We start from the raw sequence: 144179 nt of genomic DNA, 5'->3' as shown, positions 1-144179 counted from the left end.
TTGTGGCGGCTCGACACTATCTTCTTCATGGTTTCTCGGGTTTTATCACCTATGTCATGGATACCCGGGATAAAGGTAAGGCGACCGTGGATGATGTGTCGATTGTGCGGGATTACCCTAATGTATTCCCAGATGATTTGCATGGGGTGCCTCTGGAGAGGTAAGTGGAGTTCAAGATTAATTTGGTTCTAGGTGCGGCTCCTATAGCTAAAGCACCGTATTGGTTGGCTCCTCCCGAGATGCAGGAGTTGTTTACTTAGTTGCAGGAGCTGTTAGACAAGGGATTTATTTGGAAAAGTAGTTCTCCTTGGGGAGCACCGACTTTGTTTGTGAAGAAGAAGGATGGGTCTCATCATATGTGCATCGACTACCGGGGGGTTGAATAAGGTAACGGTGAAGAACCGTTACCCCACCCGAGGATTGATGATCTTTTCGACCAACTTCAGTGTGCATCTAGGTTCTCCAAGATTGACTTGCGGTCGGGTGATCATCAGATGATTGTCAGGGATGAGTATGAGCAGAAGACAACTTTTTGAACTCGATATGGCCATTATGAGTTTGTGGTCTAACAACGAAAATTTTCAAAATTTTTTTTCATTTTTAAACACATATTTCATTCATTAAGAAAACCCAAGATTCAATGTTTACACATCATCTGGTAAAAACAGTTCCCAAGATCACAATATGAAAACCCCACAAGCGTGTACAGATCATGTCGATGCCTTCTCGCGATCATCACTGGTACCTGAAATACATATCACACAACACGGTAAGCATAAATGCTTAGTGAGTTCCCCAAAATACCACATACAACACATACATCACTCGAGGCTGTAGTGTGACCCTCTGGTCGATGTGTCTCAGCAGGACCCTCCAGTCCTGTAGCTCGATGGACCCTCTGGTCCGGTCATAGGTCGTTCTACTCTCCAGTCCGGTCTATACAACTCATAGCATACATATATCAAAATGCACATAAAATCATACATATATCAAAATGCACATAAACTCATACATACACATAGCACACAAGACCCTCCGATCTACACATAGATACCACTCTAGGTAATGTATAGTGAGAAGATTCACCTCGGATATCTCTGATAATCTCGCACACGTATATCTTGATCTAGCCCCCGCCTAATCACATAAAAATATCTTCAAATAAATAATTGCTCTCAAAGGCTAGATTAAATCCGTTCCTACAATCCCACATAAGGGTAAAAGACCATTTTACCCCTCACTGACCCAAAAGTCCAAATGTTGACCAAGACCCTAAAAGTTAATGAAAGTCAACATAACACAGTACGCGGGGCGTACCAACTTGTGTATGCTGGGCGTACCCCGGCTAAATAGAATCGGGGGACTCGACCCCCTACACGGGGCGTTCTGGGATTACGCCCAGCGTAAGTCCCAGTTTCACATTTCCTTCATTTTTAGTCTGAATCCATTAAGACCTAGGCTTATACTCCATATCCAGGCTTTTCTAAAGCCACTTAAGCCATAAATTCGAAACCTTTAAGCCCTTGCATGGCTTAAAAGGTTATAACTCTTTCCACTTCTTATCCCACTTTCACATTTAGACCATAACTCATGCATGACTCCGTAATGACGACCAATATTGGACTTTTATGGATCTAGAACACATATAACAATGAAATGGTATAGATCTAGGTCGATGGAGTCCCTTTGATCATAAAGTCTTCAACTTTGGGACTTAAACCCTAAAAATGGCCCATAAAACACAAATCCAAAATGAAGAGGAAAGTTCTGAGCTTTTTACCTCCAAATGATGTCCTCCCTTCTAAAAAGCCCAGATCCAAATCTTGCACTCCAAGACTAGCTTCCACAAAGGTCCTCTCTTCTTCTTTACAACAAAAAAAGGAACTTCAAGCTCAAAAACACACACACACACACAGGCTTAGGACGAAGGTTGGCTCTCTCTTAGGGTTTCACTCTCTCAAATGGAGGCTGAGGATAAGGCCTTAGATTTGTTTATATAGGGATTAATTCATAATTAGGGTTTGCATCTAGGCCCGCTACGCCCAATGTAACCCTGGGTACACCCAAAGTACCTAGGCGGGTCCGCATCCAAACTAAGCGCATGAGTACGCGCAACGTACTCTTCAGTATGCCAAGCATGCTCAACGGCTATAATTTTCCTTTTGGGTTTAATCTTGACAACAGGAAAAGGAATAAGGGTTAAATGATTGTACCTGAATTTTGGGATGTTAGAATTCTCCCCCACTAGAACCAGACATCGCCCTCGAAGTCTCATGCCGTAAACAACCCTGGATGTTGCTTCCGCTTATCTGACTCTGTCTCCCAAGTTAGCTCAGACCCTCTCCGATGTTGCCACCAAATCTGAACCACGGGCACCTCCTTGTTCCTTAGAACCTTGATCTTTCGATCCACGATCGTGATTGACCTCTTTGCATAATTCAGGCTCGCATCCACCTGAATGTCCTTTACTGGCACCACTGCCTTCTCTTCAGCAATACACTTCCTTAACTAAGACACGTGGAAGGTATCAGGTATCTGGCTCAACTCCGTGGGTAGCTCTAAATTATATGCTACCCAACCCACCCTCTCGGTCACCCTGAATGGTCTAATGTACCAAGGTCCTAACTTTCCCTTCTTCTGGAATCGAATTACTGCTTTCCAAGGAGATACATTCAGGAGTACAAAGTCTACCACCTGAAACTCAAGCTCGGATCGTCGTCTATCCGCATAACTCTTCTGGTGGCTCTGAGTTGTCAGCAATCTTTGCCTAACCTGTTGTATCTGCTCGGTCGTCTGAAGCACTATCTCGGTGCTACCCATGACTCGTTACCCTACCTCTCCCCAGCAGATGGGATTCTGAAACCACTTCCCATACAACAACTCGAAGGGAGGCATACCAATACTCGAATGGTGGTTGTTGTTATATGAGAACTCAACCAACGGAAAATACGTGTCCTAACTTCCTCCAAAATTCAACACACATGCCCGAAGCATATCCTCGAGCGTCTGAAGCATCCGCTCACTTTGTCTGTCCGTCTGTGGGTGGTAAGCGGTACTGAAATGTAGCCTCGTACCCAACTCCTCATGGAACTTCTTCCAGAACCTGGAAGTGAAATTAACATCTTGATCTGACACAATCGAGATCGGTACTCCATGCCGCGATACCACCTCCCTCACATACAAATCTTCTAGCCTCTCTGCATAAGAGCTCTCACTGATAGCAAGGAAGTGAGCGCTCTTCGTCAGTCGGTCAACGATCACCCAAATTGCGTCGACACCCCTTGTGTTCCTCGATAATTTGGTGATGAAATCTATGGAAATTTGTTCCCACTTCCACTTGGGAACCTCAAGTGTCTACAAATTGCCATGCGGATGCTGGTGCTCAGACTTAACCCTGCGACATATCAAGCACATCTCAACAAACCATGCTAAATCCCTCTTCATATAGGGCCACCAGTACTCTCTCTTCAGGTCTAGATACATCTTAGTGGCCCCGGGATGGATCGAGAACCTTGATCTATGTGCCTCCTCCATCAAAATGTACTTGCCCCACCACCAAACGGCACCCAAATCCGACCCTGAAAGGTCAGCATCAACTACAACTATAGCTTTGCCCAGGTGATACAGGATCTCACAATCGTAATCCTTTACCACATCCAACCATCTCCTCTGGCACATATTCAGGTTGGGCTGATCCATCAAATACTTCAAACTCTTATGGGCCATGTATATGGTACTCTGAACACCATATAGGTAGTAACGCTAGATCTTGATCATGAACACCACTGCCCCCAACTCCAGATCATGAGTGGGATACCTCGTCTCATGAGGCTTCAGATGCGTCGATACATATGCTATCACGTGCCCTCTCAGCATAAGCACTACACCCAAACCCGATATTAATGTGTCACAATATACCACAAAATCTTCCATCCCTTCTGAGAGGGCTAACACTGAGGCTTCGCATAATCTCTGACGAAGCGTCTCATATGAGGCTTGCTGCTCTGGACCCCAACTAAAAGTCATGCCCTTCCGGGTCAACCTGGTGAGTGGAACGACAATCTTGGAGAAATCCCTGATAAATCTCCGATAGTAGGCGGCCAATCCCAGAAAAATCCTGATCTTGGTGGGGGATCATGGCACCTCCCATCTCATAACCGCCTCAATCTTGGCCGGATCGACCAAGATCCCGTTCTGTTTAACGAGGTATCCTAAGAACTGAACCTCCCATAACCAGAAATCACATTTGGAGAATTTGGCGTAAAGCCTCTTCGATCTTAGAACTCCGAGGATCTCCCTCAAATGCTCCTCATACTGCTCTTTGGATCTCGAATACACCAATATATCATCGATGAACATGATCACCGAACGATCCAACATCAGCCTCCACACCCTGTTTATGAAATCCATGAATGTTGCAGGTGCATTGGTGAGCCCAAAAGGCATCACCACAAACTTGTAATGCCTATAACAAGTTTTAAACGCCGTCTTCTGGATATCCTCATCCCGTACTCTCATCTGGTGATATCCAAACCTCAAATAAATCTTGGAGAACCAATATGCTCCCTGAAACTGATCAAACATATCATCGATCCCCGGTAAGGGATAACGGTTCTTGACCGTCAACTTGTTCAACTCTCGGTAATCAATACATATTTGGTGTGAACCATCCTTTTTCTTGACAAAAAGGATTGGTGCTCCCCAAGGTGAGCTACTCAGTCTGATGAATCCTTTCCCTAACAGCTCCTGAAGTTGTGAGGATAACTCATGCATCTATGTTGGCGCAAGGCGATCGGGCGCCTTGGCGATAGGTGCTGCTCATGGAACCAAATCGAAGTGAAACTCTACCTGCCTCTCGGGAGGCACACCTGGCAACTCCTCGGGAAAAACATTTGGGAACTCTCGTGTAACGACCCAATTTTCACAGCCAAAAATTTCATTTTCAAATCAACACTTTGGAAAACATTTGGGGAATAAACATCATCATTTCATTAACATATTTCATGTCCGAAACCAAAACATAAAACAACCATAATGTCAGACTACAAATCCCAGAATATCTCGTAGTACGGAAAACAAAGAGCATGTGTGTGACATGCCGCTACCGCACCAGCTCCTTCCCCTTTGCTGAAGAGGCACCTGAAACAACACTAAAAACCGTAAGCAAGAAGCTTAGTGAGTTCCCCCACCGTACCACATACCAAACAACCACATAACATACATATATTGTCAGGCATATCCGGGTGCCTGACCTACCCCTTCGGTCCTCTCGACCGGATACTGACTAGCATATCTGGGTGTTGGTCTCCCCTTCGGTCCTCTCGACCGGATACTGACTAGCATACCTGGGTGCTGGTCTCCCCTTCGGTCCTCTCGACCAGGCAGTGGGGACTATTTCACCCCTACCACTACCACATAACAAGTATCACATAATCTATATAGCATGGTTAGGCATATCTGCCCCTTCGGTCCTATCAACCGGTATTATGGGGACTATTTCCCTTACCGTCACTAGCACATACCATCATATCATACTAGCACATAAATATAACATAGGTAGTAGCAGCGCTAGATTAATATCACAGAGACAGTCATCTAAACATACACTCCTACTAGTGGGCACACATTGTGGCCTTAGACCCACTGCTACTGGAAGGCAACTCACCTCGTAGTGGCTACTAAATTGTGTGGGAATCCTCTGACTGTTGCTGCTGCTATTGCTACGGAAATCCTCGGGCTATAATTCCCACAAAACAGTCAGTCAGAAACTGACATCTATTCTTAGGGTAAAATGACCATTTTACCCCTAACCAAGTCAAAGTCAAAGTCAGCTTCTAGTTGACCTGACTTGCTGAGTTGGCTCGCCAACTCGCCGAGTCCCTATCCTTCCATTAGACCTCAAACTCGTCTTTACTCGTCGAGTTAGGTGATGAATCGACGAGTTTTCCTTCTAACAGGACACCGACTTAATCCACATCCGACTCGCCGAGTTGTATGAACAACTTGTCGACTACCATGAAGATTGCCTTGGACTCGCCGAGTCCGTTCATGCACTCGCCGAGTACTATGAATTCCCAGAACACTTTGCATAGTCCAGAACGTTGGGTCACTCCCCAGGACTCCTAAAAACCTTTCCACACTCAACTGGTCCTTATGACCCTCATTGATATGGGACCAAAACCCCTGGACTCACCGAGTCCAGGAATGGACTCACCGAGCCTATCTCATTCCTTACCAATACCTTCGATTTCTGATGTACAACACTTAACCAAATGATAGATCCAGGGCCCTAAACTCGATCTAGCTCGTAAAGTTACAAACTTTACGTGCATGCATGGGACATAAGAGCTTAAAAGGCTCTAAAATGGTTCTTTTGTTACATGGGGCCTTCCTTGGTGCAAAAAGCAACCTAGATCTGACTTGTGGCTTATAAAAGGACGTGATACAAAAGCCCAAATCCCCAACCATGTTTGCAAACATGGTTGGCCACCAAAATTGGCATAAAAAGCCCTAAATCACCTCAAAGAGGAATCTAACAAATGAATGAGCAAGGTTCAGACTTTATACATTCCAAAGACTACAAATGATGAACCAAACTCGAATCCTTCAGTCCCCTCTTGATCCTTCTATGCTCTTCCTTCTTCCTTGAGATCAAAACTCACAAGAATCACTCAAAAAGCCTTAGATCTTCACAAAAACAGCTAGGCTTTTCTATGAGGAGCGTTTGGGAGCATAGAGGGGGAAAGGAGGCTGCATAAGGTCATTTAAATAGGGTGCAAACCCCTGGATTAGGGTTTTTGTCCAAACAGCGGCTACTTGCCGAGTCCGGGACCCGACTCGCCGAGTCTACAGCTCAAACCCTGCGCCTCATCCCGCTTCTACTCGGCGAGTCAGTCCTTCGACTCGCCGAGTCCAAGGCTAAAAAAATGCAAAAATAAATGAAGATTTAATAACGGAGTACGTACCAAGAACCAGGTGCTACATCTTGCAGTATCGGTACCTCATCACCCGAACTCGGCCTTTCTGCGGCCACTCGTGTGTCCATCACATAGGCTACAAACCCACTACAACTTCGCTATAGACTCTGCCTCGCTCTGGCTTCTGAACAGATCGCTGACCCAGAACGGGTACCCTCACCGTACACTGTAAGGACTCACCAATTAGGGTCTCGTATGGTCACATGTTGTCGCTCGCAGTTGATAACAACTCCAAATCTGCTCAACCAGTCCATGCCCATGATCACACAGACATCGCTCATTGCAATCGGGACCAGATCAATTTGGAATTCATCACCGAAGATCTCGAGTACACATCCCCGAATCACCTCAGTTACATAAACCGCTCGCTCGTCAGCTATGGAAACCCGAAAGGTCAACTCAATGCCTCTTGACAAATACTGATGTGCTGATTAAATGTGAACGACACAAATGATCGACTCGCCCCCGAGTCAAATAACACCAAGGCATGTATAGATTTCACAAGAAAAGTACCTACACACACCATAATATAAGCACAATATCTCAAACTCAAAATAAATAGATGAACGAATACATACCAGCCACGACATTGGGCGCTGCACAGACCTCCTCCGCTGTCAACTGGAAAGCTCTCCCGCGAGCCTTCGGTGCCTCGGCCTTCGCTGTCCAGACTCAGTAGCTCGGGCAGCAGCTGCAGATCCCTGTGCCGATCCCTGTAGTAGCTATGGGCACTCGGCCTTCCGATGGTAAGTTTGGTTGCAATGAAAGCAAACCGAGAATCCATTGGGGCAATCCCTTGTGTAATGCCCCTCCTTCCCACACTTGTAACACACTCCAGCTCTGTACAACCCTTCGTGACTCTTTCTGCACTTCCCACATGTGCGGCCCTTCAGACCCCCAGATCTCGAATCAGCGGCTTTGCCCGCTTGGCTTCCGGTTGCGGCTGTGCCAGTCGCCTGTCCCTCCTCTGAGACTCAGCCTCCTCCTTGACCTGAGTCTCTAGCTCAATATCCCTCTTTCGGGCATTTTCCTGGAGCTCAGCAAATTTCCGGTATGACGATTTCACCACGAACTTATGAATATCCCTCCTCGGAATACTCAAGTATCGGCACATATGTGCCTGCTCTATAGACACGTGTTCAAGGAAAAACAACGCCCTCTCGTGAAACATCCTCATAATCACAGTCACAGACTTAGTTCCCTGCTTGAGGGACAAGAACTCCTGGGCTAGACGTTCCCTCTCTACAGGGGGAACATACTCATCTCAAAACGAACCTCTCCCAGTTCACCGTGGTAAGCTCTACAGTAGTGAAGTCCGCCGTCACAAACTTCCACCAGCCCTTCGCCCCCAAGCGAAGCTGGTTCAGTGCAAACCGAACCCTCGGATGCTCCAGACACGAGCAAATGTAGAAACATCTCTCGATAACAGAAATCTATCTCATCACCGCAATTGGATCTTGAGTCCCATCAAACTCTGGTGGCTTCGTGTTGCTGAACTCTCGGTACAGCAAAGAGTCACCCCCTGTGCCCTGGCAGCAGCGACGCTGCCGTGGCCGCAGTAACAACAACATCAGTAAGAACAGTGTACCGCTCGTCAAAATTCTCAATCAATGTGGTCTTGATAGACCCAAACATCTCTGATATCTCAACTCATATGGCCGCAACCACCTCCTCATGAATCATCTTGCGGATCTCCTCATCGCTGACACCGCTGCTCTCTGGGGTATGGCGCGTACTCACCATGATGTCTCAGAAATACAACATAAAAATATACCAGAGACTCACTCGAGTGTACTCACACTCGATAACTCAACCCTACTTGCTCCTCGATACCCTAAGGATTCTAACTTGGACTGCGCACTGATCCGTTCTCTTCAGTAGTACGGGCCCTATACTACTGTCCACACCTCATCAGTATTCACCTCAAGTCCTCCTCCTAGGATCCCTGATCACAAGTACTCTAATCTCGCTATGCATAGGCTAGTCTCTAGCAGACCTCTCGTAAGTTTCTCGCTGCTAACTACTCACTCTCAAGCATCTCATGTTGGATAAGGTGTCTAAGTCCATAACTTATTTGGTATATACTTGACCAGACCCAGCATGGTTCATTTGGATTGCACTTCACCCAAACTATTTATGGATAATTTTATGAGAATTGTATACTTACGATTTATTAATATATTATAAGTTATAATATATTAATATAAAGTCATATTATTTAATTAGTTTTAATCTTGAATTAATTATGAATTAATTTAGTGATTAAAAGGAAGACTAATTAAATCATGGGCTATTACATTTATATGGTGTGGGCTAATACTCATTTTTTGATGGGCTAAGCTTATATGGAAGTCCATGGATGGTCGATGGAGCTTTTAAACCATGGATCCTTGCAAAGGAAAATACATGGGTTATTAGGGTTTCAACCTAACCATGCACAATATATAAACAAGCTTATGTTGCGTGAAATAGCACCTTAGAGAGTGTGTGTAAGGTGTGGCCGATTTCTAAGAGTGTGTATACTCTCTCATAAAGTTTTCCAAGTTTTTGGTGATTTGTGATTTCCATTTGAGGCATTCACATTATTGGTGCTTGGCTCTCAAACTACAAGGAATCAACACTCATCAAAAGGTATGTAATTCATCGAGTTCCTTTTATGTTTAAAAGTTCCCCATGCCATGCTAGATAAGTTATAAACCTTGGAAAACAAATTTTGCATGTATTTAGACAAACATAGATCCAAGGTTTATTAGGGTTGCATGTACACTTAGGAAGTGTTAGAATGCTCAAAACCCAACATCTCATAGCAGCAGTAATCTCCTAGGCTAAGGCATCACAAATCAGGATACTCTAGTCCTAATAGGAATACCTAGCCTACTCTAGCATGCATAACACATCATATCATATCTCATAACACATAATGTAAGGGTATTTTGGGAAATCACCGTTCGGGCGCCGGCTGATCGTACTCACTGCTCTGCTCTGCTTGTCTCAAAACCTTTTACTATTTTTAGAAAAATTGTTTTCTTTGTGAAAAATTTCTCAAATCCTTAGTTTGAGTTCAGATACGCCCGAAGGTACATCCGAATCCCTCAAACCAAGGCTCTGATACCAACTTATAACGACAAAAATTTTCAAAATAAAATTTGATTTTAAAACACATAATTCATTCATTAAGAAAACCCAAAATTCACTGTTTACATATCATTTGGTAAAAACAGTTCCCAAGATCACAATATATAAAAACCTCGCAAGCGTGTATAGATCATGCTGACGCCTTCCCATGATTATCACTGGTACCCGAAACACATATCACACAACACGGTAAGCATAAATGCTTAGTGAGTTCCCCAAAATACCACATACAACACATACGCTACTCGAGGTTGCAGTACGACCCTCCAGTCCCATAGCATGTTGGACCCTCTATTCCGGTCTTAGCTCGTTGGACTCTTCGGTCCGGTCTGTATCGTTGGACCCTTCAGTCCGGTCTATATCATTGGACCCTCCGGTCCGGTCTATACAACTCATAGCATACATATATCAAAATACACATAAACTCATACATATATCAAAATGCACATAAACTCATACATACACATAGCACACAAGACCCTCCGGTCTACACATAGATACCACTCTAGGTAATGTATAATGAGAAGACTCACCTTGGATATCTCTTATAATCTCGCACATGTATAGCCTGATCTAGCTCATGCTTAATCACATAACAATATCTTCAAATAAATAATTGCTCTCAAAGGCTAGATTAAATCCCTCCTACAATCCCATAGAAGGGTAAAAGACCATTTTACCCCTCATTGACCTAAAAGTCTAAATGTTGATGAAAACCCTAAAAGTCAACGAAATTCAACATCATGCAGTACGTGAGGTGTACTAACTCGTGTACGCTCGTACCCCGGCTAAACTTAATCAGGGGACTCGGCCCCTACACGGGGCGTTCTGGGATTACGCCCAACATAAGTCCCAGTTTCACATTTCCTTCACTTTTAGTCTGAATCCATTAATACCTATGCTTATACTCTAGGATCTAGGCTTTGTAATGCCACTTAAGCCATAAAGTCGACACCTTTAAGCCCTTGCATGGCTTAAAAGGTTATAACTCCTTCCACTTCTTATCCTCCTTTCATATTTAGACCATAACTCATGCATGACTCCGCAATGACGATCAATATTGGATTTTTATAGATCTAGAACACATATAACAATGAAATGGGACAGATCTAGGTCCATGGAGTCCCTTTGATCATAAAGTCTTCACCTTTGGGACTTAACCCCTAAAAATGGCCCATAAAACACAAATCCAAAATGAAGAGGAATGTTCTAAGCTTTTTACCTCCAAATGATGTCCTCCCCTCTGAAAAGCCTAGATCTAAAGCTTTCACTCCAAGACTAGCTTCCACAACGGTACTCTTTTATTCTTCACAACAAAAAAGGAACTTCAAGCTCAAACACACACGCGCACACACACACACAGGCTTAGGACGAAGGTTGGCTCTCTCTTAGGCTTTCACTCTCTCAAATGGTGGCGGAGGATAAGGCCTTAGATTTGTTTATATAGGGCTCAATTCATAATTAGGGTTTGCATCTGGGCCCGCTATGCCTATCGTTACCCTAGGTACACCCATCGTACCTAGGCGGGTTCGCGTACAAACTAAGCGCATGAGTACACGTAGCGTACTCTTCAATACGCCCATCGTACTCACCAGCTATAATTTTGCGTTAGGGTTTAATCTTGATAACTTGAAAAGGAATAAGGGTTAAATGATCATACCTAAATTTCGGGATGTTACACGTGGTGATGCCTTTTGGGTTCACTAGTGCTCTAGCCGTGTTCATGGATCTCATGAATCGCATGTGCAAACCGATGCTCGATCGATCTGTGATAGTATTTATTAATGATATCTTGGTTTATTCAAAGACTCAGGAGTAGCATGATGAGCATTTGAGGGAGGTGCTAGAGACCTTGAGGAGGGAGAAAGTTTTCGCAAAGTTTTCCAAGTGCGAGTTCTGGTTGCGCGAGGTGCAGTTTCTGGGGCACCTTGTCAACCAGAAGGGTATTCTGGTCAATCCGGCCAAGGTTAAGGTCATGATGCAATCTGAGATTCAGAGTTTCCTTTGTTTGGCTGGTTATTATCGTTGATTCATCCAGTATTTCTCCAAGATCGTTGTTCCTTTGACCCAAGTGACCAAGAAGACAGTTACATATTGTTAGAGGGGGGGGGGGGCTAGTAACAGGAAAGTTTTGAGACTCTTAGACAGTGGTTGTGCGAGGCGCCGATTCTAACCCTGCCAGAGGGTGTTGACAATTTTGTGGTTTATTGTGTTGCCTCGATCACATTTTTGGGGGCAATGTTGATGCAACGGGGTCACGTGATCGCTTACGCTTCAAGGCAGCTGTAGCCTCATGAGGCGAATTGTCTAACGCATGATTTGGAGTTGGGGGCCATGGTTTTCGCCCTCAAGATATGGCAGCATTACCTCTACGGGGTTCGTTGTACCATTTACATGGACCACAAGAGATGGAGGTACTTGATGGATCAGCCAAATCTTAATATGATGCAGCGTCAATGGTTGGATATGGTGAAGGATTATGATTGTAAGATACTTTATCACCCGGGGAAGGCCAATGTAGTAGCTGATGCTCTTAGCCCCAAGGCGGTCATGACTCTGATCTGGGATATATGTTTGAGGATGACTATGATTACTCCACTATTAGAGTGGATTCGAGAGGCACAGGTCGAGGCGAAAAGGAAGAGCACCGGAAGAGCAAGCGTATTGTGGGGTAGGTGGCTTCCTTCGATTATGATAGTCATGGGTTGTTGACTTTGCATCAGCGCGTCTAGGTTCTTTATTAGGGCGGTGTTCTCCAGATCTTGATGGAGGAGGCTCACAAGTCGAGGTTCTCCATTCATCCAGGGCAACAAAGATGTATAGGCATCTTCGTACTAATTATTAGTGGCCCTACAAGAAGCGGGATGTCTCGTGGTACGTGGAGCAATGCTTGACTTACAGAAAAGTCAAGGCCCCTGCATCATCGACTGTAATGACCGCAGATTCGGACTAGACAATTAAGAGACAATAAACATCAAAAATGAATTTTTTATAGAACGTTATTTAGAGTAAATAATCTTAACTAAGTTATAGTATATGTCACAAGCGTTTTGTACATATAAAGAACGCCAAAATCTGAATTATAACGAAAAAGTTATGACCTGTAGAAGTTTTATGACAAAACAGGCACAGCACTAGGAATTGTAAAAAATGAGTTTGTGATAAAATACATTTTAGCCTTAACGATCTATACAAAAGTCGTAGTATACGTTAAACCGAGAGTGTGCATAAAAAACGTAACTATATGACTTTGTATGAGGAAGTTATGATTTTTCTAAGATTTGGCATAACGATATGCAGCCCGGAATTCGAATATTAGATCGACCGATTTTTAGCCGACACAACCTAAACAAAGAATCAAAGATTTTGTTAATAGAAGCTCAACGATAAAAAAGACAGAGGAAAACGGACGTCGGATGACAATGTTATGAGTTTTTAACGAACTTTACGTGTCCACGCCTGTTAAAATATAAATTTAAAAATAAATTCAAAATTAGCCAACAAAGTCCAAACAAAAGTTGTATAGTACATCGCCACCTATGTGTGGATATAAAGAACGTAAAAAATGGAGCTCGTATGAGAAAGTTATGGAATTTAGAAGTCGGAAGTGGTTGTTGTGAGAATACACGTGTAAGCGCCACGCAGAGAAGCCCTACACCCTGTGTTCTCGCATGCTTGGCTCCGAAGTCTCCATGTCGCCCCATCAAATATCTGATTCTTTTCCCCTCGTATGCGCAACATTTTCTTGTACGCCCTGCGTACATGCGAGGAACATCCCGCGCAACCGAAGTTCAGCCCGTATAAATAGCATGTGAAGGCTACCACTTCTACTCACGCCATAACCCCTCTCTCTCCCTCTCTCTGTCTCTCTCTCTCTCTCTCTCTATCTCTCTAACCTCTCTCGAAAACCCTCCCAAATCCCTAGTAAATTCTAAGTGCTAGAGGAAAGACCCTAGAGCACCAGAAGGCTCCGAGAAAAAGAGCTTTTCGGCTTGAAAGTTCCGCCCCCGCAGAACCCGACTTCTAGCCAAATCTCCCAGTAAGTGAGTTATGCTTACCATACTTTAAGTATAGCTTAGGTTGAAATTTATTATCGTTATTATGAACTTATAAACAATATATATATATATATATATATATATATATATATATATATATATATATATATATATAATATAATATATAAAGTGTTATTATAATCTCTTTTAACTACGCATGGTATTGGGAATCTTGTGTGATGGGTCACATAGGGTTGTTGAATTTCAGAAGTGTTATAATGCCAAAATGGTCTTGCCCTCCGGTGTTTCATGTCTACCCCTGTTTGTACATACTGGTTGAAAACGTATTGTTTCACACTTATAAAATAATAGCGTTCGTAAATAGGCACAATCAATATTAGACTAAAATATAGTGGTAATAATACTAGGTTTCGTCGAAGGAAATTATATTGTTAAGAAGTGAAGCATTGTCCAAGTTGGAATCACCACTTTAACAAGTGAACGTGTAGTTACTTTCATCTTACATATAGATATGAAATATTTAATATAAATTACAAGCTATGTGTGCATATTATTTGTGTTCCTAATATCTATGCTGGATGAACGACTTATACATGTTTTAAATGATGTAACCTGTATATGTATTTTATATCTACGAATATGTTCGGTAGAACATGGGTAGATGAATGATGATACGGATGAATATTGGCAACTGCGCCACAACCTGTAGATGTTTTTGAACTACGATATAATCTAAACATCCTGGCATCTGCGCTAAAAGTATAATATCGGCAGCTCTGCCTAATAGAGAACATCATAATCCTAGCAACTATGCCTAAAGGATAAAATTGGTAGCTACGCCTAATAGAGAACGTCATAAGCCTAGCAGCTGCACCTAAATGATAATATTGGTAGTTGTGCCTAATAGATAATATTGGCAGTTGTGCCATAGGCAATGATGGACTTCATGCCTTTTCCTTAAGAGAATTCTTAGGTATTAATGAGTCAATGATAGATAATTCTTAGGTTATATCCTTAAGAAAGTAATGAGGATGGGTAGTTGGGTTAATTGTTTGATGATGAAAGATACTAACTTTAATATTGTGGGTTGAAAATGTTATGTACTCACAAGGTTTCCCAACCTGACCCAATCAGTTTTTTGTATCACATGTGTCGATACGAAGCTATATTATACTAAGAGATTAAAGGAGATGTAGATCACTAGTATATGAATGTAGGGTCTATTTATGATTATGTTTATGTATTGATGATGACATCCCAAGGTTTTAATATGAACAAAATACGTTTATTCGGAAATGCGTTGATAATATATTTATCAGTTTTTTCTGGGAACAAATTCCGCAATATTATTCTTTAAAATGAATACTCTGATTTTTAAATAAGGATAAATAAAAAAAATTTAAAATAACCGCGAATTTGGATATGTCACAGCAACCTCACGGCAAGATGCAGCCGTTGGAGATTCCCGCATGAAAATGGGAAGGTATTATTATGGAATATCACAAAGCTTCCTAGGACTGCGCACATAGTTGATTTGATTTGGCTCATCCTGGATTGATTGACCAAGAGTAAGAATTTCATTCCGATTCAGGAGAGTATTTCCATAGAGAAGTTGGCTGAGATTTATATTAGAGAGATTGTAACACGTCATGGGGTGTCGGTATCCGTGGTTTCTAACAGGGATTTTCGTTTTACTTCCAGATTTTGGAAGCGATATCATGACGAGTTGGGCACTCTTCTCCATTTTAGTACAACTTTTCATCCACAGACTGATGGTCAAAGTGAGCAGACTACCCAGACCCTTGAGGATAGGTTGTGTGCATGCGTGTTGGATTTTGATGGGATTTGGGATACGTATCTTCCGTTAGTAGAATTTTCATATAAAAACAATTATCACATTAGCATCGATGACCCCCTTTTTAGATGCTCTACAGGAGGAAGCGCATGAATCCGATTTGTTGGGGTGAGGTCAGCTAGCAGGTTATGGGTAGTATTGAGGTGGTACTCAAGACCATTGAGTTGATTCAGCAGGTTCGGAGCAGGATCCAGACAGCTTAGTGTCGGAGAAGAGTTATGTCGATAGGAACCGGTCAGGCATAGAGTTTCAGGTGGGAGATACGGTTCTCCTAAAAGTTTCACCTTGCAAAGGTGTCATCCGATTCCAGAAGCGGGGAAAGTTGGGTCCCATGTATATTGGCCCTTTCAAGGTTATGGATCGGGTGGGTTGGGTTGCGTATCGCTTGGATCTTGCAGATGAGCTCAATCAGATTCATAGCACGTTGCATGTCTCTCAGCTATGGAAGTGTTTAGTATATGATTCCGCAAGGGTTCCATTGGACGATATTCAGGTGGATGGTGGAAAAAATTATATTGAGAGACCGATGGTAATTTTGAATCGGAAGATGAAAACCTTGAGGAACAAGGTAGTTAAGTTGGTAAAGGTGTAGTGGCAGCACCGCAAGGGGTTGAAGTGAAATTGGGATCTGGAGGATGAGATAAGGGAGCACTACCTGAAGTTGTTAGAGTCGGCGGACTTCGAGGAAAAAGTCTGATTCAAGTGGGGGAGAATTGTAACGCTCGATTCCAGGCATTAAATTATTTTCAAAATGTTCATGGATTATCTTTGAACACAACGATCTAAAGCCTCAACACAGCATGGCGTTAGGACTTTGGCCCACGGAGTTTAATGAATCAACACGATGTTTTGTGGTGTCTCAACATGGCGTGTTGGAGGCAAGGAAGGAAACCCTAATTTTTAGGGTGTTGCACCCTATTTAAAGGCCTTAAGTACTCATGGATGGCCTCCTTACCAACTTCCATTGTCACTAAAACCCTAATTGGTCCCTTAAGCTTTCTTGGTGGTGTTCTTGAGCCTTGAGTGGATTCTTGCAGTTATTTACTCATTTCTAAAGGGAGCTTTGAAGATTGAAGGTGCTTAGCTTGGAAGGAAGGTTGTAGATCCAAAATGTCTCCACTTGTTGCAATCCCTTTGAGGTATCAAGTTTGAACCTTGGCTTATAGATTTTTAGATCTCCGTATTTCATGCTTTTGGTCCCTTTGGGTTAATGATGGAGTAAATTCTCTTTAAGGACTTTCCATTTCAGATCTAAGCTTATATTGAACTCATTGATCATAAAGGTGCAAGCTTTATGAGAAGTTGGTCCATGCATGCATTAAGTCCTTTTTTAAGCTTAAGAGCTTCATTTAGGCATTCATAAACGTAAGGTTGGCAACTTTGCATGGTTTTCCAACACATGGAGGTCAGATCTAGGTTATAAGGCTTTGTCTTCATGGTCAATCCGGCCAAGGTTAAGGTCATGATGCAATCTGAGATTAAGAGTTTCCTTTGTTTGGCTGGTTATTATCGTTGATTCATCCAGTATTTCTCCAAGATCGTTGTTCCTTTGACCCAAGTGACCAAGAAGGCAGTTACATATTGTTAGAGGGGGGGGCTAGCAATAGGAAACTTTTGAGACTCTTAGACAGTGGTTGTGCGAGGCGCCGATTCTAACCCTGCCAGAGGGTGTTGACAATTTTGTGGTTTATTGTGTTGCCTCGATCACATTTTTGGGGGCAATGTTGATGCAACGGAGTCACGTGATCGCTTACGTTTCAAGGCAGCTGGAGCCTCATGAGGCGAATTATCTAACGCATGATTTGGAGTTGGGGGCCATGGTTTTCGCCCTCAAGATATGGTAGCATTACCTCTACGGGGTTCGTTGTACCATTTACATGGACCACAAGAGATGGAGGTACTTGATGGATCAGCCAAATCTTAATATGATGCAGCATCAATGGTTGGATATGGTGAAGGATTATGATTGTGAGATACTTTATCATCCGGGGAAGGCCAATGTGGTAGCTGATGCTCTTAGCCTCAAGGCGGTCATGACTCTGATATGGGATATATGTTTGAGGATGACTATGATTACTCCACTATTAGAGTGGATTCGAGAGGCACAGGTCGAGGCTAAAAGGAAGAGCACCGGAAGAGCAAGCGTATTGTGGGGTAGGTGGCTTCCGTCGATTATGATAGTCATGGGTTGTTGACTTTGCATCAGTGCGTCTAGGTTCTTTATTAGGGCGGTGTTCTCCAGATCTTGATGGAGGAGGCTCACAAATCGAGGTTCTCCATTCATCCAGGGCAACAAAGATGTATAGGCATCTTCGTACTGATTATTAGTGGCCCTACAAGAAGCGGGATGTCTCGTGGTACGTGGAGCAATGCTTGACTTACAGAAAAGTCAAGGCCCCTGCATCATCGACTGTAATGACCGCAGATTCGGACTAGACAATTAAGAGACAATAAACATCAAAAATGAATTTTTTATAGAACGTTATTTAGAGTAAATAATCTTAACTAAGTTATAGTATATGTCACAAGCGTTTTGTACATATAAAGAACGCCAAAATCTGAATTATAACGAAAAAGTTATGACCTGTAGAAGTTTTATGACAAAACAAGCACAACACTAGGAATTGTAAAAAATGAGTTTGTGATAAAATACATTTTAGCCTTAACGATCTATACAAAAGTCGTAGTATACGTTAAACCGAGAGCATGCATAAAAAAAACGTAACAATCTGACTTTGTATGAGGAAGTTATGATTTTTCTAAGATTTGGCATAACAATATGCAGCCCAGAATTCGAATATTAGATCGACCGATTTTTAGCCGACACAACCTAAACAAAGAATCAAAGATTTTGTTAATAGAAGCTCAACGATAAAAAAGACAGACGAAAACGGACGTCGGATGACAATGTTATGAGTTTTTAACGAACTTTACGTGTCCACGCCTATTAAAATATAAATTTAAAATAAATTCAAAATTAGCCAACAAAGTCCAATCAAAACTTGTATAGTACATCGCCACCTATGTGTGGATATAAAGAACGTAAAAAACGGAGCTCGTATGAGAAAGTTATGGAATTTAGAAGTCGGAAGTGGTTGTTGTGAGAATACACGTGTAAGCCCCACGCAGAGAAGCCCTACGCCCTGTGTTCTCGCATGCTTGGCTCTGAAGTCTCCATGTCGCCCCATCAAATATCTGATTCTTGTCCCCTCGTATGCGCAACATTTTCTTGTACGCCCTGCGTACAAGCGAGGAACATCCCGCGCAACCGAAGTTCAGCCCGTATAAATAGCATGTAAAGGCTACCACTTCTACTCACTCCATAACCCCTCTCTCTCCCTCTCTCTATCTCTCTCTCTTTCTCTATCTATCTCTCTAACCTCTCTCGAAAACCCTCCCAAATCCCTAGTAAATTCTAAGTGCTAGAGGAAAGACCCTAGAGCGCCAGAAGGCTCCGAGAAAAAGAGCTTTTCGGCTTGAAAGTTCCGCCCCCGCAGAACCCGACTTCTAGCCAAATCTCCCAGTAAGTGAGTTATGCTTACCATACTTTAAGTATAGCTTAGGTTTAAATTTATTATCGTTATTATGAACTTATAAACAATATATATATATATATATATATATATATATATATATATATATATATATATATATATATATATATATATATATAATATAATATAATATAATATAATATAATATAATATAATATAATATATAAAGTGTTATTATAATCTCTTTTAACTACGCGTGGTATGGAGAATCTTGTTTGATGGGTCACATAGGGTTGTTGAATTTCAGAAGTGTTATAATGCATAAATGGTCTTGCCCTCCGGTGTTTCATGTCTGCCCCTGTTTGCACATACTGGTTGAAAAAGTATTGTTTCACACTTATAAAATAATAGCGTTCGTAAATAGTCACAATCAATATTAGACTAAAATATAGTGGTAATAATACTAGGTTTCGTCGAAGGAAATTATATTGTTAAGAAGCGAAGCATTGTCCAAGTTGGAATCACCACTTTAACAAGTGAATGTGTAGTTACTTTCATCTTACATATAGATATGAAATATTTAATATAAATTACGAGCTATGTGTGCATATTATTTGTGTTCCTAATATCTATGCTGGATGAACGATTTATACATGTTTTAAATGATGTAACCTGTATATGTATTTTATATCTACGAATATGTTCGGTAGAACATGGGTAGATGAATGATGATACGGATGAATATTGGCAACTGCGCCACAACCTATAGATGTTTTTGAACTATGATATAATCTAAACATCCTGGCATCTGCGCTAAAAGTATAATATCGGCAGCTCTGCCTAATAGAGAACATCATAATCCTAGCAACTATGCCTAAAGGATAAAATTGGTAGCTACGCCTAATAAAGAACATCATAAGCCTAGCAGCTGCACCTAAATGATAATATTGGTAGTTGTGCCTAATAGATAATATTGGCAGTTGTGCCATAGGCAATGATGGACTTCGTGCCTTTTCCTTAAGAGAATTCTTAGGTATTAATGAGTCAATAATAGATAATTCTTAGGTTATATCCTTAAGAAAGTAATGAGGATGGGTAATTGGGTTAATTGTTTGATGATGAAAGATACTAACTTTAATATTGTGGGTTGAAAATGTTATGTACTCACAAGGTTTCCCAACCTGACCCAATCAGTTTATTTGTATCACATGTGTCGATACGAAGCTATATTATACTAAGATATTAAAGGAGATGTAGATCACTAGTATATGAATGTAGGGTCTATTTATGATTATGTTTATGTATTGATGATGACATCCCAAGGTTTTAATATGAACAAAATACGTTTATTCGGAAATGCTTTGATAATATATTTATCAGTTTTTTCTGGGAACAAATTCTGCAATGTTATTCTTTAAAATGAATACTCTGATTTTCAAATAAGGATAAATAAAAAAAATTTAAAATAACCGCGAATTTGGATATGTCACAGCGACCTCACGGCAAGATGCAGCCGTTGGAGATTCCCACATGAAAATGGGAAGGTATTATTATGGAATATCACAAAGCTTCCTAGGACTGCGCACATAGTTGATTCGATTTGGCTCATCCTGGATTGATTGACCAAGAGTAAGAATTTCATTCCGATTCAGGAGAGTATTTCCACAGAGAAGTTGGCTGAGATTTATATTAGGGAGATTGTAACACGTCATGGGGTGTCGGTATCCGTGGTTTCTAACAGGGATTTTCGTTTTACTTCCAGATTTTGGAAGCGATTTCATCACGAGTTGGGCACTCTTCTCCATTTTAGTACAACTTTTCATCCACAGACTGATGGTCAAAGTGAGCAGACTACCCAGACCCTTGAGGATAGGTTGTGTGCATGCGTGTTGGATTTTGATGGGATTTGGGATACGTATCTTCCGTTAGTAGAATTTTCATATAAAAACAATTATCACGTTAGCATCGATGACCCCCTTTTGAGATGCTCTACAGGAGGAAGCGCATGAATCCGATTTGTTGGGGTGAGGTCGGCTAGCAGGTTATGGGTAGTATTGAGGTGGTACTCAAGACCATTGAGTTGATTCAGCAGGTTCGGAGCAGGATCCAGACAGCTTAGAGTCGGAGAAGAGTTATGTCAATAGGAACCGGTCAGGCATAGAGTTTCAGGTGGGAGATACGGTTCTCCTAAAAGTTTCACCTTGCAAAGGTGTCATCCAATTCCAGAAGCGGGGAAAGTTGGGTCCCATGTATATTGGCCCTTTCAAGGTTATGGATCGGGTGGGTTGGGTTGCGTATCGCTTGGATCTTGCAGATGAGCTCAATCAGATTCATAGCACGTTGCATGTCTCTCAGCTATGGAAGTGTTTAGTATATGATTCCGCAAGGGTTCCATTGGACGATATTCAGGTGGATGGTGGAAAAAATTATATTGAGAGACCGATGGTAATTTTGAATCGGAAGATGAAAACCTTGAGGAACAAGGTAGTTAAGTTGGTAAAGGTGTAGTGGCAGCACCGCAAGGGGTTGAAGTGAAATTGGGATCTGGAGGATGAGATAAGGGAGCACTACCTGAAGTTGTTAGAGTCGGTGGACTTCGAGGAAAAAGTCTGATTCAAGTGGGGGAGAATTGTAACGCTCGATTCCAGGCATTAAATTATTTTCAAAATGTTCATGGATTATCTTTGAACACAACGATCTAAAGCCTCAACACAGCATGGCGTTAGGACTTTGGCCCATGGAGTTTAATGAATCAACACGATGTTTTGTGGTGTCTCAACACGGCGTGTTGGAGGCAAGGAAGGAAACCCTAATTTTTAGGGTGTTGCACCCTATTTAAAGGCCTTAAGTCCTCATGGATGGCCTCCTTACCAGCTTCCATTGTCACTAAAACCCTAATTGGTCCCTTAAGCTTTCTTGGTGGTGTTCTTGAGCCTTGAGTGGATTCTTGCGGTTATTTACTCATTTCTAAAGGGAGCTTTGAAGATTGAAGGTGCTTAGCTTAGAAGGAAGGTTGTAGATCCAAAATTTCTCCACTTGTTGCAATCCCTTTGAGGTATCAAGTTTGAACCTTGGCTTATAGATTTTTAGATCTCCGTATTTCATGCTTTTGGTCCCTTTGGGTTAATGATGGAGTAAATTCTCTTTAAGGACTTGCCATTTCAGATCTAAGCTTATATTGAACTCATTGATCATAAAGGTGCAAGCTTTATGAGAAGTTGGTCCATGCATGCATTAAGTCATTTTTTAAGCTTAAGAGCTTCATTTAGGCATTCATAAACGTAAGGTTGGCAACTTTGCATGGTTTTCCAACACATGGAGGTCAGATCTAGGTTATAAGGCTTTGTCTTCATGGTCTAGGTGCTTAGTGGTTAAGCATTTACTCTGTCAAGTCTTATGGTTGAGTTTTGGGACTCTTTTTGGTAGTATCTAGGGGTAATGTTGGAAACTTTACCTTTCTAAGACTCAATTGGGTTTCAATATGAGCTTGGGAACTCTTGGAGTCGAAGGAAACATCTTGTTGTATTAAGTTGTTGGAGCTCGAGGAAACACGGTGTGTTTTCAAGGAAACACGACGTGTTGGCTGGGATTTTCCCGCCTATGTCGATAAAGGGAAAACACAGCATGGTCAAAGGGAAACACGATGTGTTAGGTCAACATGGGAGGTTGACCTTGACCTTTGACTTTTGTCTTTCCCCGAGTTTGACCTAAAAATGGGTGTGGAGGTATTTCAAATTGTATCTAAGGAATTGTTACTGTTTAGGTGTTGGTTAGAGCTGATATCCGGAGTCGAGATTTATTCAGCTATCATTTAGATTCGGAGGTGGGTTTCCTCATTATGTTTAGCGGGTTGAAGGCACCAATGTCAGCCCATGATTATGCCTTAGTTGTGTGCATGGCTCTTGCATGTGTTATATATTTGTATGTTTACCGGGCGGGGCCCGATGACCATTTTGTATGCTACGTACCTTTATGATTATTACATGTGTATGCGTTTACTTGATATATGTTATGTGTATGATGGGTGGGGCCCGATCTATTACTTAGCGGGCTCGATGTCGGGCAGGGCCCGATGCTGGATGGGGTCCAATGTAAGGCAAGGCCTAATGACAAGGCGGGGCCCATTATATGTTTATCTGTATGTATTGTATGCGATACTTTGTGGAACTCACTAAGCTTTGTGCTTATGGTTTTTAGTTTATATTTCACGTACTTTCGGTTCCAAGGGAAGAGCTTGGGTTAACTGCATCGCACACACTATATGGATTCTGTTTTTGGGACATACTCTAATTTTTTATGATTGATATACTTAGTTTTTGGGTTGTAAGAACAATGCTTTTGGAATATTGTTTTATTAGAATTTAAAAATTGAAATTTTTGGGTTATATTTTTTAGCTGTTTCACTAAATCTAGCATAGACATCAATCCCGTAACTCCTTAAGTAGATCAATCAATATTATGATTGGAATCACTGGTAAAACTTATGTATACATTCAAAATAATGACTATGAACATAAATATAAGTTACACTTAAAGAGTAATAAGTGCAACTTAACTTACATAAATTTTAGGCGAACAACTCGAAAGTCATGGGCAAAATCCCAACCCTAAAGCTTCTATTCCTTTGGATCTCTAATGCTCCAGAGCTTCACTAAGGTTGAATTATATGGGAACAGTTGAATTTCCAAGAGTATATATAGGCAGCAGATGAGGCACACCGTGCCCTTAGCTAGTGTGCCCGGGTGCTTATGGTGCCACATGTTGTCGAATTGTTGGTCCTAGTCGATTTATCGGCGGTCGTCTTGGACCATGCCAAGTGTCAACACATGGCGGTGTCACATGTCCGCTTCTCATCGTGCCATCTTGACTTGTATATGGAAGTGTCTGACTCTCATTCAACCATGTGGTGGACTCTGGTGCTGTCATGCCAGAACAGCATGTATTTTTTGCAGATCTTCAAATGGCCATAACTTCCGTATATGAGCTCCGTTTTCGATGTTTTTTATATCCCTAGAATCCTCTCAATGAACACTACAACTTTACTTTAGGCCTCAACAAATATTTCTCACTCTATTTTAAATTCATATTTTTATAAAGATTAGATTGTTAAAGTCTGTGCGAAAATCATAACTCCTTCATACGAACTCCGTCGACTGTCTATATATTGACGTGTTTGTTTTTACTTGATATTCAACTCTTTTTTACATTGTTTTGGCTAACAATCAACCAATATCAATCTCGATTTTTGTGTCGTACACTGTTGTATTATGTCACATCCAAACTTTGAAAAATCATAACTTCTTCATACGAAGTCAGATTTAAGTGTTCTATATATCAAAGGAAATCATATTGATGTCTACTACATGTTTATTTTTCAAATTTTGTAATTAGTCATTTATAGTGTATGGTTAGAATAGGGTGTTATAACTCTACCCCACTTATAGATATTTCGCCCCCAAAATCCTACTCCTAGCGTACCTTAATATCATTCCTACATGTCATCTTATCAGAGTTATTGAGATCAACACATGATTTAGCTGACATTGCCATATCGATATTTCCTATAGAACTTCATTTTCTACTTTAGTTGTACTCTCGAACTCCTCGCGAAGTCTTCCAAAACAGGGGAACTCGTCGGTTTGGATTTCAGAATTTATACTCTACGATTGATGTGTTGGATCTATATACTCAAGTATCATTATTGAGTTATATTGCTAATAATATATAATTTTATAAGATCACACCTTTATCAAGTTGGCACTGTATAATTATTATTAATATGAATATTAATAAATAAATTAAATTCTTGTATTTAATTAGGGAATAATTATTTTTTTGTGAAAATAATAATTAAAAGAGAGTATAACTAGTTATTATATCATATGGTATGATAAAATAAGTCATATACAAAGTTTTAGACACTTTGGTTAATCAAGATCAAATTAGTGAGTTTGTATACCACGGTTAATAAACTAGCTAGATAATTTTTGTCTTCTTTGAAGGCATGGCGGACAATTACAAAGCATGAGAGGTTACTTGTCAACGTCCCTCCTTTGTCCCCATGCTTCTTAAAAGGCTAACAACACTTTATGTTATAATAATCTAAACTAGGTGAATACCCGCGCGTTGCGCATAATATTAATATATATATATATATATATATATATATATATATATATATATATATATATATATATATATATATATGCTTTTGTTAATTATAACAATGAGGTTGTTGTTAACTTTGATATATTAATTCTTATACTAAGTTGTTATTAAACATTGATTATTTTGAATGATATTACAATGTATACATCTATTAAAACTACATAATATTCATCATCTCAATGAGTTCTACTTGCAGATTACTTATAAATAAAATTAAAAAATAATACTTGGTTTAATGTTATTTATAATTGTTGTCATTTTTAATTAATTTTTAAATTTTTTTGCTTAACATTTTAATTTCTATCATTGTAATTATTTAAAAACATCAAACATTGATTTTCTTTTTAAATGTCACAATATAATATTTTACATAATGTTATTTTTTTACTGTTGTTATTGTAAGTTATTTTTAAAGTACTTATTTAGAATCTCTTAATGATTATAAAAATAGTTCTAGATATTTAAGTTATTTTGGGGTTACAATTTAGGTTTTGTATTTAACACTACAATTTAAATATTTAACTATTTATAAAGTAATATTTGGATCCTATTTTAAGTTAAATTGAAATTTCAACTTAAATGAACCCTTTAACGTTATATTTTAATTAATAATTGAAATATCCGTTGTACGGTGATAACTAAGATATAAAGTTTAATCATTAAATAACAATAATTCACATTCAACAACATATCCAAACTAATAAGTTGAGTATAATATGTTAAAAGTTAAAGAAATAATTTTATAAGTAGAAGTAAAAGATGTTAGTTTAATATTCAAGTTTAGTTAACTTAAGATTAAAATTTAGGTTACTTATTTAAGATTATTAACCAATTTATAATCAATATTAGAAAGACATTAAAAAGTCATGGAAGTTTCAAATGAATGTGATACTTTGAAATATGTCTCTTTTATAAGTATACTAGGCGAATACATGCGCTTTGCGCAATGAAATAATTATGCAGCTTAATATGGTTATATATATTATGGTAAAATAAATAGTTAACATTCTTTTTAAGAATATGGCTAATTGAGAATTTATGTTTTAAAACAAATAAGATGTTAACATAATGCAATTAGCAAAATTATTACATTATAATCGATATGGTTTTATCTATTATGTATAGGTTGTACATAAAGGTTGTATGAGATTAAATAGTATGTATATTTTTTATTTACAATCTTACTAAATAATTCAAGTACAGGAGGCCTACCCATAATTCTTGAAGAATCTGAAACTCCCAAAATTAAAGAAGATTTATGTCACGCCCTAAAACCGGACCGGCAGAAACGTTCGGGGGTGGAGGATGTCATGTTTAGTATCACAAGACATGTATCATAGTAAGCAAAGTAATGAACAACCATTTCATTAGAAATAAAGCGTTTACAACGTGTGTGTTCACAAAACATAGAATACATAATCAAATAACAAAACAAGGCTTGAAGCTACTAAGCTCCATCTTCTGAATTCCCAGCACGAGTACATGTCTACTAGTGTCCTGAGAATACAAGTTATTTGAAAGAGTTTATCAGCAATTAAGCTGGTGAGTTCATAAGATTTTAGTGATGTAAGTAAGTTGTAGAAAGTTGTTGTAAAATGTAGTTGAAAAATGTAGTAAGTTGTAAGTTATGTTTAGAAAAGTCCTCCTGTTAATGGGTTCAAGATGTATAAGACTCAGTGTAAACAAACAATCGATTATGCGTATTTTCCCTAAAGCGGATAAGACACATCCCATTGTTTGTTTGATCATCGTGGTATATAACCCTAGTGTATTCACTTGTTACTCATGGAGTTAATTGTAACGGTTCCGTTATATTTAATGAAAAGATTCCTTAAGAAAACCCTTATTTCTTATAATAAAATAGTGACCACAGTGATTACTTCTATAATTACTTAGTTTATACTGGCTATATATGAGCTAATATCAAATAGATAGTTAATTGGGTGAATCTGCCCTAAGCCCACAACCAAACAAGGAACAGGAAGTAAGGAGGAAAACACACATCCAATACTTATTGGGTATTAATGATATATAACCGTGATGTATAAACTTAGATATTATAGAGTTAATCACCTAATGCCCTTTTAGTTTATATTGGTTTAATAAAATGGATTAAACCCTTTACGGGTAAGTTTCTAGTTTTGTATACCAAAAGTTCTGGTTGGAAACGTATGTTTTGTACTAGAAAACTGTGCATTGACTTTGTGTCCTATGACCTGACCCATACCTGGTACCCTTATGATGACTTAATGTATATTGAACATATATATATATATATATATATATATATATATATATATATATATATATATATATATATATATATATATATATGGAATCGAATAGATAATAGACTGGGTGAATCCATTCCAAGCCCACAACCAAACAAGGAACAGGAAGTGAAGCGGAGAGCACACATCCTATTACTTGTCGGATCCTATTGATATATATATATATATATATATATATATATATATCCTTTGATGTATACATTAAGGAATCATAAGGTTAGCAATATGGTCCCTTTATACTAAATGTACTAGACCTGATTGTTCTGTTTTTCGTGTTGAAAAGATGTAAGTTTTTCCCTAGTTTATAACTATCTTGACTCGAAAATAGTTTGCATTAACTTTCAAGTGGAATTGTCACTTTATGAAAGTAATGGGACAATATAAGTACTCAGTTGTCTTATAAATTGACATACTGATCATACTAATTACCTTAAAACATATTTGTTTTATTAATGTCATGATGTGAAGGTTAGTTCCCATACTATATGCTCTCCCTGTCAAAAGATTCTTGGAACCAAACACGACTTCAGCAAACCAATTGCTAGGTCGTGTAATCCACATTAAAGTTATATGATCATGTATACCTAATAAGTTATCACCTTTTGTTTAGAACAATGTGCTAGTGATTATTGGTATAGTTAGATCTTGTAGTTGTTACACGCTATAGCATGTTAGTAAGTTCGTTCTGTTATAGTATCTTAGTATGTTCTTTCTGTTATTGTGTATTTTATCTTCCTCCCTGTTTCTCTTTATTGTGTGTTCTCTTATGTTCTCGTGTATTGTATCTTCCTCTCTGATTCTCTTTATTATGTGTTCTCTTATGTTATCGTGTATTGTATCTAGTATGAACTGAACCTCTAAACTATACCCCTTCTAGTTTACTAATGTTTTACATGAACTACTATTGAAAAGACTCATTTTACTATTAATTTATGCTGATACTTTAAAAATGGAGTTTTGTTAAACTAAAAAGTAACATAACTTTAAAAGAGTTTTTGAAATGTTTTGATCACTTATTAAAGACATAAGCGACCTTTGAAAGAAGTTTAAACAAACAATTACACAATTATCAATTGTGTTCAACTTGTATTCCAACCCCCCCCCCCCCCACCCTACCTAAAAGCATTTAAAACAATTTAAAAGATTGATTACGGGGTATGAACTCACCTGATGTGGGTGAATCAAATGGATACGCGTGTAAGGATGAGAAGCTCCACGAATGATGTGCCGAGACTTAAAAAGCCCTAAATGACATATAATGGTATATACTGACATGTGATTGAACAAAGGAAGGTGGAATGGCACTAACATGAGTTTACGACCATGGGTTTACGGCACTAACAAAGTGTTGAAATCACATGTGATTGAACAAAGGAAGGTGGAATGGCACTAACATGAGTTTACGACCATGGGTTTATGGCCAAGGGAGTTTACAGCCGCAAACTCATGGTCAAACATGCATAAGATGGTGTTTGAAGGCTACGGAAACTTGAGGGACCATTGCTCTACACAAGGATGATAAAGACCATCATAAGGAAGGTTTTTGATGAGTTTACGGCCAAGAAAGGAGCTTACGGCCGTAAACTCATGGATATTATGAAATTGGTGTTGTAAAGGTCCTATACTAATAAATTAATGGTTCTAGGTCACAAGCTTTGCATCTAGTAGGGGTTTAGGGCCAAAATGGCACCCTTATAGGGGTTTACAGCCATGGGAGGTGGCTTGGCCGTAAACTCCTTTTGTTCTTGTATTCTTGATGATTTCAAGGCTCTAATTAGATGTTGTAACTAGATAATAAGTTAAGGGTAGAGTACTTACACTATAGAGGCTTGAAATGGTTGATTTTTGCCAAGAACACTAGTGTGTGTTCTTGGTGTTCTTGGTGAAACTTGAAGATATGAAGATCTAGACAAAATGGATGATTTCCATGGATTTATCATTAATTCAAAGGAAGAAAACTTATGTTTTTGATGAATCTAGGATGAAAAGTCGATGATACTTGAGAGAAAACTCAAGTATTCGTGAGGTGGAAGTGAGAAATGAAAGAAAATTAAAGGGTTTAAGTCTTATAGGGGGAGTTTTCGGTCAAGGTTGAGTTTACGGCCGTAAACTCCACTTGTTGGAGTTTAGTGCTTGAATCTTGTACTGTGGATTTAGCAGATAAATTATAACGCTTATTCCTTAAGTGTACTAGGCTCAGAACATTCAAACAGGCTCTAAATTATGCTAAATGATAGCAGGAGTGAGCCTGTCACTGAGTTGAGTTAACTGACTGAGCTTTCAAATCAAAAAAATTTCAGGTTGTCACAATTTAAAACCTTTTAAAATGAATGAAAAACTCGAGCATAGAGATTTAATAGCAGAAATTCAGAAGTTCTACAAAATCTACAGTGAAAATGCGAAATTAGATGTCTTAAATTACCAAACATTACAGAAAGAATGCAAGAACAGACGATCTACCCACAATTTTTGAAGAATCTGAAACTACAAGAATGAAAGAAGATTTAAAACCTTTAAAAATGAATGAGAAACTAGAGCATAGAGATTTAATGGCGGTAACTCAGAAGTTCTACAAAATCTACAATGAAAAAATGTGAAATTAGATGTCTTCAATTACCAAACATTATAGGCAATAAGTAAGTTATCTAATCCTATTTTAATAAATTTCAAAAAATGTGATTCAACGCATGTGGAGTTTACTTAAGAAATTAAATGCATATAGCGAAAAATGAGAACCTATATTTAATCAATTATATAATTATTACATTAGATACTAATGTGTATGTTAAACTAATAATAATTTTGCACTATGTATTAGTATAAATTATTTGTAAATCAATATATATATATATATATATATATATATATATATATATGTGTGTGTGTGTGTGTGTATATATATATATATATATATATATATATATATATATATATATATATATATAATTTAATCTCATACAAATATAGTTTTGGAAACCTATCTGAAATGCAAAGGTTTGATATTCTATCTTGAGACTTTAACTTCGGTAGAAAATATTACCTTCACCGACCGATGATCAGACAACTTGGATTCATTTCTAGGGTATAGTATCTACTTTAGTTTGTTCCCAGTCCATATTATCCTATCACACCTACCATATATTCATAATCTGTTTAGATTATTTGAAATTGTACAAACTAAAGGAGTGGAAATTATGACATGAATGATATAAAGGGATTTAATTACCATTCAACATGAGCAAACTAAATAAGTGGAAAGTATAAAATGAATGATATAAAAGGATTTAATTATCATGAAGGAGCAGGTTTTGTTTCATCATTCTTGCCAAATTTACATTTGGGAACATATTTATAAGTACGTAGGAGCAAAATAAATTGTTCCTTCATGTCATGTTCTAAATTCACTATCCATAGTTCCATTCTTAGCTTCTAAATTTTAGTTATATAAAGTGTGTAATGTGTTGTTAATTACATTGAAGGTGAAAAAGTGTGGGAATTTCAAATGCATAAGGTGTTAGGAAATTTGTTTGGGGGTTTCAAATGCATGAGGTGATTGAAAAAAATGTCTCCTTTATAAAATAGTATGATATGATATAGATTTAGATGTATGTCTTTCATGGGAGTATAAAAAGGATGCATGTGCATGCAATTTTGGCATAGTTTTCTACTCTTCTACATGGTGTCTGAAACTTCAATTATCTTCTTCACTTTTCTCGCTTTTAAAGCTAGTTTAGTCATTAAATCTCCCTTGAGTTGTCTCCTTTAGTGATTATTTGAATTAAGTTCTTAAAAGCTTAAGACACTCAGAAATACAAGAAGGACCTAGCATTCCAAGTGCATTATCTTATGGTGGATGCTTGTAGAGAAAATCACACTCTTTGATTTTTCTATCTTCATCAATATCCCAAAACCAAGTGGGTTCAAAGGCTCCAAAGGTTGTCATTCTAATAGACTTTATGGTTGTTTTTAATATCATTATAGTCTTTATAAATAGATCCTAGATGGTTTGGTTTTGTTATAAGCTTAAAAATGAACATGTTATTTTTTAAGGCTTCCGTTGCTGGTTTTTATGAAAAGCTAACTTATATTTTGTATTAAAAACCATTAGTGGTATTAGAGCCATATTTTATATGTTAGAATGATTTTTTTATGTTTGATAATCTTTTTTTGGAAAACAAACATATTTTTTTTTGTTAAGAAATATCCATATTTGTTTTATTTGGCAACTTGTTGTTTAAAATTGTTTATTTTTGTATATAACTAGTTTTCATGCATTTTGGTTATAAAAAAATTGCATTAGAAAACACAAAGACTTGATTGTTATTATATTTGATATGTCGTGTATAAAGAAGTCATTTGGACCTTTGTGTTGTGTTTGATTGATATTTATTTATTCATAAGATGTAATAGATAAATATATATTTTTTCCATTTGTTTATTTGTTGTAATAAATTAGTTGAAATAGTTGTATTAATTTTTAAATATAAAAAGATGAAGAAATGACCACCTTGAAGACGAATTAACCACTTGAGACCAAAATTCCAACCATGAGCTTCTATTCTTGGTTTTTGGACTTAATTATAGTCTTAATGGTTTTAGTGTTACAACCTTTATAACATGAAAATTTGAAGTTCTTTTTTGCAAGCAATAGTTGTCTTGACAAGTGAGAGTTTGAAGAGCTTTAGAAGTGTAACTTAAGACCTTCAGGAAAGACTTAATAATTATTGTAAAAGCTCACAAAAATTATTATTAGATATGGCTTGTTTTATACAAATTTTAATGCATGCATGTGATATTTATTTTATGTTATTGTATGTTGTTTTTTATGTAAGAAAATAGTTTTTACATGTCAAACAATATTTTAACATAAAATAATATCACTTGGAGTTTGAGTAAAAATTTGAAAGATAACATAAGATATTTACAAATGGATATTTATAACAACGTTTTACCGGTTACTGGTTAAAAATTAATTTTTTTTATTAAAAATAGTTTTATTGTAAAATTTTTAAATATCCAACTTTAAAATATTTAAATTAGTTTAAAAGGTGCTTAAATATTATATATACTCCATGAATTTATAATAAATAAGGAGGTTTAATACAAAATTCAGTTTATAACGTTATAACGGCAAATAATAAAACTACTGATTATTTTTACGTTGAAACATAATATATGATATTAGTGTTTTAAACATAACACAACATGTTGATATTATGTTTTATGCATGCCAAATAAGATTTAAAACATAAGTATCATCACCTAAGTTTTGGTTTATCAAAATATGATTTTCATCATAAGATGCATAAACTTTAGTTTATAAAATAAAATAAATTTATTTTACAAATTCATGATGTCATAAGATTTTAATTGTTAAAACGAGATTTAAAATTATGATTCTAGAACTCCTCCAAAATTCCAAATCTCAACTATAAAATGAAGTTTTATTAAGACTATTACCGATTCTTAACCGCTCTACGTCTAAATTTTAAAATATCGGGTTTTAGTTTATAATTGATCGCGGCTAATGGTAAATAAAATGAAGGTTTATTTGGTACCTAAAGAACCTTATAACAAGCGATATAATTTTTATAAAAAGGGTACATGAATTGTTGGATGCATGCAATATTTATGAGACTAGGTTTGTATAATTATATTTGTAAAACATATTTATAAAACCTTTTCTTAAAAATGAAAGTCATTGTCATCCTTTTGAAGGACACTTTGGGAGTCATTTGTATGGTGATTGTGGACGATGGGTCACCTAACTACTAGGGTTGTCTAATGATGTTCGGAATAGTTTTGTATTTTTTTTTAGTGATGAAAGGATCGCATTGCCATTAGTTAGTATCAATATTACAAGTTGTTTCAAGTAGGAAGACATGATTGGGGTCTTGTGTAATAAAGGGCATTTAGGCATGAGATGTCTGACACATAGGCGGGATCAAACATGTCAAGATAAGAAAAAGTAGTTTGGGATCCCACTATCTAAGAATTACATATCTTATGCAATTGGTAATCGCTACCTACAGAGTTTGATTAAGTGGATGGGATAAAGGGTCACCTACCATTTACTTGTTTCGATACCTGGATCCAAGAATTTTGTAAATTAATGTTTTAGAAACAATAAAAGGTATTAATTTTTAAAGACTTAATATTGAAAATACTAAATGAAATTTTGTTAAATTCTATATATAAATATTATTACTTGTATGCCCTATAAAACCACTATCTTATTGACTTTCAAGAGATAGTAATATTTGATGATTATGATTTCTATAACTGGTATAATACCTTGAGGTTCTACCTTATGGATAAATAAAAATTATATATACAGAAAGATCTCATATATGAACAACCTCTGCTAACAAGTCAATCTAATCATAATGCTTTGATGGAAGCATTATTATGCTGATATTGATGTGTCTCACATCATACTGGAGTAGTTAACCTTGACTTGCAGAAAGTCTTGGATAATTATAAAACATATCAGATGTCGCATCAAGTAAAGCAGATATTCAATCAGAATATTAGAACATGCTTCAAACCTCTTCAAATCATTTAATAAAGGAAGTTTAAGAGATTGTGTACTCTAGTAGACCTATAGTTCAGTTATGGGAAATACAACATAAACCCAGAAATAGAGAAATGACCAAAATGATTAGTGTTTTTTCTATTGTGAAGAAACTAGACATTAAAAGAGGAACTGTTCTTCCTATCTCACCATGTTGAAGAAGTCTGGCATAACCAAGACTTCAAATATTTATATAATAGAATTGTTTATTTTTCCATCATTCACTTGAGTCTTTTATACTGCATGTGACACTAATAACTGATATTATGTGATGATGTTTTGGAAAAAAAAAATAACCCACTTATTACAGACGAAGGGTATTTCGTGTTGAAGATATAACAAGTGATGTTATAGTCTATGTTTAAATAATAGATGTTTTGTATCTATTCTTATGGGAACATGTAACAATTGTAATTTATGGATAAAATTATATTTACTTATCATTTAATGAATGTTAACATTCATGATCTGAAACAATATATTATGTGTTAAGAATATTTTCTCATAATCTTATTTATGAAGTAAATCTATAAGATTTCAATAAATTAATAGTTATAGTGATAACACCTAAATAATCAAATGATATTTGATTGAAACTTATCTATTTCATGATCATCAAGACTATATATATAAGAAACACATATACAAACTTCAAAAGGATGGGATTTTTAAGCCAAATTAGCTTGATTCATTTGATATATGTGAATCGTATTTATATGGGAAGATGATTCACAAGTGGCTTTATCCATTGGTCGTTAAAGATAAAAGGATTGATAAATAATTTTACATAATTGATGTATATAATTTTTTCAATCCATGAATAGTTTTGGTGATAAATACTTAGTCAATTTCACTGACGACTTTTATTCGTTGTTGTTGAAACCTTTGATTTTCTCAAATTGTTTTATAGTAAAGATTGAGATACAGCTTAATGAGACCATCATTAACCTTTCATTGTGATAATGAAAATGAGTTTTATAAACCAAGTCTTCTTGGAACATCTTAAAATTGTGGAATCGATTCACAAGTTATTCCGTCAAAAACACTCACTTGTCATTCATATGGTTCTTGTGGCACAAGATCACCTAGTCACTTGGATCTATCTAATGATGTTGAGGTAGAATTCGCATTCTCTAGTGAGATAGGGTCACCTGGCTACTGGCTGAATGTCGATAGTACAAGTTTTTGAATAGGATAAACATAAAGCTTGTAGTTTACTATATGATGTTTTTAAAAGAACTATTTACTTTATACATTTCTAGAATTATTCTAACGACAATATATATATATATATATATATATATATATATATATATATATATATATATATATATATATATATATATATATATATATATATATATGTAAGGTCAAACCTTGAAATATGATTATGTTTAAAACAGACTCAGCGTCAGCACATGTCTCAGCATCAGCACCAGCGTGTAACTGCTCAGTTTGTATTAGTTTAGTTTATTCAGTGCATTGTAACAAATCATGTATTTATTATCTTGTACAGGTTTGTGAATCGGCACGCCTTTCACAAACCCTAATCGTCGCTTTGTGCACACGATAATCTCTTTGTGAGATTATCTTTCTTAGTGAAAGTTTTTCTTCGTGAATTTCTCTTGTTATTATTTATTGTCTTTGTTTGATATATCGATTGATCTAAAGGCCTCTTCAATTGGTATTAGAGCAGGTTTCTTATATCAAACAAATGGCTTCATCTTCTTCTTCATCAAACTCATCAAATCATCCTTCTGCTAAAATCCCTCCTTTCGATGAAACAAACTTTGCTATGTGGAAAATAAAGGCTCTATATGCCTTAAAGTCTGTTGATGAAGACATGCTGGACATCGTTGAAAAAGGTCCTTATGTTCCGATGTATCAGCCTCTTAAAAATAATGTTCCTGATGGTACTATGAAGAAAACTCCCAAAGAAAACTGGACGGCAGATGACAAGAGAAGACATGGTCTAGATGTTCGTGCTCGTGCCGCAATCAGCTACTCTCTGCCATACAACATCTTTGGGTTGGTTCAAAATTGCATCTCAGCAAAAGAGATGATGGATACTCTGACTGTATCTTTTGAAGGAACTGAAGAAGTCAAGGCTACTCAAATAAATGATCTTAATCGAAGGTATGAACATTTTTTTGCTAAGAAAGGTGAAACCTTGACTCAAACTTTTAACAGATTCAATACTCTTGTTAATGATCTTCGGAGACTAGATCAGTTGAAGCATAGAACTGTTCTAGTGCAAAAGTTTTTGGATTCTCTGGGTGCAGGTTGGGAGAATCATGTTGATGTGCTGAAAAACAGTGAGAAGATCAACTCTATGGACTTACAAAGTCTCTATGGAAATCTTCGATACTATGAAGAATCCAAGCTTCAAAGAAAGGAACTGATGAAAGATTCTCAACGTGAATCCTCTGTAGCCTTGTTCTCCAACAAAAAGCTGGTGTCAGCTTCAGACACTGAAAGTGATTCAGATACTGATTCATCTAAAACTGACACTGATGATCTTGAAAAGGTTGTGGCGAGTGCAGCCTTGATTGTGAAGACCTTTGAAAAATCAGGTCGAAACTTCTCAAAGTTTCAAAAGAAGATGGGTGGAAAGTTCTCAAAAGGGTCAGGAGCTGATAAAAGGCATGGTGCTGATAAGAAAGAGAAGGCTCAGTGCTTTAACTGTGGGAGCACTGATCATTTTGCAAAGGATTGTAAAGAAAAGAAACAAGGCTCAGATGAATACTGGAAGCAGAAGTACAACAAGCTGATTGAGAAGCTGAAAGCTGAAAACTTGGAACATAAAGTGCTTGTAGCTGAAGAAGAAAAATGGAAAACTGATGAAGAGTCACCAGATGATGAAGTCAAGTGTCTAATGGTCAAAATGGAGGACCCGGCTATTTCTGATAAAGACAAAAGTACTTTTGACACTGATATGTCTGATGCTGAAAATTCCAGGAAGCACAACATTGACTCTTCTTCAATGTACCAGGTTAAAAACTTTGTTTCCTATTCAATGAATGAAAAAATCAAAATGTTTGAGTATTTGGGTGTCATTAATTCTAAGAAGAATCAAACCATAAGAAATTTGCAAAATCAAATTGATCTTCTTGAAACAGATATATCCATGAAAAATAGTATTATTGAGTCCAATCAGGAAAATCTTAGAATTACTAGTTTGTCAAATTCATCTTTGTCTGCTGAAATTGATGATGTTAAAAATCTTTTGATCAAATAACAAACTGTGCTTCACACTTGGGCAAAATCTCATAAGAATGCTAATTATATTATTTCAGCTCAAATTCCACATTCTTGTGAGAAAATTCTTGCGGGTAATTTTGCAGAAGCTGAAAAAGTTTTTAAATCACAAGAAAAGGAATCTGAGGTCTATTCCATGAATGTGATGAAAAACAATTTCAAAAATAAGTTTGTCAGTAACTCTTTTATTAATCAAAGTTTAATTGATGAATATTGCATTACTAATTCTGATGGTATCACTGAGTGTAATGTTGAAATTACCGAAATTGATCCTACCTCTTATCCTGCACATCTTGTTAGACCAATCCCTCTAAATGAGAATATTATTGCTTTTCCTATCTCAAATGGAGTGTTTCATGTTGTTCATGAACAACTCAAGCACTTCCCTGATTGCAATCCATCTGTGAATGAGTCAAAATCAGATATTGATAGTTTATCACCTAGCACTCATCAAACTCCTCCTGATACTGAATTCAGTCGTGACTCAATGATAAGCAAAAGGACTCAAAGCTCTCTTGGTGAATCTTACATGTCAAAATGTGTTAAATCAAAAAAAATTCTCACCAAGAAGAACTTTGGTACTAGAGTTTGTTACAGATGTGGTAATTCCTCTCACAAGATCAGTGAGTGTTCTTTTGATAAATCATCCTCAAGAGCTGAAAATATTAAAGTTAGAAATGAAAAATGGACTCTTAAGTCAAACTCTTTAAACTGTCTTCCTAAGGAGTGTTATAATCTATTATCAAATAACTTTGTGAATGACCCATCTTTGAATGGGTCAGTGTGTTCTAACTAGTTTCTCAGTACTGCAGGGTCAAGAGGATCTTTGGTATTTAGATAGTGGTTGCTCAAGGCATATGACGGGATCAAAGTCTCTCCTGGAAGATTATGTTAAGAAAATTGGTCATGCAGTTACTTATGGAGACAATGGAAAGGGGTTCACTAAGGGATATGGAAACATCAAATGCAATAACGTGGTTTTTCAAAACGTTTCATATGTAAAGGGTCTCAAACACAGCCTCATTTCTATCAGTCAGTTGTGTGATGCTGACTATGAAGTTCACTTTACAAAGAAGGAAGGAAGAGTTGTAAACACTGACAAGAACATCGTACTCTCAGCAAGTAGAAAAGATGATATATATGTTCTTGACATGTTCTCAAGTGACAAGGCACTGATGCAATGTTTCTTTACAAAGTCTCAGACGAATCTTAGCTGGATTTGGCACAAAAGGTTTTCTCATCTGAACTTCAAGAATCTATCCAAGATATCCAATCAAGACCAAGTTAGAGGGCTCCCAAAATTCAGCGTTGTGAAAGACAAGATGTGCTCAGCTTGTGAACAAGGAAAACAAACCAAGTCCTCTTTCAAACCCAAGTCATGTTCCAGTATATCAGTCCATCTTTATCTACTCCACATGGACCTGTTTGGACCTATTCCTGTTCGTTCACTAGGTGGAAATAAGTATACTCTAGTGGTCGTTGATGAGTTCACTCGATTTACTTGGGTAGTTTTCTTGAAGAAGAAAAGTCATGTTGCATAGGAAATTATCTCACTGATTCGTAAAAATGAGACACTGACAGGTCTTAAAGTTAAGCAACTAAGAAGTGATCATGGTACTGAGTTCCGAAACTCAACTCTTGAAGAATTTTGTGACAATAAAGGAATTGGACAAAACTTCTCAGCTCCTCGTACTCCTCAGCAAAATGGTGTTGCTGAACGAAGGAATAGAACACTGATTGAGGCAGGAAGAACCTTGATGATCCATGCTGGTCTTCCTATGTCGTTTTGGGCTGAAGCTGTCAATACAGCGTGTTTTACTCAGAATCGATCTCTAATTCACAGTATTCACAAGAAGACTCCATATGAAATGCTGAAAGATCAAAAACCAGATGTATCCTTTTTTCATGTGTTCAGATGCATTTGTTATATTCTAAATCAGCGTGACCCAAGATCCAAGTTTGAACCTAAGGATGATAAAGGTATTTTTGTTGGGTACTCATCTATTTCAAAGGCTTTTCGTGTTTTTCATGTGAATAGGCAATGTGTTGAAGAATCCATTCATGTGAAGTTTGATGAGGAATCATACACTGATGAAAAAGTCACTCATTCTCCTTCTATCTTTCAAGAGCTTCTCTCTTGTCCATTCGATGAAGCACCTTCTGCAGAAGATAAGACTGATTCCTCTGATCCTATCATTCCAGTTCCATGTTCCTTGAATCAAGATATTGCAGCCACATCAACAGATAATTCATTAAGTGCTGATGAAACCCTTGAAGCTGAAGATTCTCCTGAAACTGATAATGTGTCAGTGTCTATCTCTCCGGAATCAGCATCAGTCATTGAACATCGAGATCATCCTGTTGATCGAATTATAGGGAATATTCATGATGGTGTCCGGACCAGATCTAGTGCACTTAATAACTTTTGCATGTATGTTAACTTTGTTTCAATGATGTTACCTAATAAAGTACACACAGCTCTTCAAGATGCTGATTGGATCAAAGCCATGCAAGAAGAGCTGAATGAGTTTGAAAGGCACAAAGTTTGGACTCTTGTCCCAAGACCATCCGGGAAAACTATCACTGGAACTCGCTGGGTCTATCGTAACAAGGTTGATAAAGATGGAATCATCACTCGCAATAAGGCAAGGCTTGTAGCTCAAGGGTTTACTCAAATTGAATCCATCGACTACGGGGAAACTTTTGCTCCAGTTGCTCGCATTGAAGCTATCAGACTGTTTTTCGCATACGCATCCTACATGAACTTCATTGTCTATTAGATGGATGTGAAAACAGCATTCCTTCATGGTGTGTTAGAAGAAGAAGTATTCCTAAATCAGCCCCCAGGCTTTGTGGACAAAGATCATCCTGATTACGTGTACCGGTTAGACAAAGCTGTTTATGGACTGAAACAAGCTCCCAGGGCTTGGTATGAGACGCTGACATCGTATCTGCTTGAAAATGGATACAGACGAGGAGCAATCAACAATACTCTCTTCATCAAAAACAAAGGCTTAGACATGGTTCTTGTTCAAATTTATGTCGATGACATCATTTTTGGCTCTCCAAATGAGATACTGAGCAAGGAATTTGCAGAGATCATGTCTCAAAGGTTCGAAATGAGCATGATGGGGAAGATGACCTTTTTCTTAGGTCTTGAAGTTCAGCAACAAAAGATAGGTATTTCCATTTGTCAAAGTAAATATATATCTGACCTGCTTGTTAAGTATTCTCTCAGTGACTGCAAACCAGCCTCTACTCCAGTGTCTAAGACTGATAAGATACACGCTGATCCAACTGGAACTAATGTCAATCACTCTCTGTATCGAGGAATCATTGGATCCCTCTTATATCTCACAGCAAGTCGTCCTGATATTATGTTTGGAACCATTCTCTGTGCTCGATTCCAAGCTAATCCAAAAGAATCTCACCTCATGGCTGTCAAACGTATTTTTCGATACTTGAAGGGAACTCAAAACCTTGCTCTGTGGTATCCTCGTGACTCAGCATTTGAACTTTATGGATACACTGACTCAGATTATGCTGGATGCAATTTAGACAAAAAGAGTACATCTGGTGGATGTCACTTCCTTGGCAATCGTCTCATCAGTTGGTCCAGCAAGAAACAAACATCAGTAGCCATCTCAACTGCAGAAGCTGAGTATGTTGCCGCTGGGAGATGTTGTGCTCAGCTCTTATGGATTCAAAATCAGCTTCTCGACTATGGGTTCAAGTTCTCAAAGACTCCCATATATTGTGACAACACCAGTACCATTCAGATCACACAAAATCCTGTTCAGCACTCAAAGACAAAGCATATTGAAATCAGACATCACTTCATCAGAGATAATGTTGAAAAAGGAAAAGTTGTTCTTGAACATGTCAAGACTTCGGAGCAACTTGCTGATATCTTCACAAAGGCACTGGATTCTCAATCAACTGCTTACATTATCGGAGAACTGGGAATGATTTCCTTGTAATTAATTTTGACGTTTAATTGTGCTAATGTTTGAGATTGTCTTATAAGCTGATGTACATTGTGCTGATGATGACATACTGATGATATTTGCTACTGAGCACTTTGGTTTGATTTCTTATCTTGATCTCTTCTTCAAGTCTTCTAAACAAAAGTTGAATGATTCACTGTATTAAACCATACACTGATAACGACTTGAAACTCTTTGCCGATGGTTAGATCAAAACACCAAGATTTATCACACGCAACTACCCCTTCTCACCAATCTTACACTGATTCTGTGATTCAGTGTGCCAAAACACACGCTGATGAGAGTCTAAAAATCTTTGCCGATGGTTAGACCAAAACACCAAGGTTTATCACACGCAACAATCCATTCTTTACCCTCCTCTTATTCAGTGTCTAATGATTCAGTAAGATAAACCACTCACTGATGAAGTCACAACACTCTGTGCCGATGGTTGGATAATGTAACTAGTATCTATCACACGCACCAATCTCCTTGCTAGCCCCGATTAAGCAAGTTGTACCTTGAATTGACGGAGAAATATTCTCAGCATGTAACTTTTGTGACACTAAGCTCAGCGCTTCCGCAAACACTGATTGACGTTTCACCTTCAGTCAACAGCTCTTTTATCCAACGGCTATTTTCTACTCTGACAGATTGTTACGATGCGCCGTTATTCTTAATGAAGATAATCATCACCTTTTTAATGAAGATAATTATTACTTTTTTAAAAAACCCCCTTTTCATTCCATATTTAAACCTCTTTCTCCCTTGGTTTAATTTTTCCTTCCAAAACCTTGAACTTTTCTCAAAAACCCTAGAATTCTCAAATACTCTCCAATGGCGGCATCTCTGTTCACATACTCCTCAACCTCTCGAAGAGTCGTTCCTGCCCCAAACTCTCCTCCACTTCCAATTCACATCAAGGCAACCAATGTCGTCTTCAACCCTGACATTCCAGAGGTTCATCGAGGTCTTGGACTCGATGATTTCGTCAATTTCTTGGCTTCTTGCCGCCTCCGATATGCAATCAGTGATGTACCGTCCGAGTTCTTCCCTGAACAAGTATGTGAGTTTTACTATAGTGCAACAGTTAATGAAGAAAACAATGCCATCACCGGAACCATTGGTCATGGCAGACACTCTGTCTTCATCACCGCAGAACTACTCAGTGCTGCTTTAAGGTTACCAATTTTCGAACCCTTTTCTGAACCTCCAACTATTGAAAGATGTAAACAAATATTTGATCAACTGGGCTATGATCATTCAAAGGCTGGTACTCGATCAGCTCTTATTTTGCGTCAGTGCATGACCCCAGGCTGGAAGTTTTTCACTGGTGCTTTATGCAAGTGTGTGGGTCACAAGTCTCGCAGTGGTGATCAATTGAGCAATTATGAGCAACAAGTCGTCTGCTCCCTTCTTCTCAACAAAAGATTAGATTATGGGGCACTATTCTTTGATCAGCTTGTTCAGCTTCTACGTGCAAATGTGCGTGCTGATCATGTTCCCTTTCCACGCTGGATTGCCCTGGTGTTCGACAAATTCTTCGCTGCTGACTACTTTTCTCACTCTGGGAATCCAATCCAATGCCCTCGAATGTCCGTTCGTATGTATCAGGATGATCCTTTGGATACTGACATTGGAATCTCCGATAGGATGAGAGAATGGATTGCCAATCCATACACTATGCCTTCTCTCACCGCTGACACTGATGAAGGAGGTGCTGATGGTAATCGTATGGATCATGCTGATCAAGAGGTGGAACATCATGATGGCGGCCATTTCTCCCCTCAACTTTCTCATCACCTCATCTCGGCCACTAGCAAAGCCTCTTCAGCACCACAGGATTCCATGCCTCTGGGGGGGCAACCATCACAGGGGGAGCATTAGTCTCAGGGGGAGCATCCATCACCAGCATCTCACCACTTCTCTCCAAGGATGCAACCTAGCTCTCCAGTTGCCCCAGGTACCTCAATAATTCAAATTCCCGCTTCAGCATTTTCTGAACTAATGTCACTGACTCGGGACATGAGTCAGCGTCTGCTTCGTATTGAGGCTGATGTTCAAAAAATCAAGGAGGTTCTCTTACTTACTCCTCCCTCTAGTCCCAAATCTAATGATGCTCAAAAAGGGGGAGATACTGATGATGATGCTGATGCTGATGATCATGCTGATGGTGAACCAAATGCTCATGCTGATGGTGAACCAAATGAGAAAGACACAGAACCTGCTGACAACACTATCTTTCAGCATGAATCATCCAACCCCATTCCTGAATCTGATTCTGTGGGGCATAATAGTCCAGCAGCTACTGAAAAATTGTTTGAAGACAGTGAGCATGATGAAGAGCATGATGAACCTGATGATGAATGTCAAATTCTTGACATGAACATCATTGATCCTCTCATTCCAGTTCAGCAAGAAAGCTTCGAAGACCTTGAAGAATCTCATCCGATATTAGTCGATCCTATTGCTGATCCCATCATTCCGGTCCAAGGAGAGGATTCGGACATTGCCAATGAAGAATCTCATCCGTTGTCTCGAAAGCGGAAGGTAGTAGATACTGACTTGGATCATTCTCAAACTAATACTTCTTCAACTATGAAGAAACCCAAGTCCATTGTCAGTATTTCAAACCTTGCCACTGAATGGAACATGTCCCCTGATCAAGTCAAGCAAATTCTTGATGAAGCCAATCGAGCTCAGCTTCTAAAGAACATTGCTCAAGCTGATGAATCTCTTATTCAGCACAAACTTCAGGCCAAGGGATCTTTTGAAGCTCAGATGCAGAAGTTCCTGGAATTTCAGTCCAAGGCTCAGTCTTCTCAACCTCCTCCTAGCTCTAGCAAGCCTAAGACTGACAGTGTTCTTGACCGGATTGATCGAAAGAGATTTGAAGATGTTTTTAATCGACGAATGTGTGGAGATAAGATCATCAAAGCCAAAGCTTCTAAACCTCGAAACGAGAAAATCCTTACGTTGCTGATCACTCGTCAAGGTCCTCAGCACTCATATACTGAAGTTGTCAAGAGGGATGAGCTGATTAGATATGGGTATTCGGAATGGATGGAACTGCTCGATCTTGCATCCAAGCAAACCTCAGCTCACTCTTCAGAACTGACTTGTGCTCTTCATCTGCTGATCAAGAAAGTTCAGCGTTTGGATCTTGTTCCTAAAGAACGACCTCAGCATCAAGGCCAAAGGTCGTCAATTCCTACATCTCGAAGAACCAAGTTTCATGTTGATGGTGAAGATGTATTGGTTCTAGACTTTGGTGCTGGTGTAATTTACAATTCACTTCCTCTAGGTGTTGATCCGGTTCAGCATCAATTCATCTCAGCTCCTGAACACGGGATGTTCTATCTAGACAAAAACAGGAGGATGTGCTTTCAACGAACTACTGAGATCCCAAAGGCTCCAACCACTCACCTTGTTGGCTTAAGGCAAATGTGCATGAGTCATCAAGATCTATCCGGAGAATTTCACATTCTTATTGCCATGGAGCTGCTGAACAGAAGACAGGAATTGCTGGACAGTCCTTACTGGCCAGTTAAAATTGAAGCTGAAGTTGAGTATGAACAATTTCTTTCCAGAGGTGTCTTTATTTAGTTTGTTTTGAACATCATCATATTGGGGGAGATTGTAAGGTCAAACCTTGAAATATGATTATGTTTAAAATAGACTCAGCGTCAGCACATGTCTCAGCATCAGCACCAGCGTGTAACTGCTCTGTTTGTATTAGTTTAGTTTATTCAGTGCATTGTAACAAATCATGTATTTATTCTGTTTCCTTAGTTATCTTGATTTATTAGCTAGCGTATCCCTGAATTGTAGGGATTGTCTAGAATAACAGTATATATTATCTTGTACAGGTTTGTGAATCGGTACGCCTTTCACAAACCCTAATCGTCGCTTTGTGCACACGATAATCTCTTTGTGAGATTATCTTTCTTAGTGAAAGTTTTTCTTCGTGAATTTCTCTTATTCTTATTTATTGTATTTGTTTGATATATCGATTGATCTAAAGGCCTCTTCAATATATATATTGAATATATATTTATTTCCTAGATTATATACTTTTATTAGATTAAGGATGTACTGGTTTATCTTTATATGAAAAGTATGGAGTCATGAAGCATATGTTAGACAATAAGCTTAATCACTCTAGCATCTACTTCTTGTCAAGATTTTACTTCTTGCAAGGTTGGAATGTCATTTCTCATGAGTAGTATGTCATCAACATAAACACTAGAAAATTACTACACTCCCACTTGCTTTGACATATATGCAAGACTCATCCTTACTCCTAGAAAAACCAAATTCTTTGACTTTTTCATGGTAGAAAAGATTCCAACTGCAAGGTGCTTGTTTCAATACATAGATGGATTTCTCAAGCTTACACACTCTATTGGGAAACTTTGCATCAACAAAACCCTCTGGCTAACTCATGTAAACATCTTCAGCCTACTTCCTATTAAGGAATGTAGTTTTGACATCCATCTACCAAATTTAATAATCATGAAAGGAAGCTATGGCAAACATTATTCTAATAGATTTAATCTTAGCTACTGGTGAGAAGGTCTCATAATATTCAATCCCTTTGGTTTGAGTAAAGCCATTCACAACCAGTTGTGCCTTGAATGTGTGCACATTACCATCTATGTCAGTCTTCTTAGATCCATTTGCAACCAACTGTCTTTCGACCAGGTTGTTGATAAACCAAATTCCAAACTTGGTTGGCATACACGGACTTGATCTCACTGTGTGTTGCCTCCTTCCACTTGGCTACCTCAGGTCATGCCATTACTTCCTTGTAGTTAGCTGGCTCATCCAAATTTCTCAGTGTTTGATCACTGATAAGCATATCACCATCTGAAGTTATATGGAAACCATAGAACTCAGTTGGCAGGCTAACTCTACTTCAACGAAGAAGTTCTAATGAATTGTCAACTAGCTCAACTGGAATTTTTTTCCTCTTGTTGAGTGCTAGTGTCTTCTAAGGTTCCTTCATTGGTTGACTCTTGAATCTCTTCAAGGTCAATTTTTCTCCCACTATCCTCTTTGCATATGAGCTCTCTCTCTCTTCCGAAAGACCCCTCTTTGTACTACAAAGACCACGTCTTCACTAGGCTTGTAGAACAAATATCCAAATGAATTTTTTGGGTAGCCAATGAAAACACATCTCCCACTTCTGGCTTCTAGCTTGTCATGAGTTTCTATTCCAACGACAGCTTCACAACCCCAGACTTTGATATGTGCTAACGAGGTAACTTTCCCTCTCCACCTCTCATGAGGTGTTTTGGCAACCTTTTTAGTAGGGACAAGATTGAGGATGTGGGCGGCTATCTCTAAGGAATACCCCCCCCCCCCCCCGGTAGGAAATGGGAAGAAGGGCTTGACTCATCATGGAACGAAGCATATCCAACAACGTTCGATTGCGCCTCTCAACCACACCATTAATTTGTGGTGTCCTAGGAGGACTCAATTGTGAAACTATCCCACATTCCTTGAAGTAGGCATGGAACTCGATACTAAGATACTCTCCTCCTCTATTAGATCAGTGCATCTCTATCTTCCTACCTAATTGATTCTCGACTTCATGCATAAACTCTTTGAACTTTTCAAAGGTTTTTTATTTATGTTTGATCAAGTAGATATAACCATATCTACTATAATCATCTATAAATGTTATATAAAATCGATTAGCATCTCTAGTGGTGGATCTGAAGGGTCCACACACATCTGTGTGTATGAGATCTAACTAACCCTCGCCTCTTTCACAAGATCCAATGAAAGGTGATTTTGTCATCTTCACCAAAAGACAAGATTCATATTAATCATTTGCCCTTAGGTCAAATGATTCCAAGACTCCATCCTTTTGGAGTTGGGCGATGCATTTCTTGTTAATGTACCCTAGACGACAATGTCACAAGCATGCCTTGTCTAAACCTTTAGACTAATCGATGTGAAATACAATATTGCCTAAGCTATCAACACAAGTCACAATATCATACACACCATTACAAGGTAAAGCTTCAAATATAAAAACACCATTTTTATAAACTAGAATCGAACCATTCAAATCATCAAAAGAGTAGCGAAAACCTTGTCTAAGCAATGAATGAAAATAAATAACGTTTCATGTCATTTCTGACGAGTAGGAATATTCAACTAAGCTAATCCTAACATCACTACTAAGCACAAGTTGATAAGTCCTAATCTTGGTAACAGAAGAAGATTTCCTGTTTCCCATGATTAGTTTCATCTTCCCATGCTCCACCTCCTCACTTTCTTTTAGCCCCTGTAAATCATAATAAATGTGAAATCCGCATCCCATCTTAAGGACCAAAGAATGCATAGATGGTGAGTTATTAGTTTGAATAGTGTATATACCTGGCTTCACCTTGCCATCCTTGATGCTTTGCAAGTATTTAGTGGAACTCCTCTTAAAATTGTTTGGTTATTAGCATAACATCATTCATATGGTGTACATGCAACCCTAATTGCTTTGATATAGGGTTTTCTAACTTAAACATACAACTATGAATACCAAAGCAATAAACCCTAATCTAGCATGCTTATTTCGAAATTGACATAATAAACAATTAAGAATGATTACCTCAACTTGTTATGTAGTAATAACAAGAGTTCCTTGACCTGTGAAAGCTTAGTGCCGCAAGTGTTGCACCTCTAATGGAGTCACAAACACCACTAGCAACAAGGAAGAACAAGAGAGAGAGAGAGGAGAAGGATTCAAAAGTCGGGTAGGGTTCCTTCTAAAGGCATAGGCCGATTTTGAGAGCCATTGGGGTCCCTTTTATAGTTGAGGATTACTAGGGTTTTCAACTTGGAAACCCTAGTTACCTTGCTTAGTCCCTAAGCAACATATGGATTCCAATTGGACAAGCCTTGGACGAAATCCTTAAGGACTCTCATAGAGATTTTGTCCACCTTTTGCCAATATGGTCCATAAGCCCAAACTATACATATTATCAATTTACATAATCAGTCCCTGTTAATTTAATCAGTCTCTTTTGATCACCAAAATAATTCCAAATTAATTTCTGATCAATACTAATTAAATAATATGATTTCTCAATTAATATATTATTCTTTTAAAATATTAATAAATCATAATTAATTCTCTTTCTCCATAATTCATCCTATCGGTTGCTATAGTGAAGGCAACCCAAAAGGACCATGCTCATAATCAAATCAAGTACATACCAAAATTGTTATGGGTTTAGATACTTAATGCAACAAAAATAGCCCTTCTCATTACGATAGTAACAAGTGGCTCTTTGGGATCACTAACAACTGGAATGTCTGAGTTGCGCTTCGTCTTTGGCTCGTTGCTTGATGACTCTGTGTGTGCCTTGTTTTTTCAGTTAGCTTTAGGAGCAGCCTTCCGTTTCTACCCTTTACCATTTTCAATGGCGAAAACAGGAGCATTACTAGGAAGGCTTGAATTCTTCCCCTTCAATCCTGACTTAATACTACTTTCTGACTTACCGAAGGACACTCAGAAAGGACTTAGCATCAAGTTTTATTATCCACTTTAGAGTAATAATTCTAAATGGGGGAAATATTATAATTTGTTCAATAATGTTATTACAGAAATAAAAACGTTGCCAATGATTATTAAACGAGACATCTGGGTAGTTGAACCAAAATATCACATAGGATGTTATATTTCTTTAGGGATTGTATACACACACAAAGAAGACGATTCCTTTGAGATTTTGGAAAAATTAAAGATGTATAGATTTAACCTCAGCCACACCTTTTTCATCTGCCGCTTCAGCGTACTGGCATGATAAGGGAGGTATAATCATACGCCTAATGATAAAGGATTATACACCGTAGAGGTAATATAATATATGATATATATATATATATATATATATATATATATATATATATATATATATATATATATATATAAAAATGTTTATACATATACCAATTTTCTGGCTATTATTGATTATTTGTATGTGAATTTGAATAAATTCATCTATTATTATCATTAAATTTATTTGTGTATGATAAAAAGAATAAAATCGTCAAAAAAAAAAAATCAAAAGGATTTACGTCGATTCAAATTTAATTTCATTAGTCACATGTGAATATGAAATTTTGTTCGAATTTACATATAAATTTGATATATATGTTTTAACGAGCAACCACATAAATACTTTTAATTCATATCTATAATCAAAGTGTGAACATGGACTAAATAATCGATATATTTTAACTAATTTTATGCATCGTTATCATTTATATTGAATATTAACCATGAAAGTTATTATATGTTATCGAGTAATTAGTAATTTATCAACAATTCTTTAAAAAATAAGTAGAATAATTATTTATGTGTGAATTATCCTCTATAATACACTTCAGAATCATAAGAAAATATGAATAGAATTGTAGCATGAAGTAAAAAAGAAAATTTGAATGGAGGAGTTGTATGAAGCAAAAAATAAAATAAGAAAATTAATTTTTTTTTTTTATATATTAATATGGATCTCTATATAAAAGTAACGAATAATGCTATATAATTTTTTTTTCCAACAAAAAACATGACCTAAAAAAATATTTAAAAAATGAAGTGAGTTTCTTGGTATAATCATATACATTCATGTTCTTTGTACAGATCTACGACCTATGTCTTGGCTGTCCATAACATTTTCTTCTAACGTTCAAGATTTATTTTTTAATTTTTTAATTAATAATGATTCTTTATTGAACTTATATATATATATATATATATATATATATATATATATATATATATATATATATATATATATATATATATATATATATATATGGTTAGATTCACGTGAAACAACTTAATTTAGTAAGACGTGAGACACAATCATAACCACTCATTTTTTAGATAAAAAAACATTTTTAAAATGCAAAATAAATGAAACTTTTCGAAAAAAACAGTTTAAATATTATTTTAGTCATTTATATTTTCCAAAAAAAATTACCTTTTTTTTACATATTCTAGTAGAATATTAAAATATTTATATATCTGACAAATCTAGTAGATAATTAGAATATTCGAACATTCTAAAAATAACATTAAAATATTTACAGTATAAAATTCTACTTAGAATATTTCAAGTGTATATATATATATATATATATATACATATATATATATATATATATATATATATATATATATATAAACACACACCCACACAAACACATACACACACAAACACTAGATGTGTCTGCGCAAAGCAACAACGATAAATAACTCTTTTTGCGAATAGTTTACTTACCGGTAAATAATTATTATATTTTATTATAAGTTGTTATATTATAAAAAAATTACCACTTTTAATTAAAATAATTATGTTTAAAACTTTTATTTATATTGTTTATTTATACATTTGATGTAAATTAATTATTATCACTTTCTCGTTTAAGATATATAAATTAATTTATATAGATAAATTTAATATATAAAAATGTTAATTTTGCTTCAAATTAAATTTTTAATAACATTACATAATTCTAGTCTTCAAAATTTTGACAACTATTATTGATTTTGTAATACATAATTGCTTTGTATAAAAAGCTTTATATGTTATACATCTTAAAATTCAAGATATAAATAATATGCTTTATAGTATAGTTTAATATATATATATATATATATATATATATATATATATATATATATATATATATATATATATATATATATATATATATATATATATATATATATGGGTGAGGTTAAATAGAGAACCATAATAACAATAGAACCACCAATCTTTTTTTTCAACTTTTACAACTTATTTTTTATCAAAAAAAATAATAATAATAATAATACAGAAATTTATAATTTTTTATCCATTTTCCGATTGTCAAATTTACAATGTCAATCTTTGAAAATTCACACGGTGAATCGAAAAATATATTTAACATTCATAATGCTAAGTTATCAATTTAGATATTTTTAGTTTTTTTCGATAAAGAATAAGCTGTAGGACTTGAAAAAAATATTCGGTTCCTTGGGCAACCAACAATTATGGTTATCTATTGAACTATATATATATATATATATATATATATATATATATATATATATATATATATATATATATATATTACTTTCTTAAAATATGTATTAATTAAATCTTCAACATTTAATATGTAATAATTAATTTTTTAAAATAATTAAAATAATTGATCTATAATAAATCTTACATGCATACAATAGATAGTAAAAACATTTGAACATAAATATATATATATATATATATATATATATATATATATATATATATATATATATATATATATATATATATATATATATATATATATATATATATATATAAAAAGTATTTTTTTTTCTTTCCTTTTTGTGATAACTTTGAAACGCGTGTATTGGAGAGATATGGCAAACACCATATCGGTGATGGACCTATGAAGCCTATGTCTAAAAAGGATATGTCTTCTTTAGACTTTTAAAAAGAATTGATTTAATAATTTATTATAATAATACATACAAGGAAACACTACTTAACTTAAATTGTGGCAAAGTAAACTTCTTAAAAACCCAAGTGCTATTGATTGTGATAGAGTGATAGAACAATTCAAAACATTTTATTTATACAATTAAATACTCAATTATATATATATATATATATATATATATATATATATATATATATATATATATATATATATATATATATATATATATATATAAATGAATATGTTTAGTTTTCTATTGACAAGTGTTATAAAATTAGAAATAATTATTAATATTATATGCCACCTATTATGCCACATGTCAACCTATTAATTATCTATTTAAATTTTGAATTTTAAATTTGTCAATCTAATCAATTAAATTGATAATTGATTTTTTATTTCAAATTTCAAATTTTGAATTTCACATTTTAAGTATATTAAATTAGTAACATTAGAATAAAAAATATAATAAAATTAATATATGTTATAAGGTGATATAATTTAATATATTTATTTAAATCAACGATTATAATTTTATATAACTAGAAGCATATCTCTTAAATAACAATTTATATGAAACAATTCATTAATAATTTTAAGCTTTTGCTATGAAAGCTTAATTAATTTGATAACCGTGGTTCTCACGGGTTATAAACTTATATATATATATATATATATATATATATATATATATATATATATATATATATATATATATATATATATATATATAGATTAATGCACAAACAAAAATATTTTGCCAAAATATGAAAACATATTTTATCTTATAAAAATCAAACATAATTACTTTAGAAATTAAATTTATTTGTAATGAATTAAAGATAATATGTTTACATTAAATGATGTTATTGTTGAGTTTAAAAAACAAACTTGGAGATCGATTAGATCAATGAAACAGGTAGAGAAACAACTAGATAATCAATTAAGAACAAGTAAATGGATCAAAAGGTGTCGAATGATTTGATAAACAATCCTCAGAAGAGCTCGATAAAGAACATCAACTGTAGAGGATTTTAGGGTTTACAAATAATCAATGAGAGTGACAACCGTTACAATACGCATACATGCATGCATATATTTATAATACAACCCTAATAGTTTTTCTAAGAAAAAGAAGGCTATTCTAGATAAGCACGGATTGACAAGCCCAATCCGGCTGTAAAACATGAGGGCCCAAGACGCAACACATTAATCTTCAACAATCTCTCCCTTTGCGTCTTTGGCACAGAGCCTTCATTCCCTTTTAACAGCAGATGGCTTCTTCATCGTCTCAAAAATCCTCGGTATAATAGCCAGAATGTGATGCCTGAAGGTAATATACCATCGAAGCATATCAGTGAAGTTCTTCTTGTCTGCTGTGGAGTTCTGCTTGCATCGGTGAATGATGTTTATCATATGCTCCAGACAGTCTGTTGAAAACAGATGCTTGTCTACCAAAGCAAACAGGAACTTGTGCTTGTCGCCTCTTGTGAACATGACCGTCAGATTTGAAGAGTCAATTTGGCCTAACTTCATTTTGTGAACGTCTCCTGTCTTGGAAAGAGGCTTGACAGTTGGTTTCTTGTTCATTATTTTTGCTATTTCTTGATCCATAGTGGTGAGCTCATGGATATAGGAAGCCAACATTCTTTTGAGATGTTTCAGAATCGGTTCATACTCCCTTTGATTGGAGAGAAGAATGTTGTATAGCAGAATCCAATCATGAGGATTCAGACTGGGAAGATCTGCCAGAGAAATAAAATGTTTTGTGTTGGCCGTTCCTCTGTTGATTTTGAAGTTAACATTCACAAATTTCCCAGCCTGTGTTGGTTTCAGTACCTTGACTTTAATTATCTTCTGTGCACTCCATGTCAAGTACTGTGGTTGACCATACTTCAGATAAAAATCTATTAATTCTCTGTCAACCTTCAAGTTTGGATGAGGGACATCAGCAGTGACATCGAAGCAATGAAATGTAAAAGCTTTTCGTGTGATCGGCATGTCAAACTGTGAGTCTTTGGTATTCTCACACTCAAAGGATGCAATTGGTTCCAACAAATATATGGAGGGAAACTCAATCGCTTGATTGATGAGTGTGTCTTTGTCCCATTCTAAGAACAGAGTCTTCTTGGCTTGTATAGCATCGTCATCCTCCTTGATTTTTCTTTCTTTGGCCTCTGCCTCTCGAGCTATTTTCATTGTTTCATCCAGCTCTTTGTCCCTTTTCTTTCGTTGAAGAGCTTCAGCAATAGTTTCATCGGTATCTGACTCGCTCTCAACAAGAAATTGTTTTCCAGAACCCGAAGCTAAATTAACCTTCGGTTCTGTCTTTGAAATACCCTTTTCTCCCCCTTGTCTCGGAAGAACAAGCTTCTCCGAGACACCCTTCATTTCGCTCAACATGTTAATTGCAGGAAGGAGTTTAACCTGGAGATGCTGTCTGATGGTAAGGGTAAGAAAGGGATCATGAGTGTCGAGGACAGTTGACAGTATATTCTTGACATCACCAGCGCAACCTTGAAGAACAGCCCGCTGAGTTTTCAGCAAAGAGATTTCTTGTTGAGCCTGGGCCAGTTGGATCTTCTGAAGGTCAATAGTTGCCTGATGCTTGACAAGATCTTCTTTTAAGGTACTCTCTGCTGCTAGAGAAGCAAAACGTGAATCCAAAGATTTGAGAAAAGAGGTGGATTCAGTTTTGAGGTCAGCACGTAGAGCCTCAAACTTGGAGGTTTCACCCTGAAGGGTAGCGGAAAAGTAGTCTACAGACGTCTGAAACTTGGCCGCATTAGCATCAACATGTGCTTTGAGAGAGTCAAGAAAGATCTGAGTTGTGTGAACAACCTCAGAGACTTCCTTAGTAGCTTTGGAGCATGAAGCTGCTGAGTTATCAGTGGCATCAGTAGAACGGTCCAAAGCATCGGTATACGTCTTGATCGCAGACTCGATGAAGGCTTTGAGCACCACACCCCCATAGGCTTTATTGTCAGCCAGCAAACAGTCGAGTTTGTCATGAATTTCTTGAAGCTGCTGACTGGTAATAGGGGTATCGGCATCAGTATCTGTGGGAATCCGGTAAGGGCTATAATAAAGAGAATCGTACTCTTCATCATCACCGCCCAAAGTAGCACCGGAGTGTGAGGATGGAGAAGGTGATTGTGGGATGTTGATGACGGGGGTTTCAACCACAGTAGTAGCCCCTGTATCAGATACATTGACTGTAACTGGTGGCTGAGAAGAGGTGGTGGTAACCGATTCGGTGATGATTGGAGTGGGGATAGAAGAGGTAGGTATACTAACAGAGAAAGGAATGGTTGGTGCTGTTGTAGTGGGAGGGGTGATTATAGGAACAGAAAGTGGGACCGTCTGTTTCGGTGATGGGGTAGGGTAGGAATTTTAGGAGAAGGAGGTGGAGTGGGTGCTTTTGTAATTTTGGGAGATGCTGGTGGAGAGGGAAGATGAGTGGCTGCAGGAGAGGATGGTTGTTGAGGAGACTGAGCAGGAGTTGGCTTTGTTGGAGAAACATGAGGAGCAGCAGCCTCTGTGTCGGATTGGTCATGTGGAGCAAAGCCAAGAGAAGGGGATCCTTTGTCCCTTTTAGCCATCTTCTTAACTTTCTTGGATTTGGATCGAGAAGGTTCATCGGCATCATGTTTACGCTTGGAGGATCTTGGCTTTCTCCCCTTTTGCGATTCAGATTCTTTCTTCTCCTTTTTCTCCTTTTTACTAGCCCTCTTGCCTCGGTTGGCAGGTTGATCAAGGGCTTCCAATGCGGCTTTTTGTTCGTCGGACAGAACCCTTGGAGGCAAGGGAGTTCTGGTGCTATAGTCCGCCATGATCTGGCTGTGAGGCGTGACACATCTGTACATGGATTCAGGGATTAATCCATAATGTAGAAACTTACTTGGATCAGAAACGATAATCTTCTTCGTGTGGTAAGAGGCAATTGAAGCCAGAAGAGCATCCTTCATCACAGGGATTTCTAGAGAATCCATGACCTTCTTCGTGATGAGCGTCCAAAAACGTCCACAAGAGATCTCGGAGTACCGGGTGGTGGTGTTTAGACTCTGAACGACTTGAGACCAGATTATGGAGCCATAATCGAGGTTGATGCCATTGTAAAGACCATAGAGAATGGTGAGAAATCCTTTACTCGTGGTATCAGAACCACCACAACGTTCCGCTAAACCCTTGATTAAAAGGGTAAGCAAGCCATTCCATTAAGAAGGAAGACAGGATTTCTTGACCTTCGCGATTGTTGTAAGAACATCGGTATAGCCCATCTCGTACATCATCGAGAACAGTTGGGTAGTAGTGACAAAATCCGGTGAGATGACGGAAGAATCAACTGCAAGCCCTAGAAGAGAGCAAAACTTGGTTTTTGAAACGGAGGTTTTCTTGTCATGGATGGTGAAGTAGATGCGATCTTTATGTTTGTCATAAGTTGCTGTTGTGTAGACTTAAGAAAGCAGGGACATTGGAACGGCTTCCACCTGCGTGAGTGCCAACAGCAATGGGGAATATTTTAGACATTCCACCACATGAAGCATGTACGCATCATATAAGAAAGGGGTCATCTCGATAATCATATTCTGATTAGGCTTGATGGAAAGCAAAGATGAAGAGGCAGTTTGATCTTGTGCAGAAGAAGAAGTCGCCATTGTTGAATTGAAGAAGAAGATGAACAGTGGAAACTTTTCAGAGAGATAGAGATTACGTGAGTGGTAAATGCCAAAGAACACGATCACCCCTTTTTATACCGTTCACTGGAGAGAGAAAATCGAGATGATGAGGGAACCAAAACGTCGCCTGAAAAAGCGCGATTGGATGTTATGGTTTATCCCAGGAATACGTCAGCACACTTGGGTGTGAAACGAATCAACTGCACGCGCCCAAATCATATTTTTGTACCGTTTGAAATCCCTTGTGCCCTTGTTTGGTTACAACTGTAACTTAAAACCACATACCAAACAGCAATCAGAATGTTGGAAAAATTAATTTTCGTGCATAAGAGTGTGAAAGATAAAGAAATAAATCAAAGGTGTTTGAGATGTGAGTGTTGTCTATAAAGAAGACAGAAGGCGGAAGATTCCGGGCAAGAATCACTTCCTTCAAAGCCAAGAGAGAATTGAAGTGCTTGTGCGGTTTCCCTAGAAATACGATCAATTGTCTGTTAAGAAACAATGAAAGGCATCTTTTAAGCATCGGCTGTGGGGTGGCTGTCCTCTAACCGAACATCAAGTCTCAACATAAAACTGAGTGTTGGTAGAGGTACCTGTGAGACCGATGTGATCTGTTGAACAGGTAGGTGGGAATTATCGAGTGACAAGTATGGGATAAACAAAAATCTCAAAAAAATAAACTGGACCTCTTTGGGAAGAAATGTCTTAGGTAGAGACGATTTCATAAAAGATCACGCAAACAGAAAATGAGATTTTCAAGTACCAGTTTGAGTATAACACACACCGTCAATTCATTTTAGGTATTGGATGTTGGGTTTCACGAGGAACGTGGTAAACGAATCCAAGATCATAAACACAGATGTTGTGTAACCATAAGCTTTAGTGGTTAAGATCGAAAGCATCAAGGGTTACTTTAGGGAATCGAAGGTAAATGTAGAATTTGAAGAGGTGGTTAAGAGACCGAATGTACCTTCTGCTACAAAAGTGGGACAAAGCAGAGCAACTCATGTTTCAAATGAGAAGAGTAAGGTAGCTCTAGACCGAGTGTTAAAAAAAATAGCCTGATCGGGAAGAAACGATAGGTATTGATCGAATCATTAAGGCTTACTCAAGGTCATAGAGGCTTGTGATAACATACAACAGCATGCTTCTAGGGACATCTAACTAGTCTGAGTGAAAGATAAAACACCTGGGTGAACACTATCGAAGGTGATACTTGTATTTACCTGTGCAAAACTTACATCAACCAGGACTTGCGATTAGTGGAAATAAGTAAGAAAACGGAATGAAATAAAAAGATAAAATGTTTTTGTGATTTTGAAATTATTCTGAAAAAAAAAATTAAAAACAGAAAGATAAAATATATTTTTGTGATTTTGAAATTTTTCTGAAAAAGAAATAAAAACAGAAAAGATAAAATGTACAACAAAAAAAAAGATGAAGCAGAGATAGACCGAGCGATCTGTGTATTTCGGTGACATGAAAATTTTAGAACAGAGAGGAACCGAGCGGTCTGTCTATTTCGGTTCCATTAGATCACCAGAGCAGAGAGAGACCGAGCGGTCTGTCTACTTCGGTTCCATTAAATCTTCAGAGTAGAGAGAGACCGAGCGGTCTGGCTATTTCGGTTCCTGATTCTTAGTTAGAGATTTGAGGATTGGGGACCGACTCTCCTACCATCATACCTAAGCCTTGAAGAATTTTGTTGAAAGTTGCTTCAGGAAGAGATTTGGTAAAGACATTAGCCAACTGTTCAGTGGTTCGAACAAAGTGTACTTCAACGTTTCCATCTTCCACGTGATCTTTGATGAAGTGATACCTCAGTGCAATGTGCTTGGTCTTGGAGTGTTGCACTGGGTTATGACAAATCCTGATTGCACTTTCAGAGTCACAATATAGTGGGATCTTTTTCATATTGAGTCCATAGTCTCGGAGTTGACTCTGGATCCAAATCACTTGAGAGGTACAGGAAGCAGCGGCGATGTATTCTGCTTCAGCAGTAGACAGAGACACGCACGTTTGTTTCTTTGACTGCCAGCTAACTAACTTCCCATCGAGGAATTGGCAGCTGCCAGTGGTGCTTTTCCTGTCGAGACCACAACCACCAAGGTCTGCATCTGAGTAGGCTTGAACGAAGAAGCCTGAGTTAGAAGGATACCACAAACCTAAAGAGGTAGTTCTTTTGAGATAACGTAATATGTTCTTCACTGTAAGCATGTGAGGCTCCCGAGGATTTGCCTGAAACCGAGCACAGTAACAAACAGAAAACATTATGTCAGGCTTGCTAGCAGTAAGATACATTAAAGAGCCTATCATTTGACGATATAATGTAATATCAACAGCCGGTTTATCCAGGGATGGGGTGAGCTTAGTGCCGAACACCATTGGGACTTTGACTTTTGAATCTCCCATCATGCCAAATTTATCTAAGAGAGTCTTAGTGTAAGCTTCCTGATTGATAAAGATGCCTTCAGGTCTCTGTCTAATATTTAAACCAAGGAAAAAGTTAATGGGACCCATCGAGCTCATTTCAAATTTAGTCTCCATCAGCTTCCTGAATTCAGCTGTTAGGCTAGGATTCGTGGAGCCAAAGATGATATCATTGACATAAATTTGAATGATCATAAGGTGGTTACCTTCCTTTTTGCGAAAGAAGGTTGGGTCAACCGATCCTTGTTTGAATTTGGACATCTTTAAAAATTTAGTTAGCGTTTCATACCAGGCTCTCGGTGCTTGTTTCAGACCATACACGGCTTTATCCAAAATGTAACAATGATTGGGATGCTTTTCATTCACGAATCCAGGAGGTTGCTCCACATACACTGTTTCTTCGAGATCACCATTGAGAAATGCACACTTGACGTCCATTTTAAATACCTCAAAGTTTTTGTGAGCAGCGTAGGCAAGAAATATTCTCACTGACTCCAGCCTAGCTACAGGAGCGAAAGTCTCTTCATAGTCAATGCCTTCCTCCTGACAGTATCCTTTTACGACCAGACGTGCTTTGTTTCTTATAACGTTCCCTTCCTTGTCAAGTTTGTTCCTAAAGACCCATTTGAGACCAATAACTGAGGCATCTGGAGGAGTTGGAATAAGTCGCCAGACTTTGTTCCTTTCAAATTCATTCAGTTCGTCTTGCATAGCTTGAACCCAATCGGAGTGATCAAGAGCAGTATTAACTGTCTTTGGTTCAACTTTTGATACGAATGAGTTAAACATGCAGAATTCGACTTTTGAGAACAAGGATGCTTGTTTTGCCTTGAGTTGTGATCGAGTCAGAACTGTTTCTGAGATATTACCAACAACTTGAGTGACAGGATGATCTCTGGTCCATTTGGTGAGAGGAGGGAAGTTTGGATCAACAGATGGATCTAATTCAGTATTTATCATTTCTTCTGGTTCGGACAGACTGTCGAAGTCGTATGACATATCAGCATGCTCCTCCTCGACAGATGATCTTACAGGAATGTCTTGTGAATCTTGAGCTTTAGTGGTTTCTTGAGGTGTTGAGCCTTCGGGTGTTGAGGCACCTTCGGTTGGTGAAGCACTTTCTGTTGGTGAAGCACTTTCGGTTGGTGAAGCACTTTCGGTTGGTGAGGCACTTTCGGTTGGTGAAGCACTTTCGGTTTGAGACCTGGGCTCCCCCTCAACTACTGAACTTGGTTGGGATGAAGGTGGATCCTCCCCCTCGACTGATGCATTGTGTTGGGGTGGGTCTTGTGAACCTGATTCTTCTTCATTCATTCTTCTTGCAGCATCGTCAATAAGTTGCTTCAAGTGATCTACCCTGTTATCTGCTGCACTGGCCTCAGAAATAGTGGCCTTCTCTGGTTCATCAAAGAGCTCCATGAATTTCTCAAATAGATTACCGATCGAGGCTGTGACTTGGCCAGTTTGAGGAAAGATTTCTCCAGCTGTGTCTGTGTTAGCCTTTAGCTTTTTAACATAGCTATCATCAAAAGTCACGTAGTAATTTTCTTCTATTTTCCTTGAACGCTTGTTTAACACCCTGTACGCTTTGGAAGTAAGAGAATAACCCAGAAATATCCCTTCGTCGGCTTTGACATCAAACTTGTTGCGGTGTTCTTTGGAATTGAAAATGAAACGCCTGGAACCAAACACATGGAAAAACTTCACGTTCGGCTTCCTGTTGTTGATGATCTCATAAGGAGTGAGAGTGAAGCGCTTGTTAAGATAAGACCTGTTCTGTGTAAAACAAGCCGTAGAAATCGCATCAGCCCAAAAAATATAAAGGTAAGGAAGCAAAACTTAGCATTGTTCGGGCAGCTTCACATAAGGATCGGTTTCGTCTTTCGACAATCCCGTTCTGTTGAGGTGTGTAGGGAGCTGAGAAGTTGTGACTGATTCCTTTTTCTTCCAGGAATTCTTCAAATTCTTTATTTTTGAACTCCAACCCATTGTCGCTTCTGATATTACGAACGACCTTCTTCAGCTGTACTTCAATCTGCTTGATGAACACTTTTAGCTTGTGAGTCGCTTCAGATTTAAGCTTCATAAAGAACACCCATGTAAAACGTGAAAAGTCATCAACAATAACAAGAATATACTTGCTACCACCAATGCTTTCTATAGAAGATGGACCACATAAATCAATATGAAGTAATTCTAGTGGTTCAACAACTTTAGTGTTAATTATAGATGGATGACTTTGACGACTCTGCTTCCCCATTTCACATGCGGCACATAGATGATCTCTATCATACTTGAGCAATGGAAGACCTCTAACATGACCTCCAGTTACAAGTTTGTTGATATCTTTGAAGTTGAGATGAGATAGTCTTCGGTGCCATAGCCAGCTTTCGTCAGATTGTGCTTTGGATAACAGGCAGATGGCTGGGTTTCCTTTGATTGGTTTGAGATTTAGGGGAAACATGTCACCTTTGCGCTCTGATTTGAGAATAACTTTGTTCGTCTTCTTCTCAATAATTTCCGAACCATCATCATCGAATGAGACCTTGAGACCAGTACCTCCAACAAGCTGAGATACACTGATGACGTTGTGTTGTAGTCCCTCTACATATGCAACTTTCTTGATTGAGAAATCACCGTTTGTAATCATCCCGTAGCCTTTGATGGTGCCGAAGGAGTTGTTCCCAAATTTGACGTTTCCACCATTTGAAAGAGATCTGAATTCCCTTAGCTCTTCCTTCCTTCCTGTCATGTGACGCGAGCAGCCACTATCAATGTACCATTCTTCGTCAAACTGCTCGTCACTGATAACCTGCACAAATTAAATAGATTTAGGAACCCAAATTTTCTTGGGTCCACGTGAGCCTTTCACAGAAACAGGAGCAGAAAAAGAGATATCAACAAAAAATGTTCTTTTTATCGAAGTTGTTTCATTTTTCTTTTTGATGGTGTAAACCTTAATCTTTGTATCTAGAGTTTTTGGTTTAATCTCTGATTTAATTGACGAAACCTCAGATTTTCCTTTCAGGTCAGTTGAAGAATTAGAATGAGATTGAGATGAGGAATGATTGGAAGAATTAGAATGAGATTGAGAAGAAGAATGAGAATTAGAATGAGAGAATTTAGACTCAGATGATTTCTTGATTTGATATTCTAGGTGACTCTTTTGGTTTTGATTATCAGTGGAACCAAATCTAGACTTTTGGTCTCTTTTGCTCTCCGAACCGAACCTGTGCTTTCGGTTGAAATTATTTTCTGAACCGAATCTATGCGTTCGGTTGTTGTTTTGCTCAGAACCGAGACTCTGCTTTCGGTTATTATTTCGCTCAGAACCGAGACTCTGCTTTTGGTTGTTATTTCACTCAGAACCGAGACTCTGCTTTCGGTTGTTATTACCCTCCGTCGATCCAACAGGATTTTTCGCTGGTTTCAAATTCCTGTCTTGATGTGAGAAATAGGCATTTTGCGATTGCCAAAATTGTTTTCTTTCTGAGAGATTCTTCCTGTATCTCTGATTCCTTTCCCGTTTTTGACTTGTCATCTGCTTTGGTTGATGATGGATGTTAGCTTTATGTTTTTGATTTTCATTGGCTGATCCACTCTGAACCGATGTTGTTTCACTTGGAGATGTGACTTCTTTTGCAGGAATTTCTTTCTCTTGAGGGACATCTTTAGTTCCACTGGTACTTGCCACGTTGAAGCCATCAGGTTTATTTAAAGGTTCTGGTATGTATCTGCCTTTGCTTTTCCATGAAGTCCTTTCAGACAGACCTACCGTTTCATCAGCATTGTCAATGGGAGCTGACCAAAAGAACTCGTCACAACCATCAGCATTGTCTTCGTTCACAATAGCTGTTAGTTCAGTAGTCTGATGTTCTGTTACACCTGTGACTTTGTACACCTGATTCGGAGTGGTTCTAACTTTTTGGTATACAACTGCCTTCTCTACAAGAATCGAGGACTTTTGTTGGGACAACCGAGCAAACTCCATAGAATTTTCTGAAATAAGATTTTTGTGGTTCTCGGGTTCATTCTTGACAAATTCTGAACAATCAACTGTGTCCTCTACAGAAATTTCACTCATATTATCGTCTTCATTAAGCTCAAATGCATTTTCAACATCAATCTTATTTTCTGAGCTTAAATTGACATTCAGTGAGTCGAATTTTTGTATGGTTTCGGTTCTTAGCTTCAGTTTATCATTTTCATCCAGAAGATTTTTGAGCATGTCCTTGTGGTCCTTGGATTTTATGAAAGATTCTATTTTGTCCAGTCCATACAAATATGTTTGATTAACATCCTCATACGAAATAATACTCTCACAATTATAAGCATCAGCATCAATTTCATCTTCCTTAAACTCAAGAAAGGGTAAAATCATGCGATGAATCTTTTGCCCTATTTCACAATTCAAATGAAGCTGAGTAATATTAGAATAAAGACGTTTGGCAATTAGACAAAAAACATTTCGCTGTTTCAAAAGCTTTAAATTGTCTCTTTGCAAATAAATGTTTTCATCTTTTATTTTGATTAACTCCGACTCCTTCATTTCGATCCACATCCTCCGTTCCTCACTCTTTGAAGACACCCTACTTAATTGATCAGTTAAGTTAGAATTGGTGACCCGAGTTTGAGTTAAACTACTATCTAGATGAGAGATTCTCGAATTAAAACTTTTTAATTCCTTTTCATAAGAGCATAGTGGGACTTTAAATGAGACAAAAACTGATTGTACCTTCTTGATCAGTTCATCAAGTTCACTGAACTACACGCTGAGTGGTTTGGCAGTAAAGCACAGATTCTGCTGTTCCTTGTCATCATTTCCACCATCAGTGTTGTATCCCCTCATCTGAGAAACGTCGGACACCATCAAGCATCTTCCTCCACTGCTTTCTTCTTTCGCTACATAAGCCTTTCCATGTGAAGGCTTCCTTACTTCATCATCTTCGGAGTCGGTTGACCAGACCTCCACGCCACCGAACTCATCATCAGCTACCGAGCCCTGCACAATTAAAGCATTCATGGAAGGGTTTGATGGGTTATGAGCATTCTAACACTCCTAAGTGTACATGCAACCCTAACTACCTTGGATCTATGTTTTCTCTATTATACATGCAAATATGAACATCCAAGGTATTGTTCTAAACTAGCATACAAAACTTATCAATATAACAAGATAGAATACATACCTCTTTGATGGTGCTTGTCTTCATGAAGCTTGAGTCCCTAGTGCCCCAAGTGTGACACCTCAAATGGTTCACAATCATCACAACACTTAGAATAACTTAGAGAGAATTCTACACTTCATGAAAATCGGCTAGCCCTTTCTTATTCTCTCTAGTGGCCGATTTTTCTCAAGAATAAGATGCTTATATCATTATACAATTAGGGTAAACTCTAATTGTCATGACTTTCCATTTCCTTGGATCCATGGGTTCAAATATACCATGGAGCATCCATGGAGCATCATATGGGTTTTGGCCCAACTAGATAATCCATGGAGCATTAGCCCACTATACAAGTATGGATGATTTACACAATCAACCCATATATTTAATTAGTCTTCTTTTGATCACATAATTAATCCTAGATTAATTTTAGATCAATACTAATTAAATAATCTCATTATTCTTATTATTAATATACTAGAACTTATAATATATATTAATAACCATAAGTGTCTTATTTCTCTCATTTAGTCTATCCAAGTGCATGATGGTATGCAACCCAAATGGACCATGTCGGGTCGGGTCAAGTCTTACCAATTATATTTATGGACTTAGACATTAATCCAACAGTCTCCCACTTGGATAAGTCTAAAACTATTATTGCGTATGACTTCAGGAACCAACTGGCAATCGTAGCTCTCAAAAGCTTCTGTCGAACTTTGACCTTGTAGATGAACTCTGACCTTTGTTAATGACTTGTCCATTAGATAAGGGATCATATATTCCTCCATTCTAGATATCATATGGACTGAGACATGGATTATAATCATTCTCTCTGTCCATTTGTTGTTTCCCGATTTCCGATTTATGACGACTGACTAATTGAACAAATCAAACCAGTCTTGGCCTGGCCGAGCACTTCCATTTGTCATCATCAAATCATCGAGGGGCCCACAGATATCGCTTTTATCCCGAAGGTAAAAGGAATGGATAAACTTCGACTCATATGGCTTGTTCTACTACTTGTTGAATCATACACAAAGACACGTTTTTATAGCACCGAGTTACCAAATGCAGTTTCGTGCAATCAATGTACAACCAACTCATAGTAACAACTCATATCTCAAGGTTTGAAGAATATAAGATATTATCATCTCATGATCACTCGTGATAAAATCCATGAAGTGATTCCAATGAGCGCGGGTTGAATCCAATACTCAGAACTTATGAGCACTCATGAGTGTTGTAGCCATTTGTCCAACACCTTAGACCTCTACAAGCCAACCCATGACAGTCTTAATTCATATCTACTTCTAACATATGACCGACTGTGGATGGTTTGAATAACTTAGTCATTCCGGAAGAATAACCTAGTTTATTCGGGAAGTCAAAACATGCAAAGTGCAACACAATAATAATTGAATCCAATATGGTCTCAGAACTTATGAATATAAATAAAACACCTTTTATTTATCACCATATGATTACACATTATTCATTGTATACTGTTTCAGCTATCAACATTATTCTTGAATTTAAAACAATAGTTGTCCCATGCTCCAAGCATGTACACTATGTTTTTCTAAACACCAGTCATGCCATACACCAAGTATGCATACTATGTTTGTCTATGATCTTTACTTTGTGAACTAGATCAATTGAACATAACTTCAATGATTCTCTTTTCACACTCCCAAATCCTTACTGCAAATGCAAGAATTCCAAATTCATGTCATTTACTGAAATCTGTTAGATTCTAAACTTATATGCATTGATCCTCTTGTAATGATTATGCACAAAGTCAGAAAGACTTGGCAACAATCATTACAGAGTATTCCAAAGGAGATCAGCTCCTTAGAAACATCCTTCTTGCATTAAGTTTCCTAATCTTAAACAGATTGGAAAAATTCTAACTTTGAAACATTTCCAGATTCCATTTTGACTATCACTTCTAAACAAGAGTTGCCTCCTTACAGATTATGTCAATATGGTCCTTCCAGAATTATCACTACACTTATAACTGTCCTTGAGCAACCAATCTTTGGTAAACCTTAGATTGTCCTCGACAATTGTTTAATCCTTTTAGTCATATCCAGTTTTAAACCTTTTTCCCTTCTTAATGCCCTAGGCATTTGGAAAATTTTAGAAAGGATGAATATAGCACATGTAATCGATCCTATATCCAAAGCATATGGGACACGATTCATGATGTCTCACATAAAGACTAAACCAGTCTTTTGCTATAACATTTCCATTTCTGTTTGCCAAGTTCTCATAATTCAGATTATGAAAAGGGATGCCGTAATCATAATCGAATTTAAGAACGCAAATAATGGACCCATATACAGAATTTCCTTATGTTGAGCCATTCCAACATGAAATTCATATATATCCTTGACTAAATGATTAAAACCTCACGATCTAAGCTTATAGATTTGAGATGAAGTATAATTTCCTCTCCCTTAATTATAGCAAAACAACTTTTTCCCAATTGAAACCTTTTGTTTTCTATAATTAACATTGCTAACTTGCAATCTTTATCATAATTATCATGCTCCCACTAACATGATGATTATTAGCATAACACTTATGCTCCCACTAGCTTTGACATGTACTCAGAAATCAGCTGGACTTCTAGAAATCAATAATTTATTGACTTTCTTACCAAAGTTCAGATTTCTGATACTGGATTGTTTTGATAGAACTTTATCAAAATCATACACCTTCCCTTAGATAGCACACTTGTGTGTCTAAACAATTATGAAGAGGGATGCCGTAATCATAATGGTTAGACCTTTTTGCCACTTCTCACAAGTCCAGGTTAGTGTGCCGGTAAACCACACACGCTCCACTAACGACTTTGAGAATGCAAATATCACAATTGCTATCTAACTAAAATCTACTTAGTGAAAGTGTTTCCTCACCATCATTTTCATGAATCGGAGAGAAACCTTATGACACTTAGATTTAATGGTGTATGTGTTCTTATCCATGTGAATTGTCAAAACTATAGTCACAAGACAAAGATAATGACAAATCCAAAAACATATGGATTGAACTCAATCTTAATTTCTTGCCACCTGGCAGCTCAAGGGCATGCCATTGCTTCCAAGTTGTTGTGCAACACATTGAGAACTCTAAGAACTCAACTTTAACTGGAATGGGCACAGACTATGTCAGCACGATAGGTTATAAACCTCAAGTTGTGTGCTAGTGAGGAACTTCAGGTTTCATTCCTGATTAGTTCTTGAGACTTTCAAGACCTTTAAGACTCCCACTGTCCTCTTGACCTATAAGACTCCCTTGTCAAACATCCAAGAGATAGTGTGGATTCTAATCAAGACAAACACTTCACACAATTGGCCGAAGTTGGTCTTTGTTTTATCCAAAACATCACAACTTACCAATTTCAAATGTACAAGAGTAGAAAACTTTTACTCTTACATTTGTCAAGTGTTTTAAACCTTCTTTAAGACATGTCACTCAAATTACAATCTTGGAGTATGACTCTAAGACTTGTATTGGAACGAAGTATGACTCATCTTCTTGATTTAACCATTTCAACAATTCAAGATCCCTTCTTCTTAGTCATAAGAATGCACTAAGACTTCCTTAGAGAACTAATTTTGATATGGTTTCTTAATCATTAATATGATCACAAAACTGATACTAAAGTACTCTCCCATCTTTTCAAATTTGAGGAACTTTTATCCTTCTGCCTAATTTGATTCTTCTTATCCGCTCTGCTATGCATTGAAACCTTTTCCAATGTCTCAGAGTTACACTTAAGCTTGTAAGTATAATCATATTTATTGAGCTTTAGTAAACTATGACGAATAGCCTTACATCTTTTGTGGTGGACTTAATCAGTGCACATGACTATGTACTCGATCCCTTAGTCCATTACTTGACTCACACATCCATGTGAACAAGTAATTAGTCTTAATTTTTCCAATACTTGAAAGTTCTCATTCATCATGCTATACAACTTGCATGATTCCAAGTCCTGGTCCAATTGAGACTTTGGATGATGAGAATCTTTCCTTATTTGGTAAATTTATACATTACCACAAATGAAAGAATCAATTACATATTTCCGCTCTTGCTATTAATGGAATCATATAAGCAACAATTTTCCCTCAAATGCCATTGTAAGGATATTTTAAAATAACTAAAATCAAAATTTTTCTTTATTTTAAAACTTTGCGGAAAACTTATCCTTACAATCCATATGAAAACTTGTTGTTATCTAGCAATATCTCATAACTCCTAAGAAGTAGCTCAAGAATCCGATTTTCAAACTACGCGATAGAAATCCATCTATGCGATCAGATTCAGCATATTCTTTCTTGAGTTCCTTATTTTTCTTTGATTCTTAAAACATTACCATGTGACCCAATCACATCATGTATCAAGAATCTCAGAATAGAAACTTAATAGAGTTAGATAGTGGACTTTACCTGAAGTAGAGTCAAACTTATTGACTTTAACATCCTTAGGTAAATTTGGCAGCTTCGCAACTAATGACCCTTTCTTTGGCAATATAAACATATGGACCGTTTGATAATGGTACACGGGACTATCACAGACTTAGCTTTTCTCTTTACCATTTGGTCAACCAAGTTGACTATGGCCGATCCCTTTCCATTGGGAAGAGAATGCTTTTTTCCGTATTTCCAGTGTCACGATTGTCAATGTCCATAAAGTTTCAGGAAGTTGATCTTAGCAAATAGATAAGATCATTAAGGGTCTTGTCATAGTCTATTTCATAGGTGTCCCAAAGGAACTCACTATGTGACTTAGAAAGTGATTGAACCACCAACTTTCTCAAGACTTTGACACCCAAGTCTCCCGGCTTGTCAATATGTGACTACATCTCCAATATGTGATCACACCTAGACCTTGTCTTGCCAATAGGATTTGAGTGACCTTAAACTTTTCAAGAACTTGTGGGTTAGGGAGAATAATTGGAGGAGGTGAAAGAAGTATGATTTTCATGGGACATCATCTTCATTTAGGAAAGCTTGTTTCAAGAGATTTGGGAAGATCATAAATGTCTAAACCATACATCTTTTGGGAGATATTCAAGATAGTTGATATTAAAGTCCTTAATATGACACCCAATATGAAATATTAAGGCTAGGACCCATCAAATTATTTTATAACTTAGAAGAGGTATGCCGTAATCCAAGCTATAAAACAATTTGAAGGTAGGTGAATGACGATTCACCAATTTCCACCAAGATAAACGAAATGTATTATTAGGTTTTAATTGGTTTTGAAACTCCTAGATCTTTTGAGATTCATTGAACTGTTCAATGACATGTTTCAGTCTCGAGTGTGCCCTTCAGGTTTTGTGACTGGGATGCCGAGGATCACAAAACAAGGTGTGAAGTAACCATGCAAATTACTTGGTACCCTTAAGTGTTTACCCCTCAATCGATGTGCCGATTAACCACACACGCTCCATCGATACTATGATAAACATTAAGTTACCCTTTGCCTACCTTGTTAAATACGAGTTAGTGTGCCGGTTAACCACACACGCTCCACTAACCGACTTAAACAAAGTGCAAAGTGTAATTTCATGGATTAGCACCTTATTCACAATTTCCTAAGTAACTAAGATTGGGTATTTTAAGAGTTTAGTTACTTAGTATTTATCATTAATACTTTTAATGAAGGGAGAATTATAGTCCTGTCAAACCCGTTCGGCTAACGACCCTCCACCAGTCAAGCAAGCGGTGGGTGAGAGTGGACACCCATTAAGTTGTCATTTTATAGGCAACAACCTTATACCCACCTTATAGACAGGCTTCGTGAATGAGGCGTACTTGCGGTAAAACTGACTTTACTCTTATACATATATATATATATATATATATATATATATATATATATATATATATATATATATATATATTATTAACTTATAATATTATAAAGTATAAGGATTGAATTTTAACTTTTAAAATTCTAAGGGCTAACTTGGAATTAAAGTATTCATAAGAGAAAACTTTTCAAATTCCAAAACTTGAGGGCAAGTTTTGAAACTATTCAAAACTAATTAATTCCATAACTTATGTGTTTAAAGTAGTTTTAATTAAAAAATTCTTCAAGTTCCATAACTTGAGGACAAGTTATGGAAGACTTTAAATTGTTTAAAGAATGTAACTTTTTCTTTATTTTGTAACTTATGGAATTAATTAAGGTTACATATTTTTTACTTAATGATGTGACTCTTGAACCTCCATAACTTAAGGACAAGACTCTTCATTTTTTGTAACCTTTGCCAATTTTATGAGTTTTATGAGTCTTTAATGTGACTCTTCATGTAACTTGAGGACAAGTTACACAAACACATTTTATACTCAACTCTTAGATTAAAATGGATTGAAAACAACTATTTCAATTAACTTTTCTATTAATCTAAGCAACTCATAAGAACAAGATAATTCAAATCAAACTTTTTCATGTAATTAGTCTTTAAACTAATACAAAACATGAATCTATTGACAATTATCTTTGAAAATGGATTAGCATGAACATTACCACATTAAAAAAAAACAAGTTTATAAGTTCAAAAAACAAATTAGGGTAATGTTCCTAGTCCATTTCTAGCCAAAAACCTCGAAAATATGCTGTCTGGGGTCCAACTCGTCGAGTGAATGAACACAACTCGGCAAGTTGGATGCATTTTGCCTTGGGCTCGTCGAGTCCCTTCATGGACTCGGCGAGTCTGCTGGGTAGACAGCAACAAAACTCGATTTTTCAGCTTCTATTGCAAGTATAACAAGAAAACAAGCCTAGGCTCTGATACCACTGTTGGGTTATGAGCATTCTAACACTCCTAAGTGTACATGCAACCCTAAATACCTTGGATCTATGTTTTCTCTATTAGACATGCAAATATGAACATCCAAGGTATTGTTCTAAACTAGCATACAAAACTTATAAATATAACAAGATAGAATACATACCTCTTTGATGGTGCTTGTCTTCATGAAGCTTGAGTGCCTAGTGCCCCAAGTGTGACACCTCAAATGGTTCACAATCATCACAACACTTAGAATAACTTAGAGAGAATTCTACACTTCATGAAAATCGGCTAGCCCTTTCTTATTCTCTCTAGTGGCCGATTTTTCTCAAGAATAAGATGCTTATATAGTTATACAATTAGGGTAAACTCTAATTGTCATGACTTTCCATTTCCTTGGATCCATGGGTTCAAATATACCATGGAGCATCCATGGAGCATCATATGGGTTTTGGCCCAACTTGATAGTCCATGGAGCATTAGCCCACTATACAAGTATGGATGATTTACACAATCAACCCATATATTTAATTAGTCTTCTTTTGATCACATAATTAATCCTAGATTAATTCTTGATCAATACTAATTAAATAATCTCATTATTCTTATTATTAATATACTAGAACTTATAATATATTAATAACCATAAGTGTCTTATTTCTCTCATTTAGTCTATCCAAGTGCATGATGGTATGCAACCCAAATGGACCATGCCAGGTCGGGTCAAGTCTTACCAATTATAGTTATGGACTTAGACATTAATCCAACAGGGTTAGCAGCAGATTTCTTCTTCCTTAACTCATCGAGCTTTTTCATCAACACAGCTTCTTCATCTTTTTCTTCATCCTTTTCTGCCATCTTTTTGAGGATGCAATCTTTTGCATAATGGTTCTTTCCTCCACAATAATAGCAGCTTACTCCAGAATCTCCTTCTGCCTTTGGTTCCTTATTTGATTCTTTAGCTTTCGGTTCATCCTTGACCTTTTCAGCGCTATATCTTCCTTGCCAGTTTCGGTTCCTGTTGGTGGGGAATCTCTTCTTGATGAATCTCTTAGGGTTTGACACCATCATAGCGTAGTCTTCAGACGTGAGATCATAATCATCCAAGTTGAGATCTTCGTCCTCTATCACAGCTTTGCTTTTCGACAGGAGGGCCAACGAACCCAGACTTGAAACCACGCTTTTCTCTTGCAATACGATCTTTTCTTGAGATTTTAGGATGCCCACCAGTTTCGCCAAAGAATAGGATTTGAATTGCTCATGTGCTTTGACTGTGGACACGATTGCTCTCCACTCAGACCTGAGTCCGTTCAAAAACGTAACCTTCTGTTCAATAAGCTTCCTTTCAATGTCATGTTTGATCATCTTGCTAAGAAGATGATTGAAGCGATCGAACGTTTGAGTCACTATTTCTTCTGCTCCTTGCTTGAACTCACCAAACTCAGACAAGAGTAAGGTTTGAATGGAGTGTTCAAGATCTTCATCTGTAGAGTACAATTCACGTAGCCTGTCCCATATTTCTTTTGCAGTTGTGCATAAAAGTATCAGATTGAAGAGCAAATCTAATCAATCTTAGCGCTTTGATATTGCACTGAAATTTAACTTTTTCGTCTTGCGCTACATCTTTAACATCTTTCAGAAGATCATTATACTCCTTTTGAGTTTTAATAATCCTTGAAGTTGCTGAATGAGAAAACGGTCCAGATATAATTGCTTCCCAGATGAGGTATCCATTATCCTCAGATCCTATGACATAATCTTCAAAGTGATTTGCCCAGACTTCATAATCATGGGTGTACAGGATGGGAATCTTCGTTGTTGATCCAATGCTGTTTGAAATATTGATGGGATTGGATTGCGACTCGTCCATAATTGATCGAATAACCTGTTCAAAGATCAGACTTGTAATATATCAAATTAGGGCAAAAACAATAAATATTGAGATACGTCAATTATGAGATGACGGCTCAATAAATATCAATGAATGCGGAATAACCCTAATCGAAGCTTTTTCACAGAAAAGAAGTGTATTGATTACACAGCCTCCTGCTCTGATACCAATTGTTGAGTTTAAAAAACAAACTTGTAGATCGATTAGATCAATGAAACAAGTAGAGAAACAACTAGATAATCAATTAAGAACAAGTAAATAGATCAAAAGGTGTCGAATGATTTGATAAACAATCCTCAGAAGAGCTCGATAAAGAACATCAACTGTAGAGGATTTTAGGGTTTACAAATAATCAATGAGAGTGACAACCGTTACAATACGCATACATGCATGCATATATTTATAATACAACCCTAACAGTTTTTCTAAGAAAAAGAAGGCTATTCTAGATAAGCACGGATTGACAAGCACAATCCGGCTGTAAAACATGAGGGCCCAAGACGCAACACATTAATCTTCAACAGTTATGGTAACATAGATTTAAATGTGGTTTTAACAACCTTTTTTTTCACACTCTTAACCACTTTTAAATTCAAGTTTTCATAATAAAAATATCAAAAAATATGCTTTGCTAATTTGATGTAATTTATCATGTGTCATCGATTATCATCATTTAGTTTAAAGTTTGAATGAATTTTTTTCCAAAATATAAGGTCGAAGTGACACAATCACACAATTTCTATAAATAGATTCAATTTAATAATAATAATAATTTTTTATGATGTCAAAACTATTAAGCTAATAGTACAAGTAATCACCAATAAAATAATTTTAAATTTTTAACCATGTTTTTTAATCTTTAAATTTCTCAATCAAATCTCAAGTTAATTTGATATTTTCCCCTCAATTACGAGTTCATTCAAAATTTACAATTAAGAAAATACTTGAATCTTGATTCAAATATCCCTCCCATCGCATATCAGATGCGTTTTTGCTCCCTCCCTGCTACAAAGCCTACCATCATGAAGTATTTCCCCATACAAACCCTAATCTATTTTTCTCTCTCTTAGACGAAGAGAATGAGTTTTTTTGGAAAGTAATTTTGATTTTCTTTCCTTCTAATGATTTTGATTTGGTGTTTTGATCGGTTGCAGGTGAGATGGACGAACGACGGGTTGAAGACAGATATTTTCTTCTGATTTGGTTTGGATTTCCGATAATATATATATATATATATATATATATATATATATATATATATATATATATATATATATATATATATATCCTAATAAATGAGTACACAATTACCACGTGGCAATTGCTCAGCCCCCCTCAAGCTTCTATTCCCGCTCTTTTTTTTCTAAGTGATTTTCCTAATTTGCCCTTAGTCTACTTTTTACTTAATTAAATATTCAAATTCAAATTCGTCCACCTATTTGAATATTATTTTCTTCCTTATTTGTCTCATTCACCAAAACTTAATGTTGACTTTAAAATGTTCAAATCTTTAACCATAACATTAGGGATTACATATTCAAATTTGAAATCCTTAATATTTATTCAGCCCAAATTTTGTGAATACCCTATAATCCTATTCACTTATTTCCTGAATGTTTGATAAATACCATTAAAACGAATTTACCGAAATATGTATCTATAAAAAAAACTACATTAAATAAAATCCAATTATACCATCTATTTATGTTGATTGATTATACCTTCCATTAATGTTAAATACAAAATTCTTTAATAAATAAGGAATCCTGCAATTAAGTCTAGAAATTAGTTACTCTATAAAGTCAAACATTCAAAAGATAAGCATAATCTCTATAATTTGAATAAATTTTCATTGATTTGTTTCCTCTATCTCATTGTTTGGTACAACATAAATACACATAATCGATTTCTAACCTTTGGTAATTTTTTCTTTTGACGTGTCTTTCTGGTGAATCCGATCAACTCTCTAAATACCCTTCTACTTCACAACTTAAACACATCAATAAGTTTATGTATTTCTTTTCCCTTATTCCTTCATTCACACTATACTTTGTACTTATGTAGATTAAAACTCTATAAGGCATCAGTTTCAATTTTACATATTCTGGCGGTGTTAGACTTGTGGTGGTAGTGTTCATATAATGCAATCATTTTAAATGTAACACCACCGCCAGTCTATAATTCAGTCACATTTTAAGTGTCACAATGCCAACGGATTCAGTATTACATTTTTTTAAAAATCCATTTAAACCAATTATAGCAATGTACTTTTAAAACATATTGCTATAATATAGATAATAGTTCTTATTCAAATTTCCTTTTGATCAGTTATAGCAATGTACTTTTAAAACATATATATATATATATATATATATATATAATATATATATATATATATATATATATATATATATATATCATTTATAGCAATGTACTTTTAAACCACATTGCTATAATCTGAGTAAATTTATTATTTCACTTCCCATAGGTAGTCTGTGTGAAATAGCTGCTTAAGGAAGACCTGTGATATCATTTGATTTTCACTAGACATCAATTAAAGTGGTAATACAATTTACATTGGGAATGGATATGGTGATCTTGCATATGCTGACATACACACATGTATACAGTTCTCCAAACATTTGATGTTATATTGGTTGATAAAATGTGTCTCTTAGATAAGGGTAATTTCTCCATTTTACTAAAACAACATGATAGATTTGTTTCATTTTTCCCTATTAAAGTTTAATTTTTTAAATGAAATAGGGTTAGGTTAAACTTACTTTTCTTTGAGCTATTGTTATGTTTTTCGGAATTATAAAGTTACCTACCAAATTACTGATGTTTATATCCATTTCTTTTGATGTTTTTTTTTTTTAAATTAAAACATATTCCTAACTAAACATATAAATATAAAGTATTTTAGATATAATCAAAATCAATTCATATTAAGCTACTCTAACAATTTAACTATGACAAATTTAACATACATCTTGAAAATTCTTTTGATTTTAATCGTGAACCTCATATTGCTGGCACCAAAGTTATCAGTGGCCCTTTTCATATTTTCTAATTGGATTTTAAGAAGTTGAAACTTCTTAATGAAGTCCAAATAATGAGAAAATTCAAATCTAAGTGTTTGAAGCAATTACAAGTACTATAGTACTTCAAAAAGGTATTTTTATATACATATAGAATATGAAACTTCACAATGTTTTCACTAACATTTAGTAAACTCCTTATCAAACAATACGACTGCTTCGATTCGTTTAATAAAATATCTAAACATATAAAACAAATTCAATATTAATAACAGTATATAAATTAATTTTAAAACTAAATTATAAACTTACTTCAAATTTCTATCTTTGTAAATTAACAACAATTAATATATATATATATATTTGATTAGTCGTTACGATTTCAATTTATAATTAGTAACTTTGTTTATCAACCATGGTTTCCACGGGTTGAAACCTAGTTATTTTATAAAAGAAATCTCACTATTTCTATAAATAGATTTAATATAATAATAATATTTTTTTAAGATATCAAAACCATTAATTTAATAGTATAAGTAACCCCCAATAATATAATATTAAATTTTAAACCATGTATTTTAATCTTTATATTTCTCGGTCAATTCTCAAGTTAATTTGATTTTCTTCCCTCCATTACGAGTTCATTCAAAATTTAGCTTCAGTAAATATTTGTATGTTGATTCATATATCCCTCCTATTACACATCAGATGCATCTTTGTTCCCTCCCTGCTATAAAGCCCACCGTCATGAAGTATTTCCCTATACAAACCCTAATCCATTTTACTTTCTCTTAAACGAAGATAATGAATTTTTCTTGAAAATAATTTTGATTTTCTTTCCTTTTAATGATTTTTATTTGGTGTTTTGATCGGTTGCAGGTGACATGGACGACTAGTGGGTTGAAGACGTATATTTTCTTCTAATTTAGTTTGGATGTCCGATAATATATATATATATATATATATATATATATATATATATATATATATATATATATATATATATATATATATATATATATATATATAATCTTATTAAGGTTATCTCACTATTTCTATAAATAAATTCAATATAATAATAATATTTTTTAAGAAGTCAAAATCATTAAGTTAACAGTACAAGTAACCCTCAATAATATAATATTAAATTTTTAACCATGTTTTTTAATCTTTATATTTCTCGGTCAATTCTCAAGTTAATCTGATTTTCTTCCCTCGAGAGTTCATTCAAAAATTATGCTTCAGTAAATATTTGCATGTTGATTCAAATATCATTCCCATCGCACATCAGATGCGTCTTTGTTCCCTACTTGCTGTAAAGCCCACCACCATCAAGTATTTCCCCATACAAACCATAATCCATTTTTCTCTCTCTTAGACGAAGATAATGACTTTTTATTGAAAATAATTTTGATTTTCTTTCCATTTAATGATTTTGATTTGGTGTTTTGATCGGTTGGAAGTGACATGGACAACAGGTGGGTTGAAAACGAATATTTTCTTCTAATTTGGTTTGAATTTACGATGTTATCAAAGTTGAAACTCAGTTCTTTTTTTCTTTGTCTGTTTCTTCCTTTCTTCATCGATGTCTCTCTTTCTTTCACATTAAATCATACTCTAACTAGAATATATATATATATATATATATATATATATATATATATATATATATATATATATATATATATATATATATATATATATATATATATATATATATATCGGTTGATATATTTATCATATGATATCTAATAGCTTTACACGCTCAACAAATCCATGTCCATTTATAGGGTTTTGCAGAATATTTATGTTTTGGAAGCGTATGACAATAAAAGGAATCATGCTCTTAAAGCTTATCAAAGTAGGCGTGATCCCGGAACTCGATACTAGATAGTAATGGGCATAAATTTGTCTTACAGGTAAGTTCATATATTTTAAGAAAACATTTCATAGTGATTTTTTGAATACTCTTATGTGTGTTTCCTTTAACATCAATGGTGGCAACTTTTGCTTACTACATTAAGATATTACAGTATATGAAGTTGAGAAACTTATTTTAATAGATTTCAAGAAAGAAAAACTATATGAACCTTATAAAACCCTAAAATAATATGGATTTGTTCTTCATTATAGTAATTATCTGCAAGTCTTTGTGTACAAAGGAAAAGGTATCATTATGTTAAGGCCGAACATTTAAAATTTTGAGAATTTAAACCCCTTGACTCTGTTTCCTTCTATTATACTAAGTTTGGTTTTTATTACTTTAATTTCATTAGTCTATACTGTTTTTTGAACCTAAATTTGAGCCTTATCTTTTGTAGGAAGGCATACACAATGGAAAAGTTTGAGAGATATTACTGGAGGTCAAGAAATTATAAATAGGTAATTGGCTATTTTCCTTATAGTGATGTAACTTGTTATGGAACCTGAGGTTGAAATGAAGGCCATATAAGATCCATGTTAGTTAAAAATCTTACTTTTAAAGTTTTATGTTCTTTTTAAAGCCATTTATACAAACACCATTTGTTCAATGAAACTATTCAATGAACATTTAACCTGGAAGACGCAAAAAAGTTTTTCTTTTCTATTTTTTTTTATTTAAAGGCTTTATGTGGTTCCATTGAATATTAGTTTTTTCTTAGGTTTTTATTTTTATTTTATGCTTCTTTTCTAAGTAACTTGTGTGGTAAACTTTGTTTTTGGAGGTTATAGTTACTTTATTTTGAACATGAGAATTAATTCTATATGTCCAATTACTCTATAAATATATTTTAGACTAAACTGCAAAATTGGTCCCTGACTCCCTGTGGTTAGTAAAAAAATGTGGATGGAGTCCAAAAAGTTTCCAACTTGCACCACTGGTCCAAAATCACAAACTTTCCGTGGATTTGGTCCCTAAACAATTTGAAATGACTCTTTTACCCATTTGATTTGTTTTTTCTATTTTCTTTATTAATTTTAGTATTTAAATGTTTAAAAAAATCCTACCTCATCCATCCTCTCCACTGGTAACCTCTATTTCTCTCTGTCTATGTCTCTCTCTCTCTCTCTCTCTCTCTCTCTCTCTCTCTCTCTATTCACCTGCAAAACCCTCTTTCTCTCATCGTAATCTTTATCCCTTCGAGGACAAAAACACCAGGTAACATAATTTTAGAGCCACCTTAAAAAAACCTTAAGCCACCACCATCATTTAAATGATTCCTTAGAACTGGAGCAGTTCTTTTTTATCTCAAATGGAATTCCCCCAAAAAACAATTCTCATGAAAAATGGGGTCTCAATCTTCTAAAGTATCCTAACCCACCCTCCCAATTCGTAAACCCCACCCCTCCCTTTCTTTATTGGGTTCATCACACACAAGAACAACCACGAGCTAAAACCCATATCTACAACACCTTTCAGTGGTGAACTTGAGTCATTGTAAAGACTCAGAATCTGCATATTGGACCTTCAAGAAATTGAATCAGAATATGAAGATTAGGCTGTCAAAAAATTGAGATATGGAAATAATGGTGTTGAACAAGTGCTTGATAATCAGACCTCCATCACATACATACACTGATGAACACATAAAGTAACACTACCTGAGCATCTAAAAATCCTATAATCTCTGATCTAAACAACTACACACATACACTGATGGTCGCTTCGCTCTTGGAGGTTCACTGAATGAAAACGTAGCTCCGACAATGAAAATCCTTTACTGGAATGAGAGACTCAAGAAAGAGAGTAATAGAGGGATGTGTTGGCTTATCAATGTTCTCAATTGGTTTTATCAGTATCTGTGTGTGTGTTTGTTGAATCAGGAAGAGAGAACGAGAGAAGCAAGAGATAGACGTATGTATGTGCACATATGTGTGTAAGTTGCATCAATTTTACCAAAACTTCATTATGTGTGCTCATATGCATTGAATCTGCATAATCTTTCCCATAACTTCATTGTTTTAATAGTTTATTAATGTGTATTAGTGCACGATTGTGAATTAAATCAGTAAGAGAGGGGTAGGGTTATCAGCATAACAGGGGGGTGGGAGGGGTGTTGATAATATTTTTTTCTTTCTTTTCTTTCAACTACTAAATTACTAAAATACATAAAAAAATGGAATAAACAAAATGGAAGGGCAAAATAGTCTTTCTAAATATTTTTAAAAGTTTTAGGGATCAAAACCACAAAAAGTTTCAGCTTTTGAACTAATGGTGCAAGCAGAAAACATTTTGGACCTTATCCACACTTTTTGAATAACCATAGGGACCAAAAATGCAGTTTTTCTATATTTTACTTAGAATGTTTGGCAGTACATTAGTGTAAAATTTCTTTAAGTAAAAGATACTAGGGGTGATGATCAAGTTTATTGGGTAATGGTGGGGTTTTTCTAAATGAGATGGTTTTAATAAAAAGCTTGTACATGGTTTTTATAGAACATGGTTGTAACTTGTAATGTCTAAAATATATAACTATGAAAGTATATTCTCAATTTTTTATTCGGCCCTTATTTTTTATTTAACGATGATGTTTTTTAATGTGGTTCGAGCTATTATCACTTGATTGGAATATTTTATGTGGAATATGAAATACTCAGAGTTCATGCCTTCATTATAGAAATGTATAATTTAATTGCATCTGACCATAAACCAATACGTATCTACTTTGAATCACATCTATATTTATATCTATATCATATCATATCATATCATACTATATTATAAAGGAAGCATTTTTCCTTTCACCACATCCATTTGAAACTTCCATGCATTTTTTTCTTTCATCACATTCATTTGAAACTCCCACGACTTTTCAATTACTTTCTAATAATAAATTATAAGTTGGTTAATAAGGTTAAATAAATATCAAATCTAAAGTTTAATCATATATAAACTAAATTTTAATATTAAAATAATATATTTACTTCTACTTATAAAGTTATGTTTTTTAACTTCTAAGATATTATACTTAATTTATTAGTTTTAATATATTCTTAGATGTAAACCATTATCATTTTAAAGATATAATTTTGGAATAATTTGTATAAAATATTAAAATTTTTAATTTGAATATAACATTAGAAGGTCATCTTAAATATAAATTTTAGTTTCACTTACACAACCCAAAGAATATTTTGTAAATAGTTAAAAGTGATTAATTGTAGTATCTTTCTAATAATGATTATAAGTTGGTTAATAAGGTTAAATAAATATCAAACCTAAAGTGTAATTATAAATATACTAAATTTGAATTTTAAAATAATATCTTTACTTCTACTTATAAAATTATGTCTTTAACTTTTAACATATTATACTTAATTTATTAGATTTAATATGTTGTTGTATGTAAACCATTATCAGTTTAAAGTTACAACTTTTTAACAGTTTGGACAAAATAGTTAAATTATTAATTTAAATATAACATTACAATGTCAACTTAAATATAAATTTATGTTCCACGTAAAAAACCAAATAATATTTTGTAAATAGTTAAAAATGATAAATTGTAGTGTCTTTCAAATAATGATTATAAGTTGGTTAATAAGGTTAAATAAATATCAAACCTAAAGTGTAATCATAAATAAGCTAAATTTCAATATTAAAATAACATCTTTACTTCTACTTATAAAGTTTTATCTAAAATTTTTAACAGATTATACTTAATTTATTAGATTAAGATGTTGTTGTATGTAAACCATTATCAATTTAATGCCACAACTTTTGAACAGTTTGCACAAAATACTTAAATGGTTAATTTAAATATAATATTACAGTGTTAACTAAAATATAAATTTCAGTTTCACTTAAAAAATGCAATGAATATTTTTTGAATAGTTAAAATTAATAAATTGTAGTGCTAAATGCAAAAACTGAATTATAATATCAATTTAACTAAATTATTCTTATAAATTATTTCTATAATTGTTAAAAGTTTTCAAATACGTAGCTTAAAATAACTTAAAATAACAATAGTTAAATATAGCTCTATATATATGATTATACTGTAACCTTTAAAATAAAAACTATGTTTGATGTTTTAAATAATTATAATGATAGACATTAAAACGTTAAACAAATAAACTTTAAAAAATTAATTAACAATAACAACAACTATAAATAACTTTAAACCATATATTATATTTAACTTTATTCTTGAGTAACTCGCAGGTAGAAATCATTCAAACGGTTGAGATTATGCAATTATAATAGATGTATATATTATCATATAATTCAAAATAATCCATATATTATCAATTTAATATACAAATTATTATATCAAATTTAACAACACCGTTATTGTTATATGTAAAAAAACATATATTTATAAAGATTTCAACTATATATGTGTTTCTGTACAACGGAGAGACATTCGTTTAGTTTTCTTATATTTTCGTGTCTTTTCAAGTGACACGATAGGTTTTTTGTAGAACCAGAATCATGTAGTTAAAAACAATAACAAATCAAAAGTACCAACATCTAATCATTGTTGGTTTTCATCCCCAGCTTAAAATATTTTAGGACCATCCTGTATATATAGATAATTGTGCAAATGTGCAAATATTCCATGATTAACCTCACACGTAGGTATTGATGCAGCTTGACGTACGCCATGCCAGTTTACCACCTTTTAATATTTTAATTTGTATGCATATCATTCAATACGTATTTGTCAATTAATCATACCTAAAACTTCCAAAAATGTTGATGGATATTTAGATATAACCAATTCCACAATTTTCTTAATATTAAAAACTTTTCGGTTTTGACATTATATACCTGTGGACCTATACATTCTCACAATTTTAGAAAATAATATTATTAGTATAATTTTTTTGACAAAATTGCAAAAATAGTTCTATGGTATGTATTTTTTTGGGTTGTACTTCAAATTACGGTTTTTTTTTGGATTGGTGGTCCTTTTGAACTAGTTTTCTTACTTTTGGTCCCTGTCCAAACTAAAAAAACTATTATACCCTTAACAAATTTAATTTTTATTCGTCTTTCACATTTTAAAATTATTATTATTATTAAATATAAAATTAGGTCTACATGTCCACCTCTCTCTCTCTCTCTCTCTCTCTCTCTCTCTCTCTCCTACTCTGAAAATCAATTACCCCTCCATTGTCGTTGTTGTATGGTGGCCACCAAACACCGCCAAGGACCACCGCACAACCCCTGTTTCATCAACCAAACCCACCTAAACCTCCTTCCTTCTCCGTCTGTTACTAATTTTCCCCTTTTCCTTATCGTGTGCTACTAGACAAAATAAAAAAGGGAAACCAGAGCTGTCACTGCTATCGCCAGCCATCCATCACCGCTAAACGTCACCGTTGTGGAGCCACAGACCATTGCAAGCAGTACATCACCACCACTAGGTTGTTGTTGTTTTTTATCAGCACCGACCCCATCCCTCCTCTCCCTCTCATTCTTACTGGCAGAAGAGAAACCAGGTAGCAAGGTCGCCACCCTACTACTGTCGTCGAGGCTCTTTCCTCCACAAAAAATGTCATTGTCACCGCTACGTTTTCCCTCCGCCGTACCCATATCCATTCGCATCCATCCGCATCGGACTCGTCGAAACAAGAAATGGAAGTAGTGAAGCGCCCATCACTGCCCACTATCACTGCTACTGTGGAGCTCCTACACACGGCTGTTGTTGTGAATTCAGAACTCCACAACCACCACTCTTGACAGTACTCTGCCTTCCTTGTTTTCATTTGTTTGTAGCTGCCAAAAACCACCAACACCGTAAGGGTGGTGAGTTTATCGTGACCACCGAGAAACCTTCACCACCACCTAGAACACCCCCGGTCACCCTTAATGCAGGAGGTATTAATCAACCGCCACTTTTTTGTCGATTGCTTCCCTTATTCTTACGTCATCCGAGACCGAAGGAAATGGGTCTCGTATCCCATAATCGTGACTTGTAAAACTAGGAGAGAGAGAGAGAGAGAGAGGTGGGCCTCATAATTTTTATTAATAAAATTTTAAATTAAATAGCAAAAAGCATAAAAAAATGTATTAGAATGACATTTTAGTCTTTTCAGTTTTCTGGGGGACCAAAAGTGCAAGGAAATTAGCTCAAAAGGACCATGAATATAAAAAAATCGTAGTTTGGACTAAAGCTCCAAAAAAATGCTTTCCACAATAAACAGTTTTGCAATTTTGTCTAATTTTTATTTATAAAGACAATTTTTGATATATTTTTTTTGTAATCTTATATTTGGCATCTTCAATCCAAGTAATCCGTGAGATTCATATTAGAAATTTATATATAAACCGAAATGAAAGGTCAATTTGAATTAGAAATTTACAAGATAAATTGGTAACGACTCTTACATGATTGAAAATTTTTTCGTACTTACAACTATGAGATGTCACTTGATGTAATGTACACAGTATGGTAGGGTATAATTAAAGACAAGTGAAATGTTACCCTCATTACATCTCTATTAAATATGGTGCCAATGTGTCATCGTTCACATTGTCCAGACGAGAAATTCGGGGTTTTCTAAAACTACCCCCTTCTTTTTCAATTTCATCCTTTCTAATTTGATGTTTTTTATTTTTTGTTGTTTTTTTCCTATTTTGTTTTTTTTTTATTGTTTTTAATTTTTTAATTTATTATTATTATTATTATTATTATTATTATTATTATTATTATTATTATTATATTTTAATATTATTATTATTAAAATATAAAAAATATTTAAAAACCGACTTATATAGCCGTTCGAATTTATATTTTCGTCCGGATGTTTAAATTTTGTGCGAAATTTATAACAACAACAACAACAATAAGAATAATATAAATTAAAAAAGAATTAAAAATAAAAAAACAAAATTGGAAAACAAAAAAAACAACAAAAGATAAAAAAAGAAAAAAAATAATATCAAATCAAATGTCAAAATTTTGATTTGATTGATTTTAGGGGGTGTAAATGGTTAAGGGGGTACTTATAGCTTAATTTAGCCTTAATAGTTAATATTTTTGGATGTGACCTTTTCCTATGGGCGTACAGAGCTGTTAAGGGTGGACGTATTGACTAATGGTATAAGTATATAAAAAAATGTGGTTTCAGGTTTACAGTGAGGAGATACAGATATGTGAAGTCTATTATTTTTTTTTAAATATATAAAAAATAAATACATAAATAAGAAAATTAATTAAAAAATAAATTAATAAAAGCACAATAGTATTTTTAGATAAGACAAGGACCAAACGCGCAACAAAAATAAACAATAGGAATCATTGAAATTAAATTTCTCAAATGTGGTTTGAGGTTTATGGTGAGGAGATACAGATATATGGGGTCTATTAGTTTTTTTAAATATATAAAAAATAAATACATAAATAAAAAAATTAATTAAAAAATAAATTAATAAGGGCAAAATAGTCTTTTTTTTGGTAAGACGGAGACCAAACGCATAACAAAAATAAACAATAGGGACCATCCGAGTTAAAACAAATAAGTTAGGGACCAAAAATACAAATTCTCTCAAACCACAGGGACCATTCGTGTAATTTACTTTTAATTTTCATTTTGTTCATATTTGGGTAACTATTTTTTTGTACACATCTAGGTAACGAACTTGTTAAAAGCGTTCATATCTAGGATTTAACCTGCTATAGCAGGTCATAATGGTCATATGTGAACACTTCAACAAGTTTGTTACCTAAATGTGTAAAAAAAAATAGTTACCAAAATGTGAACATACCGAAATTTAATTACCTTAATAAATCATTTTCCCTTTTTCCAATTACGGGTACTTGAGGTTTTTTTTTTGTTTTTGTTTTTTTCTCTCTATTTTGTTTTCTTTATTATTTTTTATTTTTTATTTTAATCTTATTATTATTATTATTATTATTATTATTACTATTATTATTATAATAATAATAATAACAAATTTAAATTACCATATAAAATTTGGACGACATTATAAAATTTGAACGACTATATAGAATAGAACAAAAACAAAGTTTGTCTTTATTTATCACGGATATTAATTAGTTCGGTATTACATTTGTGTGAAGCGTTATGTAGATTGAAAGCATTTAGTTGAGCAATTGTATACCCATGCTGTCGAATATTTTAATTTATATGTACGTAGAAGTCTAGAAAAGACATTAGGGATTAGATATGCTCATTGTTATTCAACCATTACATAATGGTTAGGGTGAATTGCAATTTATCAGTAGAATAATAAGGGGCAAAATCATTATTATTCAAGCATTTAGTTGAGCAATTGTATACCCATGCTGGTAACGAAAATGAAAAATAAAATAATAAGGGGCAAAATCATCAATACAAAAAAGTTTAAACCAAATTGGACCAAACTTGCAACAAAACCAAACTATTGGACCATCCGTACGAGCCCAAATGCTTTTAGACCAAACTTGCTAGTTTTGACATACCACATGGACAATTTTTGCAATTTTTTCTTTGACAAAATGTGTAACATCCCAAAATCCAAGACCAAAAATTTCCTTTTTAATTTAATAATTCATAAAACAGATTATTGAAAACATCATTATGTTATCACATATTATAAAAACCATAAGTCATATGTCTCAAAACAAGTCATAATAATGTTAGAGTACAAATCCGAAGAACATCATCATGCGGAAAATAGTGGTGTGATGCACTGCAGTCATTTCGGCTCTATTCCATTTGAAGAAGAAGTACCTGAAACCAAAACTGCAAACCGTAAGCACAAAGCTCAGTGAGTTCCCTAATCATACCACATACCATATAATCACATAACGCCTACCATATCTGGGTGTTGGCCTCCCCTTCAGTCTCTTTCGAACGGTAACCGCCTAGCATATCTGGATGCTGGCCTCCCTTTCGGTCTCTATCAACCGGTAACTGCCTAGAACATTAGGGTGCTGGTCTACCCCTTCGGTATCTTTCAACTGGTAACCGGGGACTATTTCACCCCTACCACTACCACATAATACCCTAGCATATACATATAAACATATATTGCCTAGCATATCTGGGTGCTGGCCTCCCATTCGGTCTCTTTCAACCGGTAATCGGGGACTATTTCACCCTTACCACTATCATATAATAACATAACATACTAACACATATAGCATAACAGATAGTGGCATATCAGACAATTATCACAAAGACAATCATCTCAACTATAATTAATACTAGTGGGCCAGTATTAGTGCCTTTCACCTACTCCTACTGGAAGGTAACTCACCTCGAAAATCTAAGTGTCGAATCGCATGACAAGGAATCCCTAACAGCTGCTCCAACGACTCCCTGACTATCATTATCATAACAAAACTTAGTAAAAATCCATAATACTCCTTAAGGTAAAATGACTATTTTGCCCCTTGGTCTAGTTTGGACATATCTAAAGCCTAATTTCATTTTATCTTTCCAAGCCCACTAAAGGCCCACTAATGGCCTAATTTTCTAAATTGGGCCCAGCTCCTCAAATGGGCCTTTCCTAAAGCCCAAATATGTCCTTCACCCAATAACTGATTCCTCATGGCCCACTAAGGACCAAAAGCTAAAGAGTCCGAAGTTTGGCCAAAATCGAGGCCCAAAAGTCATGAAGTCCAACTCAGCGAGTACGCATGGCGTACTCCTTGGTACACTAAGCGTATGCTGTACGTACTGGCTTGTACGCCCAACGTACTAGCCTGTTAAGCTATATTCCTCAAAAGTGCTTAATCCTTCAAGACCTTACGTCCAAATTAAAGATCCGAGTCCCATAACATGCCTTAACTCATAAAATCGATTACTTGGTGGCTTGCAACCCACCAAATGAGCCCAAGCTTGGAATTAATATAGCAACTAACTTCCATGGAAATGACCAAAACTTATGCATGGTCACACAAGGACTTTAAAGATCGAAACTTTACTACTTAAGGGACTCATATATCTCTACGAGTGGCAACCCTAGGCCTAGAAACGAATTTGAGTCATCAAGATCCATTCTTGGGACTAAAAAAGCTCCAAAACATCACTACACTAGATCTACGCATACTTGAGGAAAGTTGTGAACTTTATACCTTCAAAAAGTCCCAACTGATGATACCATCCCAGATCTATGAGCTCAAGATACTCAAGCTCCTCTTCACTAGCTTCTCATTCCTTCTTTTAAGCTTCTAAGCTCTAAAACAAGCTTCACAAGACCAAACATATACAATAATGAGAAAATGGAGGCTATCTAGGGTTTCTGAGGATGAGGGATTGGTAAGGAGGCTAGGGTTTGAGTCATAGTGTTGTATTTATATGACTTAAACCCTAAAAATTATGGTTTAGAGTATGCTTGCATACGTTACATGTACACCTTGGTACGCTGCATGTATGCACCTCCACCCCCACATCCACTGAAGCTCTACGCCCCGCGTACGCCAAGATTACTCCCAACATATATCTTCGTGTAGCCCAATCCTATCAGCCCACTTGATTAAGCCCACTCAATAATCCATTACTTATTACATGGTCCAAACAATCAAATTGCAATTATTTTAAAATAAATATTACCTCAATTGACGGGCATTACAAATCTCCCCCACTTATTTTAGACTTCTCCCTCGAAGTCTGTTGTGCCTGGAAATAGCTTGGGTTAGTGCTCCCTCATCTCATCCTCTCGCTCCCATGTCCACTTCGAGCCCTTTCGGGGCTGCAACCGCAGCTTCACCAACCCTACACTCTTGTTCCTCAGATCCTTTGTCTTTCGGTTGAGGATGGCTACCGGTCGCTCGATGTAGTTCAGGTTGTCATCCACTTGAATATCCTCTAGAGGAACCACTGTGGAGTGATCTACCAAACACTCCCAAAGCTGAGAGACATAAATGGTGTTGTGGATATGACTAAGCTTGACTGGCAGATCCAGTCAATACGTAACCCGACCAACCCGGGCCAATACCCTAAATGGACCAACGTATCTGGGGCCCAACTTGCCCCGTTTCATGAACCGGATGACACCTTTCCAAGGTGACACCTTCAGGAGGAACATATCTCCTACCTGCAACTCCAGGTCTGATCATCGTCCTTCGGCGTAGCTCTTCTTCCGACTCTGGGCCTTGTGGAGTCTACTCCGGTGTCACACCCCAAAACCGGAACGGCGGAAACGTTCGGGGGCGGAGGACGTCATGTACAGTATCACAACAATGCAAAGTAGTAAACAAGCAACAACATCATCCTTTTCATTATTAGTATAATTTTACTTACAAGTGTATTCTTTCATAGTAATAACAACATAATGAATACTCAAAATAAAAGACAAGTTTTGACTACTCCGTCTTCTCTAAACCTTGCATCAGTACCTGTCTATTTGTGACCTAAGAATACAAGTTATTTTGAAAGCGAGTATCAGCTTTAAAGCTGGTGAATTCATAAGTATTTAATGTCATTATCCAAATAAGTATAAATGAAAAGTCTTATAAGTAAAAGTGTAAACATTCGAGTTTCCTAGAAAATCCCATATTTCCTATTAGTATAAAAAGGTAGTCTTCTACCAAGACTTGAATGTTTTGAAAGTAACAAAGATGGTTTTTCCCTTGTATGAATACTATTAACAATATATATAGTGTACCTCATCGTTTATGTGAATGTATCAAGTAATAGGGAAAATATAGCCATGTTAGTATTATCCTTTTGTATTAGGATAAACCCAACATCGCAACTGCTGAATAGTATTAACCTTGAACGTCCGTAGATGTTCATTGTCCTTTGTAGCTAACAGCAGGGTGTAGGAATGGTTAGTCCCGTAAAGTTACCATAGTATAAGTATTAACCGTAGGCATCCGTAGATGTTCATTACCTCTGTTGCTAACAGTTGGGTGCCGGAATGGTTAGTCCCATATAGTATCCTTTTGTACTAGGATAGATAGAACTAATCTATACGTATTATATGTAATAGTCTTACCCACTGTAAGTAAGTAATAATATGATTGGTAGTCCCTATTCTACATTTGGAACTAAAGGTGACTTCCGCAATGAATCGCTAGGTCGAAATCCATATTTATTACCAAATCATATATAAGCCCAAACTATACCTATAATAGCTTTATGAACGTATACCTTTGCTACCTAAAGGTACTGCACTGACTAATTAGAACTATTATGTTTGTATATATACACATGATATATAACTAAATATTTAAACGACCTTCGGACAGATACCGGATACCCACCAGATCACATCCCAACAAGGAAAAGGAAATAAAGCGGGTTAGCCTTCCTAAGTCCTTTAAACATTACTTATATAACTATACGTATACAGACATGCTTTTAACAAAGTATCTATGTAAAAGTATCCATGTAAGGGTATCCAAGTAAGTGTATCCATGTAAGTGTATCCAATTAAACGTATCTCTTCATATAGCATTTAGTATAGACTCATGTATGAACTGACTCTGGTGTAATTCCTTGTAATAGGAATAGCAAGTAGTATCTCCTAAGTACACCTATAATAGTTACTAGTAATGTACAAGTATCAAAGAAGGTATACCTTTGCTAGCCAAAGGTACTGAACTGACTGAGGGCACTTTTATGTCTATATATGTATACATGATATATAACTGATAGTTGAACGACCTTCGGACGGCTAACCGATACCCTAAAGCCACATCCCAACGAGGAAAATGAAATAAGGGGAGCTAGCCTTCCTAAGTCCTTCAAACATTACTTATATAACTATACGTATATAGGCATGCTTTTAACAATTTAAAAGTATAAAAGAAACTTTGTAAAACATTTAAGGGTTTTGAATAATAAATAAATATTAATGACTTGATGTCATTCTATAAAGCATTTCAAAAGTAATTTCTTTGATAACAAAGTATAATAGAGTTTGGAAGAACACATACAAAACGTAGTAGAGTTTAATAAAAAATTATTAAGCAAGTAAAACATTTTGGAAAGCCATTTGAAGTAATCAGTTTGATAAAACAGCTAAAAGTGTAGTAAATCCGTTTGTATGCTGGTTATTAATCACATGCGATTGATATAATATCTAGCATGATTTAACTTGTATCCCACCCCCCCCCCCCACCCCTGCACACAAAATCATTTAAAAACATTTAAAACATTGATTAAGGGGTATGAACTCACCTGTAGTTGATGGTTTGGATGTATTGACTGACGTAGGATGCTAAGTCTCAAGTGAAGACTTGTACACACACAAGGATCCTAGTTAACATATAGTAGTACATATATGTATCCAATTAGTCTTTAAACAACTAATCAACAAAGTTAAGACATCCTAGGACATGATAAACACTTTATATAAGTGTTATAAGTGCTAAGGAGTGCATCTAAGTGCTGTAGGACAAGGCCATTGAGTTTAGAGTTCAATAGAACCCCTTTCATGAGTTTACGCCCTAAAGACCATAACCCGTTGAGTTTACGGTCGTAAACCCTTGAGTTTACGGCCATAAGCTCATAATATTTTGATCATTTGTTGGTTTGAATCCGTATAAGTCCTTAGAAGTGTTTCAACTTGATGTATAAGCCTAAGGAAGAAGTTAGGGCACCATTTCCCTCCTTTGAGGGGTTTACAGCCCTAAGACCATTTCCCTTTGGGTTTATGGCTGTAAAACCTTATGCACCATGGTAGTTTTGTGTTTTAAGTCCTATACACATTAAGATATGAGTCTAGACTAGTTTCACAAGGGAAGGAAAGGACTAGGGCACACTTTTGGCCCCTAAAGAAGGGTTTACGGTCCAAGGTGTTCTTGGGCCGTAAACACCTTTGATCTTGGTGTTTCCTCGTGATTTCTTGATGTATAGATGTATAATAAGCTCTATGATACTCTAAGATAGAAGCACTTACAATACAGAATCTTGAAATGAGCCAAAATTCCAAGAACACTAGTGTGTGTTCTTGGTGTTTTTGGTGAAACTTGAAGAATCAACCTTTTGGAACTTTTTCACGGATGGATGTATGTTAAAACACTAGATTAGGTGATATACTAACTTGAAAGAGCTAGAAACACTCACTATATTGAAGATCTCGAAGAAAACTGGGATGATACTTGAGAGAGTTTGGGGGTTTACTCTTGGAAAAGTGGAAAAGTGATTTAAAAGACTAAGTGTCACTTATATACCCCCTTCCTTGGGGTTTGCAGCCGTAAACACCATTGTTTAGGCCGTAAACTTCAATATTCAGGTGTGTCAGGACTTTATTGTTGCACAATAAACCCTAGAGCATCCTCTCTCCTGATATCTCCTAAGGTGTTAATCCTAAAATACTCAAACTTAAACCAAAAAGTTTGAAAATTAGCAGTACTGTTCTGATTTCTATTGACTTGATATGTTGTACAAAATGGAAATTTCGGGTTGTCACCTCCGGACCTGCTGGATTCTCTCTATCGTCTTGAGTACCACTTCGGTACTCCCCATGACCCTCTGTCCAACCTCAACCCAACATATCAAGGTTCTGCACTTCCTCCCATATAACATATCGAAGGAAAGACGGTCGATGCTGGCATGGTTGCTATTATTATAGGAAAACTATGCTAAGGGAAGGTAGGTATTGTTGGATTAGTGTCTAAGTCCATAACTATATTTGGTATGTACTTGATCCAACTCGGTATGGTCCATTTGGGTTGCATGGCATCATGCATTTGGATAGACTAAAATGAGAGAAATAACACTTAAGGTTTGGTAATATATTATATGTTCTAATATATTAATAAGATTATTTAATTAGTATTGATCAAGACTTAATTTGGAATTAATTAAGTGATCAAAAGGAGACTAATTAAATATATGGGTTGATTGTGTAAATCATCCATACTTATATAGTGGGATAATGCTCCATGGATTATCAAGTTAGGCTAAAACCCATAGGATGCTCCATGGATGCTCTATGGTGTTTTTGTACCCATGGATCATGGAAATGAAAGGCCATGACAATTAGGGTCTACATGGTGTAACCCTAATTGTGACACACTATATAAGAATCTTATTCTTGTCAAAATTGGCTACCATGAGAGACTATGAAGGAATGGTGAGGGCTAGCCGATTTCATGAAGTGTATCATTTCTCTCTAAGTTATACCATGTGCATTTGATGTTGTGTGAACCATTTGAGGTGTCACACTTGGGGCACTAGGCTCTCAAGCTTCATGGAGTCAAGCTACTTCGATAAGTTATGTGTTTCTATCTAGTTTATTATCCAAGTATCAAAAGATTGTATGCTAGTTAGGGTAATACCTTGGAATATTCATATTTGCATGTATAATAGAGAAAACATCGATCCAAGGTATTTAGGGTTGCATGTACACTTAGGGAGTGCTAGAATGCTCAAAACAAAACAGTGGTATCAGAGCCTAGGCTTGTTTTCTTGTTATACTTGCAAAATCTGCTTAAAAACCAAAGTTTTTTGCTGTCTGGACAACGGACTCGGCGAGTCCATCAGGTGACTCGATGAGGCCATGCCTTAAAAGTGTTCAAAATGATCCAACTCGCCAAGTTGGTTCATGCACTTGACGAGTTGGACCTCCACACAACATATCTTCGACTATTTTGGCTGGAAATGGACTAGGAACATTACCCTAAGCTGTTTTTCCACTTATAAACCTATTTTTGATGTGGTAATGTTCATGCTAACCCAATTTTAAAGATAATTATCAATAGATTCATGTTTTGTATTAGTTTAAGGATTAGACTAATTACATGAAAAAAATTTGATTTGAGTTATCTTGTTCTTATGAGCTGCTTAGATTAATATGAAAGTTATCTTAAATTGTTGTTTTCAATCCAAATTAATCTAAGAGTTGGTTCTAAAATGTGTTTTTTGTAACTTTTCCTCAAGCTATATTAAATGTCACATTTAAGATCCATAAAACTCATAAAGGTTTCCATAAGTTATGAATAAAGAAGAGTCACATTCTTTTAATAGTTTAAAGTCTTCCATAACTTGTCCTCAAGTTATGGAACTTGAAGAGTTTTTGGATTAAAACTACTTTAAACACATAAGTTATGGAATTGAATAGTTTCAAAACTTGCCCTCAAGTTTTGGAATTTGAAAAGTTTTCCCTAATGAATACTTTAATTCCAAGTTAAGCCCTTAAAATTTTAAAAGTTAAAATTCAATACTTATACTTTATAATATTATATGTATAAGAGCAAGTCGTCTTACCGTTAGTAGGCCTCATTCATAAAACCGATCTATAAGGGGGGTATAAGGTTACTGCCTATAAAATGACAGTTTAATGGGTGTCCACTCTCACCCACCACTTCCTTGACTGGTGGAGGGTTGTTAGCTGAACAGGTAGGACAAGGACTATAATTCTTCCTTCATTAAAAGTATTAATGATAAATATAAAGTAACTAAAATGTTTTTATAATTCCCAATCTTAGTTACTTTAGGAAAATGTGAATAAGGTGCTAATCCATGAAATTACACTTTGCACTTTGCTGAAGTGGGTTAGTGGAGCGTGTGTGGTTAATCGACACACTAGCTTGATTTAACAAGGTAGGCAAAGGGTAACTTAATGTTTATCATAGTATTGGTGGAGCGCGTGTGGTTAACCGTCACATCGATTAAGGGGTAAATATTAAGGGTACCAAGTAATTTGCATGGTTACTTCACACCTTGTTTTGTGATCCTCGGCATCCCAGTCACAAAACCTGAAGGGAACACTCGAGATTGAAACATGCCATTGAACAGTTCAATGGATCTCAAAAGATCTAGGAGTTTCAAATCCAATTAAAAACCTAATAATTTATTTCGTTTTTCATGGTGGAAATTGGTGAATCGTCATTCGCCTACCTTCAAATATTCTATAGCTTGGATTACGGCATCCCTCTTCCAATTATAAAATATCCTTAATATTTCATATTGGGTGTTATGTTATGGACTTTAGATCAACTATCTTGAATATCTCCCAAAAGATGTCTAGTTTAGACATCTATGATCTTCCCAAATCTCTTGGAACGTCACTTCCTCCACCTCCCCAATTATTCTCCCTATCCTGCAAGTTCAAGGTCACTCTAGACTTATTGGAAAGCAAGGCCTATGTGTGATCACATCTTGGAGATGAAGTCACATATTGACAAGCTGGGAGAGTTGGGTGTCAAAGTCTTAAGAAAGTTGGATGTTCAACACTTTCTAATTCACATAGTGAGTTCCTTTGGGACTACTATGAAACAAACTATGACATGACCCTAAATGATCTTATCTATTTGCTTGTTGCTGATGAATCGAAAATGATTTGAGGACTAGAAAAGCAAATTTGATTAGGAGATCAACTTCCCAACGGACATTGACAATGGAAACATTGGATATCTAGAAATGCCTTCTCTTCCCAAGGAAAGGAATTGACCATAGTCAACTTGGTTGACCAAATGGTAAAGAGAAAGACAAGTCTGCGATAGACTCATGTACCATTTCCAAAGAGTCCATATGTTTCTCTTGCCAGAGGAAGGGGCATTGATTGCGAAGCTGCCTATTTACCTGAAAGATCATAAGGTTGATCAAGTCAAGAAGTTTGACTCTACTTCAGGTAAAGCCCACTATCTAACTCTGTTAAGTTTCTATTATGAGATTCTTTTTACATGATGTGACTAGGTCGCATGTTGATGTTTGAAGAATCAAAGGAAAAGTGAAGGAAACTTAAAGAAAGGGTATGCTGAATTTGATCACGAAGATGGATTTCTATCACTTTATTGAAGATCAGATTCTTAAGCTACTCTTAGGAGTTATGATAGATTGTTAAGAAACATGTAATAGCATAGTTTTCATTTAAAGTTGCAATGTAAGGAAAAGTTTTTTCCGTATTTTAAAAATATATAAAAAGTTTGTTTTTACTTTATTTTATATCTCCTTGCAATGGCATTTGTGAAAACTTGATGTTTGTATGTTTCTAGCAATATTAAAAATATGAATTTGACTCTTTCATTTGTGGTAGTGTCTAAATTTACCAAATAAGGAAAGCTTCTCATCATCCAAGTTCTTAGTTGGATAGAAACTTGGAATCATACAAGTTGAACAGTATGATGAATGAGAACTTTTAGCTTTGGAAAATTAATACTAATTCCTTGTTCACATGTATATATGAGTCAAGTGAAGGCTAAGGGATCGAGTACACATTCTTGTGCACTGATCAAGTCCACCACAAAAGATCTATAAGACTATTTGTCATGATTTACTAAAGTTTAGTAAATATGGTTACACTTACAAGTTTAAGTGTAATTCTAATATATTGGAAAATTTTCGATGTATGGCAGAACGAATGAGAAGAATCAAATTAGGCAGAAGGATAAAAGTTTCTCAAATATGAAAAGATAGAGTACTTTAGTATCACGTTATAAGATCATCTTAATGATTAAGAGACCATTCACAATTCATCCTCTAAGGACATCTTAGTGCATTCTTATGGCTAAGAAGAGGAGTCATGAATTGTTGAAATGGTTAAATCAAGAAGATGAGTCATACTTCATTCAAAAACAATTCTTAGAGTCATACTCCAAGATTGTAACTTGAGTGAAATATCATAAAGAAAGGTTTATAACACTTGTCAAATGTAAGAGTAAAAATGTCCTAGTCTTGTAAATTTGAAATTGGTAAGTTGTGATGTTTTGGATAAAACAATGACCAAGTAAGGCCAATTGTGTGAAGTTCTTGTCTTGATAAAGAATTCACACTATCTCTTGAATATTTGGCAAGAGAGTCTTATATGTCAAGAGGATAGTGGGAGTCTTAAAGATCATGAAAGAATTTCAAGATCTAATCAAGAGTAAAACATGTAGTTTATCACTAGCAAACGACTTGAGGTTTATAACCTATCGTGTTGACATATTCCTATTTCTGTGCCCATTCTAGTGAAATTTGGCTTTGCATATGAGTTCTAAAAGTTCTCAATTGGTTGCATGACAACTTGGAAGAAATGGCAAGCCCTTATGCTGCCAGGAGGCTAGAAGTTAAGACTACACAAGTTCAATCCATCTGAGTTTGGATTTGTCATTAACCGTGTCTTGTGATTATGGTTTTAACAAATTCACATGGATAGGAACACATACACTATAAAAATCTATGTGTCATAAGGTTTCTCTTCTATTCATGAAAATGATGGTGAGGAAACACTTTCACTAAGTAGATTTTAAGTAGATAGCAATTGTGATGTTTGAATTCTCAAAGTCGTTAGTGGAGCATGTGTGGTTAACCGGCACACTAACATGGACTTGTGAGAAATGTCAAAGGTCTAAACAATTGAGACTATGATTACGACATCCCTTTTCATAGTCCTGAACCTATTTAGACACACATGTGTGCTATCTAAGGAAAGGTGTATGATTTTGATAAAGTTTTTATCAAAGCATCTTGTATCAAAAGTCTGAACTTTGGTAAGAAAGTCAATAAAGTATTGATTTCTAGAAGTCCAACTGAATTCTGAGTACATGTCAAAGCTACTGGGAGCATAAGTGTTATGCTGATAATTCTCATGTTAGTGGGAGCATGATAATTATGATAAGTGTTGCAAGTTAGCAATGTTAATTATAGAAAACAAAAGGTTTCAATTGGGAAAAAGTTGTTTTGCTATAATTAATGGAGAGGAAATTATACTTCATTTCAATTCTAAAAGCTTATATTGAGGTTTTAATCATCTTTAGTCAAGGATATATATATATATGAATTTTATGTTGGAATGGCTAAACATAAAGAAATTCTATATATGAGTCCATTATTTGCTTTCTATAATTCAATTATGATTACGACATCTCTTTTCATAATCTGAATTATGAGAACTTGGCAAATACAAATAGAAATATTATAGCAAAATACTGGTCTAGTCTTTATGTGAGACGTCATGAATCGTGTCCCATATGCTTCAGATATATGATCGATTACATGTGCTATAATATTCATCATTTCTAAATTTTCCAAATGCTCAGGGCATTAAGAGGGGAAAAGTCTAGAATTGTATATGACTAAAATGATTAAGCAATTATCGAGGACAATATAAGGTTTACCAAAGATTGGTTTCTCAGGGGAGTTGGAAGTATGGTGTAAAATTTAGAAGGACCATATTGACATATTCTGACAAACTTAGTGTGCATACTTGGTGTATGGCATAACTAATGTTTGGAAAAACATAGTGTGCATACTTGGTGTATGACATGACTAGTGCTTAGAAAAACATAGTGTACATGCTTGGAGCATGGGACAACTATTGTTTTTAATTCAAGTATAAAGTTGATAGTTTGAAACAGTATGCAATGAATGATGGGTAATCAATATGGTGATAAATAAAAGATGTTTTATTTATATTCATAAGTTCTGAGACCATAAAGGATTCGATTATTATTGTGTTTCACTTTGCATGTTTTGACTTCCAGAATAACTAGGTCGTTCTTCCTGAATGACTAAGTTATTCAAACCATCCACAGTAGGTCATATGTTGGAAGTAGATATGAATCAAGACTGTCATGAAGCTGGTTTGTAGATGTCCAAGGTAATGGACATAGCAAGAGTAGTTGCAACATTCATGAGTGCTCATAAGTTTTGAGTATTGGATTCAACCCATGCTCATTTGACTCACTTCATGGATTTTATCAAGAGTGATCATGAGAAGATAATATCTTATATTCTTCAAACCTAGAGATATGACTTGTTACCTATGAGTTGGTTATGCATTGATTGTATGAAAATGCATTGGTAACTCGACGTTATAAAACATGCCTTTGTGTTTGATTCAACAAGTAGTAGAACAAGTATATGAGTCAATGTTTATCCATTCATTTTACCCTTAAAGGGATAAAAGCGATATCTGTAGGCCCCTTGATGATTTAGTGATGACACCCCGAAGTGCTTGGCCAAGCCAGGACTGATTTGATTTGTTCAATTAGTCGGTCGTCATAAATAAGAAATCGGGAAACAACAAATGGAAAGAAAGAATGATTTATAATCCATGTCTCAGTCCATATGATATGTAGAATGGAGGAATATATGATCCCTTATCTAATGGACAAGTCATTAATAAAGGTCAGAGTTTATCGACAAGGTCAGAGTTCGACATCGACTTCTGAGATTTACGATTGCCAGTTAGGTTTTGAAGTCATACTCAATAATAGTTTTAGAATTATCCAAGTGGGAGACTATTGGATTAGTGTCTAAGTCCATAACTATATTTGGTAGGTACTTGACCCGACTCAGCATGGTGTATTTGGGTTGCATGGCATCATGAATTTGGATAGACTAAAATGAGAGAAATAACACTTAATGTTTGGTAATATATTATAAGTTCTAATATATTAATAATATTATTTAATTAGTATTGATCAAGAATTAATTTGGGATTAATTAAGTGATCAAAAGGAGACTAATTAAATATATGGGTTGATTGTGTAAATCATCCATACTTGTATAGTGGGATAATGCTCCATGGATTATCAAGTTGGGCTAAAACCCATAGGATGCTTCATGGGTGCTCCATAGTGTTTTCGTACCCATGGATCAAGAAAATGAAAGGCTATGACAATTAGGGTTTACATGGTGTAACCCTAATTGTGACACACTATATAAGCATCTTATTCTTGTCAAAATTGGCTACCATGAGAGACTATGAAGGGATGGTGAGGTCTAGCCGATTTCATGAAGTGTATCATTTCTCTCTAAGTTATTCCATGTGCATTTGATGTTGTGTGAACCATTTGAGTTGTCAAACTTCGGGCACTAGGCTCTCAAGCTTCATCGATTCAAGCTACATCAACAACATATATGTTTCTATCTAGTTTATTATTCAGGTATCAAAAGATTGTATGCTAGTTAGGGCATACCTTGGAATATTCATATTTGCATGTATAATAGAGAAAACATAGATCCAAGGTATTTGGGGTTGCATGTACACTTACGAGTGTTAGAATGCTCAAAACCCAACAGGTATCCTAGCTACAACCAAAGTCTAAGACACACGCCCGTATCATATCCTCAAAAGTCTGGATGGTCCGCTTACTCTGACCATCCGTCTATGGGTGAAAAGTCATGCTAAAGTGCAGACGATTACCCAACTCGTCATGAAACTTCTTCTAGAATCTTGAAGTGAACCATACACCTTGATCATAAATCACGGAAACTGGCACTCCGTGTCGAGCTACTACCTCTCTGATGTAGATGTCAGCCAACCTCTCGGCCGAAATGCTCTCCTGGATTGGAATGAAATTGGCGCACTTGGTCAATTGATCCACAATGACCCAAATGGAATCCACTACCTGTGTGGTCCTTGAAAGCTTCGTGATTAAATTGATAGTAATATCCTCCCATTTCCACACAGGGATATCCAACGATTGCGTCTTTCTGTGAGGCCTTTGGTGCTCAGCATTGAACTTCCTGTAGGTCAAGAACCTCTCAACATACCAAGCTACATCTTGCTTCATGCAGGGCCACCAGTAACCAGGACGAAGATCTCTGTACATCTTCGTCGCCCCGTTATGGATGGAAAATCTAGACTTGTGTGCCTCCACCATCAGGATCTGGTGCACACCGCTTGCGTACGAAACCCACACTTTGCGATGAAGTGTCAACCGCCCGCGGCTATCATAGTAGAAGAAGAAAATCTAACCCACGATACACTTACTCTTATGATGTTCCTCCTTCATAGCCTCCTGATAGGCCTCCTAGATCTTCTCTAGAAGTGGAGTCACTACTGTCTGTTGGATTAGTGTCTAAGTCCATAACTATAAGTGGTATGTACTTGACCCGATTTGGCATGGTCCATTTGGGTTGCATGGCATCAGAACAATTTGGATAGACTTTTGTGAGAAATGGATATTTATGATTTGTTAATATAGTATAAGTTCTATATCTTAATATGAAATTAGTATTGATCAAGAATTAGTTTGGAATTAATTTTGTTATCAAAAGAGACTAATTAAATATATGAGGATTGATTGTGTAAATCATTCATTCTTATATATGTGGGCTTATGATCCATAGTTCTTCATGTTGGGCTAAACCCATGGAGTAACCTATGGATAGTCCCTGGAGGTTTTAACCCATGGAGCATGAAGGATATGGAAAGACACGAGTTACATTGAGGGACCCTAATAGCCACAATATATAAATACCCCATAGCTCAAGAAACCGGCTCTAAGGATTCATATGAGAGGGTTGGCCGATTTTGAGCATAAGGACTTTTCTCGTATGTTATTCCAAGTTGTTTTTGGTGTTGTGTGAACCATTTGAGGTGTCACACTTGGGGCACTAGGCTCTTATGCTCCACGGAATCAAGCTACAACAAAGAGGTATGTTATCCTAACTAGTATCTTGTATTGTTGATGTCAATTGCATGCTAGTTACAGGTTTAATACCTTGGAAACCATTTGCATGTATAATTAGTGAAAACGTAGATCCAAGATATTTAGGGTTGTATGTGCACCATAGGATGTTGTAGTATACTATAACCCATCAGTGGTATCAGAGCCAAGGCCTGTTTTCAATTATACTTGATGAAAATTGCTGAAAAAAGCTGAAAAAATCAATTTTCTGGATGTATGGACTGTGGATTCGCCGAGTCCATTGATGGACTCGCCAAGTCCATGAAGAAATTCATCCTACTCGTTGAGTGGGTTCATACACTCGACAATTACCTGACAACATATTTTCGACTTTTAAGGCTGGAATTGGACTAGAATCATTACCCTAAGCTGTTTTTGAACCTATAAACCTGTTTTTAATGCGGTAATGATCATTCTAAACCAATTCAAAAGATAATTGTCAATAGATTCATGTTTTGTATTAGTTTAATGGTTAGCCTGATTAAATGAAAAATTGTTTGATTTGATTTATCTAGTTCTTATGACATAGTTTAGATTAATAGAAGAATTATGTGATAACCTGTTTTCGATCCAAATTGATCTAAATGTTGTTCATAATATGAGTTTTTTGTAACTTGCCTCAAGTCATTGAAATGTCACATTTATGATTTTTAAAATTCATAAAATTTCCATAAGTTATAAAAAAATGAAGAGTGTCATTTTTAAATGATTTAAAGTCTTCCTTAACTTCTCATCAAGTTATTGAACTTGAAGAGTTTTTCATTAAAACTACTTTAAACTCATAAGTTGTGGAGTTGAAAAGTTTTTTGAATTGTTCAAAACTTGCCCTCATGTTTTGGAATTTGTAAGGTTTCCCCTCATGAATACTTTAATTCCAAGATAAACCCTTAGAATATTAAAAGTTAAAATTCAACCCTTATACTATTATAATATTAATAGTTAATAGTTATATATATATATATATATATATATATATATATATATATATATATATATATATATATATATATATATATATATATATATAAGTCACACCCCCAAACCTAGGATGGCGGAAATGTACGGGGGTGGAGGACTTCATGTATAGTATCATAACAACATTTGTAATAGTGATTAAAGTAAACACAACCAATATAAGTATAATTGAAAGAGTTACATCATTGTATGAGTTTAAATGTTTCCAAATTAATTACATGATGTTGACAAAATGAAATGTTTGACGCCTTAACGTCCATGTTTAGTGATTTTCTGAGAATAAAAGTTGTTTGAAAAAGTGTCAACACAAAGGTTGGTGAGTTCATAAGCATTGGTATGTAGTTAGGAAAACCTTAATACGGAAAATGTAGTCTTAAAAACCCAAGACGAAAATGTATACGTAACATTCCTTGCTTATAGTAAATAATGCAAGTTTAAATCAACTTAAACTCATTTGATTTCAATGAAATCCCCATAAATCCTATGTTTGTTGATACTTAATATGAGTTATTATAACCATGCTATGACCTAGGTGGCCTGAAACGATGTTCTTCAGGCTTCAGAAATGTTATGATATTTGTCACCCCAAACCTGTCAGTCTAGCTGTTGCATGCAGCTAAGGTGTGAGTTTGTCAAACCTAATATAGATCTATATACAATTATTACACTCTACCTCCAGGAGACTCTGGTTACAATACATGACTTATTTGTAAAGTGAAGCGAATCTCTCACAAAAGTCATTAACGAATTTACGTGTAATGTAATGAAAACTCCTTTTTGTATAAATGTCCCCTTTCGTAATGAGTTTGTTTTGTAAATTTATCATAAAATATACCTATTATAGTTTACCCAAAATGTTTGTAATGCAAAGGAACTCCATTTTATGTGAGTCGAATGTATGGCCAGAAACATAACTATGTTCATCATGCCTTATCTTGTATTATTTGTAATGACAAAGGACTCTTACAAATCAGTGAGTATTTCCTTTTATATAAATATTCCACAATAGAAAACATAGGTAAAATATGAAACCATAAAAGATTAACACTTTGCTCAACATGTTACAAAGTGTGATGAAAGCTGTAAGCTGTCAACTTGTTTTTAACATTTCTGCACTGTTTTGAAAAAATCACAGAAAAATCATACGAAGTCAAAAGCTGTATCCGTAAACTCTGGGAGTTTATAAAATTTATTTATTTTGTTCATAAATTTTATCATGATTTTTAGATGTCTCTAACTTGTGTGAAAATGTCTATATTCACAGACTGGTCCGGATTTGTAGCTACAGTGATAGGTAGTTTTGTAAAAATCGCCATAAATTGTAGAAAAATCGTATGAACATGTGCAGTTAGTCATTTTAAAGGTATAAACCTAAACTATTTGCATCTAATACAATTTTGAAAACTAAAATGTTTAAATTGACCAAAAAATTCCGTGAATGGAGTTAAAATTTTCTGATGAAAGCTGTTGGATAAGTTTAGTTGTGTTCTTGGTGTTTTAACTTGTATCCCTCCCCTTAAAACTTAAGAAAACATGATAATGTAGGGGTATGAACTCACCTTATATAATTTCAATGGATGATTGTTGAAGAAGAGAAGTGTTCAACTCAAGAACAGTTGGAGGATTGCTTGAAGATTCAAGAATCTAACACCAATGTGACGGAATTTGTATAAGCAATCTATGATTGGAGTAGAAGGAAGTGTAATAATCACAAGGAAGATGACGATACTTACCAAATGAAGAATAAAAACCTTGGAAAGTGCTTAAAATTCTCGGACTTGAGAGAGGAGAGTTGAGAGAAAAAGGGGTTTGATCTTTTGGTGGACTGAGTGAAAATGAGTGAAGTGTGAAAAATGAGGGTGGGTGTTCCAGCTCTTAGAATGTGGGAATGGATGGAAAATGATGAGAAAGTACAAGGAAGTGACTAGTATGGTGGGGAGGGGTGTAGGTTGGTCATAGAGTGGGTATGGGTGGTTGCTTGTGTCATAAAATAAAAGAAAGGTCAACACTCCACCTCTTGTACTTCACTCACACTTCTTGGATAAGATTTATCCCCAAAAACATGATTAATTAATAAATATGGGGCCCTATATGTTAAAATAAAGTTTTGGGTGAAAATCTCATGTTAAAATAATTAAAAACAAGCCTAAGATGCTAAACTAGTCGAAAACAGGGAATAAAAGGCTGTTTTGCGAGGCCTCTCACATGAGGGACCGAAGGTGCGAGGTTCGGTCCTTGTTGCTACTGGACCGAAGGCGAAATGGAACGAGAGGGGTGTGAAGCGAAATGGAACGAAAGTGGCTTCGACCCGAAGGGGGTATCGGTTCGTTCGGCGAGGCTCGGGCCCGAAGGCTTCGGGTTCGGGTCTACTGGGCTTTGGGTTCGGTCCTAGGGTTTCGGTTCTCAGTAGTTCGGTCCCAATAAGGACCTTCGACCCTAAGAGGGTTCGCCCCTTTAATATGGGTTTCGGGTACTTAAGGGTATTTTAACCGTTTTTACCCCGTTTAGAGCGGTTTTTTACCCGGTTAACGGTCGGGATGGCCCAAATGTTTACAAAAAGTCGCGGGAACTTTTGAGAGAGATTCAAGAGAGATTTGGGATAGCGAGAGATAGAGTGAAAATGATTGAGAGAGGTTTCGTTTGTGACATTTTTGAGTGTTCGATTTCACAACGCGAGGTCCGTAAACTCCGTTAAGCCATGTTTAAGGGTCCTACACACTCCCGATGAGGGTGCAATAGTGTTTTATCGGTTTGGTTCACTACTAACCACAATTTTAGGTTAGGGAAATCTAGATATACGAACTTTTCAATTGATGATTTCTCATTAGAATAGCGAGTTGTACAGTATTTACATAATGTAAACCCTAGTAAAGAAGGGTTAACTGAGTTGACCAGTTTGACTTGTTGACTTTGACTTGACCAGAATTTGACTGTTGTCACAATATATATATATATATATATATATATATATATATATATATATATATATATAAGAACAAAGTCAGTCTTATCGTTAGTAGGTCTCATTCACGAAGCCAGTCTATAAGGGGGGGGGGGGTATAAGGTTACTGCCTATAAAATTTCAGTTTAATGGGTGTTTACTCTCACCCACCGCTTACTTGACTGGTGGAGGGTCGTTAGCTGAACGGGTTTGACAGGACTGTAATTCTCCCTTAATTAAAATTATAATGATAAATATTAAGTAACTAAACACTTATAAATTCTTAATCTTAGTTACTTAGGAAAATGTGAATTTGGTGCTAACCCATGAAATTACACTTTGCACCTTGCTTAAGTCATTAGTGGAGCGTGTGTGGTTAACTGACACACTAACATAGATTTAACAAGGTTGGCAAAGGGTGACTTAAGGTTTATCATAGATTGGTGGAGCGCGTGTGGGTAACCAACACATCGATTAGGTGATAAAAATTAAGAGTACCAAGTATATCTGCATGGTTATTCACACCTTGTTTGTGATCCTCGACATCCCAGTCACAAACTTGAGAGGGAACAATCGAGATTTAAACATTCCATTGAAAAGTTTAATGAATCTCAAAAGATCTAGGAGTTTCAAACCAATTAAAACCTAATACCTATTTCTTTTTTCATGGTGGAAATTGGTGAATCGTCATTCGCCTACCTTCAAATATTTTATAGCTTGGATTACAACATCCCTCTTCCAAGTTATAAAATATTGTGTTGGTTCCTAGCCTTAATATTTCATATTGGGTGTTATATTAAGGACTTAAATCAACTACCCTGAATATCTCCCATATGAGATGTCTGGTTCAGACGACTATGATCATCCCAAATCCCTTGGACCAAGCTTTCCTAATGAAGATGATGTCCTGCGGTTGGATCATGGAAATCATACTTCAATTCCTCCACCTCCTTCAATTATTCTCCCTATCCCACAAGTTCTTGAATACTTCAAGGTCACTCAAGTCCTATTAGCAAGCAAAGTCTATGTGTGCTCACATCTTGGAGATGAAGTTACATATTGACAAACCGGGAGAGTTGGGTGTCAATGTCTTGAGAAAGTTGGTTGTTGACTAGGTTCTTCAATCACTTTCTAAGTCACATAGTGAGTTCTTTAAGGACTACTATGTAACATAATATGACTTGACCCTTAATGATCTTACCTATTTTCTTGACGTTGCTTAATCAACAATGATTTGGAGCACATGTAAAGTAAATTTGATTGGAAGATCGACTTCCCAAACTTCCATGGACATTGACAATTGTAACACTGTAAATCCATAAAAGCTTTCTCTTCCTAATGGAAAGGGATCGGCCATTGTCAACCCAGTTGACCAAATGGTAAAGAGAAAGGCTAAATCTGAGATAGTCCCGTGTACCATTCCCAAAGGGTCCATATGTTTCTATTGCCAAAGGAAGGGGCATTGGTTGCGAAGCTGCCCTAGTCACTTGAAATATCATGAGGATGGTAAAGTCAAAAGTTTGACTCTACTTCGGATAAAGTCCACTATTTGACTCTATTAAGTTCCTATTTGGAGATTCTTATACATGATGTGACTAGGTCACATGTTAATGTTTTAAGAATCAAAGAAAAGAGGAAGCTTAAAGGAAGAATATGTTGATTCTGATCGCGAAGATGGATTTCGATCGCATGGTTCTATGATCAGAATTTTGTATTGTTGCTTAAGAGTTACAATATTTTTCTTAGGAATAGATAACAACAAGTTTTCATATGCATTTGCATTGTAAGGATAAGTTTTCCGCAAGTTTTAATATAAAAGGAAAAAAAGTTTAATTTTATTTATTTTAAAATTCCTTACAATGGCATTTGGGAAAAAAATTGTTGTTTATATGATTCCATTGATAGCAACATTGGAAAATGGATATGATTCTTTTGTTTGTGGTATTGTTATAATTTACCAAATAAGAAAAGATTCTCATCACCCAAGTTTCAGTTGGATAGAAACTTGGAATTGTGCAACTTGTATTGTATGATGAATCAGAATTTTAATATTTAAGAAATTAAGATTGATTCCTTGATCACATGTATATGTGAGTCAAGTGAAGGATTAGGGGATTAGGTACACTTGAGTGTGCGCTGGCTAGGTCCATCAAAAAGAATAATAAGGCTATTCATCGTGATTTACTAAAAAGTTTAGTAAATATGGTTATACTTAAAAGTTTAAGTATAATTCTGAAACATTGGAAAAGTTTCAATGTATGGCATGACGAATCAGTAGAATCAAATTAGGCAGAAAGATAAAAGTTTCTCCAATCTGAAAAGATGGGAGAGTACTTTAGTATCGTGTTTTATGATTATCATAGTGATTATAAAACCATACAACAATTGATTCTCTAAGGACATCTTAGTGCATTTGTTTGACTAAGAAGAGGAATCGTGAATTGTTGAATTGGTTAAATTAAAAAGATGAATCATACTTCGTTCCAAAATTGAATCTTAGAGTAACACTCCAATATTGTAACCTTGAGTGACATAAAGAAAGGTTTACGACACTTGTCAAATGTAGAGTAAAATGTTTCTTACTCTTGTACATTTGAATTTGGTAAGCTGTGATGTTTTGGATAAAACAAAGGCCAACTAAGACTAATTGTGTGAAGTGTTTATCTTGATAAGTATCCGCACAAACTCTTGTATATTTGATTTGTCAAGGAATGGTTCTTGACAAGAGAATATTATATGTAAAGAGGTCAGTGGGAGTCTTAAACATCTTGAAAAAGTTCCAAGAACTAATCAAGAATAAAACTTGTTGGTTATCACTAGCACACGACTTGAGGTTTGTAACCTATCGTGTTGACATATTCTTGTTTCTGTGCCTATTCTAGTTAAAAGTTGACTATGCATGTGAGTTCTATGAGTTCTCGGTTGTTTGCATAACTACTTGGAAGCAATGGTAGGCCCTTGTGCTGCCAAGTGTCAAGATGTTAAGATTGCAGAAGTTCAATCCATATGAATTTGGATTGTCACTAACCTTGTTTTGTGTTTATGGTTTTGACATATTTACATAGATAAGAACACATACACTTTAAAATCTATGTGTCATAAGGTTTCTCTTCTATTCATGAAAATGATGGTGAGGAAACTCTTTCACTAAGTAGATTTTAAGTAGATAGCAATTGTGATGTTTGCATTCTCAAAGTCGTTAGTGGAGCATGTGTGGTTAACCGGCACACTAACATGGACTTGTGAGAAATGTCAAAGGTCTAAACAATTGAGACTATGATTACGACATCCCTTTTCATAGTCCTGAACCTATTTAGACACACATGTGTGCTATCTAAGGAAAGGTGTATGATTTTGATAAAGTTTTTATCAAAGCATCTTGTATCAAAAGTCTGAACTTTGGTAAGAAAGTCAATAAAGTATTGATTTCTAGAAGTCCAACTGAATTCTGAGTACATGTCAAAGCTACTGGGAGCATAAGTGTTATGCTGATAATTCTCATGTTAGTGGGAGCATGATAATTATGATAAGTGTTGCAAGTTAGCAATGTTAATTATAGAAAACAAAAGGTTTCAATTGGGAAAAAGTTGTTTTGCTATAATTAATGGAGAGGAAATTATACTTCATTTCAATTCTAAAAGCTTATATTGAGGTTTTAATCATCTTTATGTGAGACATCATGAATCGTGTCCCATATGCTTCAGGTACAGGATCAATTACATGTGCTATAATATTCATCCATTCTAAATTTTCCAAACGCCTAGGGCACTAAGAAGGAAAAAAGGACTAGAATTGGATATGACTAAAATGATTAAGCAATTGTCGGGGACAATCTTAGGTTTACCAAACATTGGTTGCTCATGGAAAATTGGAAGTATAGTGTTAATTTTGAAAGGACCATATTGACATATTTTGAAAAGAGGCAACTCTTGTTCAGAATTGATAGTCAAAATGGGAATGTGGAAATGTTTCCATAGGAAGAAGATATTCATTAAATCTGTGTAAGATTAGAAAAACTTAATGCAAGAAGGATGTTCAAAGGAATGTACTTTGAATTTGAGACTTCATTTCGATGGATTTGATCTCGATTGGAATACTTTGTAATGTTTGTGACTTTAGGCAAGTCACTACAAGAGGATCAATGCATACAAGTTTAGAATCTAACAGATTTTGGTAAATGGCAGGAATTTGGAATTCTTACATTTACGATAAGGATTTGGATTGTGAATGATCATCATTAGAATCATTTTTAATTGGTCTATTTCACAAAGTAAGGATCATAGACAAACATAGTGTGCATACTTGGTGTATGATATAACTATTGTTTGGACAAACATAATGTGCATGCTTGGAGCATGGCATGACTATTGTTGTGATTCAAGTATAAAGTTGATTATTCGAAACATTATACAATGAACAATTAGTAATCAATATGGTGTTTATATAAAAGGTGTTTTATTTACTCTCAAAGATGCTTGGGGCCATATAGGATTAGTATTATTCTTGTGTTTCACTTTGCATGTTTTGACTTCCCGAATAACTAGGTTATTCAGATTCTCCACAGTCAATCATATATTGGAAGTAGATATGAATCAAGACTGTCATGAAGTTGGCTTGTAGATGTCTAAGGTGTCGGACATAACAAGAAGAGCTACAACATTCATGAGTGCTCCTGGAATGAGATTCGAGTATTGGATTAAACCCATGCTCATTTGAATCACTTCATGGTTTTTATCACGAGTGATCATGAGACGATCATTGTAACACCGTAAATTTCAAGACAAAATTTTCATTTAAAATAATCATTTTATTCTTAGAAACACTTGTTTAAAGTCTCATTCATAGTCGATTTACAAAACATAACTCCATTTTCACTTGCATAGAAAACCAGGATCCTGCAAAATATGACTCTTTCTCTGGTGTGTACAATCAAGCCGGTGCCGTCCCGTGATACTGAAAGAAACCTGAAAAACATCAAACAAAACACTGTAAGCACGAAGCTTAGTGAGTTCCCCAAAATACCACACATAACACATATTAGCCACTCGAGGCTATAACTCTATGGGTCCGTGCACCCAAACTCTGTGAACCCTCAGGTTCTAACTCTGGGAATCTTCCAGTTCCAACTCCATAAACATGTACAACATAAATCACATAGAAATAATGCAGTACAACACATCACGTACATATAGCATACAAATACTCTAATCACATAACTCTGGTTACCTACTCAGGGTAAAGTATAGTGAGAAGACTCACCTGGCAAGCAGAAAGCAGATATCCCCACACTTGAATCTCGAACTTGCCACCGCCTAACACGTAAGGCAAATACTCTCATGAATACAACTCTCGAGACTAGAATAAATCCTCTCATAACACCCTCTTAGGGGTAAAAGACTATTTTACCTCTCTCTTGGCCCAAAGGCCACATCGCTAACCAAACCCAAAAAATCAACGGCCAACCCTTGGTCGAAATCAAAGTCCTCAGTCCAAGTCAACCCCTGACTGACCCTACTCGCCGAGTCAACCCTGTGACTCGTCGAGTTCCCATAATCAGAACTTCACTCAATCTGCGACCTAACTCGCCGAGTCACCCCGAGACTCGCCGAGTCCAACAACTCTGAGTCCACTCGCACACGACTCACCGAGTCATCCCTCGACTCGCCGATTCTCGACTCAACCAGAGAATATTTGGGACTTTTCGACAAGACTCACCGAGTCCAAATGGACTCGTCGAGTCCAAGGCTATCTTCAACCTACTCGCCGAGTTGTTCTTCCAACTCGTCGAGTTCCAGGCCATCTTCAAGCAACTCGTCGAGTCGATCCATGTGAGTCGCCGAGTACCACCATTCTGAATCCATTCAGAAGCACTCCAAGCCATGCAATTGATCCAAAACATAGATCTAGCCTCCTACAACCCATCCATCACGTAAAGTGGCAAACTTTACATGAATCAAAAGAGATATAAGCCGTTTGCACATTGGGTTAGGATTTGGGACAAGATGGCTCCATCAACCACTCACAAACAGGGACTTTCATGCACTCTAGACCTTCTCCCTTCCAGATCTGAGGTAGCAACATCAGATGTAACCTCTAAACTCCAATACATCCAAAGATATGATCTCCAACACCCCCAAAATGATGCATCTAAGAAATAGCAGCTCAAAAAAACGAGATATTACCTCAAAGGAATGCCCCAATTGAAATGAGACTCGAATTCAAACAAAGCCCCTTGCTCCAAGCCTTCAATCTCCCAAAATTCCTTCACAAATACATTCTCCAAGCTCCAATCCATCCAACAATGGTGCTTCTTCGTGATTTAGGGTTTTCTGGGGCTCAAGGGGTGATAAAGAGGCTGGGAGGGAAACATAATGATCTTTATATAAGGCTCAACCCCGAGAATTAGGGTTTTCTCCACTCAGCGCCTACTCGCCGAGTCCATTACACTGACTCGCCGAGTTGGCCACTTAACACGCGACCAAGTCGCGACTCTACTCGCCGAGTCCGCACATGGACTCGCCGAGTCACTCTTTCCTAATTTACTCTTTTAGCCCTTCAACTCTACTCTTGATATTTCGGGATGTTACAATTCCCCCCCACTTAAATTAGGCTTCACCCTCGAAGCCTACAGCAACTCAACTCTAGAAATACTCCCACAACGTGCCACCTGGCCTTAATCGGACCAGATCTCACAAGGCATACCCATCGAAACTCTAACACACTTTCCCTTTCCTTACGGTGTCCTAACGACTGTCTCGAACCGGGCACCGGATGTACCCTCTGATAACCACACTCAACGATCCGAGAATTACCCATGAAGCATCACTGACCCAAATCTCAACAATCACCTGACCCATAAGGGTTAGAAGCCATGAACCATCGGATCCCCGATCCGAATCCCATTCTATCCAATCCGTGACGACAGAAAGGCCCACTCTTCAATCCCAGAGCAACTCTCATGAGTCCTCTTCTTGCAATCAAGCACCCAAACCGCACCAACCTTCGCACTCTCGGGTTAAGAGAACCCGTCGCACTGATGACATCTCTAACATCCCCAAGAGACACCCCCACTACACACATGACCCTTGATCAGAATCAAGCTAGGAGTCCCAAACTCCATCCCTACATCCATCCTGAGACTCTTGGCTCTACACCCGCGGACAAGGTTGTAGAACTCGTTACTCGGTACCTGTTCGGCCGACTACCGAGTAGCGAGTACTCATGAGTACTCAGGAGTACTCGGGGAGTACTCGGATTTGGAAATTTTTGTAGATATATTTTTAGGGAAATTATATATGTCAAAATCATAAAATAAAATCACAAGTTGATTGAAATATATAACAAAATCGGATACATGTGAACACACAAAAAATGAAAAACACATAACGGTCTCACTTCGTGAATAATTACTGAAAATTTAAGATATATATGTAGTAATAATCACATGTGTGTATGTGTGTGTTAAATAATAAATCATTAAGTATATTATACATAATAGTCACTGAGTTGACCAAATTTCACAACACTACTCAGTTCGTAAGGGGCCGATCGGGGAGTACTCGGGATTATGTAACTCGCCTCGGCAAGGGGGGGAGTAGCGAGTACTCGAACGAGTAATCGGTCAACTCGGCGAGTTTTACAACACTGCCCGCGGAATCCCTTCCGCATCCTCAGCAGACATCCCATCATGATGTCATTCCATACCACTGTCACAGGCACAATGTTCGACCATCATACTCCAAATCATCCATTCTCACTACAACTTCCACTTCCGCGAATCGACACTTTCCTCAGCAAATGAGGGTCCGACACTTCCTCCCATACAACAGCACAAAGGGTGGCATACCAATGCACTAATGATGGCTGTTGAAATAGGATAACTCAACCAAGGATACATACGTGCCGCAACACCCTCCGAAATCTAATACACATGCCCGAAGCATGTCTTTGAGCGTCTGAATCGTTCACTCCCTCTGAGGTGTCCTCAGACATCATCATGATAAGCTCTAGCTCATCTCATATCCCTCTTCGAGACTGGTCACCAGGTCAGCTTTTGACTCCACAACTGAGCCTCCAAAGGTCACCCAAATCATGATCCAAATATCCCACTAACTTCCTCCCCGGGACCACTATCCCGGCCCCGTGACACGCAAGTCACAAAATTCTCTTTTCCTCATGCAAGAAAGTACAATCCAATCGAGGATCGTCTCCACTCTGATCTCTGGTTTCTGCTGCGCATCTCACCACATTCCCTGACAGAGACGGGGACCCCAGTCTCGCCCCCGGTCCAACATCCAGGCTCCAAAAACTCAATACTAGGGCTACTCAAGCCCAAAACTCTTCCACATCATACACTGATCGGAGAACATTCCATCATCACACTCTCTTGCCATCTAGTGAGCACTACGGCTCCCTGCGGTATCACAACACCCTCTGACTAGTGAGTACTACGGCTCCCCGCAGTATCACAACACCCTCTGACCCCACTAGCTCATGCTCCACAGACTATTATAGGCGGCTACCCATACTCGTCTCGAATATTCATCACAGACTCTGGAGGCAATCGCCATAACAGATGCCCACCCTTGTGAAGATCCACTCTCCCAAGTAATCCCCCTGGATGCCCATACTCGAAGGCTCTCACTAGATCCATAGATACCTGATATACCACAAGTCGTCTCAACTCGAGATTCACGAATAACTTTGAAATAAAGATATCAATACCCGGATACCTCGGAACACCCCCACCGAACATCACAAGATCCTGCCATAACCACAGATCTCCTGCCCCAAGCACCATATAGATGCAATAATACATTCCCTCTGAACCCCATAACTAGATCTTCATTTTTACCAAGTTGCAACTTCGGTGTATTCAATTTCTCAATTGCAATACGAAGAAACGCTAACGCTACGAAATATGCTGATAATTCTCCGAAACCCTTTTTCCCGCCGCTCAAAATCCAAACAAGGATACGCATACTGACCCGGGAGTTGGTTGCCCAATCATTCTTTATCTACTTGCCCCAACACTGACCAATACCAGATTCCTGACTAATAAACACCTGTCATGGAGACATTCATCCTTCTCAAACAAGTACTTCCCGCATTAACTCACTCTGACCCCCTTTCCTCGATCATCGACATCTCTGGTCTCATGATTTCTTACCGCATATCTCTATACTCCACTTATAACAGCTCTTGACAAATCTCTGCTTTCTTACATATGGCACCCGGTTCTCCCCCACTTAGGGTTCGAACCATCACCAAATAGCACGCAACTAACCCATAACTATATTCTCCAGCAAAATCGCACCGGCCCCCGGAAAGTGCCACACAACGCCCGATAATCCCCCTTAAGGAATGAATCAACCTCATATACTTTGAACCTCTGGTGAACTCCTCAAAAACTTCTCGTCACGTCTGCCTCTAGTCGTTCCAAATCTCGTACCAATTTAGTACCAAACAACTTAACTGCTCGATAACATCCCTGGCTCATAGACTGAACCATAAAATCATCGTACCCCTCACCTCAACTCATCAACCAACGCTCCAACACCGTGATCATCCCAAGAACAGGTACTCACTCCCAAATTCAACACCCCATGGATAGAAAACTCTCTGCACCGCTGAACTCGACTGAACTCCCCACTGATACCACTATAATACCTCCTCCTATGCTCAAATAGGTGTAGTGTGGTCCTCAACATCTTAGTCCCAACTGACTATCTGCTCATGATGAATCACTGCCTCGCGGCACACATGCTACCTGATACTCTGGTGGGAAATCATCATCAATGACGACCTGCAAGGTTTACCCCTAAACCCAAAACTAAAACATCATGCTTCTCATATTTCCACACGTACATAATCAGTACCTCCCCGATCATAGGAGGTGACATCTCCTTTATCAACTGATCGCTCAACTCAGATCGAAATTCTCCCTTCCACTGACTCTTTACTAGAATACTCTAAGGGGCTCTCGATCTCCCTCTCAAGGGACGCCTCTTCGAACTTACTCGCGACCGAATAACTGGAGAACCACAAACATCATTCACTACGAACCATGGTACTCATTCCATGACATCTCTTCTCAATATGCCCCGGTGTATGGTACCCTAACCATAACATCATTCCCCAATCCGTTCCGATGTATGGTACCTGAACCATAACATCACTCCTCAATCTGCTATGATGTATGGTACCCGAACCATAACATCACTCCTCAATCTGCCCTGATGTATGGTACCCGAACCATAACATCACTCCTCAATCTGCCCTGATGTATGGTACCCGAACCATAACATCGCTCCTCAATCTGCCTTGATGTATGGTACCAGAACCATAACATCACTCCTCGATCCGCTCCGATGTATGGTACTCAAACCATAACATCACTCCTCAATCTGTTCTGATGTATGGTACCCGAACCATAACATCACTCCTCAATCTGTTCTGATGTATGGTACCCGAACCATAACATCACTCCTCAATCTGCCCTGATGTATGGTACCCGAACCATAACATCACTCCTCGATCCGCTTCGATGTATGGTACTCAAACCATAACATCACTCCTCAATCTGCTCCTTAGAACCTTCAGAATACTCCCTGTATCAAGTATGGGTCCTATGCTTTCAGTAGTACGGGCCCATACTACCTGCCACATCTACCCATACTTTCCACACGGACCATCCCAGAGCTTCTAAATAGCTGCTCGACCTGCTCTTTCACCAATCCCATCGCGCATGCTCGCTCCCCAGCGAAATTCTCTATTCTACAAGCGCACTCACCTGGATAGGGTTACTCCCTAAGCTCTTCCGTTGTCCTCCCACTTCTTTGCTATCAGCTACTGAAGAGCTCCTAATGATGCCAACCATCTACCTCCTGAATATCGTCATATTTACTTGGTAGCTGACTCCCATCATCGAGAGTTCCACAAAGCACAAAGCAAGCAGCATTCGAGCATCGAAGAATACATAGGACTCCCTCTCTGTGATAACTCCACCTTCTCGGCTCATCCTCGAAAGTACCACCGAACTCTGTAACTCTACCCCTCATAGGTTCTAACTGGATACTCTCACTCATCACATATTCAAAAGCATAACACCTATAACAACGAGTCCTAGGCTAAGGCATCACAAATCAGGCCACTCTATTCCTAACATATGAAATACCTAGCCTATCTCTAGCATGCAATAATATCTCATAAAGTGCATCATACATATCTCATAACACAAAATAAGGGTATTTTGGGAAATAACCGTTCGGGCTCTGGCTGATTGTACACACTGCTCCTTCTTGCTTTCTCTTTGAACTTTTATTCATTTTTAGAAAATTATTTCCTTAAAACTTTTCTTACTTCCTCAGTTTGAGTCCAGATTTACCCGAAGGCGCATCCGAATCCCTCAAACCAAGGCTCTGATACCAACTTGTAACACCGTAAATTTCAAGACAAAATTTTCATTTAAAATAATCATTTTATTCTTAGAAACACTTGTTTAAAATCTCATTCATAGTCGATTTACAAAACATAACTCCATTTTCACTTGCATAGAAAACCAGGATCCTCCAAAATATGACTCTTTCTCTGGTGTGTACAATCAAGCCGGTGCCGTCCCGTGATACTGAAAGAAACCTGAAAAACATCAAACAAAACACTGTAAGCACAAAGCTTAGTGAGTTCCCCAAAATACCACACATAACACATATTAGCCACTCGAGGCTATAACTCTATGGGTCCGTGCACCCAAACTCTGTGAACCCTCAGGTTCTAACTCTGGAAACCTTCCGGTTCCAACTCTATAAACATGTACAGCATAAATCACATAGAAATAATGCAGTACAACACATCACGTACATATAGCATACAAATACTCTAATCACATAACTCTGGTTACCTACTCAAGGTAAAGTATAGTGAGAAGACTCACCTGGCAAGCAAAATGCAGATATCCCCACACTTGAATCTCGAACTCGCCACCGCCTAACATGTAAGGCAAATACTCTCATGAATACAACTCTCGAGACTAGAATAAATCCTCTCATAACACCCTCTTAAGGGTAAAAGACTATTTTACCTCTCTCTTGGCCCAAAGGCCACATCGCTGACCAAACCCTAAAAATCAACGGCCAACCCTTAGTCGAAATCAAAGTCCTCAGTCCAAGTCAACCCATGACTGACCCTACTCACCGAGTCAACCCTGTGACTCGTCGAGTTCCCATAATCAGAACTTCACTCAATCTGCGACCTAACTCGTCGAGTCCAACAACTCTGAGTCCACTCGCACACGACTCACCGAGTCATCCCTCGACTCGCCGATTCTCGACTCAACCAGAGAATATTTGGGACTCTTCGACAAGACTCTCCAAGTCCAAATGGACTCGTCGAGTCCAAGGCTATCTTCAACCTACTCGCCGAGTTGTTCTTCCAACTCGTCGAGTTCCAGGCCATCTTCAAGCAACTCGTCGAGTCGACCCATGTGAGTCACCGAGTACCACCGTTCTGAATCCATTCAGAAGCACTCCAGGCCATGCAATTGATCCAAAACATAGATCTAGCCTCCTACAACCCATCCATCACGTAAAGTGGCAAACTTTACGTGAATCCAAAGAGATCTAAGCCGTTTGCACATTGGGTTAGGATTTGGGACAAGATGGCTCCATCAACCACTCACAAACAGGGACTTTCATGCACTCTAGACCTTCTCCCTTCCAAATCTGAGGTAGCAACCTCAGATCTAACCCCTAAACTCCAATACATCCAAAGATATGATCTCCAACTCCCCCAAAATGATGCATCTAAGAAATAGCAGCTCAAAAAAACGAGATATTACCTCAAAGGAATGCCCCAATTGAAATGAGACTCGAATTCAAACAAAGCCCCTTACTCCAATCCTTCAATCTCCCAAAATTCCTTCACAAATACATTCTCCAAGCTCCAATCCATCCAACAATGGTGCTTCTTCGTGATTTAGGGTTTTCTGGGGCTCAAGGGGTGATAAAGAGGCTGGGAGGGAAACATAATGATCTTTATATAAGGCTCAACCCCGAGAATTAGGGTTTTCTCCACTCAGTGCCTACTCGCCAAGTCCATTACACTGACTCACCGAGTCGGCCACTTAACACGCGACCAAATCGCGACTCTACTCGCCGAGTCCGCACATGGACTCGCCGAGTCACTCTTTCCCAATTTACTCTTTTAGCCCTTCAACTCTACTCTTGATATTTCGGGATGTTATAATCATATCTTATATTCTTCAAACCAAGAGATATGAGTAGCAATCTATAAGTCAGTTACACATTGATTATGTGAAAACACACCAGTAACTTGGTGTTATAAAACCCATTTTTGTGTGTGATTTGGTGAGCCCCTCGATGATTTAGTGATATCTGTGGGCCCCTCGATGATTTACTGATGACAAACATAAGTGCTCGGCTAGGCCTGGACTGATTTGATTTTTTCAATTAGTCAGTCGTCATAAATTGGAAAATTATGGCATGCATCTCTAAGTAGAGTGGCATGGCCAAACATCATCCTAGAAAGGAATCAGCTTACCATTGCCCAACCAAAGTCCTTCTTCCCCCTAAGAATTGAACGAACCAAGTTCACCAATTCGAGCGTGAGGAAGAAAAACAAACAAGAAACTTCCCACAACTGATGTGGCTCCTGAAATATATAACATTCTTGATCCTTCATTTTACTAGTCTTCGCGGCTGGAATCAAAAAAGATTCTCCACTCTGCTCCTACTCCTTCTCCTTTAGGATAGCATCGTCCCTCAAGTAGGATTCAAACCTATGACCAATCGGTTAACATCCGACCGCTCTACCACTGAGTTACTGAGGAACAACGGGAGATTCGATCTCATATATAAGGGGGAATACCGCTTTCAAATTTCGAAGAGATCTAATGAAACCGTCGCTGGAATGGAGATTCTATTCAAAGAGAAGTATCTTAAATATTTGGAGTTTTTCTTTGTATGTTATAGGGATGATCCGATCTGCAAGTCTTTTTTTATTAAGACTAAAATAAAGGATTTTTTTGGAAGACAAGGCATATTTCATTACGAATTAAGACATACTAAACTGTTAGTGTGTCTTAGCCATGATCAGACAAATGGTGTCAAAGACGAGAAAGAAGAAAGAGGAAAATGAGCATTGATATTTGACTCAGACCTGTTCTAAAAAGTCGAGGTATTTCGAATTGTTTGTTTTGCCCCTTGTCCCCGAATATGGGTAATATATTTTCATACAATGTTGCTCTTTAGCAGAGTCCTGTGTTTTTAATAAATAGTCGCTACCCCCGAGTATGTGCCGCTTTCCTAATCAAAAGACCTCTATATAGTTGTCTCGCCTCCAATGCGGAAGGATGACGCCGAAAAGAATGGAAGGAGCGAAAAAGATAACAAATAGGCTGATATAACATTTATTTGTTGTCTTTTGAATCTATTTTATTTTTTTGATATAGGGTACCAATCTTGATTTGCATCACTCTGGTAACGGATCCTTTTGCAGGTGAAGGGGTAGAGCGTTCCCCATTCTCTCTTGGCAATAGTTTACCTTTCTAATGTTCTGCCGATCTTTGTATAGTTAATGAATTAAAGTGAAACCACTAGGTTAGATCTCGTCTATGATCCTGGGCTTGGATAGCACAGGTCGGAGGGGAAGAAGAAGATGTCCGGAAGAATGTGCCTTCGAGCATTATATTATGAAGACTTGAGAAAGCAAGTTATCTATGTAATTACGGTCTTTGTTGGCTGGCGGGGCTACTTCTTCTTCTTTCGAAATGAGAAGAACAAGAGTCTTTGCCTTTCTTCGCTATGTAAATAGAGGGCTGGAAGAAGATGTCAAGGTGAAACTACCTCTCAGATTTGGTCTTATTTTAAAGGTGTTCGTGGATATTGGTCAGAATTGACTGAAACTTTAGCATGGGCTCATGAACGCAGACCTTTGGTCAATTTGATTCATTGGAGAGATAAACCTGATAAACCGTCCATAAATGATAGTGTTTTTACCCCAACATATGCCTATAGCAATTCGATAGTATTTATACTTGATTTTCTATTCATTAAATATCGAAAGAGAAGACTAGGTCTAAGTAAGGTATACGAAGGAAAGTCTATTTTACATTTTAGCATCCCGGTGTAGGCACATCTCATTGACCGTGGAGAAGCATTGGGAACCCAAATTTCTTTCTTGGTAACGGGGGGAGGAGGGGTGACAATCCCGACCAGCCGCCCTCTTGAAGTGCATCTCTATATCGACTGAATCACTCTAAGGGTCTAATCTATGAAATTAACTCTTTCTATCACGTATGGAAAAGATGTTGAGGCTCCTTATGCTTTCCTTTCAAGTCGAATGTCAGAATCGGGTAAGGTAGCTTATTTCATAGGAACAACAGGTGGGGACCCAAAATTCGAAAGGATAGAACAGATGGTCCAACTACAAAACTTTTTCTTTTTTCAATTGAAGCATCTAAGGCTGCATTAATAAGGAATACATGATAGAAGGTTTATGTAGCGATCGTTTCCGAGGTATAAAAGTTATTTAATTCTTCAGTTTATTTTGGGTAGTCTTGTAAAACTCGCCGAGTTGGCCGATTACTCCTCCGAGTACTCGCTACTCGGCCCCTTACCGAGGCGAGTTACAAAATCCCGAGTACTCCCCAATCGGCCTATTTACTAAACTGAGTAGTTTTGTAAAACATGGTCAACTCGGTGATTAATATGTATAATATACTTAATGATTTATTATTTAACACATACATATGATTATTACTACATATATATCTTAAATTTTCAGTAATTATTCGCGAAGTAAGACCATTATGTGATTTTTCAGCTTTTGTGTATTCACATGTATCTAATTTTGTTATATATTTCAATCAACTTATGATTTTAACTTATGATTTTGACATATATAATTTCCCTAAAAATATTTCTACATGAATTACCGAATCCGAGTACTCCCCGAGTACTCCCGGGTACTCGCTACTCGGTAGTCGGCCGAACAGGTACCGAGTAACGAGTTTTGCAACCTTGATTTTGGGTCATAATTGAATTATTATTGTGAGCGGACCTTTATTTTGGGCCGAAGTGTAAGCAGCCCATAAGCCGTACATGGGGCGTAACCCCCTTGTACGCTGGGCGTATTGCTTAAATGAAACACGGGGAGGCTAAGCATACGCGCAACGTACCTTATGCTCTGCCCATCATACGAGACCAGGTGGAAAACCCTAATTTTAGGGGTTGGGGCGTATTTAAATCCCATTATAGCCTCCCATTTGGCCTCCTCACTTATCATTCACTCCAGAGAAACCCTAGTTCGTCCCCCTTTGCTCCTTGTTTGTGTGTGTTTGATCTTTGAGCTTATTTTTGTGAAGAAGGAGAAGAAGAGAAGTGGAAGAAGAAGAACTTGAGCACCTTGAGCTCATAGATCTGGTGTCATCCTTTCTTTTGGCATTCAAAAGAGGTATAAAGCTTCCAACTTTCCTCTTGTAAATTTAGATCTAGGAGTTTTTGGAAGTTTGGACCTTTTAGGTCCAAAGGAAGGACCTTTATCTTGCAACTTCGTTTTTGGAGCTTGGGATTGCTATGCTTGAAGCTCAAGTGTCCCCATAGCAGAAAAGTTTCGATCTTTGTGGCTTATATGGAACCATGCATGAGATCTAGTTGGTTTTATGGAAGTAGAATGTTATTTGTGGAAGTTTGAGCCTTTATGAGACTTATAAGCCATCAAGTAAGCAACTTTATGGCTTTAGTCATGGAATAAGCTTTGGATCTGAATTTGTAGCTTCCGGATCGGATTATTAAGCACTTAATGAGATGCTGGCTTAATAGAGTTGTACGCTGGGCGTACAAGGAAGTACGCGCCGCGTACAAGCCAGCAGCTAGTATGCTCAGCATACCTTGGTGTACGCCCCGCGTACGCTACTAGTTTGGGCTTCGAGTGTTAGGCCTCGGTGTGGGCTGGGTTTCAGGCTTAGGGTCCTTGGGCCTTTATGGCCCATCAGAATTCAGTTGCTATGGACCAAGGATTTAGTATTGCGCTTGAGTAAGGCCCAATAAAAGGGTTCTAGGCCCAATATAGCAAATTGGGCCATTAGCGGGCCTATAGTTGGGCCATAGATGGACTTAGAAGGAATTGAGGTTTTAGGCCATGTTGTGTCCCACACCATAGTAGGGGTAAAATGGTCATTTTACCCATAGAGGAATCCCTATTCTGATTTAGTATTTATTTCCCATTATAGCTGGGAAGCAGCCGAAGCAGCAGTCCGAGATTTTTCAGTCAGGAGTTCAGCAGTCAGCATCACGAGGTGAGTTTCCTTCCAGTAGGAACGGGTCTATGGCCACAATGTTGGCCCGTTTAATTAGTAGTAGTTTCCAAACCTGGATTCGATGTAGTAGCTAGAATATTTGATGCCTTTGTGGCTCAGACAGTGTTTTATGTGTTATGTATTCCGGGCTATGACCCGATGCAGTATGAAATTCATGTTTTCATGCTAGTTGATATGTTGATGTGTAACAGCCCAGAATTTCAGGTATTGTTATATTATGTTTTTGGGGTGTTTTAAGAGGGGACTCAGCGAGTTGGAGCCAGACTCGCCGAGTAGGACCACAGAATTGGTCGCGGGTTCGCGACCGGACTCGACGAGTCCATTATAGACTCGGCGAGTCTGCACTGTTCAGCAAAAACCCTAGCCGTTCGGTTTTGGAACGTATATAACGGACTTATAGGCCGTCATTGTCCGTCTTTAGCGACTGAGAAGAACCCTAAATCGGTTGTGGGCATCTAGAGCAAGGATTGAAGGCCATTGGTGATCTTGAAGAAGTTATTGTGCAAGGAAGAGAAGAGTTTGGCTAAAGGAACAGCAAGGGAATCAAGTTCTGAGGATTGGGGACACAGAGAGTGCATTATTCAGGTAATATTTCGGATTATATTCTGCTATGTTGATGTGTGCATGGATTTAGGGTTTATGGAACCCTTTTGTGACTAGATTGATTATTACCCTTGTTCCCCAAACTATTATAACCCTGTATTAGGACCTTTAGAGGTCCAGAATGTCCCATGCCTGTGTATTTCGGGAATTAAGAGAGGTTTTGGATTGGAATCCTTATGCCTTAAGTCAAAAGGTAAATTACAAGTCTTGGGGTGTAGCATGAGCACCTAAATGAAGGTCTTATGTGTTGTACCAACTTAGGAGGACCAAACCTATGAATGGTCGGGACAATACGTGATCTCAGGAAGCAGTTTGATCGACTACATGGCATGGACTCGCCGAGTCCGATGAACAGACTCGGCGAGTAGCTTGAAGATTAACTGGGACTCGTCGAGCTGTTCTTCAGACTCGGCGAGTGGAGTCGGGTTGGCCACGCGATTCTTCCACGAGGAACTCGTCGAGTCAAGAGGGATACTCGACGAGTAGAAAGGGAACATCAGGATTTGGTGAGGACGTCTAGACTCGCCGAGTCGCCTTAGCACTCGCCGAGTCCGGTCAAGTTGACCGTTGACCAGAGTTGACCTACATGTGATTTCTTAGGGTCAGTGTCTTGAAAGATAAAAGTATTAATAAGGGATATATGATATTATAGGGAGTTTGTAGCTCGGCGGATCGAGTGCGAGTGATTTCAGGAGTCGCTAGCTTTCATTACCCACGAGGTGAGTCTTCTCACTATACTGTACCCGGAAGGGTTTGACTGTGTGACCGGAAGGTCGGATATGATATGTGTTATAAGTGCTATAAATGGAAAGGTAATTGCTATGCGTGCTATGTATGTTTATATAGGCCGGAAGGCAATATGTTATATGACCGAAAGGTCAGATTTGTTATATGATATATGTGCTATATGTGGTAAGTTAAACGTATTATGTGTTGTGTATGTTCATGGGCCGGAAGGCAATATGTTATGGGCCGGAAGGCAATATGTTATGGGCCGGAAGGCGTTGCATTGTAGACCGGAAGGTCAGGGCCTGGAAAGGCGTATATGCGTAAGTAGTATACTGGGGAACTCACTAAGCATTTATGCTTACAGTTGTGATGTATGTGTTTCAGGTACTAGCGAGGACCGTGGGAAGGCGCCGACATGACGCGTACACACTGTTGATGTTTTGAGATCTTGGGGATTTTATGATTGTATTTTGATATGAAATTTGGAATAATTATATTTGGTTGAAATAAATCACTTTATTTTAAATGAAAATTTTGTTTGAAAATTTGCGTTGTTACATGATGTTATGTTATGTTATGCTTAGATAGTTTCCAGACTTCGGTCCGATGTAGTTGGTTCTGGACTTTGGTCTGATGCAGGGGAGAAGGTCCCAGTCAGTTCCGGACTTCGGTCCGATGCAGTTAGTCCCGGACTATGGTCCGACACAGAGGGAAAGGCCGTGGTTAGTTCCAGACTTTGGTCCGATGCAGTTTCCGGACTTCGGTCCGATGCAGTGGGCAAGGCCCAGTATGTGTTATATGTTATTGTATGGTATGTGGTACTTTTGGGGAGCTCACTAAGCTTTGTGCTTACAGTTTCAGTTTTGGTTTCAGGTACTTCCGCAAGTAAAGGGAAGGGCTCGGGTTGATAGCATCGCACAGACCACAACTTCTGTTTGTCCAGGGAGTTGTTCTAGCTTTTCATAGATGTGATTTGATACAGTCTTGATACAGTTTTCTCATGATACTTTGCTATGGTTTTGAGATATTGACGTATGGGTTTTATTTTATGATATCGACATGAAGTTTTCAGTAATTATTAAAAAAATTTGGGTCGTATTTTCGGGATGTTACAAGTTGGTATCAGAGCCTTGGTTTGAGGGATTCGGACAGTCTCTCAGGTGTGTCTGAACTCAAACTAAGGACTTGGTATGAAAATTTTCAAAAGTAAAATCATTTTATAAAAGAAGTTTGAAAAGAGAAAAGAAGAGTTTTTATAAAAGGAAATGGGTGTGGTGCATGCGATCGGCCGAGCTCAAGTAAGAACTCCCAAATTACCATACAAGTTATATTATGATTATCTATTTCAATTTCAGTAGAACAGCATGCTAGAATAGGACTAAGGATCTAGGAGGATGCCTTATGTGCCTGCTATATGTGTTTCAGCTTTATGAGAAATTGCATGCTTGTTTTGAGTATACAGCAGAACGATAGCATGTTTAGGTTATGCCTGATAGTATGAGCTTCGCATTGTATGCTAGTACAATTTCTTGTTAAGAGGATAGAATTGCTTGAGTAGTCTACTGTGTCTGAATGTTGCTTGCTTTGTGCTTTGTGGGACTCTAAGTGATGGGAGTTATCCATTAGGTGAATGCGTCACGTCACATGTGAACAGGATTGAATAATATCAGAGTGCTAGATTTGGCCCTATTGCGCAGCTCTTGTTTTAGTCTCACCAATGTAGGGACGAGTCTTTTACTCGATGGATTATCTGAGCCTCGCCACATGTGATGGTATTAAGGTGATGGCTAATTGGCATCACAAGGAGGCTTTCAGCAGCTAAGGCCTGGATCGGGTAAAGTCAAAGATTTCCCTAGGGCAAGCCGAGGATGAGAGTATCATATATTATTAGCAGTAATAGTGATTTGGTGGAATCAAGGAAATACTTGAGGAAAGTACGGATAGATGTGGAAGGTTGTGTGGGCCCGTACTACTGAAAGTAGAGGATCCGTACTCGAATCAAGGAAAGTTGAGATGAGACCAGGAAACTTGTGGTAGTAGTGATTCCTCAAGATATATCAGTGTTCCTGATGTTTATTATGTTGTGTCACGAGAATGGTGGTATTACGCCCTAGACCAGCAGTCGGCAGTTTAGGTGCCGGAGGGGGATCAGGATCAGGCCCGGAGACCGGGCAGTTGGATGAGTAGACTAGGGAGTTTCGCTCTTCAAAGATTACTCAGACCATACTTGAGCAGACTCCTGTGATCTTCGGTTCGATCAAGGAGGGTATCTTAGAGTTGATGGACGAGAGGTTGAGCACCTTCCGTGCTGAGGTGGCGGCTATGATGGGGTCACGCACGCTTACTTTTAGGGAGTTCCGGGCATGCGGAGCTCCGGATTATCACGGGGCGCGGGACCCCATAGTGAGTACCAGATGGTTGGCAGATGTGGCCAACGCTTTCCGCACTAGCAGATGTCCCGAGGGGGACAAGGTTAGATTGGCATCCTGTCTTTTGAAGGACAGGGCACGGGATTGGTGGGAGGAGGTTGGTCATGCCATTGGAGATGACGCAACTTTTGATGCTATGACCTGGACTGATTTTACTACCAGGTTCAGAGTTAAGTTCGCACCGGTCATTGAGGTGCAGCAGTTAGCTAGAGAGTTTCAAGGTCTTACCCAGACTACAGAGTCAGTGGTGGAGATTACCGCTAAGTTCAGGGAAAGGGCTCTTCTAGTTCCTCAGTACGCGGCTGATGAGGAAATGAAGAAAGCTCGTTATCATGAGATTCTACGGAGTGATATCCGCCAGTTTGTGAGTCGGTCCAGCTATAAAACACTGGATGACATGATTGCCAGGGCTCGAGAGAGAGAGAGAGATTGACCTTGAGATGGAGAGAAAGAGGAAGCCGGAGGCGGCTCCAGGTAGAGGGAGTGCGGGCAAAAAGCCCAAGAGTTCAGATCACAAAGCTAGGAGTCAGTAGAGCCACACTCGATGTGCTAAGTGTGGGAGATTACACGATGGGGCGTGCAAGGCAGGGAGTACCGGCTACTACAAGTGCGGTCGGACTAGGCATATGAGCAGAGATTGTACAGCCACTACTACCGTCGTTGCGCATCAGACCTGATTTGCTTCCATTGCAATCAGAGGGGACATGAAAAGTCCCAGTATCCGAATTTAGCTGCTGCAGGAAAGGTGTCATCACCTGCTCCTGCTACTTTGAGGATTACAGATGGCCGTCAGGGCCGAGCTGAGACGCTAGTGGCAAAGAGTAGGGCTTTTCAGCTGACAGTAAAGGAGGCGTGAGCGACTCCTGACGTGGTGACGGGTATGTATTTTTCTCCTTAATTCGGCATTTATTATTGATCGTTTCTTATGGTTATATGTTTTGTATAGGGTCGTTCTCTATGAACGGCATATCAGCTACAATATTGTTCGATTCGGGGGCTAACCGATTGTTCGTTTCTCTTGCGCTTAGCAAGAGGTTTAGTAGAGCTCCGCGGGAGCTAGATTGTCCACTTAAGGTTGAGATAGCAGCTGATAGGACCGTTAGGGTGGCAAGAGTACACAAAGGATGTTCTCTACAGTTGTTCGATGAGCAGTTTCCGGTGGACTTGGTCCCTATTCCCTTGCGAGGGAATAAAGTCATAGTGGACATGGATTGGCTGAGCCCCAATGGGGGGAGGTGATAGATTGTGAGCTACAGTTGGTGAGGGTTTGCACTCCCAGTGGGGGATAGTTAGTGATTCAGGGCAAGTCACCACAGCGTGGACCAGTTTTGTGTTCAGCAGCGAGAGCGAGGCGCTATTTCCAACAGGGTTGCATCGGTTATGTTGCCTATGTTATAGATGATCCGGTGAAGGGCAAGATGATGGTTGATGATGTTCCGGTAGTGCGAGACTACCCGAATGTATTTCCAGAGGAATTGCCTGGAATACCTCTCAAGAGGCAGGTCGAGTTTAGGATTGAGCTGATTCCTAGTGCGGCTCTGATAGCCAAGGCACCGTATCGGTTGGATCCCCCAGAGATGCAGGAGTTATCTACGCAGTTCCAAGAGCTTTTAGACAAGGGTTTTATTAGGCCAATCAGTTCACCATGGGGTGCACCGATTTTGTTTGTGAGGAAAAAGGACGGGTCGCACCGTATGTGTATAGATTATCGGGAGCTGAATAAGGTAACAGTGAAGAACCGTTACCCACTTCCGATGATAGATGATTTGTTTGATCAGCTGCAGGGAGAGTCTTGGTTTTCCAAGATCGATTTACGCTCCGAATATCATCAGATGCGAGTCATAGGTGGGGATGTGAAGAAGACTGCTTTCAGGACCCGGTATGGTCATTATGAGTTTGTGGTGATGCTGTTTGGGCTCACCAACGCTCCAGCCGCGTTCATGGATCTCATGAACCACGTGTGCAGGCCGATGCTGGATCGGTCTCTAATAGTATTCATAGATGATATCTTGGTGTATTCCAAGACTCGGGAGCAGGACGAGGAGCACCTGAGAGAGGTGCTAGAGATCTTGAGGAGGGAGAGATTGTACGCAAAGTTCTCCAAGTGCGAGTTCTGGTTGCGCGAGGTGCATTTCCTTGGACATCTCGTCAACCAGAAGGGTATTTTAGTAGATCCGGCCAAGATAGAGGCGGTGATGCAGTGGGAAGTCCCGAGATCTCCATCTGAGATTACGAGCTTCCTAGGTTTAGCAGGGTACTATAGGAGATTCATCCAGTATTTCTCCAAGATAGTTGTACCACTCACCTGACTAACTAGGAAGTCGGTAGTGTTTCCTGGGGGGCTGAGCAGCAGGCATCATTCGAGACCCTTAGGCAGAAATTGTGCGAGGCACCGATTCTTATCCTACCAGATGGAGTAGAGGAATTTGTAGTCTACTGCGATGCATCGATCGCCGGTATGGGAGCAGTGTTGATGCAGCGAGGCCGTGTGATAGCTTACGCCTCGAGACAGTTGAAGCCTCATGAGGCTAACTATCCTACGCATGATTTAGAGCTAGGGGCAGTGGTGTTTGCCATCAAGATTTGGAGAAATTACCTCTTTGGGGTCTATTGTACCATTTACACGGATCACAAGAGCCATGGACCAACCGAATCTGAACATGAGGCAGAGGCGATGGCTAGATGTGCTGAAGGATTATGATTGTGAGATCGTTTATCACACAGGGAAGGCCAATGTAGTGGACGATGCTGTGAGCCGCAAGACAGCAGCAACCCCGATCATAGACATGTGTTTGAGGATGACAATGATTACTCCATTGCTGGAGCAAATTAAAGAGGCGCAGTCCGAGGGCCTCAAGGAGGAGAGGCAGAAGTGTGAGAGGATTGTGGGTCGGGTAGCTTCCTTTGACTATGATAGTCGATTATTGTTGACCCTTCATTGGAGGGTCTGGGTGTCGTACTGGGGTGGAGTACGGCAAGTGCTGATGGACAAGGCTCATAAGTCTTGATTGTCCATCCATCCAGGGGCAACAAAGATGTATAGAGATCTTAGACCCGATTATTGGTGGCCCTGCATGAAGCGGGATGTGGCCTGGTATGTGGAAAGATGCCTGACCTGCAGGAAGGTTAAGGTGGAGCACCAGAGACCTCACGGCAAGATGCATCCGTTAGACATTCCTGTGTGGAAATGGGAGGATATCACCATGGATTTCATCACTAAGCTTCCCAGGACCGCATGAGGAGTGGACGCGATTTGGGTTATAGTGGATCGGTTGACGAAGAGTGCTCATTTTATACCAATCCAGGAGAGCATATCAGCTGAGAAGCTAGCCGATATTTATGTACGAGAGGTGGTGGCACGGCATGGGGTGCCTGTTTCAATGGTGTCAGACCGAGATGTTCGTTTTACTTCCAGATTTTGGAAGCGGTTTCATAACGAGATGGGTACTCGTCTCCATTTCAGCACCGCTTTCCACCCCCAGACGGATAGACAGAGCGAGAGGACGATTCAGACCCTGGAGGACATGCTTCAGGCACGTGTCCTAGATTCCGGTGGCAGTTGGGATACGTATCTTCCGTTAGTTGAATTTTCGTATAACAACAGTTACCATGCGAGTATTGCCCGACCTCCCTTCGAGATGCTATATGGGAGGAAGTGTAGGACCCCGATTTGTTGGGGCGAGGTCGGTCAGCGTGTCACTGGGAGCACCGAAGTGGTGCTCAAGACAACAGAGTTGATCCAGCAGGTACGCAGTAGGCTGCAGACTGCGCAGAGTCGGCAGAAGAGTTACGCCGACAGGAAGCGATCAGACTTGGAGTTTCAGGAAGGCGACATGGTCCTCCTGAAGGTATCACCCTGGAAGGGTGTCATCAGGTTTCGGAAGAGGGGAAAGCTGGGCCCCAAGTTCATTGGTCCTTTTAGGGTTTTGGCCCGAGTGGGTCGGGTTGCTTATCGATTGGATCTTTCGGCAGAGCTTAGCCAGATCCACAACAATTTGCATGTTTCCCAGTTGAGGAAGTTTTTGGTGGATGAGTCAGCAGTTGTTCCCTTAGAGGACATTCAGGTTGATAGCAACCTGAATTATATTGAGAGGTCGGTCGCGATTCTGTACTGGAAGACAAAGACGTTGAGGAACATGGTAATTCAGCAAGTGAAGGTGCAGTGGCAGTAGCGGAAGGGTTCAGAATGGACGTGGAAATCTGAGGAGGAGATGCAGGAGCATTACCCGGAGTTATTTTCAGATTCAGTAGCAGTAGACTTCGAGGACGAAGTCTGATTCAAGTGGGGGAGATTTGTAGCGATCGTTTCCGAGGTATAAAAGTTATTTAATTCTTCAGTTTATTTTGGGCCATAATTGAATGATTATTGTGAGTGGACCTTTATTTTGGGCCGAAGTGTAAGCCGCCCATAAGCCGTACGCGAGGCGTAACCCCCTTGTACGCAGTGCATACTGCGTAAATGAAACGCGGGGAGGCTGAGCGTATGCGCAATGTACCTTATGGTATGCCCAGCATACGCGACCAGGTGGCAAACCCTAATTTTAGGGGTTGAGGTGTATTTAAACCCCATTATAGCCTCCCATTTGGCCTCCTCACTTATCATTCACTCTAGAGAAACCCTATTTCGTCCCTCTTTTCTCCTTGTTTGTGTGTGTTTGATCTTTGAGCTTATTTTTATGAAGAAGGAGAAGCGGAGAAGTGGAAGAAGAAGAACTTGAGCACCGTGAGCTCATAGATCTGGGATCATCCTTTCTTTTGGCATTCAAAAGAGGTATAAAGCTTCCAACTTTCCTCTTGTAAGTTTATGTCTAGGAGTTTTTGGAAGTTTGGACCTTTTAGGTCCAAAGGAAGGACCTTTTGCAACTTCGTTTTTGGAGCTAGGGATTGCTAACCTTGAAGCTCAAGTGTGACATCCCCAAAATCTCGGCCAGAAAAGACCGCTTTTCATTTATGCTTTTAAAATAATTTCAGAGTAAATCCTTTTGATTTGAAAGAGTTGCGGAATTTGTTCCCAAAAACAAAACGTGATAAAATAATATTTACCAAAGCATTTAATAAAAGAAATGTATTTTCATTATATAATCAAAACTCAGGATGTCATGTTCCGATACAGACCACAAAGCATAAACGATAACATTACAAGTCATTCAACAAATATATACATATACAGACTTGTAAACAAAACAACTTGATGATTCTTCCATCTTATGCCTTTGCGCCACTTCCTGTAATACAAATAAAACTGAGTGGGTCAGGCTTGGGAACCTGGTTAGCATATAGGCTTTTCAACCCACAATAAATAATTATATTTAATTCCACCAACCACAATAGCCCAATTACCCATTTCCGTTATTCTCACTTTACGTCCCTAAAACAACTAACACAAGGGACCTTGTCTTAGAATATTTCATCGGGGCGACAACACATGCATTCAGGGGTTTCCCGACAATATATGTCAAATAAGGCAACCTTGAGGGGGATGGAGTACAGCGAATGAACACCCAAGTTCATTAACACCTACAGGTGGCGAACCTATTAGCGTTCCACAGGACTGTCTAGAAAAGTCTGTGGTCGTCATCTAAACTCCGCTAGATGACTGAATCAAAAACAACATCGAGGCCTCTCATCTGTTTATCACACATCAACTATCTACTCATGTTCTACCCGACATATTAGTAGATAAAAATATATATTTTTATACATAGTTTAAAACCTGTATAGCATTTTCATTCAATACATAATCCAAAGACAGATTAGACACATACACATAACACGTATTTCATAGAGAATAAATCATATCTATGAGATAGAAGAAAGTGAATATACATTCACACATATAACAACAAAATATACATATAACATGTATTTTATATAAAATACTTCATAATTATGCGTTAGAAGAAAGTAACCACACACTCACTTGATCAGAAGATGATCGGACAACACTACATCTTATAGAAGTAGTATTCTTCGGCAGATCTGGAAGATCTTCAAAAAAACCGAACTCCTCGCGGGTAGAGCTTCGGCTCAGGAATTGAACTTCTCGGGATCTTTGGGGCTTCGGGACTTGCTTCGGGGCTCGAGAATGATATCGGGGCTTCGGGATAATGCTTGCACGAAAAACGATGCAAAAACACGAAAAAAAGGGAAGAAATGTGCAAAGAACTCGGTTGCCCTCAACATCCTATTATAGGGGTTGGAACTTCGAATTACGAGGGGTCTAATCTGAAATTACGCTGGGCGTAATGAGGATCAGCTCGCTGACACCCCCCTTGGATAATATCGGATAATATATATTTAAATTAAATGTCGAAAATATTTAATAAACTTCAAAAGTTCATATGTTCCTCATACGAACTCCATTTTCGACGTTCTCTATATCCACGCGTAGGTAAGACTACGATCTACAACTTTCGTTTAGACTCCGTTGGCTAATTTTGAACTTATTTTTTATTATTTATTTTTAGTAAGCTGGGATAGGAAAACTCCGTTATAAATTCATAACTTCTTCATCCGACGTCCGTTTTCACCTATCTTTTTATCGTTTTACTACTATTAACGACACCTTCGATTCTCATTTAGATTGTTTCGGCTAAAAACCACTCGACCTCAAATCGAGTATTCGGGCTGCATACTGTTAAGTCGAAACTTTGAAAAATGACAACTTCCTCATACGAAGTCAGATTTGGGCGTTCTTTTTATGCACGCTCTCGGTTTAACGAACTCTACGACTTTAGTTTAGATCACTAAGGCTAAATATTGCTGTAATGTAAATTTCACTTTTTACGTCATTCAATGTTGTCGGTTCTGTCGCGAAACTTCGATAGGTCATAACTTCTTCATTATAACTCGGATTTTGGCATTCTTTATATCTTCGGAGTACTTGTTTCGACCAGTACATCTTTATGCAAAGATGTCGGGCTTATCTCATACTTTAATTTTGATGCTTATTTTATTCTTAATTCATTAAATTATAATAATTAAGAAAATAAACACATAATTCATATAATTCACATAATACTCAAATATTTCATCATTAATACTTCAAAAAAGAGTTACAAGGGTTAACCTAGACTATTACATCAATGATAATGCCTAGCCTGGAAACGCGGGTGTTACAATTCTCTCCCGCTTAGGATGATTCTGTCCCCGGAATCACACATCAACAAACAAATGCGGATAGCGACTCAACATGTCACTCTCCGTTTCCCACGTGAGATTTGGCTCATTCAAATGTTTCCAATGGACAAGCACTAATTCGACCATCTTGCGTCGAAGCTTCTTAGTCTTTCGGTCAACAATTACCTCTGGTTCTTCAATTAACCTCTTGTTTTCATCAATTCTCAATTCAGAAATTGGAATTATATAGGGAACTTCTCCCGTGAACTTCCTCAAATAACACACATGAAAAGTGTTGTGAATTCCATTCAGTTCTTCGGGTAATTCGAGCCTGTAATCTTGGTTCCCAATTCTCTGAAGAACTTTAAATGGTCCAATAAACCTTGGACTCAACTTTCCCCATTTACCAAATCTTATAAGTCCCTTCCACGGTGAGACTTTAAGCAAAACCGAATCTCCAACCTCAAAATTCATCGGTCTTCACTTCTTGTCAGCATAACTCTTTTGATGATCTTGAGCTGCTAACATTCTTTCCCTGATCACTCTCAACATCTCAGCAGTTTGATGGACCATCTCGGGACCCATAAACTGCTTTTCCCCAGCCTCAACCTCAAGCCAACAAGACGGCGTACGACACTTCTGTCCGTACAAAGCTTGATAAGGTGCCATATTTATGCTTGAGTCGAAACTATTATTGTAGGAAAATTCTACCAAAGGTAAATGTTCATCCCAATTACCTAGGAATTCCAGGGTACATGCTCTCAGCATATCTTCAAGTGTTTGTATTGTTCTTTCACTGTGACCATCAGTCTGCGGATGGTAAGTTGTACATAAACATAACTTGGTACCCATTTCCTCTTGTAGACTTTTCCAAAACCTTGAGGTGAAATGACTATCACGATCCAATACAATCATTAACGGAACACCGTGAAGCCTCACAATTTCCTTCACATAAGAATTTGCGAGCTTATCCATAGACCATTTCTCATTGGCTGCTATAAAATGCACACTCTTAGTGAATCGATCAACGACCACCCAAATCATGTCGTGACCACTTTTTGTTTTGGGTAGTTTAGTGACAAAATCCATAACAATGTCTTGCCATTTACCCATAGTCACAGGTAAAGGTTCTAAACTCCCATATGGTTTCTGATGTTGTGTCTTGACTCTCTCACATGTCACACACTCGGCCACATACTTCGCAACATCGAGCTTCATCGTCGGCCACCAATAGTAGGGTTTTAGGTCCCTATACATTTTACTGCTACCAGGATGAATCGAGTAGATGGTTTTGTGAGCTTCTTCCAGTCCATGACCGTTTGTACCAAACACCAATGTTTTGCCCAAACGTTCCTCCTTTCGGTCATTTTTCTTAGAAGCTTCCTCTTGAGCTTTCTTTATACTCTCCACAATTGTCGAGACAACTTCTATTCTCAACGCTCTTGGCCTCTTCCTTTCAAGATTGACTTTCCGACTGAGAGCATCAACAACAACATTAGATTTACCGGGATGGTAAAGTATCTCACAGTCGTAGTCCTTGAGTAACTCTAGCCAGCGTCGTTGCCTCATATTCAATTCTTTCTGATTAAAGAGATATTAGAGACTCTTATGATCAGTGAAAAGTTTGCACTTTGTCCCATATAGGTAATGCCTCCATATTTTCAGAGCGAAAACTATCGCTGCCAACTCCAAATCATGAGTCGGGTAATTCTTTTCATGCTCCTTCAGCTGTCGAGACGCATATGCTATAACCTTTTCTCTTTGGGTCAAAACACAACCCATTCCAACCCCAGATGCATCGCTATAGACAGCGAAGTCTTCAACTCCATCAGGTAGAGAAAGTATCGGTGCCTCGCATAGCTTATTCTTTAGCTTCTCGAATGCTTCTTTATGCTTATCATTCCATGCATAAGTAGCTCCTTTGTGGGTCAAATCTATTAATGGAGTAGCAATCGAAGAAAAGCCTTGGATAAACCTTCGGTAATATCCGAATAATCCTAAAAAGCTTCGGGTCTCCGTGGGACTTTTCGGTTGTTCCCACTTCATTACAACTTCAATCTTTGTTGGATCAACCATTATCCCTTCTTGGTTGACCACGTGACCCAAGAATTGGACTTCACGAATCCAGAAATCACATTTAGAGAACTTCGCATACAACTTCTCTTTCTTCAAAACTTCTAACAATTCTCGCTAGTGTCTGCCATGCTCCTCTTGGCTTTTCGAGTAAATCAGAATGTCATCTATAAACACTATCACGGATTACAAACCCTATTCATTAAATCCATGAATGATGTTGGAGCATTGGTTAGTCTAAACGACATAACTAAGAACTCGTAGTGTCCATATCTAGTTCTGAATGCAGTCTTCTCGATACCCTGCTCTCTCACTTTTAGCTGATGATATCCTGACCTTAGATCGATCTTCGAGAAATAGCTCGAACCTTGCAATTGATCAAACAGGTCATTAGTCCTTGGCAACGGGTATCTATTCTTTATTGTTGCCTTGTTCAGCTCTCTGTAATCGATGCACATTCTCATACTTCCATCTTTTTTTCTTCACGAATAACACCGAAGCTCCCCAGGGTGATGAACTAGGTCTAATGAAACCTTTGTCCAATAACTCCTGAAGTTGCATCATCAGCTCCTTCATCTCCGTCGGTGCTAATCGATAAGGTGCTTTTGCTATTGGCGTGGTTGCTGGTAACAAGTCTATTCTGAGCTCCACTTGTCTATCAGGTGGTAATCCAGGAAGATCTTTGGGAAATACTTCCGGATAATCACACACCACTGGAATGCTCTGCCTCACCTTCTTTTCCTTCTTAGCATCAATCACGAATGCTAAGTATGATGTACATCCCTTGGTCAACACACTTTCTGACTTTCATTAGAGAAATGATTCCAAAATTTACTCTGCGTTTGTCCCCATACACCATAAACGAATCTTTCCCAGGCAGGTTTACTTTAACTATCTTCTTCTTGCACAATATCTCGGCGTCATTGGCGCTAAGCCAATCCATTCCCAGAACGACGTCGAAACCATTATGTTCGATAGGTAATAATTCCTCATGAAACCTATTCCCATTAAGGTCGATTAAGATGTTTTTCATACGATGGCTAACAGGTACAAACTTGCCACTAGCAACTTCGACTAATAAAGCATTATCTAGTCTATCAATAGGCAAAGCTAGTTTTCTACCAAACTCATGCCAAATAAAGGAGTAGTTGGCTCCAGAATCAAACAAAATTTGAGCAGGTAATTCCTTTACGAGAAAGGTACCTGAAGTGACATCAGCTTCATCTTTAGCAGCCACAAGTGTCATCTGGAAGGCTCTTGCCTTCGGCTTTGGCGGAATGTTGGGTTTAGCTGCCTCCTTATTCTCCGGACAGTCTTTCAAAATGTGCCCCTCTTCATTACAACTAAACCACATCCTTTTCTTGTTCGGACACTCATTGGCAAAATGCCCAATCTTTCCACACTTGTAGCAGGTTACATCCTCAATACATTTCCCAAAGTGCTTTTTCTTACACTTATCACACCATTTCGCTTTGCCTCCTTTTCCTCCAAACTTTTCGAATCAGACATCAAAAATTTTCTTTTCTTATTGGAACCTGAAGTTCCTTCAAACTTTCTCTTCTCGCCAACTTCAAACTTGCTGGCAGATCTTCCCTTGATCATGTCCTCAATAGACTTAGCAGCCCAAATAGCTGCCTCTAGAGTAGGTGCCTGACGAATTGGCACTACGTACTCCCATGAGAGTCCCTTTGCGTACCGGTCAACCTTTGTCAGCTCATATGGAACGATGTGCAAGGCAAACTCCATCTTGTATGTAAAGTTATTAGTGTATTCATCAACTGACATGCTGTCTTTCGTTAATGTCATAAACTTATTCTCCAATTCCAACAGATTTTGAGCCGAGCAGAACTTGCGCTTGAACTACACCAAGAATTCTGCCCATGTCAATTGCAGTGGCTCATTAAGGATTAAAGTCTTCCCTAGAGTGTTCCACCAACGAACACCTCCACCTCGGAACTGACGCACTGCATATGTAGTCTGCAACTTGCCTCTACAGCCACAAGTCATGAAGGCTAACTCCATTTCGGAGATCCAATCCATCACTCCGATCGGGTCCTTCTTTCCAGTGAAGGTCAATGGTTTGCAAGTTAGAAAGTCTTTGTACTTGCATCCCATTCCATCACTCCTTCCATTATGGTTGTTTTGCCTAACTATCGGTGGGTTGGCTTGACCAACAGACCCACTGAAGTTTCCACCTTCAGAGTGTCCTTCATTTAATTCGGGCTCTTCCACATGAATTGAGAGTTCTTCACGATTTTGTTGAAGCAAACGTCTCGTTTCATCCATCTGACGATCCAACATCGTCTGAATCATCAATTGTACAGTAGCCATTGTTATCGGCTCAGGTGCTGCTGCTACGATAGGTATTTGCTCAATCACTGGTGGTTGATTCCTGTTTTCATCAGCATTTCCAACTCCACTTCTTGTTCTCACCATTTTTGATCTATACACCGAATAAGGTGAAATTAGATCTTTATTCATGATAGATATTCAAATCATCCTTATCACTCTGAAACGTTTACATGCTAGTTCTAATATCGTAGACGTACGCTTAGAATCCTACACACATAAGGTTTCTAGATCCGGTCGGAAACAGACCATAAATCCGAACAAATAATATCATATATGGCAACATATAACATTTAGCACATAAAAGCATTTTAGGCAACTTTCCTAAAATAAACTAGTGCTCGTGTCTAAAATATAACAGACACACATCTCAAAATTCCACTTAGCATTCTAAGTTTAAGTCTAGAAATCCTACAAATTCCTAGTTCGCTTAAACTAATGCTCTGATACCAACTGTGACATCCCCAAAATCTCGGCCAGAAAAGACCGATTTTCATTTATGCTTTTAAAATAATTTCAGAGTAAATCCTTTTGATTTGAAAGAGTTGCGGAATTTGTTCCCAAATACAAAACGTGATAAAACAATGTTTACCAAAGCATTTCATAAAAGAAATGTATTTTCATTATATAATCAAAACTCGGGATGTCATGTTCCGATACAGAACATAAAGCATAAACGATAACATTACAAGTCATTCAACAAATATATACATATACAGACATGTAAACAAAACAACTTGATGGTTCATCCATCTTATGCCCTTGCACCACTTCCTGTAATAAAAATAAAACTGAGTGGGTCAGGCTTGGGAGCCTGGGGAGCATATAGGATTTTCAACCCACAATAAATAATTATATTTAATTTCCACCAACCAACAATAACCCGATTACCCATTCCTGTTATTCTCACCTTACGTCCCTAAGACAACTAACATAAGAGACCTAGTCTAAGAATATTTCATCGGGGCGACAACACATGCATTCAGGGGTTTCCCGACAATATATGTCAAATAAGGCAACCATGAGGGGGATGGAGTACAACGAATGAACACCCAAGTTCATTAACACCTACATGTGGCGAACCTGCTAGCGTTCCACAGGACTGTCTAGAAAACTCTGTGGTCGTCATCTAAACTCCGCTAGATGACTGAATCAAATACAACATCGAGGCCTCTCATCTGTTTATCACACGTCAACTATCTACCCATGTTCTACCCGACATATTAGTAGATAAAAATATATATTTTTATACATAGTTTAAAACCTGTATAGCATTCTTATTCAATACATAATCCAAACAACAGATGAGACACATATACATAACACGTATTTCATAGAGAATAAATCATATCTATGAGATAGAAGAAAGTGAATATACATTCACACATATAACAACAAAATATACATATAACACCTATTTTATATAAAATACTTCATAATTATGCATTAGAAGAAAGTAACCACACACTCACTTGATCAGAAGATGATAGGACAACACTATGACTTATAGAAGTAGTATTCTTCGGCAGATCTGGAAGATCTTCACAAAAACCGGACTCCTCGTGGGCAGAGCTTCGGCTTGGGAATTGAACTTCTCAGGATCTTTGGGGCTGCGGGACTTGCTTCGGGGCTCGGGAATGATACCGGGGCTTCGGGATAATTATTGCACGAAAAACGATGCAAAAACGCGAGAAAAAGGGAAGAAATGAGCAAAGAACTTGGTTGCCCTCGACATCCTTTTATAGGGGTTGGAACTTCGAATTACAAGGGGTGTAATCTAAAATTACGCTGGGCGTAATGAGGATCAGCTCGCTGACTCCCCCCCATGGATAATATCAGATAATATATATTTAAATTAAATATCGAAAATATTTAATAAATTTCAAAAATTCATATGTTCCTCATACGAACTCCGTTTTCGACGTTCTCTATATCCACGCCTAGGTGATACTACGATCTACAATTTTCGTTTAGACTCCGTCGGCTAATTTTGAATTTATTTTTTATTATTTATTTTTAGTAGGCCGGGACAGGAAAACTCCGTTATAAATTCATAACTTCTTCATCCGACGCCCGTTTTTACCTATATTTTTATCGTTTTACTACTATTAATGAGACATTCGATTCTCATTTAGATTGTTTCGGATAAAAACCGCACGATCTCAAATAGAGTATTCGGGCTGCATACTGCTAAGTCGAAACTTTGAAAAATCATAACTTCCTCATACGAAGTCAGATTTGGGCGTTCTTTTTATGCACGCTCTTGGTTTAATGAACTCTACGACTTTCATTTACATCACTAAGGCTAAATATTGCTCTAACGTAAATTTTACTTTTTACGTCATTCAGTGTTGTCGGTTCTGTCGCGAAACTTCGACAAGTCATAACTTCTTCATTATAACTCGGATTTCGGCATTCTTTATATCTTCGGAATCCTTGTTTCGACCACTACATCTTTATGCAAAGATATCAGTCTTATCTCGTACTTTAATTTTGATGCTTATATTATTCTTAATTCATTAAATTATAATAATTAAGAAAACAAACACATAATTCACATAATTCACATAATACTGAAATATTTCATCATTAAAACTTCAAAAAAGAGTTACAAGGGTTAACCTAGACTATTACATCAATGATAATGCCTAGCCTGGAAACACGGGCGTTACATCAAGTGTCCCCATAGTAGTAAAGTTTCGATCTTTGTGGCTTATATGGAACCTTGCATGAGATCTAGTTGGTTTTATGGAAGTAAAATGTTATTTGTGGAAGTTTGTGCCTTTATGAGACTTGTAAGCCATCAAGTAAGCAACTTTATGGCTTTAGTCATGGAATAAGCTTTGGATCTGGATTTGTAGCTTCTGGATCGGATTATTAAGCACTTAATGAGATGTTGGCTTGATAGAGTTGTACGCTGGGCGTACAAGGAAGTACGCGCCGTGTACAAGCCAGCAGCCAGTATGCTCAGCATACCTTGGTGTACGCCCCGTGTACGCTACTAGTTTGGGCTTCGAGTGTTAGGCCTCGGTGTGGGCTGGGTTTCAGGCTTAGGGTCCTTGGGCCTTTATGGCCCATCAGAATTCAGTTGCTATGGACCAAGGATTTAGTATTGCGCTTGAGTAAGGCCCAATAAAAGGGTTCTAGGCCCAATATAGCAAATTGGGCCATTAGCGGGCCTATAGTTGGGCCATAGATGGACTTAGAAGGAATTGAGGTTTTAGGCCATGTTGTGTCCCACACCATAGTAGGGGTAAAATGGTCATTTTACCCATAGAGGAATCCCTATTCTGATTTACTATTTCCCATTATAGCTGGGAAGCAGCCGAAGCAGCAGTCCGGGATTTTTCATTCAGGAGTTCAGCAGTCAGCATCACGAGGTGAGTTTCCTTCCAGTAGGAACGGGTCTATGGCCACAATGCTGGCCCGTTTAATTAGTAGTAGTTTCCAGACCTCGATTCGATGCAGTAGCTAGAATATTTGATGCTTTCGTGGCTCAGACAGTGTTTTATGTGTTATGTATTCCGGGCTATGACCCGATGTAGTATGAAATTCATGTTTTCATGCTAGTTGATATGTTGATGTTATGTTATGTTATGCTTAGATAGTTTCCAGACTTCGGTCTGATGCAGGGGACAAGGTCCCAGTCAGTTTTGGACTTCTGTCCGATGTAGTTAGTCCCGGACTATGGTCCGATGCAGAGGGCAAGGCCCTAGTTAGTTCCGGACTTCGGTCCGATGCAGTTTCCGGACTTCAGTCCGATACAGTGGGCAAGGCCCAGTATGTGTTATATGTTATTGTATGGTATGTGCTAGTTTGGGGGAGCCCACTAAGCTTTGTGCTTACAGTTTCAGTTTTGGTTTCAGGTAAAGTAAAGGGAAGGGGTCGGGTTGATGGCATCGCACACACCACAACTTCAGTTTGTCCTGGGAGTTGTTTTAGTTTTTCATAGATGTGATTTGATACAGTCTTGATACAGATTTCTCATGATACTTTGCTATGGTTTTGAGATATTGACGTATGGGTTTTATTTTATGATATCGACATGAAGTTTTCAGTAATTATTAAATAACATTTTTGGGTTGTATTTTCAGGATGTTACTGTTTATTTACAAACCTCCCTACAACTTTCATCTTCTGAATATAGGTTAATTGAATCTCCCACTCCAAGGATTATTTCTCGACGTTTTGTATATGAACTCCTCAAACAGGGCTTATTGCTATTGATTTAATGATTTCGATAGGACGTGGTCAGTGAGAATTAATTATTGGGGATATGCAGACTGGGTTTTTTCTTTATCTTCAAGTGGTACGTCTACTACTCTTTCTTCTACTAGTTCAAATTCCTTTCTTTTTGTGATGACTATTTCGTGCTCCATTATTAGCCAACGGCTCTAACCGTGGCAAGCCAGCAAAGCCCTCGAAGCTTAATCAACTTCCTCTTCTAGTCCGAATCAAGATGGCTCCTTTGACCACGAGAAGGCTTAGGGTAAAATAGTCTTGAACAACAATTTGAGAGCATCTTTGGAATTGAAAGAAAGAAAACCAAGGATGAAGCTAGAATTTGGAGTACGGCTATAAGCTTCCCTCTCCGATCATTGCTTGACTTATCGGTTGCCTTTCTTGAGGAAGAGTTTCACTCAAATGGAGACTTTGACATCAAAAAAGAAGGTTGTAATAATGCAAGGGACATCTATTGAGTGCTCTACCTCGGGCCATTGACATCATAAAGTCTACTGAAATAGATTTTAGCTAGTCCAACTTCTTGAGCAGCCGAGATATTGAAGAACGAACATTTGCTTGAATACCCCTTTCTAAATCTAAGAAAGGTTGGTTGCATGTCTTAAGCCTGATTATATATTAGATTAGGTTACGTTGTTCGACTAAACTCGTTGGCTCCACATCCACCGAAAGTAGGTAACCTTCGTATTAGCTGAATCCGGTGAAATCATTTCATAGAGATGGCCATCTTGGTCATATAGATATCTTGACTAGTTCACCGTGGAAAGATAATTTGATCCTATAGTCATCTTCTTTGTTCGATAAATGCACAATGGAAAGGGATGCTAGTCGGCTTGGAGAAGTCGGAAGAAGACCAAACTGCGAAAGGAGAAGCCATCTTCAGAACCCATACCCTAAGTCGGATGTTTCTATTTACTACAACATTTTTCTTCTCTTGCTCTGTGGGAAAATAAAATGAAGAACATATAAGAGATGAACCTAATTTACTGTTTTTCTTGAAAATGGTCTGTCACTTCGTTCGTACCTTCTTGGCTTAGGCTTCCAATTTCACTTACTTTATGGCCCCGCCACCTTTTTATAGCAAAAGCTAAGCGCTTGAAAAGCACGTTAAGAAAGGTTGCTTCTATCGGCCTTTATGTGAAAAAGTCTACCAGTAGCGGAAGTATTGGTCCAGGTCATTTCGAGGCAAGCGGATCTTTTATGATGAAGAGGATAAGCTTCATGGTTCGCGATAAGCTGGTACAGGTTTTGCTTTCATTCCCCACACGAATATTTAGAAACTGACTTTGTACCATACCATAGACGATTTTATGCCATCTTCCTTCGTTTTTCTGATGCCTAACCATACACTATTAGGTTACTTACTTCCCGGCAAAGAAAAGGAGAAAGAGGCTCTACTCCGGGTAAAGATCCGCCCGATTTCGATTTGCACAGCAAGATCTTTTGTGAGTGCCCTTCCTTTGGGCTTGAGGCTCATCTCATGATGTTCCACTTTTAATTTAAGTGAGACACTATGGCTAATTTAAGTTCTATTTTAGGTAAAGGAAGTATGAGCAAGGATTCCTGAAAGTGAATTCCAGTGCAAGCCTGATATGAAAGTGGAGTTCAATCGTCAAAAGTGAGATCTCTTTTAGTCTGGTCTTTTTTTTCTCGGTGTAGAAGTTTTGTATAAAGGTATCTCCATGCTATTAAGTATTTTGATTTAAGTTCTTTCCTTTTTAAGAGGTGGAATAGAATAACCTGGTTGAAGCGTAAGACAGAGAGAATGATTATCATCCATGTCTCAGTCCATATGATATCTAGAATAGAGGATTATATAATCCCTTATCTAATGGACGCGTCATTGATTTGTTTAGAGTA

This window comes from Lactuca saligna, chromosome 7 (assembly GCF_052625555.1).
Source record: "Lactuca saligna cultivar CGN05327 chromosome 7, ASM5262555v1, whole genome shotgun sequence".
NCBI classification, from domain to species: Eukaryota; Viridiplantae; Streptophyta; class Magnoliopsida; order Asterales; family Asteraceae; genus Lactuca; species Lactuca saligna.
This window is presented reverse-complemented; position numbering follows the sequence as displayed.